We start from the raw sequence: 144,179 nt of genomic DNA on the forward strand, positions 1-144,179 counted from the left end.
AAGTCAAGTTGCAAGTCTATTTTGATTTTCTCAAGATGAGTCTTTAAATGATCAAATTTGTGACTTGAGTCCAAGTTATGTGATTGGAGCCTACACCTTTAGTGTTAAGTACAAATTGACAAATGTTAGCATGTTAAGGATGCAACAGTGAGCTCAAAGCACCGCAGTGCCTATGTATAGATAAATAGGTAGATGTATCTTGGGTGTATTAAGACAAAAATACAACCTCATAGTCCCACTAGTGTGGCTTTAGACTGAGTCATATTTATTGATAATGGACATTGTGAAAATGTCACTTTATTAATAGTTTTACCATTGACGATAGAATTACTTCAAAATTACTTCAAAAGTCTCTGCATTGTTTTTCCCGTGCCACATGTGTGATTTGCTTTAGATGTACAATATGTGCTATTGTGGTTTTTATAAATTTTTTATTATTCTTTCTTTATTCAGCATCAAAGGAGTGCATGCAGTGTAATGCTCCTTCTAAGGCTATAGGTTTGTATGGTACTGAATAGGATGACTGAAGCACCATTGTTATGGGTGGAATGTGACAGGTTGCATACAGTATGCATCCTCATGTGTGCCCATGATACAAACTAAACAGTAACCCAGTTATAAGAGCATTACTTCATAGTGCTACTAGTGTTCATAAACTCACAGGGTACGTTTAAAACATCTTAGGGTTTGAATGTCATGTACACTAAAAGAAATGTGTTGATAAAGTCTTGAGAAGAGAATGACATACACTCTTCAGCCTTGGTGAATGTGCGTGCCCCCTACAAATCTAACACCTCATGTTACCAGTTAATGTATTTTAGGCCCCACTCTAAACACAGAGAAAATCCACAAATCAATCTCCAATCTGGGCTGGAATGGAATGTGTCCCGTTGAGACTGTTCACCTGGACAGAGTTTTCCAGTGTTATGCCTGCCAATCACACCGTGCGCACACACACACTCAGACGCACGCACAGCATGCTTACAATCTAAAAAGAAAGAAAAGGAGGAAAAACCAAGGTAGTGAGAACAGACAAGTGTGTGGTCATGTTTATGGGTTTGGAAAAGCCTGTGGCATTTCCTGATAACCCATGCCAAGTGTGTGTTCGGTGTTCTTTTCAGACCTCAGTTTGTCTAACACCAATCGTTCCCTCCCTCCCCGTTTTGCAAATATATTTTAAGGTTTCGTTGGCTTGTGTTGTTGCCAGATTATGTGGGGGTTTTGTAAGAACAGGTGCCAAAAAGTTTGAACAATCACAGGAAAATATCTGAAACCTATTTAGTATCCTTTTCTGTGATTAAGAACCTATTTGACGCTATCTGTATTTTCCTTTTGCGGCAAACAAAAATCATTTAGAGTTCCATAATGGTTAGCAAAAACATAAAGATTTATCTGCAACAGCGTTTGATCCAAGTGAGAGGAGAAAGAGTGTGTCTCATACAAGAACACACAATATAAGTCAGGTAGCAGTCACAGACAATACTGGAAGACTTCAGTGCACAGTAAAGGATTGGTGTAACTTTTTTATGGGATGTCAGAACCTTAGTGACCCAGTTGCCCTTTCCTAGTTGTGTTTTATTGTGATGGAAAAACTGTGACCTTTCAGTTGCTGCTTACAGGAAGTGCACACTTCTCCAGTATTACATAAAAACAAACTGTGCCAATTAAAAATTTTGCGGCTAATGTAAACCACATTATAGTCACCAGATTGAGGAAAGTTTATTCTGGCTCGGGTTGATTGCCCCTGGGATGTCATGACCCAGAGCCTGCTGAGAGTGTTAGGATTAAATTTAGTGCTAATGGTACAATCAAAGTGTCATTGAGCTGCAATACTGTTCCAAAAATAGCATTCTGTGACAGAACCCTACGCAAATGGATGTTATATTACTATCAAATGAACTTTAGAGGGGTTTACTAATGAAGTGCTGATCCTTGGAGATCCAGTCATGGGTCATGTTGTTGATGCAGCATCAATCTCATGTGTCACTTCCTGCAATTAGTGGAACAAACTCAAAAAGGCACTCTCCTACTTTAACGTAACCACCAATGAGTCATGCAGTTCGAGCTTTTAAATTGTCTTTCTTAGGCAACCAGTACTGGTGTTCTGAAGAAATCCGTTTGTTGAATCAGCGGGTAAAAAAGAAAAGCTGATGGGCAGAAAACCAGCAATACTGTGCTTGAAAAGGCACATTTGGTAATAAGTAATGGAAAGGTCAGAATGGAGTTTCCCAGTCAGAGAAGTTAACAAATCCCCACTTTATCCAAATTATCTAAATGATTCATTCGGATGCAAAAAAAAAAAAAAAAAAGGATAAATGTGTTACTTATATGTGCACATTTGCTATACTGCAAGTATGGTAGGGCAAAGTTAAATCAGAAAATAAAGACTTTAACAACCTGATGAGGCCATCATTTTAATGGTCGACTGTATTTTCTTTCCAAACAAACAGTTTGAATACCATCGTAAAATCATGGGCTTGTTTTGTGTTTGGCCAGCAGTCTAAGACACATGCCATAACTGAGATCCCAGAGTTTAATTCTGGCGTTCAAGCTTTAAGCATTTCATCCCCACTTGCTCTTATATCATGGTTGTAGTCAAATTTAACTCTCAACTATCCAATAAAGGAAAAATCAGAAGATGAGCTGGGGAAAAAGGGGAACCCGTTTCATGTGCTTAAATGACTCGGTCAAGCTGTGATTAGCACAGTCACCTTGGTCCCATATATCAGGAATGAAGAACTACAAAAATAAGACACAAGTTCTAAAAAAAAAACAAATAAATCCATTGATTCATTCGCTTATTTAGGGTTTTTGACTCGTGAAGTACTTCAAATTACAAATTGAAAAGAGATGTAGAACGTGTCCCTGTTTTTCCTGCGTCTGTAACTTCTTAAGCCAGGCATGTTAAAGGGTACGACCTCTTCCCCATTTACAAGAGTATCCCGTTACAGCCTCCCCTCTGCATATCGCTATATTGCACACATACAAGGACCTCCCAGTCTGACACATCTCCAAGAAAAACAAACGCCTCTATACTCTCCCCACCAAACTGTGGCTGCATTGATTCTTAGATTACCATCAGATAAACACAAATACCATCAACTGAAGCGCTTGTGATTTGCAGCTGTAAAACTGGTGTTTGCATCTGACTTTCTGCTGCTGCTTTCTGAAAAAGAGCAATTAGGTATTCTCCAAGGGGTGCATTTTCGCTCTACATAAGTGTATTGCCAAGTGTGTTTTTATGGAATATTATGCTATATAACATTGAAAAGAATAGCAGCTTTTGTGAAACTGCAAACATTTCCCTAATTCATTTTAATTTGATTAATCCTAAGCAATTTTAGTATATGAATAACTAGCAGCTACAAGGAGGTAATGGTTGTCACCTGGTTTCATTCCACACAAAATCAGTCGAGAAATTTACGGCATATAGACTGGAAGATCCTTGTGCTTTTGTTTGTTTTGTTTTTGTTTTTTGAGCATGAGTAGAATGTTAGCCCATTAAAAATAAGTGAGTAATGACTAATACTTGGGCAGGATCATCAAAAAGATAAAAAAAAGAATTGAGAACAAAAAAAAGCTAAAATGGACAATGTAAAAAAAAAACCGCATTGCATTGTATTAAATGTCTACTAAAATCACAAAGTCTTAAAAATATATTGTGAATAAAAAGTAACTTATTACTGAAAAATCATTAAGAGTCACAGTATGTAAAAAATGTATATCATGTCTGAAAAGTAACAAAATATCTAAAATTTATATATTAAAAAAATCATACTATAGTATGTAAGTAAGAAAAACTTTATTTATATAGTACCTTCTGAAATCTAGGTTACAAAGTGCTATACAAAAAGAAACAACAATACAGCAATAAAATTACAATCAGAGGAAAAAAATGGCACAAAGAAGAGCAGTAAACAGTATTACAACTTAAAATAGCGTACATAAATCACACATAAAAACACTTAGAAAAGAGGTAGGGCTTAAGCTGTAACTTAAAGGCCCCAATAAGAGGTTGCTGACCTGACCCCTGGGGGGATAGTCTTCCACAGCCTGGGACTGAAGACAGCAAACGCACAGTCCCCCCTTTCTAATCTTGAGCAAGGCACAACTAGCAGTCCCTATTCAGAGAACCTGCAGGGTCAAACAGGGGTATACAGCAATAGGAGTTCATTGATAGACTTTAGGTCAAGATTATTCAAATACTTGGAGGAGGATCTTGAATTGGATCTTAAATTTGATGGGTAGCCAATGAAGATATATCAGAACTGGGATGATGTGGGGGCGATAGAAAGTCTTGGAGAGTAGTGGGAACACAAAAGCATGGATCACTTTTTCTAACTGTTGGAACAATAATAGTGAGTGTATTTTTTGCAGTGTTTCTTAGGTGTAAAAAGCAGTACTGAATAACTGTCTTGACATGCTTATTGATTTTCAGTTGGCAATTAGAAGTGACTACAATGCTAATGGTTAAAGCTTTTTTTATTTGTGGCCAATGGACCGAGGTGTTTGTGGATGTTGCGAGAGACCTGGTCTGGGGCAAAACTAGAACTTCAGTTTTATTGTGATTTAATTGAAGAAAATTTTGAGACATCTATTTAGTGATGTTGACCAGACACTTGTTAAGAGCAGATAAAGGTGAGAGGTTGCTGGGCTTAATGGATAAGTAAATCTGTGTATTATCTGCATGATAAAACACATAGCCAAACTGATACATTTAGTGCCCAAAGGCAAGCATGTGTGATAAAAATGAAATGGGTCCAAGGATTAATTTGAGTGGCACACAACAGGTTAAGGGAATACAGCTGAAAACTTTGTCTTTATGCAAAGAGTCATGAAAAAAGATGTCATGAAAAGTGAAAAAGAAAAAAAAATTATAGAAGGCTATGTGAAATCTTGTAAAAATGTCATTATATTGCAAGTCATAAAAAGTCATATTCCAGCATGACGTGAAAATCTATTGAGAATAGTCTTTGGACTTTTTTGCTAGTTCTAATGCTATAGCGTGTCTCAGCACACCTTTTTATGGTGTTTGAGGTGTTTTCCAGTGGTTTTGGGACGTGTCATTTTTTGACAATTTTCCTTACTATATCCTTGATTTTTTGGTCATTTTTTCGACATACCTTATTATGGAGTTTTTGGACGTTTTTCCAAATTCTAATGCTATGGCTTGTCTCAGCACACGTTTTTATGTTGTTTTGAGGTGTTTCCAGTTGTTTTGGTGACGTGTCATTTTTTGACAATTTTGCCATACTATAGCCTTGCCTTCATTCATTCATTTTTTTGATATTGCATACTATGGAGTTTTAGGAAGTTTTTGCTAGTTCTAATGCTATGGCGTGTCTCAGCACGCCTTTTTATGCTGTTTTGAGGTGTTTGTAGTTGTTTTTGGGACATGTCATTTTTTGACAATTTTCATTACTATAGCCTTGCTTTTTTGGTCATTTTTTCGACATGCCATATTAGGCAGTTTTTGGAAGTTTTTGCTAATTCGAATGCTATGGCGTGTCTCAGCACGTGTTTTAATGCTGCTTTGAGGTGTTTCCACTTGTTTTTGGGACATATCATTTTTTGACAATTTTCCTTACTATAGCCTTGCTGTTTTGGTCATTTTATCGACATGCCATATTATGCAGTTTTTGGAAGTTTTTGCTAATTCTAATGCTATGGCGTGTCTCAGCACGTGTTTTAATGCTGCTTTGAGGTGTTTCCACTTGTTTTTGGGACATGTCATTTTTTGACAATTTGCCATACTATAGCCTTGCTTCTTTGGTCATTTTTTGGACATGCCATATTATGGAGTTTTTGGATGTTTTTGCAAATTCTAATGCTATGGATGTCTCAGCACATATCTTTATGTTGTTTTGAGGTATTTCTAGTTGTTTTTTGGACATGTCATTTTTTGACATTTTTGCCATACTATAGCCTTGCTTTTTTGGTCATTTTTTCGACATGCCATAGTATGGAGTTTTTGGACGTTTTTGCTAGTTCTAATGCTATGGCGTGTCTCAGCACATATTTTTATGTTGTTTTGAGGTATTTCTACTTGTTTTTTGGACATGTCATTTTTTGACATTTTTGTCATACTATAGCCTTGCTTTTTTGGTCATTTTTTCGACATGCCATATTATGGATTTTTTGGAGGTTTTTGCAAGTTCTATTACTATGGCGTGTCTCAGCACGCTTTTTTATGCTGTTTTGAGGTGTTTCCAGTTTATTTGGTGACGTGTCAAATTTTGACTTTTTTGCCATACTATAGCCTTGCTTTTTTTGGTCATTTTTTCGACATGCCATATTATGGAGTTTTTGGACGTTTTTGCAAATTCTAATGCTATGGCGTGTCTCAGCACATTTTAATGCTGTTTTGAGGTGTTTCCAGTTGTTTTTGGGACATGTCATTTTTTGACATTTTTGCCATACTATAGCCTTGCTTTTTTGGTCATTTTTTTGACATGCCATATTATGGAGTTTTAGGACGTTTTTGCTAGTTCTAATGCTATGGCGTGTCTCAGCACATATTTTTATGCTGTTTTGAGGTGTTTCTAGTTGTTTTTGGGACATGTCATTTTTTGACATTTTTGCCATACTATAGCCTTGCTTTTTTTTGGTCATTTTTTTCGACATGCCATATTATGGAGTTTTTTGGACGTTTTTGCTAGTTCTAATGCTATGGCGTGTCTCAGCACGTTTTTATGCTGTTTTGAGGTGTTTTCTAGTGGTTTTTGGGACATGTCATTTTTTGACATTTTTGCCATACTATAGCCTTGCTTTTTGGTCATTTTTTCGACATGCCATATTATGGAGTTTTTAGACATTTTTGCTAGTTCTAATGCTATGGCGTGTCTCAGCACGCATTTTTATGCTGTTTTGAGGTGTTTCTAGTTGTTTTTGGGACGTGTCATTTTTTGACATTTTGCCATACTATAGCCTTGCTTTTTGGTCATTTTTTTTTGGACATGCCATATTATGGAGTTTTTGGACATTTTTGCTAGTTCTAATGCTATGGCGTGTCTCAGCATGCTTTTTTATGCTGTTTTGAGGTGTTTCCAGTTGTTTTGGGACTTGTCATCTTTTGACATTTTTGCCATACTATAGCCTTGCTTTTTTGGTCATTTTTTTGACATGCCATATTATGGAGTTTTTGGACGTTTTTGCTAGTTCTAATGCTATGCCGTGTCTCAGCACGTAATTTTATGCTGTTTTGAGGTGTTTTCTAGTTGTTTTTGGGACTTGTCATTTTTTTGACATTTTTGCCATACTATAGCCTTGCTTTTTTGGTCATTTTTTCGACATGCCATATTATGGAGTTTTTGGACAGTTTTTTTGCTAGTTCTAATGCTATGGCGTGTCTCAGCACGCGTTTTTTATGCTGCTTTGAGGTGTTTCCAGTTGTTTTTGGGACTGTCATTTTTTGACAATTTTTGCCATACTATAGCCTTGCTTTTTTGGTCATTTTTTTCGACATGCCATACTATGGAGTTTTTGGAGGTTTTTTTTGCTAGTTCTAATGCTATAGCGTGTCTCAGCACGCTTTTTTATGCTGTTTGAGGTATTTCTAGTTGTTTTTAGGGACGTGTCATTTTTTGACATTTTTGCCATACTATAGCCTTGCTTTTTTGGTCATTTTTTCGACATGCCATTTATGGAGTTTTTGGACGTTTTTGCTAGTTCTAATGCTATGGCGTGTCTCAGCACATGTTTTTATGTTGTTTTGAGGTATTTCTAGTTGTTTTTTGGACATGTCATTTTTTGACATTTTTGCCATACTATAGCCTTGCTTTTTTGGTCATTTTTTCGACATGCCATATTATGGAGTTTTTAGACATTTTTGCTAGTTCTAATGCTATGGCGTGTCTCAGCACGCGTTTTTATGCTGTTTTGAGGTGTTTCTAGTTGTTTTGGTGACATGTCATTTTTTGACATTTTTGCCATACTATAGCCTTGCTTTTTGGTCATTTTTTTGGACATGCCATAGTATGGAGTTTTTTGGACATTTTTGCTAGTTCTAATGCTATGGCGTGTCTCTCAGCACGCGTTTTTATGCCGTTTTGAGGTGTTTCCAGTTGTTTTTGGTGACTTGTCATCTTTTGACATTTTTGCCATACTATAGCCTTGCTTTTTTTGGTTTTTTTGACATGCCATATTATGGAGTTTTTTAGGACGTTTTTTGCTAGTTCTAATGCCATGGCGTGTCTCAGCACATATTTTTAATGCTGTTTTGAGGTGTTGCTAGTTGTTTTTTTGGACATGTCATTTTTTACATTTTTGCCATACTATAGCCTTGCTTCTTTGGTCATTTTTGGACATGCCATAGTGTGGAGTTTTTGGACATTTTTGCTAGTTCTAATGCTATGGCGTGTCTCAGCACGCGTTTTAATGCTGCTTTTGAGGTGTTTCCAGTTGTTTTGGTGACTTGTCATCTTTTGACGTTTTTGCCATACTATAGCCTTGCTTTTTTGGTCATTTTATCGACATGCCATATTATTGATTTTTTGGAGGTTTTTGCAAATTTCTAATGCTATGGCGTGTCTCAACACGTAATTTTATGCTGTTTTGAGGTGTTTCTAGTTGTTTTTGGGACATGTCATTTTTTGACACTTTTGCCATACTATAGCCTTTCTTTTTTGGTCATTTTTTTGACATGCCATATTATGGAGTTTTTTGACATTTTTGCTAGTTCTAATGCTATGGCGTGTCTCAGCACGCGTTTTAATGCTGCTTTGAGGTGTTTCCAGTTGTTTTTGGGACCTGTCATTTTTGGACAATTTTGCCATACTATAGCCTTGCTTTCATGATCATTTTTTTTTATGTTGCATACTATGGAGTTTTAGGACGTTTTTGCTAGTTCTAATGCTATGGCGTGTCTCAGCACATATTTTTATGCTGTTTTGAGGTATTTCTAGTTGTTTGTTGGACATGTCATTTTTTGACATTTTTGCCATACTATAGCCTTGCTCTTTTGGTCATTTTTTCGACATGCCATATTATGGAGTTTTTTGGACGTTTTTGCTAGTTCTAATGCTATGCCGTGTCTCAGCACGCGTTTTTATGCTGTTTTGAGGTGTTTTCCGGTGGTTTTGGGACATGTCATTTTTTGACATTTTGCCATACTATAGCCTTGCTTCTTTGGTCATTTTTTCGACATGCCATATTATGGAGTTTTTAGACATTTTTGCTAGTTCTAATGCTATGGCGTGTCTCAGCACGCATTTTAATGCTGCTTTGAGATGTTTCTAGTTGTTTTTGGGACGTGTCATTTTTTGACATTTTGCCATACTATAGCCTTGCTTCTTTGGTCATTTTTGGACATGCCATAGTGTGGAGTTTTTTGGACATTTTTGCTAGTTCTAATGCTATGGCGTGTCTCAGCACGCATTTTAATGCTGCTTTGATGTTTCTAGTTGTTTTTTGGGACGTGTCATTTTTTGACATTTTGCCATACTATAGCCTTGCTTCTTTGGTCATTTTTTTTTTGGACATGCCATAGTGTGGAGTTTTTGGACATTTTTGCTAGTTCTAATGCTATGGCGTGTCCCAGCATGCGTTTTTATGCTGTTTTGAGGTGTTTCCAGTTGTTTTGGTGACTTGTCATCTTTTGACGTTTTTGCCATACTATAGCCTTGCTTTTTTGGTCATTTTTTTGACCTGCCATATTATGGAGTTTTTGGACGTTTTTGCTAGTTCTAATGCTATGCCATGTCTCAGCACGTAATTTTATGCTGTTTTGAGGTGTTTTCTAGTTGTTTTTGGGACTTGTCATTTTTTTTACATTTTTGCCATACTATAGCCTTGCTTTTTTGGTCATTTTTTTCGACATGCCATATTATGGAGTTTTTGGACATTTTTGCTAGTTCTAATGCTATGGCGTGTCTCAGCACGCGTTTTAATGCTGCTTTGAGGTGTTTCCAGTTTTTTTTGGGACCTGTCATTTTTTGACAATTTTGCCATAACTATAGCCTTGCTTTCATGATCATTTTTTTTTATGTTGCATACTATGGAGTTTTAGGACGTTTTTGCTAGTTCTAATGCTATAGCGTGTCTCAGCACGCTTTTTTATGCTGTTTGAGGTTTTCTAGTTGTTTTTAGGGACGTGTCATTTTTTTGACATTTTTGCCATACTATAGCCTTGCTTTTTTGGTCATTTTTTCGACATGCCATTTAATGGAGTTTTTGGACGTTTTTGCTAGTTCTAATGCTATAGCGTGTCTCAGCACATGTTTTTATGTTGTTTTGAGGTATTTCTAGTTGTTTTTTGGACATGTCATTTTTTGACATTTTTGCCATACTATAGCCTTGCTTTTTTGGTCATTTTTTCGACATGCCATTTAATGGAGTTTTTGGACGTTTTTGCTAGTTCTAATGCTATAGCGTGTCTCAGCACATGTTTTTATGTTGTTTTGAGGTATTTCTAGTTGTTTTTTTGGACATGTCATTTTTTGACATTTTTGCCATACTATAGCCTTGCTTTTTTGGTCATTTTTTCGACATACCATATTAGGCAGTTTTTAGACATTTTTGCTAGTTCTAATGCTATGGCGTGTCTCAGCACGCGTTTTTATGCTGTTTTGAGGTGTTTCTAGTTGTTTTGGTGACATGTCATTTTTTGACAATTTGACATTCTATAGCCTTGCTTCTTTGGTCATTTTTGGACATGCTATAGTATGGAGTTTTTGGACATTTTTGCTAGTTCTAATGCTATGCCGTGTCTCAGCACGCGTTTTTATGCCGTTTTGAGTGTTTCCAGTTGTTTTGGTGACTTGTCATCTTTTGACATTTTTGCCATACTATAGCCTTGCTTTTTTGGTCATTTTTTTGACATGCCATATTATGGAGTTTTTAGACATTATTGCTAGTTCTAATGCCATGGCGTGTCTCAGCACGCGTTTTAAATGCTGCTTTGAGGTGTTGCTAGTTGTTTTTGGGACGTGTCATTTTTTTACATTTTTGCCATACTATAGCCTTGCTTTTTTGGTCATTTTTTCGACATGCCATATTATGGAGTTTTTGGACGTTTTTGCTAGTTCTAATGCTATGGCGTGTCTCTGCACGCTTTTTTATGCTGTTTGAGGTGTTTTGGACTCTATCTGATAAGCTCCTCTTTCTCCAATGCCAATGTCCCTTTGGCATTGGAGAATGGAAATGATGATACTGTCATCAGAAAACAAAATGTCTCATTGCAAAAATTATGTTAGCTCTACCTGCTAAATTATGCTAAGCAGGCTAAAATGCAGCTTCCTTAAAAACTTTCAGGGTTGGGTAATTATTATATGTATATAACTGCTGTGGATTGTATTTAATAGGAAATAAATATGTTTGAAAAATTGTTTATACAGGATATACATTATGGTAATAGCTCCATCTGCTGCTCAGCTAAGCAGGCGAAATGATGCAAAAGATTTCAGCAGCATGCTGTCTTTTAGCCTGCTTAGTTTAGTTTAGCTTAGCTTATTTTAGCAGATTACACTAATGTAACTGCAAGTCCTTTGATGAGTCTTTTTTTTTTTAATACATATTTCTTTCCCATTAATAGCCTCAACAGGGGTTAAAAATATATTTAGTATTTCTCACACCCCAAAAATGTGCTTAAAGTCCAGGCAAATCTCTGCATGTTGTTTCTGTTTGAATGGCTTTGAAATGGGCAGAGTTTTTTTTTTTCTTTATAGGCGGTTATCTTCACTTTGCACTCAGAGTGACATCTCAGTCCAGAACTACTGCTAATTAGTTAGTTGTGATGTGAATCCTGAACAAACAAGTTAGTCATTGATCCAGGGACAGCACTTAGATCAGTAAGTGTGTGCTGCACACAGAGCATAGTCAAAAAGCTGTTAAAAAAATCAAATTACAACTATCCCAAAAAGTTCTCTCCAAGTGAAGCTAAAGCAACTGGCCAGATGTGACAATCAAAAGTGCCTCAGGTCATAACAATACAACACTTTTATTGTGAATATATTATATTTTGCACAATAATTAACACCATATTATAAACATTTTTCTTTTCTCTCATTTTCTCTTTTATACAGTAAATAGTATTAGTGTACAAATGTATACAAAATTTATTCAGGCTAGTCAAGTTCCACAAAAGAGTAATTCTTGTACAGTATTAAAGCACAATCAGATATCGGAGGGACACGCACATGCCTGCACATAGACACCCCCAGGGTAAAACACAAGTCAACACGCAACTTTGATAGACAGGCATTACCTGAACACTCAACAAGGTCACCATGAAGGCTAGGTGGAGAGAACTCAACTTTGATGTTTAGATTAAATAGCTAACAAAAAAGAAATACTTTTACACTTTTGTGTGATTTTTATGAGTAATGATAATGTAAGGCAATGCAAAATTACCTCTGGTAGTATTCGCAAAGTTCTCTCCAACAGGCATTGATGTTGGCCATAGGCATAGACAGCGTTCAAACACAGAACAAGCTCATCCCATGACATTGCAGCGTTTCGACACTGAGCCCTCAGCGTCTTCTTCACAGCACTTAAAGAGCAAAAACAAAGAGGAAACAAGCATAAGGAGGAGAACAGCAAGGAGACGAAAAACAAAGAAACAGTCATTTTGATATGCTGATCTCATTCACAAGTCATCTTGGCTCCTGAGTCTGGTGATCCAGAAAGGGAACAGAAACAGGACAAATAAAGAGAGAGATGCTGGAACACAAAACTCAAGTCTGGTTTTGGTTTGTTTTGACCATGGAGGAAATTAATATTTCTCTCCCATAATCAAAATCACTGGTTGTGTCTACTGCTGTCTGGGCCACATAAATTAGAATAACTGCAGCAGATTTGGCCCATTTTATGACATATTACTGCAAGGGCTACCCCCTCTGCTTTATCAATTGTTTCATTCAGTTAACAGACCGTCTCAGCTACTATGTAGGCACTGGGAATTCGATGCATCAAATTGAAGACAACCAAAGCTGTCAGACCAAGTACAAACATTTGAAATTGCAATATCCTGACAGATTTTCACTAACTTCTATCTATCTAAATAATGTCATAACTTTAATACTGCTATACACCCACGTCTGAGTAATCTCTTAAAATACACTAGCCTGCAGATTCTCTGTCGTAGGTTTGTGTGTATCTGTGGTCCTGTGTGGAGCTTTGGTGTCAGAGTACTAGTGTTGCCTTTAGCTCTGTACTGAGCACATGCTGCTACAATACAACACCTAGCTATTCACGTAAGTAACTCAATTGATTTTGAGTTAAAAAAAAAAAAAAAAAAAAACATGAAATAGATAAATAGATAGGTACAGTACATTTAAAAACACAAGGGATATTTCTTATAGTTGCACTGGTTGCCAAAAAAAAAAAAATCATTACAGCATAATGATTCATACGCAACAGTTTAATAAGCAACAAACAATATCGACAATATACACAAATCAACGCTGTCAGTGAACATACAGTCTTTGAATGATATTTAGTTGGCATAGTGGGACTCTTCAACCTCCATTAAATAAATAAGAGAAACAAAATGAGGCAGAATTAAAGGGTTTGGTTAGCTCTTACTCTTGCACCATAGGAGAGTATTAAGGAGTAAATCATGGACATGAGTGCAGCTGAGCACAGTAAATTTGTCTCTATTTTTGAAAATGACAAGGAGGAAATGGATGAGCACCCTTTGGCATTGGAGAATGGAAATGATGATACTGTCATCAGAAAACAAAATGTCTCGTTGCAAAAATTCCGCACATGTCCTGGATGGTATAACTAGAGTGTCTTTCAGCCTATTGTGGGTTGAGATGATGATCAGTGTGTAAGTGTGTGAGTGTGTGTGTAGGGGTCATGAGTGTTGAAGAGGTGTGACAAACCACAGCAGCAGTAGTTGAAGCCCGAGCATTGACCAAAGACTGGGGCTTAGACAAGTCCCTCCTCCGCAATCAGAGTCATCTTCCTGTTGGACAAACCAGATGTTAATCAATCAGATAAACAGTCTTCTACAGTAACTTCAATTACCATCACTACCTCTGCCACTGCTATGATCAGTTCATGTTTGTATTGTTTTTAGTGTTGTTTTTAATATTACTTTTTGATTATAGGTACATAGAATCCTAAAAAAAAGTTTCATCAAATATCAGCAAAAACTAATCTCTGATGCAATATTCACAGGAAATCATCTGCTCAAAGTTAATCATAATTGCTGGTCTTACACAAACTTCCTGTAGTTAGGCAGTTATACTGTTATTGCTATGAATTTAATATAATATGAAATATCTCTAAAATATGTGATCAGTATACTCAATGATAGTATAGCAGTCCCTGAAGAAAATGTTTGGGAACAACTATACACAGTCCAGCCATATACTAGGTTTTAACTTAATCTTGTTGGACTTGCTATATTGTGACTTTTTGTTCGACATACTATCCTTCAACTTTTTGTTTGACACTAAACTGACTCTTGACATACTATACTAAGACTTTTTTTTCAACATACTAACTGTGACTTTCTTCAACACAACATACTATGACTTTTTTCGATATACAATGCTAAGACATTTTTCTACACACTATACTATGACTTGTTTGACATACAGTAATGACTTTTTTACACATACTATACTATGACTTTTGTGGCAGTTTTTTCGGCAGGATTTTTTCTCTCCGTTTTTTCAACATATTATACTATGACTTTTTCCCCAACATATAACAGGACATATCAAAGGACTTTTTTGACAAGCTTTTTTTCTGTTTTTGAACATACTATTTCAACTTGCTTTACGTTTTTTTGAGGTATGGTACTTTTTTTGCAGTTTTATCAACATGCTATCTTATGAAATTTTTTTTTTTTTACATACTACACTGTGACTATTTTCGACATGCAATAGTATGACTTTTTTAGCAGGTTTTTTCTCTGTTATTATACTATACTACCTTTTTTATTTTTACATTTTATACCCTGATTTTTCTGCAGATGTTTAACATGCTATACTACGATTTTTTATATAATAATAATAATAATAATATTTTGTATTTGTAGAGCACTTTTCAGGGAACTAACTTTTGTGACTTCCTATATTATGAGTTTTTTGTTGTTCCTTCAAGATACTTTACTATGACTTTTCTGACATACTATAGTATGGCTTTTTTTTTTAACATAAAGTACTATTTACATACTATACCTAGACAATTTTTGTCAACTTTTTTTTCCCAACACACTTTACTATGGCTTTTTTTTTTTTTTTAAATAATAAATATAGTAAAAACCTGCAGAATCTTTTCATAGAGGTGAGGATGTCCTCTGCAGATAAATGTAATAAATCAACAGTCACTTAGCTGCTTCTGTTTCTGATTTATTAATTTAGTGCATTTCCACCAGATCTGGTAAGGGCATTGGGGATGCACAGCCTCACTCAACTGCCCACTTGATGGGTGTACACCTTACAAAGTAGGTGGGTTCCGATTCTATCCGCAAAATGCACCTGTATGGGCGTGCTGCTAATGTGGCAGTCCCTGCTTGCCATTTCAAATAGGAAACAACATGGTTGCCTGCTCATAAATGTTCTCTTATTTTGTCTAAACAATCCACCAAGCACATCAAGCAAGCCATCAAGCATACTTCCTAAAATTACATTTTCTTTTAAATGCTCTGATGCAAGTTTTAGGTGTCTCAGATCTTTTTCTGTTTTTCATGCATGTGTGTGGGTGCATGCCCCTGCCTATGACAGTGTGTGGCTTTTTTGTATTTGATGGGAGTATTCAGGATGTCCATGCATGCCAAAGGCCCAAGAGAAAGAGGTGGGAGTATTCTGTATTCAAAGGGCAGGAAAGCCACGTGGAGCTTCCTGTTTACTCCAGTCACAAAATGGACTGGATTAGACATAAACTGTCCTCCTAAAAGGAGCTGAGCCAGAAGTACTGGGACAGATGGAAAGCGGAAAAGGGGCGCAGCCTACTTTTACTCTGTTCATCTACTTCCTCAGCCATTCCTCCCCTTCCCTTTGCTTCCCAGCACAGCCTCTCCACAATTAAAACACGCAGACACATGAATTAGTGGCTTGTTACGTGTGTGATCTACGCCTTCAGAACACAATGAAGGCTGAGTTCACAAAGATATGGGAAATCATTTTTCCAAATATTTAGACTTGTTATAAACTGTTGAAAGTTGGGTGAGGATGCAATGATCTCACACAGCAGTTATCCACCTTGCTCCTTTGTGTTACTGATTTACTTTAAATGGCACAATACATGAACTTCCATCCAGTCTTTTTAAGGGAACCTACATCAGTGCATTTGCTACTATATGAAGTCTGAATACTGCACTGCAGTCCCTGAAATGCTCAAAGTCTTCTCAGTCTGAAGCACAATACATCTGACTGGGCTTAAATATTTGGTTGACAAAGCATTTAGCAATGACAAATAAAAAATATAATGACTGCAGATTTATTTATACATAGTTTTGTGCGGCTATTTTCGCATAATGGTGGTAGAATGCCATTACACTGAATTAATTCAACACTATTAACTGCCAAGATTCAATCTGCTCTCCATCTGCTGTGGTAAAAAAAAACAGAAAAAAAAAAACAAGATACGAAGGAAAGATGTAGCACTCTGTTAGAGAGGTAGGCATGCAAAGAAATAAATCCCAACTGTTTGTTATTGCAGTGTGTTATTGAACTTAATTCTAGAGAGCCATTTCGTTCTCAAATCAGTTTACCGTGTATGAAATAATTTAAGTGGAACATAGATATACAACAGTGTGTCTAATTGCAGCTGGGTGAGAATAGCCGCACTTAAGTGATTCGCCTATTTACATGCATCCCTCAGGCACGTTACAATCCCACTGTGTGCTGTGATTGGTTAATACCTGTCACACTGGTGCGTAAAGGTAGGAAGTGGTTAGCATTATGGCAATAACAGCGTTGTGCGGTCACTTGAGTGAGCAAAGAGCAAAAGCGATTGGCAAGCCACAGAAACAACTCAGCAATATATTTGACAGTGCTTTACGCAAGAAGCATACATATAATTGCAGATGCCTCACATCCATTACACTCAGTTTGAGCTGCTTCTGTCTGGCCGTTGATTTAGAGTTTATTGCACTATTTTATCTTGTATATTTTGTATATATTGTACATTTTTGCGTTACCTTTGCTGAGTTTGAACAAAGCCAAAGACAAATTTGGTAGATAATAAGTCTCCATCTATCATTGAAGTAAAAATGTTGATATCCTCTGAGATTTAAGTGTCTGATTTACAAAAAGACCTTACAAATGTACAGCCAGAAAGTCAAGTGACGTAGTATAAAGAGCAACACATTTCCAACAGATAATAAGACATGGTAGATAAATTGGTCAATCACAGGTATGTCACACAAGCGACTGAGGTGAGTCCCGTGTCAGTTAATGTTGTCGCATTATTTCATTTTTAGTCTTAGTTTATTATTTTCTGTTTACAGCATGTATAAAGCTGCCAAATGCACACTGTGTACATAAACTTCAGCAGAATAGCTGAGACGACCCTTTTGTGTTAACGTCATATTTAGTCATTGCTAGGACGCCAAGGAATACACACCCGTGTGCAAATCGTATTGTTGGCTGAAGACACTTAGGTGCTAAAAGCATCTGCCAATTTACAGACATATGGAAATAATGTGTGAGTGAACATAATGTCTGAGAGAGAGTTATTCATGTGGCTTAGCCTGAGTTAACAACCTTGACATCATCATGTTTTAGGTTGGTTAGAGTCCAGAGTCTATGTTACTGGAATTGGTGTTGATTGAATGGTTGTAAAAAAGGGTTAAATGAGTAATGATCCAGCAAATATTACAGAGGTAATATTTAAAAAATAAATGTCAAATTTGTATTACATCAAACTCGTTCTGTCAGTGTTAATGCGGTTTTTTGTTTGTTTGTTTTACTGTCCTGAAGAGGCTGTGTCAGGCTGAGTTTTTAAGCTACAGTGATGACAGTGTTTTTAAATTAAATAAGAAGAACTGAAGAATCCAGTGGGACAGACCATGACATGCTCAGGAAGGGGGATAAATAATGCTCCAAATTTAGGCCAAACTTTTACAACTGAAAACCTGCATGGGCATTTTGCAGGGGTTATCTGAATGAAAATGGGTTCTATGGGTACCTATGAGTCTCCCCTTCAAAGACATGCCCACTCTGTGCTATTCCCATGCAGTTTTTTGCTGTCATTTGATTCCTAATCAAGACAATTTGTTAAAAAAATGTTTACTTTGTCAATATAGACTTTTTAAACTGTTTTGTAATGCAAAATGATGGAATTTCAAACATGAGACTAAAAAATGTGAATGATCACAATTAACTACTGAAATTCTGCGTTTAATCGTGAGTAAAAACAATTGTCTAACAGCCCTACAGCAAACCAATCATTGTAGTGCCGAATTTTGCCCGTGCCAAGCACACAAAAATCATAGTGGCTACTAAGTCTGCAGGAAGCTTTGTGAGGACACTGACCCTGAACCAGCACCAGAAACAACAGGAGAGGTGTGAGGCTCAATGTAGAACCTCTGCTGATCGGGCACAAGGGCTCATCCTACCAGACAAAAGTAGCAGCCAGTGGGATGCAGAATCATAAAACAAGAATGACAGGATGATGAGTAAAAAGAGCAAAGCAAGATTAACAAAAACAAGAGTGAAAAAAGCATGCAAAATTCATGAAAATTCTAAATTGAAAAAGAAATAAATGGAATGAATAAATCAAGTATGGATAAGAGTGAAAGAGAAGGCGGCAATGCTTTGAATCTCTGCAGAACACTGATGAAAACCAGACAGGATTGACAGAGGCCAACTGTGAGGCCTCACTAATAGAGCTGTTTCCAGCAATGTTCTCTGCACAGAGGCATCTGTGTGGTTGTTTCTTACGTTTTCATTGTTGTCGAAACACACATCCGGCCCTTTGCGGTGTCTTGGATTCTGGGCCAGCTCGCATGGATCTGGACCTTCAGCTGAACACACTCTCAGGAAAAAGCGATTTAACGTCAGCAGTACACATTTACCACTTTAAACAGCAACAATTAAATGATGTGCTGACTCTTAATTTGCCTGCCAAAAAGCCCTCGTGTAGTTCCAACTCATCAGCCTTGGCTGGAGACACCCTGACTTATTTTTCCAGATATCTGCTGATCTTATATTACATGTAACATGGAAAGGGGATTCAATTAAGAGAATTCAGAAAAGCAGTCATGGAAATGATTACACTATACTTTATGTGGTCAAGCAGATTGCAACACTGTATTCTTATAAAGAAACTTTAAATTCAAGTCATGCTGTATGTGTGTATGCTACAGCAGCATGTGTGTCAGTGAGTTGTGTTCATATTAGCAACTGCAGGCCCTTGTTGTGACCCCTATGGCTGTGACCTCTGATGATGACATCTGTACTGACACAACCGGTAGGAAGCTACATACGAGAACAATATACACACGCTTATATCCTACATACACATATACACACTCCTGCTCTTAACCTTAAGTTACCCTGATGGCAGCATGCAGCCCAGATGAAATAAAACAAAGAAATTTAATCTGGGAGTAACATGAGACAGGCTTTCACATGCTGTGCATCTGGTTTACTGTTCACCTGTGAACATTCAGAGGGGACCTACTGCAAACTCCTTAGGTGTGTGTCCTTGTATTGAGCATTTAAAGCCCCCCTGTCACAAGGGTGATGGATGGAGGGCTGGAAAGTAAAAAGGAAGTGTAACTCTGTGTTCGATTTTTTACAAGTTGAGAGAGTGAAAGGATACAGGGTTGTTCAGCCTGTCGTAGCGGTCTGGGGTCACATGACAAACATGTCGCCTTGGCATCAGTGATCAGGAACACTAGGTTGGTGTTTGGCAGCTTCTCGGCACGATACATCCTAGAAAGCACACACAGATGTAAACAGTGTAAACAATAATCATAAAGTAGTATAGCTGCGATGTAAGGATGCACAAATGTACATGCAGTAACAATATATTGTATTTGCAAAGAGTTCACACTGCATACATGCACATAAGTTGTGCACATATATACGCAACGATGCCTCTTCTCTCCTCCTGGGACTGGCTTTTTATGGTAGTCATAAGAGTTTCTGTGTCTACAGTCGTTAACGCTGGGGGGTAAAGCAGCAGACACGTGGGACTCATAACACCCAGTAATTACAGCCATATTTAACCCCCTCCGACAGCCCAAACTGACACAAAAGGAGGACAGAGCAAAGTGGATGTGCAGTGGTCCGTGAATGTGTGTATTAGTGAGTTTGAAATACAGCCAGAGAGCAAAGGAAGAAAAACAGATAAAAGAGCTTTTGTGCTTCCCTCTGCAATTCCGGTCACTGACAGATCAAGGTAATCTGCGACCGATCAGAACTCATCAGAAAACAGCTGCCTGAAATCATGCTGGAAAACAGAGAGAGGCCAGGAAACTAACACCATTCTGGACCCATCCCTGCAGACCATTAAACAGAAGGATGTTCAGGAAGAAGATAGCATAAGAGGCGGAAAATCTTAAATAAAGCAACCCACGCCCAAGGCTGATCCTATGTGTGACCGGTGTAGGCAAGCACCAGCCACTCTTTCATTTCAGTTCTATTCAATTCAACTTTATTTATGTTTCATGTTTTGGTTTTGTCCAAAACTTAGCAATTTCTGGCAAGGAATTTTTAAAACTAAATAAAACTTTTTCAGATGTTTTCAAAGTACTCGTAGAGCTTTCAGCTACTACTGCTGTATTTGGAGTCGCTCCAAAAAATGTGCATCTTAGTCATCGGGCAAAGAATGATATAGCCTGGTGGGTGGGGGGATCTGGTGGTACATACTGTACTTTTCTTTTCCAATAATATCAGTGATAAATGTATTTCTATGACTCTAAATGTTGATAAAACCTTGAGCAAAAAATAAATAAATAAATAACACGTCTGTTTACAGTATGAGTGGACAGAGCCACTGAAATGGGAGCACATGCAGATCTGTACACACATGACGAAAACACCCACATACCTGGAACAGTTTCCGCAGTCTAGGACACCTGAGTAGGATCTTTCATCATTGTCAAAGAAGTATTGAGTCTGCTCTGTGATGCAGCTTTCTTTAAACATGGCATCTGGTATGTCATCATCTGCTGACTCCACTGGAAATAAGAGACAGATTTGATGAAGACAAACATTGGAAAGGATTAGTGAGAGAGCAGAGGGGATTAAACTGTCGCAAATGAAGATAGGTCGCCAAAGACTGTTTCTCATCCAAACAAGGCTGACAGCTACATTTAACACAGTCGCAGCATTTGTTTCTCACCTGCTTCTAGAAGGTCGGGGAACATGAGACCAAAAAAGAGCTGCTGGAGTATCGACCTAGACACCAGAGAAAGAAAAAAACAAAGTGAGTCACACAGATGAGTCAACAGACTATCGTTAACTTTTTTACGTTGAACAACCAAACACTGTTTTAATAACAGCCACACATCTGTTTAAGACCAGAGTCACTGGTGATGCAAATGTCAAGGGAAGTATCAGTCATTCTATTCTAAAAGCAAGTTATATTGCAGTTGGACTGTCATACAGATAGCGTTGCAGTGTAATGTTGTGTAACTGCCCTTGTCCTACGCTGACCCAGCCAGCTTCATCCCTCAACAACATACAAGCCCTCTCCCATACAAACTCCTACCATAAAGTACAAATGTACTCCCACTCTAAAACGCACACGCAAACAAACACAAAAGGTGAAAAGAAACAAAAAACAGAAACACAAAAACACAACCTGTACACTCACCAGGCAGCACTCGAGGCCCACCAGCCAATACTGAGCAGGTCTGCAATGGTAGGCTGCAGAACAACAGGAAAACAAAATGATGTGGAGTAAATTCCAAATTAAGCAGAAAGGAACAGAAAAAACTGTTAATACTTGCATGTTGATGCATCAAGGTCAGAAGTGGTTAAGTTTTGGGCACAGAGGTAATGGTTACTGGCCTATGTCTATCACTCTCTGAAATTAAAGTAGTTTAAGTGATAAATGTACCAGAAAAAACTCAAAAATGTACTGCCAGAGAGTCAACTGACATATAGTTAAAAGACCATGTTCTCATGGGTTTGTACAAGTTTCTGTGAGAAGTAATGCACCAACATGTGTACATATCCCGTGTAATCATGAGCCAGTAATTTCTGCATACCGTGTATTTTGGAAGGCGTTCACGTGACCAAAGACAAAGATGTGGTGGTCGAGTGGGTTAAACATAGGTCAAAAGGAAACTGGAGTTAAGTCCCATGTGACTCAATTTTGGCTTATTACTTTTTGACAAAGCTGAACATGAGACATTGCTACAGCGCCCGAGGGTATAAAACAAAAGAACAGAATAGAATCCAGGTTGCAAATAGCCAACAATGCTATTTACACTGTGGGTGTAAATAGCATTGTTGGCTACAGACACCTGGGTGCAGAAAGTATCTGCCTTTTATATGAGTATGAACAAGAATTAATACAGTTTTGTATCAACAAACACTACCAGAATGTAAAAGTAAGACTGTAAATGCATAAATGTGGAAACTTTAATTATATGAAAGAAAGCAACTTCTGTCTTGCAGCTTGTGTGTGTGAGAGAAGATCTCACCACATAGATGGAGCGCGGTCCTGCTGCAGCTTTGCTGTCTTTCTCTGGGTCGCAGACAGACTGGTAGTCATAGGTCTTGTTGTAGGAGTACAGGGAGGTGTTGACCAGATTGATCATCAGCACAGGATCCACCTCGCCAAAGAACTGACCTATCTAGACGAGTACACACGTACACACACACACACACACACACACACACACACATACACAAACAGTCAAAAAAGCAGTGTAAGAATCTGCTTGTACAAACAAAGCATACAGCTGTGTACTATCTCCTCTGACATGGCTTTATAGTCTTGGCTATTCACCGCTGCGCTTCAGTGCACTGAAATTTTGCATTTATGTGCTTAGTGAATCAAGATAAGCCCATTCAACCGTTCTGCGACAGCCCTTATACGTATAAACAGAAGGCAGTCAACCTGTCGCTCTCTCACTGCATCTACTGCCATTAGGGGTGTGCCACACCATATCATTCACAATAATGCTAGTATAATTTTTGATATGATTTTTAAAAAAATTATACTGTGATTATGGAAATATTTCGACTTTTGATGTTATTCCATTATGCATGACAACAGCAAGCATGGCTAGAAGGAAATTTTCTACTTCAAAGGGTACATTTTAGGTACATTTTAAGGTTTTAGGCAACTGTTTAGATGTGTATTTTGTGGTTGATTTTATTTTGTTGTACTGTTTATATTTTAATGAGAGATATTTTTTGTTTAGTGTTCAATGAATATTTGTGGGCAAACTGTTAGATTTATTTTGACATATAAAACTTTAACACTTTTGTTGCGGTTGTTGTTTTTGTTTTTTAAAAATTTATATAAAAATGCTTTTAAGTGTTTTCTCTTATTATCAAGAATGCCATTATCAAAAAAGTGCCCTGAAATATAGTGATAATATTTTAGGGACATATCGTCCAGCCCTGACTGCCTTGCCCTTTTACCCTCTGATCAAACCGTATGAATGGGTGGAGGGTGGCGGTGTGCTCCAGCAACAACAGTTACAGGTGTCGATGTTATGTTGTTGTCAGTGTCGCTGCAGGTTTTGTGCAACAGTAATTAGACTTAGCTCACTGACCAAAAGTTTGAAAGCAAATCATTTGTTACATTAAATCAAGATCATACTTTTGCAAAACCACAGTCAGAAAGTCATTCTGTAGTTTCACAAGCAGCTGAGCACCTGGTGGGAAGTCAGCTTTGTTTGATGGGAGCGACTGTTTCAAGCTGATAAGCAAAAATGGCACGTACTAAAGGGCTAAGCCACTAAAGACAGCCAATAAGTTATGCACAATCCCAGGGGACACTGAATGTATCACAACTTGAGAAGAAGAGATCGAAAGGTTCTTATTCAAACGCTTGAAGACCATAAACTGTATGCCAGACACGGTGATGGTAGAACGGATCAAAGACAGCAGATGTCCTGTCTTAGCTGACATGAAATATTTCCAGACCCACTGAATGTCCTACGACAGACACAGAGGGGCCTGTAGCAGCCTGAAAGAGAGGAGTTAACACAGCAGAGCTGACTTCTTGCATACACATGAGACTCGCTCACTACAGCTTCCCTGACTGACTAAAAACCATCAGAACCGTCCTTTGATCCTCCTCCAGTGACCAGTGCCTTACTTTACTGGAGACTAGATGTACTGCTGTCCTACAGGAGCTTTCAAACAACTCACAGCTAACAGGCCGCTCTCATAACTTAGCTGAGTCATAAGCCCTGTACTTGACCTCCATATGAGATTGATGGATCCCTGTGACAAAGATGAGGTACATATGTAAAAGGGTAGAGGAAGTAAGAAATATGACTCCTGGCAAAGTCTTTGATTTCAGCTTTTCTGACTTTGTGACTACAGATTTGTGTGTGTGTTTGTGTGTGTGTGTGTGTGTGATGGTTAATAAGTTACAGATCATTTGGAGAAATTGAGCAGATGACTGAAGCAATACATAGTGATGATTAGGTAAAGAAACTGGTTGATGGTAACTCACCAGGGTGATATATTCCTCCTGGTTAGACAGGAGAAGAAATCCCCCATCGTCCAGGATCACACAGTCCACATGCTGGGGGATGAAGTGATTAAGAATTTAATAATGCAATAAAAATGTGGAAATAAAAAAAAAAAATCATCTGTCTGTATTTCATGAAAAAAAACTCTAAACAGTAAGGTTTAGCTGAAAACTCGGATTAAGACAAGTATCTATCACAAATATGTCCTTATTCCTGTGATTGTTCTCTCAACAGTTTTCTAATAAATAATAAATAAAGCAACATCTATACGACCCATATACATTTCAGGCTTCAGATATCTTCTATATCTTCTATAACTTCTGGGGCATGTTTAATCGCAAAACGAGGTGCATCATCTTGTTTCAGTATCTCGATTTAAATTATTATTAATATTCTTGTTTAAAAAAAATATTTTATTTTTTAAAAACAATAGAAAAAACACTCCAAAAATATTATAAAAAATACCAAAAAATATCTTCAACACCCCAAAACAACTTTAATAAAAAAAAAAAAAAAAACACAATTGTGAATTTAAAAAAAAAAAAAAAAAAACCTAAATGTTTATCAAAATACTTGGCAATTAGTTCTCTGTCAAACAGCTAATCGAAAAATTGACTGTTTTAGCTGTACTTGTATAAACTGATAATTAATTTAATTATCATTGTTTGTAATCTCTTCTTATGTTCTTATTCACAAATCTTAATTTGTAAAGTAACTACAGTGTTCACATAAATGTAGTGGTGTAAAAAGTACTATATCTCCCTCTAAAATGTAATGGAGTAAAAGCATAACGCGACATGAAAAGAAAATACTAAATCAAGTATGAGTACCTCAAGTTTGTACTGAAGTGCAGTACTTGAGTAAATGTACTTTGTTACATTCCAGCACTGCTAATCATGCTTAAATACATCAATTTATTGCAGTGAAATCTTGACAGTTTTGTCCTTTAAGGTAACAGATTTCTAATCAAGGCTGTCAGCACAAACATGGCGAGGGGAAAGAAATGATAGAAGATAATAAAAAAAACTGCATTGATGTACCTTGTCATTCCTCAGACAGCCACAGATCTCATCCTTGCACTAAAAGGTAAAAACATGACCCAGACAAGAAATTAGTATTGTAAACCAATAGATAAAGATGTCAAAAAATTGTGTATAAAATAAAGTAAACCTTATTAACCCAACTTACGTTCAGTTTCAGTGTCGCATTAATGAAACTGTTCATCCAGAAAGAGACATTGAGTTTCACTCCCACCACTGCAGAACAAAACACAAAACAGGCAGATGCACAGCTATTGAGTCGTTTCCTTCATGCTGCATTACAAGAAGCAATCAATCTGGGATTAGCAGGACTGACCTGCTGGTTTGAGCGTGACTTCATTGATCGTGAGGTCTACTGCTTTGCTCACCAGAATACCTGACTCAGAAACAGGCTCCCTGCCCTCTGCTGCAATTGAGAAGAGATACACAAGGGAAGAGAAACAGTAATCATGGCAATTTATGTTAAACCACTTTTAAAAAAGCTTGGCAGAGAACATTTCAGAATGGGAATCATGGTAAAATGGGAGTAATCGCTGTCCGTTGTGGGGAATTCCATACATTTTTAGCTGCTTGTAATTTATGTGAGCTGAGTGGAGTCTGTGAGGCCAGTACATGTGTTAATCCAGTCAAGTGTAGCTGAAAGCGCAGCTACATTACACTGACGTTTGCCTGTCCTGATGTCTGTTAGAGAGATCAGTGGAGATAACAGGAAGTATACAGGGCAGGACGGAGGGAAGGAGGGAGGAGACGAGCGCTGAAAGACACAGCGGGAAAAGGAGAAGGATAAAGAGAGTGATATCAGAGGCCCGAGTGTGTGATCTTTGCCAGTAGGATTGGGATGTCGTCCAAAGGCAGAGAGCAGGATAGGCTCAGTGCCAGACCACATTGAAGATCCACAAACGCACACATACACATATTTGAACCTCTCAGATAAACTCACGGTTGAAAGATGGAGCTGTGAAGATATAAATTTCATTGTCCAGGGTCCTTTTGTAGAAGCTGGACTCGTATGTCTCCGGGTTCTCAGTCCACTCTTCCCCAGCACTGAAAACATTAATAAAGTCACACAATATAATATTATATATGGACCATTACAGGCATAAACCACCAAGGAAATGTGTTTGATCTATCTGAACAATTTCCATTTTAATCTACAGCCAAATGTTTGTCATCGAAATAAGAGTCACACCCACTGTGTTGATATATGTCAAGGGCACGATCCCATAAAAGCAATACGTGATTGTATTTCATGTTTTATAAGCAAGAGGAATATGAATTCATCTTTGGCTGGAATATTATATTCTGACCAAGTGGAGCCCCCAAGTTTAGTTCAGACAAAAGTAGCAGCAAGGAAACTGAGGGACGTGAATTGCATTTGGCTGCTGGATGTGCGGATTTGACCCATGTCCTGCACTGGCTTGGCGAGCTCTGGGAGTTCAGCTGAAAAGTGTCTAATCCTCTGTGTTCAGGAAAAGAACCCAGCAGAGCAGGTGAGTATAGCAGCCAAAAACGCTCAACTTAAGAGCATTACAGTCTGTCTCCATTTTCATCTCACACATTTACACCACCAGATATTTGGACAAAGATCGGCGCACTGTTTCACAACGCCAGCTGAGTGAAACTGAGAAGAAAGAGAGGATAGTACCTTCTTGGGTAGACTCTTGTGATTCCTCCATCTGTGGCTACAAACCGGGCCACTATCCCATCCCTGAGAACATGGAAAACAACAGCTCAATCAAACCTCAAAGCCACTGACAAATATTAGAAAAAGCATTTGTGAATTCTAAAACCAAGCTGCAGACACGACACAAATTGTTTTATACCCACAGTCACTTGTCTCTATGTGTCCTAATGTTAAACAGATACCCTGCAGCGTGTGTGCAAGTGTGTGTCCAGATTATTTCAGACAAGCGGGCATACCATGAAAGGAAACACAGTGATGTAATTATTTTATTTTCCACTGAAAACAGCATGTCTTGGCAGAGCACAGTGTGGTTGGGTGTGATGTGCATTTTGTGCTTCGCTTTCATCATGTTTCACTAGTTAGACATGATCAAATCGCACAGAGTAGAGAAGAAAGAAAACTCTGGCTCAGTTAGTCAGTAAATTGTGCATGAAATAACCATCAGCTACATACAGAGCAATAGTGTGCACATGCTACACAGATTTCCATGAAGAAGAAACACTTATTTTTAACATGTTCAGATGAATACTGCAACGTTAAAAAAAGCATAAATGTTTGGCACTTACACTGTCTGCTCGTTCCAAAGTTTAACCAGTTCAGCTGTCAGACCTGCATCCAGGATTACTCGATTCACCAGGGACACATTACCTGTGGATAAAAGACAAGATATATTTTATCATATATTGCGGACATTACATCTCCACAATAAGAGTGCTCACTATGCAAATATGGCAATGGAAGCGATGCCAGCCTATTGTTTACAAAACTTGGCAGGAGAGATGAATATATTATGCTTTTGGCTCTCGCAAGAGTCACTGCTGATGTGCCACTGAGCAATACACTTAGCCCAGCATGATTTTTTTAAGTAAATCTGTTCACTGGCTAACAGTAAGAATACTGAGCAGACAAGCGATTAAGTGCCTGAAGGTGAAAGTCTGAAAAAGAGCAGCCAAATCTTCTCCCTGGATAAATGAGGGAAAATTTTTGATCTCATGGCACTTGTTAGGGAATCATCCAGCAGAGAGACGTGTTTTTGTAGATCTTGTCTGAGTGATTATTAGAGAGTCAGACAGCAGGAAGTAACTTTGTGAAGGATTGGCTGTTGAAGCTTTAGGAGATGCCAAGGTATTGAGATTGAACCCTGCTGTCAAGAAATGTACTTTTCAGAAAATGTTCTGCTTCCCTTGAGTGTTGTTTTAAATCATGTTCATAACTTTTTTTTATAGACTCAAGAATGAATTGTGAGATCATTCTGCACAAACAGCAACAATAAATGCAGTAATGCATATTTCTATGGCTTGACCTTGGGTTGAAATGGATCGAGGATACCTAGATCCATTAGCTGGATGATGGTGGTAAGCCATACTAGGGAGGTATAGTCCATTAGATGATGACAAATCAAACATCATGAGTCACTGTGCAGCATGACAACATCGGGCTTCTAGGAAACTCAGTCGATCGGGCTGATGTCACTCTGCTTAGTCCACACTAATCTAATGACCGCAGTAATGCTCTGACCTTCAGATGCTGACCATCGTGATATCAGAGTGGAAAGTTTCACCACAACTGACAGCGAAACACAGCATGCATGTATACATACTCAGAAACTTCCACTCTCATCACTGCACACATAGAGATGCAACACTGTATATTGATTTAGGTGACATCAGTGTGGGTCGGTGGTATTATAACACTGGTATGAGCACAAACAGCAAACTGACATCACCAACAGTACAAATGTGTCAAGTAAGAACAGTGAAAAAGATGCATGACTCACATGCATCTGGAGTGTTCCTATCAATGTACTGGCTGAAGTCGACGACAAACTGGGTGTTGTTGAGTGACAACTTCAGCTCTTTGCAGTACTCCCTGAAGGAACAGTGTTGATCAGTTTCATCTCAACATTAATTCCTGCACAGTGAAAAGTGGGTTATGTAACAGTGTGGGGATCACTCACCTTGGAGCGATGTAGGTGTAACCATACTCATCAAACCTCTCCGGCTGTATGGTTTCCATGGCTTTTTGAAAAAACAAAAACACCTGGGTTAGGCAGATTTCAGCTGGACTGTGGAACTTTTGTCTCCCACTTCTGGCAGTGAAATGAATTACACAAACACTGTCGATGCATGCTTATGTCAAATGCCTGCAGGTGAGCTCGCCACATGTCCCATGCCCTGAGGAGTGCCCTCTCTCTTTTTTTTTTAATCTTTACTGAACACAAGTTTCTTTTTTTATGTGAATCATGCAGTCCAGAAACTTTTCTAATACACTTCCTAGGATTTTTCACCATAGCTTCCGCCACACTCCTAGCTGCTGCTACGCCACTATGGTCTCCCCCTACCTCCCCTTAAGCTCCAGCTGGCTGATGTAAAACACATCAATCTCGGTGCGCCACTGCAAGAAACTCGTCAAAGACACCACAACTCTGAATTGTGTTTTTTTTTTCCAAAATAAATGTCTGTTTTGATGTTCAGTTTCTGCTTGTTAAATATAGACAGTCTTTTCAAAATACATTTAGGACATTTGTAAAAAAAAAATGTTTTATAAGTTGACTGTCTTAGTTTCAGGCAACAGACATATGTGGTTAGGTTAAAAAAAAAAATGGTTTGGCATAAAATAAGTACCTTTGTCACTAACGTAGTGCAATGGTACTTGAAATGCGTGACATATGTCATCGGGCATACGTCACTAGCATAATATGCTACACATACTACTACTTTTGGGTTCACTCAGGACACAAACAGCAGACTCCCGGGTGTAAGTCCAAAGTATGTTTGACCCATCCCTCCATGCCACCTTATCCAGACTTTCTTGCTTTGATATTGTTTTAGGTTGTGTGATGTATTCTGTTTTGCCTTTTTACCCTGTAAAGGACTTTGGTCGACCTGGTTGTTTTAAACGTGCTATATAAATAATGTTGACTTGACTTGCACTTTATATAATGGTAGTTAGCCGAAGCATCAAAAAATGTACCCGCCCGGTGCGTCTCATACTACTACCGCTAAAGGTTGCCCGTGTCTGATGTTGAGGGCTGCTGACCAAATGTCAGTATTTGACAAGTTGGGAGTGAGACCAGGTTGGCAGTACAGAGTGCTTTTCCGGGCAGCGAGAGGTTTAATCAGCATTGTGTGAACCTGTTTGGCAAGGGCCTGTAAGAGCCCACTTGAGCTTTAAGAGCGTGATCTCTGTTTATGAAATGATGTAAATAAAACAAAATGATGTAAATGCATTGGTATCTGTGCTGCATGAATCCAGAAACACTTGACAAGTGGATGGTTATATCCAATTTTAAGAAATGGACACATTACACTGCAGCTGAGCCCCCCCCCGCAACACACTCACACATAAAATATTGGACAGATATGAGGTGATGGATTAAGGTGGAGAGTGTGCACGGAGGTGCAGTGGGGAGGCATGAGAGAATAACTGAGTGAGAAATACTTGCCTTCTTGCCCTGCAATGACCCCAGAGACAGAGATGAGGAGAGGAGAAAGTAGGGAAGACAAAGGATGAAAAAAAAGTATTCATCATCTGACAAATGAAGTCATATCTTGGAAAATATGCTGAAAATAGTGAATATTTCCCACAGTACGTAATAAAACACAGCAGTGAGAGAATATTAGATCTAATAGAAAAACTTTAAATGGATTGAGTGCACTTTCTAGAAATGCAGAACAGTGAATGATCAGAGGGGGACGACAGCAAGAGAACGGCACGTAAACATACAGTAGTAATAAGGAAAAATTCCTTCCAATCTATGCTTTGTCTGCCCTGGCTCTGGTTTTCATTTAAATAGTATCTGGTAATTCTTATCTCGTAAATGACATGTCAGGCATGGATGGCCATCATTCACTGGTCTTTTAAAATGAAGACATTTTGGACATTGCCTTTAAAATACACTGAGTCGTGTGGTGTTGTCTGCGAAAAAAATTACTGGGGCGCTGAGTTTCCTCGGGGTCATGGAAATCTGGTGCAGGATGAAACGACGTCCTTCACATAAAACATAACAGGCAGATTCATTGTCCCTCTGTCTCTATAGACTGGGCAGGGTGTCTGCGTCCAATTGCTTTCCCCAACATACATTCTTTCTCCTCTTTCTTGCTCTTTATTTCTCTGTCAGCATCCCTTCAACCCCAGCATTAGGTCATGTATTCAATGCATGCAGCGTTTCTGCTACACGGATAAAAACATTTCCATCCATCACACCCTGGACTGGGATAATGTATTCGGAGGACAAGTGGCTGCTGCAGAAAAAGTGGTAAGATGGATCGAGGTATTGGTGGTCTGGCTCCAGTTTGAAACTCTATATGGCTGTGCAGAGAACTTTAGAGTCCCCAACTCCCTATCTGAGTGGTCTGTGGCAGCAATGCATGGTGTGTTACTTTCTTTAACAGGCCTGTAAACGTTCTGACAGTCTTTATGGCACAGTGACAGACTCGTTATGGCAGAGAGGGAGTGCTACAGAGGCCGAAACACTCAGTCAAAATCTCATCTGTTGGAATAACTGCGCCATTAGCCGTTTATGCTTCGTGGTTTCACATCAAAGTTATGAAAAATCCACTAAAGCCAGATGGTTATGTGCTGATTCTGGTGTTTTCCCTCTAATTATATCCCACGATCAAAGCGGCTATCCGCCGATGCATCTATAAAGTCGTGATTAAGCTTTCAAACTTCAGAGTTCCTCTATCCATCTATCCATCCATGCAAATAAACAGCTGACAAACATGGAAGAGCATCACATGGCAAGACAGTTTTCAAATAACAGTGACTACTTGCCCCAAGGTGAAGCTGTAAGGGTCCAGTTTGGAAGCAGGACAGGAGAGAAAAACTCGCATCAGAATCAAATGCAAACAATTGTACAAAGCTGCGCATACAGTATGTGTAAGAGTTTGAAAGAGAAGAAATATGAAAGAGTTTTGTCCTTGTGATTATTAGCTGTGTTCTGAGCTGTTAGGAGAAGCAGCCAAAGTGGATCACGCAGCTAGACGGCCTTGAGAGCACAAAACAAGCAACAGAAAAAAAAAAGAAAAAAAGCTGAAGATAAAGAAAAAGGGAGGAAGGGAGGGGGATGTAGGAGGAATAAAGTGAACTAGGTGAGGACAGGTTTACAGATTAGACAGAGGCCGATGAAAACAGAGAGACAGATGGAGAAAACAATCCAGAGTAAAGTCTGTCTGATTCGGGAAGCCTTGGAACATTTAGGAAAGAAAAGATGGACTTATGGACAGGGAGGTAAAAAGATGGATATGGACATAGTGTGAAAGGGATGCGGAGAAGGGGGGGGTTTGTAGGAGAGGCGGTAATGAGCAGGGAGAGGAGGTGAGGGAGATTTCGTCTTCTCCTAAGCCAGAAGGGGGGCATGAACAGGGGAGTAATGACGGAGAGAAGAGCAAAATGTAGACAAGATCAAAAGAGCTAGCGCTCGGGCTGGGTGTGGGAGAACGAAAGCATGTGGATGAGTGTGTGTGGGAGTGCAGGGCGACTGACCAGTGGGTTACACTACAAAAGGAAAGCACTGTGGGGATCTGCTGATCTGAGCAGCAAATACAAAGGAGTGGTTGTGGTCCCAGCGAGGAGCGAGTAATGCAAAGCCAGAGGAGATACTCGAGAGTACGACCCAAAGAAAGTATGCATGGGAGTTGGTCTTGAGGCACAAGCAAAATTAAATGTGACTGATTTGTTTGCACACTGATAATCAAGAGGGTGTATGCTGTACTTACACATTGCTTTCTGAATGTCATCCCCCAGTTTAGCTTGAATGAAGTGTTCACTGTATTTAGGCAGTACGAGGGCCAGGCTGTAGAGAAGACAATCACAGTCACACTGATGACACAAATTTGTGTTTGGAGGTTGTTTAGGAAAATTATTTGTTTTAGGAAAGGTCATTCAAAGCATGCAATGTTTTCCAAAAAGCTCTGTGAAGTGCTTTTAGTACTTTAGTAGCAGCTGATTAAAGGGATTTTATATCAATCAAGAGGGAAAAAAACTGATTAAGGTTTCCATGTTTTATTAAAACAGGGACGCTTTTCTGCACGTTCAGTAAAAATCAAAAGCAATCTCTCAAATGTATTTCCCATTAACTAAGCAGAGCCTGCTGTTAGAAACAAGAGAGTGACCCCTGTTGGCTTAAGAAGTGTCCTCCATCAGCTGGAGTGCTCTCAGTAGTTAGTGGCAGTGAATTGTCTTAAGTGACATAGAAACAGCTTAATGTACCATAAAGAAATATTGCAGAAGTGCTGAGTTGGCTCACCTGTAATCTGTTCCATTGACCGGCGCAAACGTGTAGGTCCTGACTCCTCTATCGATGTACCTCTGCCGAAGATGATATACACAGGGACCATCATTCAGAGCTGCTTTGTAATGCCAATGTAAGTAGTGCAAACATTTTTTAGCATTCAGCAAAAAATCCAGGACAAAATCAATATTTATTTTACACATGTAAAAATCCCATCTGTATAAAATGCGACTACAAATGAGATCATAAAAAGACGATTTTCAGCTCTAACGTTCTGCAGCTCATTTGTGTTTTCTCTTTACTGTGTGTTAGTGGACGAATATTCTGAGCTTTCCTCACAGCAAGATGAACGTTCATGACTGAATATAACAGTGAACAATGTCTTCTTGCAGCAAGGAATATTACCACTTTGAATATGTAGGAGCATAAAAGACAATTGGAAAGTATTAAGTCTGCATCTTTTAGAAATGTTTCAATTAAATCGGTGAACTAACAAGAGCAACTAGCCTAACAAATGACATATAGTTAATAGTGAAACTAACTACTGCCTTAATATATCAGATAAATTAAGTATAGTGACATCAGTCACAGTTTATTCATTTAATTGTTCCAGTTGCACATTTTCCTTAGTACAATGTAGAGCAGGGCGGTATACTGGTTCATACATCAATTTTTCAATACCATCATACTGCTACACAGCAAAGACAGTCGCTGAGGTGCAATCTGTAATTGTTTCTTATTGACACAATAGAATATTTGAGGTATTTCTTTTTAAATACTTAAATACTTTGAACAGATGTTTATTGTGGTTTATTCTACTGTCAGGAGTAGCCTACATAAGATATACCAACATGTTAATTATTGTTTTTATTAATTAATCATGTACTTACTGAGGGCTTTTATCACTGTGTTTCAACACAATCTTAAAATATTTTGTATTGAAAAAGGAGCAGAGTTGAGGTTTTTAGGCACATCAGTTTTGAAGTTTTGTTCTTGCAGTTTGCCCAATAAGAGTTGTTTACTTTCTGTTTAGTGCATTCTGATTCCTTCATTACTATATGATGCTGTGGGGCCAAGCAAAACGCAAAAAGTTTTTAGTATATATGTATATGATGATGTTAAAATGTTTTTATGATATTTTTATCTAGTCCTGACAGTGGAATAACCCATTATAAACCAATACAAAGGCCCAGTCATGAAAAAAAATAAAATAAAAAACTACTGTCATATAGCGTGAAACTGCCAGAATCTTAAAAAATACCATGAAACAAATTTTTAATGAAACCACCCAGCACTAGTACAATGGATAAAATGTTGCACTGAAAATACTTGTTATTTCAGTTGTGCAATATCTGTGAATATTTCTGCAAAAATACTGCAAATTCTGCAGCTGCAGAGCAGAAGCAAAGAAGAAACAAATTTAAAGTTACAAGATAAAGTTCCAAGTACAAACATACTCATGTGTAATATGTTAACCCCCATACAGTATTTTCTCTTACCTCATCTTGAGTTTTCACCAGAGTGTCGATGGTACGTTCGCCTGTCTCACCATCGATCATCATTCTCCTGATCTACAGGGAGAGACCAAGACAGACAGGACAGACAGTGTATGTAGTTCTAGTGTGACTGGATCTGATTTAGTGAGTCTCAGCTGATTTGAAAACATTCTGTCTCATAAACTCATGCTAACGGGTTAAGGGACACTAAGTAAATCATTTGCAGGGACTGCTCATGATGGTTTTATGAGGAGACGAGCGACATCTGGCACCTGAACACCTGCCTGCATGCATATCCACCTCGCTACTTTTGTGTGTGTGTGTGTGTGTGTGTGTGTGTGTGTGTGTGTGTGTGTGTGTGTGTGTGTGTGTGTGTGTGTGTGTGTGTGTGTGTGTGTGTAAAGCAGAGGGGATTATTATGTATCTGCACACTCTACCTCCACTTTGATGTCATTCTCCAGCTCAGCATCCAGGAAGTCCAGTGTAACAGGTTCCTGGAATTTAGGATTCTGTGGAAAAGGAAGATATTTCAGTGTCAAGTTTCAAACATACCAAAAGACAGAATATCAGGATCAATGTGACCAAAAAATGAATAAAAAAAAACCTTTAGAACCCTGACACACCAAGCCAGCAGTCAAGAATCAGTCAATGATGGGCCGTCCGTGAGTGTTTGTTGCTCAAGTCACTGAAATATTTTCTGATGGTTTGTGTTATTGTTCACTGGCACACAGTAAATATGCTCTATTCTTTGAATATTAGATCGTATATTAGGGAACTTTTGTCAGGTTTGGGAGCATTTTTGAATTAAATAAAAGATGGAAATAGGTGCCTTTAACATGTTAGGGGAGGAAGATTTTTATTTATTTTTTCTTTTTTTTATTAACGTCACTCAAAGGGACACTGCATCTACTATCTAGTATGTAACAAATGATGACAGACTGTTATGTTTAGGTGCTGATGTATGTATGTTGTTGCTGTTGTTTTGTTGTTTGTGTGTGTTTTTTTTAATATGGTTGTATCATTTATATTGAAGTGTCTGGTTTTCTTTCTTCATATGACATTTGACTGATCCAAAATAATCTAAAATAAAAACTTAAATGACAATAAATAAATAACTAAAAATATTGGATTGTGTTGTTGTTGACTACTGCCTTCTGCTGTTATGAAGAGTTGCGTCCTCTCACGCAGACACAGAATACGTGCTGGTTGGCCGTCACTTGTAGTCTCTCTGTTGTGTTCATGTACAACTTTTTGGCAGAGACACAGGTGACTTGAGGCAATGCTACAGAAGGCTTACGCCAGTTCTTTGATGTCAGGTTGGTGTGTCTGGGCCTTCAGGCTTATCCTGAGTCATTTAGCTGGAAGCAAAGTTTAATATGTAATAACCCACTTTGATATTACTCTATCTAAACCCTGCCGAGTTGATGGAGAGAAACATTATAAAATTCGGCGGACCATTTTACAATTTCTATTCAGAGATTGGTTCTTACTTTGGCAATCAGCCATTGAGAGGAATATCCCTGTGCATTTTAGTACTGAAATCGCATTGAAGAAAATATAGAGGACTTATTATTTGAGCCACAATATTCTTTTGTATTCAATTCAGGAGCAATGCCAACCATTAACCCTAACACATGAATCCAATCAAATCCATAGGATAAAAAACAGAAAGGACCATATGGCAGCGTTTTGACAACATATCTGTGACACCAGATGCAGCTGAATCAGATCTGATACAAAGTGACACGGGACCCTATTAATGTCCTCTCTTAAAAACCCTATACGTCTGAGTGGCTTTATGGTGGTATAAAATGGTAGCAGTAATCTAGTGCTTCTCCATAAAACAGCAGTACATGGAATCTGATACTAGTCTGTCCTCCGCAGCGTTTGTTCACTCTGTGACTTAAAATGTGGGGTGATGCAGTGAGAGCACACTTGTGTTTTCTACAAAGTTTCTAGTTTTTATGTTGACATATGCAAGTGTTAAGTCCAAAAAGTAACTAACTATGTGCTTCAAATTTAAAGTCAGGGAGAGAACAGGAAGTAAAACTTTGCTTTTGTCACAACAAAGCTGCAATTCTTAAATAAACTTCTAGTATATAAAGTGTGAATCAGTACACGGACAAAATAATTAAAAAGCAGGAGTTGAGTTTCTTACATTTGATGGTAAGTTAAATGAAATGAAGCAGCAAAGGAAGATGATGAAGATGAAGCATCTCAACATGAAAATGAGAAAAGAAAGAATAAAAGATCAAGAGGTACAACACTGGGCCATACAGAATGAAACATCAAACATACACAAGAAAGACAGGAGAGAATATGAAAAGAGCAAAAACGGGAACACTGGATGGTGTGAACAGTAAAGTGGAAAAGATCAAATGAGAAATAAGGAGTGAGAAAAGAAGAGCAATGAGATTAGAAGAGAATAAAAGAAAGCGAGAATACTGTTAGTGTCAGCAAGAGATTTGTTGAGGTGAGCTCGGGTGTCGGATCAAAATAAAAACGCTGCTGCATCTTGCGAGAATTGAGTGATGAATATGAAATATGCACCAACATAATCAAATACAGAAAGATCCACTGCAGAGTCAGACAGTGGGAAATGTTCAAAGGGCCGAAGGTCATAATCTGTATTCACACATTCTCCCATTTGGCTGATTCAATAAGACATGAGTGATTGACAGGCAGCCCTCTAAGCCTCACACGCACACACGCATGCACACACAAACACACACACACACACACACAGAGTACAGAGTACAGAGTACATAGTACAGAGTTGAATGGATAAAAAGTAATAAAAATGCTGTATTGCTTGAATGCTACACTAAATCAAGATAATTCTAATGATGCCTTTGTGTATTATAACAGTAAGTTTGCTCTCAGTGGGCACCGCTTGACCTGATTCACATTATCAGTGATATCAATACCATCCTCTTCCCACTGTATTTTCAGTAATACCCACATATGCAAATTGCACTTCTAAAATTTAAAGTGCAACAAGGAATGGGTTTGCAGAAAAATCGAGGCGAATGCTAAGCTAAAATAGTCAACAACGCTAATGAACAACTTTTGTGGAATTGTTGATTTGTCCCCCAAAAAGTCATTTTCTGCACAACTACAGCTCAAAACAAGTATTTTTTTTTAGATTAGTCAAAGCCTTTGTATTAGCTTAACTATTCCTAGTTATGTAATGCCAAATCATCCAATGCTAGACCATTAAGAATGACTTTATCCCCTCATTTAGGCTTTGGAGGTGACAGACAAATCAAAAGGATTTGTGCTCACACAAATGCATGTACACAATTACAAAAAACACACTTTCACATGTGAAATGATTTTCATGACAAAAGCCACAGAGAGATATACAATCACTTCAGCTTTAGGGAATTTACACTTTAGGTTGTAAATAAGTCATGGCGATGACTGCTACTGCACCAACTGAAAATTCTATCTATGGGATGACAATACATAAAACTCTACACCGCTACCTCTAAGAACTACTTCTGTTATCTAAAGTACTTCTACTTTGTCTCACCTCATGAAAAGTGACAGCATACTTATTATTGAGCCTGAGCTTTCTGTTACGAATCCTTTCCTAGGAAAGTTATAAAAAGATGCACGGTGATGCATTTTGTTGTTTTAGAAGTGTGGGGGGTTGGGTTTTTGAACTAAAGCAAACCAAAAAAAAGGAAAAAATACTGTTTTAAAATACATACATTGAGTCACTCCCAGCTGCAACTCAGCAGGTATTTCTACACACACATACAGACACAAACATATGCACAGCTTTGACCAGAGTTAAGCGTTCCAGTCTGTGTGAAAAAATTGTGAGGGGACAAAAAACAAGAGGAAAATCCCCTTAATTCCAGAGAGAGATAGAGAAAGAATAAACAGCTCTGCAACATTTCTTATCACTGCATGAAAGGGGAATACCAGAGGAACATAAACATGTAGACACTGATAAATATCCTGAATGCCTAGTTACCATAAACGACTTAGCAACGCCATCACCTTCTTGCTTTCCCTGTTTTACTCCTACTCTGTAGAAATAACGCCTGTTTTCCTATTGCACTTGATATTACCCTGCCAATAACATCTTTTAAATTTAGAATTAAAAGTATACTGCCCCTTTCAATAGCAGCACGCAGGTGAGGTCGGGACTTTATGGAAAAGGTAGCGACTAGGTGCTAGACCATAAGCAGCTCCTATTAGAGAGGAAGCCACTAAAATTGTAGCACCGAAAGACTCAAATATAACGAGGACAAACGGCAAGTGAACAGAGCTCATTTCAAAATGATGCTGCTTTGGGACACCCACTAGCTCACCTGGTAGTGCGGGTGTCCCACATATAAAGGCTATGAGTGGGGATGAGGTGCGACACAGCGGTGGCCGTTGTCGGTTGGACAGGTCGGTTTTGCTGAAGTATCAGCTTGTTCATCTAAACAAAGGTTCCTACCGCTTGGGTCAAATGGGATTTAAGACCTTTTAAGACTTCTTTATTGCCACTTGGAATAAAATTCAAGATAATTTTACAATAGTAAATGTTGAAGGGAAAAAACAGGAGAATTTTATTTTATTTTTAAAATAAATATTGAAACATAAAAAATTCTTACTTTTAAAAGATTTATTTACAATATTTTAACGCCAATTAAGGCCTTATACTTAGATTAATGGATTCAATAACTCTTAAGACTTTTTAAGGATGTGCAAGAACCCTGATTACAACAAATGTAGCGCTCCTGCAATAGTAGCATACAGAGGAGAGGCCAAGTTTGAATGCTGTGTAGTGACACATCCAGCATAGTATTTCTTTAAATTCTTCAAATTCTTAATTTCTGCATCCATAAATGTCTGTATTAAAGGCTTACGTTGTGAAGAAATGTGAATTTTTGGACAGGATCGATGCGAGTGTCTTTCCAAGGTTCCACTGTTCCAGATGCAGGAAGGGGCCACTCTGAACATCATGACCCCAAACACAGAACTCAGTCCTGGCAGCACATGGCCACCGTGCAGCCTGTCAGAACGTGCTTGCCTCGGGCTTACGATGGTGGGTGGGAACTCCTTGTGGGGTCATGACTAATTTTTACCAGGTTGCATCTTAATACCTGCCAGTGGCTAAAAGTCCTGTTGCATTTTTGTGAGGGCTTGTAAGTCTACAGGCCTTTGGCAGGTTAAGTCATGCAGCTTAAAACTGATATGGTGAGTGACATTTGCCACTTGAACTTCTGGTGGAACTGTTGGATATTTCCATCATGTTTTAATTTTAAGTCTTATTGTAAACATACTCAAAATTGTTTGGTGAATTTAGTTGGCATAAAGCAAGATTCTGTGTGGTTGTTTGTTTGTTTTACGTGTTCAAAATATCTATCTATCTATCTATCTATCTATCTATCTATCTATCTTCTTCTGTTACAAAATGTAATTTACATAAATGAAAAACAAAAACGGCATTAGCATGATATTCCCATTGTGAAGCAAATTAAATTATATTCTGGGATGTACCACCCTCACACATTATCTCTACTATAGGCCACAGAGCTTCATTTCATCCTTCATTCTTAAACATATATGCCCGTTCACTGCCAAGTCTATGTATCTATTTCATCTCACATGGTAATGAGTGACCTTCTAGCCGACATCTGAGGAGTGATGATATCAAGTCATACTCTAACCAGAGAATGAGTTCCCTTTATGAAGACTGATGAGGTGACGGCACACGGATAAAGTTTGAGATGAACCTGCACCATCTGCTAGCCTGGGAATCATTCACGAGCGCATGCAGTTATTGTGTGACCATGTAGGAGAGTCAGAATATAATGTGAAGCTTCAAGACATGGACCTGCTGAGCCACATGAAGCGACGCTTAGGGCCAGATGTCGTACCTTTGGCTGGAGATTGGGGTGTAGCAGGACATATCCATTGGGATCAATGGCAAAGTAGTATCCATTTGGACCAATCTGAAGAATAAATTGAAAATATACTGATGTCAGTACATGTACAGTGAAGAAGCCAAACAGCTGGTGATGTTGAAAAGTGTGTAAAGGAAGAGCCTCAGTGGTCCCAAAAAACAAGTACAACATGCAACAAAGGGGCTGTAATTAACGACAAGGACATTTTTATTTGCAAAGGATTTAATGAAGAGGTTAGAAAAGAACAACACATCTAATAGAATCCCATCACTTACTAATTGCACCAGAGGGAAAACTGCAAACAACCACGTGAGTCACAAGAGCTGCTTTGATAAATGTGTTTGTCTGCGTGCATATGATCACATATGGGTGTTAAACTCACTGTGAAGCGCGGTGTGAGCTTCTTGATGTCATCCAGAGACACGTCAATCCCCATTACGCCAAGAATCAACTGATTCTGGTGCTGAGAGACAGAAAGAGAGAAAAAAGGATGAGAAAAGGATAACTCTACTCATCAGGTCACACTACTGCTGACTCCACTCATCATTTATTTACCACACCTCGCCATTCCTGTCATCTTTGGTCTTGGTTTTATTGAATACAGGTAGTGTTCCAGTGATGACCAGACCCAGCTCCTGATGGGTGATTCAAGCAATTAAATTCAGGAATCTTATCATGTTAGAAACGGCAGAGACAGTACTTCAGAACAAAAAAATGACATACCAGGGCATCAAGATATACATTAGTCCACTGGACTTGTTTGGCCTGCTTGTCTGCAAGAACCATTGGCCTTCCCAGGACATCCAGGTACTCCTAAATTGGACAAACAATTTTATCAAGATTGAGGCTTAATTCATTTTTTAGGTACTTTAATGAATGTAAGAAATGTACATGATTCTCTAACCTGTGTGTTTATTCTGATGGCTCCAATGGAAGGAATCTCATAGAAGTAACCTGGATCAATGACGAGACACAATAATATAACCAAAGCCTTAAAAAGACACTTCACCCTTAACTCAAACATACATTTTTCCTCTTATCTGTAGCGCCATTTATCAATCTAGATTGTTTTGGTGTGAGTGTTGGAGATATCAGCTATGGCAATGTCTGCCTACTTTATAATATAATGGAACTAGATGGCACTCGGCTTGTGGTGCTCAAAGTGCCAAATAATATATATATCTGAAAAACTCAACAGCAATGTCTTTTTCTAGAAATCATGACCCAGTTATTAAAGCTTATACACAGACCTTGTTGGGAGCAGTTTTATGTAGGAACTATTTTCTTTTTGCCAAACTACACCTGCTAACCGTATCACTGTGAAGAAGGAAACGTGAATCTACTCATGGACGAGAGGCTTGTGCTTATGACAGCACGAGACGTAAACATTAATGGCATCCTTCTCGGCGGAGCTGTAACCTTAGCAAATTCAGTGTGGCTAGGTGAGCAAGCAGTAGATGTGCGCTTCCATCTGCATTTTGATATGGCTGTCGAGTGCAGCTCAGTAGAAAGAAAATAGTCCCTATATGAAACTGTTCACAACAAGGGCTTTTGATTATACTGAGTAACCAGGTCATAATGTCTGGAAAGAGACATTACTGTTGGGTTTTTCAAATTTATTTATTTTTGGTGCTTTGAGCACCAGGAGCAGAGTGCCATCTAGTTCTATTATATTGGAGAGAAGGCAGACATCTCTACAGCTGAATACTCCAACACTGAAACTCACACCAAAAAAATTGAGATTAATAAATAGCACTATAGGTAAGAGGAAAATAATGTATGATTGATTTTGAACTGAACTTTTCATTCAATGCCCAGTCACACAATAATAACATAGCAACATGGAAGGAAATAGACAACAACTGTATATAACAACCACCCCCAAAAAATAAGCAATGAAAACAGCCTGCAACACTACAGTGCAGTCCAGTGTACCATGGCTCTTTGCTTAGCGTAGTGTAACAAAGTAAATCAACATCCAGACTTTTTTCGTGTGCATGTGTGATGGGATTATTTACCATTTCCCAAATGAAACATTTCTATCCAGTTGCATTGCCTGAGGCAGCTCCTCTATTTCTGAAATGATGTTCATTATCACTTAATCACCCTGTCTGCTGTAAAATTACATTACATATTGCTTTAAACCACCCTTGGACAACCTGAGTAGGTTGAACTAAAGCATTAAATGTGTTTCAAATCACTGCCAAAATCCAGTCTACTGTTCAGTACAACTTAAACTAACACGGGGATTGTAACAATATGATAACAATACTCACATCACTGATGTGTCGCATGATAAGTGCCGTACCTTTGTTGGAACAGGCCATCCACTGAATGGGTCCTTTATCATAGTTGTGCTGTCCGACTGAGAAAGTGAAGATCCTCACCTGGAACACAAGAGAAAGTTCAACAGTATTTATCACGACATAAGCTCTTACAAGGTTAAAAATATATATTCTTTACAATTCTGGTAGAATAACTGACATGTTGTTTTTTAATGTATCATATTTTAATATTTTATACCTAATACAATGTCATTAAAATGTTCAACAGGCAATTAATTTCTATGTATTAGATTCATTACGTGTTCAAATAAAAAATCAAAAAGCAGTTCTCTTAAAGTCATTATTCAAGCACGTTTTAACATTTTATTATGCTTTCATAATATTAAGGATCAACGAGAAATTAATATTCAAACAGCCACAAGCAAAATATGGAATACATTTTCAGTCTAAAAAATTCATCCGCTATTTGTGCTGTTTTCACTGTGATGTTGAAGTGAGTGCGCAGCCTGCTCATATCCTTAACCATGAGCACATTTGTGGATGTTCACGTGCGTTGGTGTGTGTGCATGTAAGTTGTTTTTTTTCCTCACACAATATGAAAAAAAAACCCTCATCTGCCTTCTGCATAAACTTTTGGGTAGGGAGGATGTGCACACGGAAGTTTCAACCCAAAGGGAGCTCCAAAAAGCTGAGTCTAATAAAAACTGCAATGCCACACAGATAAAAGCAAACAATTCACACTACAATATCATACGCCCCAGTCCTTGTGTGTGTAAGTGTATGTGTGTGTGTGTGTGTGTGTGTGTGCGTGCGTGTGTGCGTGCGTGCGGGCACGTCATCAACTTACCTTTTTGTCAGCATTGTATTTTTCCAGTATGGCCTGAGCTCTCTCCTCTCCTCCATCAGTAAACAGCATGATGATTTTGTTGCAGTTTGCTCTGCTCACATTCGTCTAGTCAAAGAAAAACATGAGGATTTTCTCATTAACCATTAATTTTTACCCAGGTAGGGGCAGGGTTTGGTTAAGGAGCTGGCCAGGATTTGTTCTGTTGTTATATTTAAGTCAAAACTCCACTTAATGAACACCCAATGTATCTAAAAAAAAATAATGATACAGAGTAATATTCTGCTGTAAATATCCTGGTCTTCAGAGGATAACGCTAATTATGTTTGCTGACCTCCAGATCTTGTATCTCTATCTCAGAAACATTCATGCTCCTGAGGGATACAACCTTTTGATTTGGCTGAGCCAACAGTCTTTTCTCTAGCGTCACCCTTGTTTGTTCAGTCCAAAACAAACTGTGGAGTGTTATGAATACTGCAGCTTTTAGAAACTGCTAAGGCCTTAGACCTACAGTAGATATATAGATACTTTATTTGTCCTCTAAGAGGAAACTCTTTTCCACAGCAGGTGCTTACAAAGCACAGACAGATAAGACAGAGAATGCAAATCACAAATATGTAAGATATTCAGAGTTAATACACAAGAGACAAAACCAGCACTGTGAAATAACTCCACGTGAGGATAATGCTCCCACTGTCATTTCATCTAACTTTAACAATCTAATATTTCTCTCATTGAGGTTGTCGAGGTAACACTTTCATCCAGCAGATGGCAGTGAAAGACAATGCTCCGCCGCTGCTGAAAATATGGAGGCATCACAGGTAACCTTCATTCAAATCATTCCTTTTTGTGCTTTTGGTTACACTTAAGTAAGTAATGAGTTTTTTTGTTGTTGTTTTTTTATAAGAAAAATATAACTAGAAAACTTTACCGCAGAGAGCTGCTCAAAAGCAAACTCAAAGCCTTTTGTGTAGTTTGTAATCCCTTTGGCTGTGATGTTCTGAACAGCATCTTTCAGCAGCTTCTTGTTCCTCACGTTGGCTTGAACCAGATGGTCGAAACACGCCGTCTTCTTCACTCTGGTGTTAAACTGGGAGACGAGAGACGAGGAGTTACGACCTACAAATTATTCATACAACTACAACATGTGTGCATAATGTAATAAATGATACAAATGCAACACACACACACACAAACACTCCCACCTGGCCTTGGCTGTTATTAGGCAGTGGTAAACAGACACATTCATCAAGCCCCACTAATTGCTTCACATCCTCGGAGCTCAAAGATTTGGTACCCATGGAAACAAGATTCTGCTACATAAGAACGAGGTTAGGCAGCAACACCATCTTTTTTTTTCTTAAGGTGAGACCTTCTCATTTACACCCCAGAGCACACATATGCACACACACTCCACCTAATATTAACCATAAGTCTGCCTCCTTCTGCACTGAGCTGTGCTCCAAGTCTAGCTGATTGTCCATATTTTCATTGTTAACTAACTGAACAGATTGTCCACAAGGGAACAGAAAGGACAGATTCAAAGAGCTCACAATGACAATAAGTACAGATGACGGAATAAATTATATAATGGAATACATAAGAGCGGTATATGAAGGACACGGGACAGCAGCGTAGTAAACCAAGCACATCTATTGTGTTGCAGAACTCTTCTAAAACAATACTGCACCTCATCGATCTTAACTAATCAATGTGTCTCTGTGAGATGGCCAATAGGGAGGCTGAAAACACTGATCTACACAGACAAGCAAGAAGGCAAAAAGAGCTCTGACCGTATGGGTGTGTGGGTGTACGAGTGTGTTTCCGAATGAGCCTGATAGCCTTGAAGTTCCTCTTAGATTGACAATAACAGACATCCACATCTCCATTGGACTGAGAGGCAATATCACAACGGCTACGGTTTGACAAAAAGACTGAATCAAGGCGACAGCACATAAACACGCGCAGACTCGCACACGCGCACACAAACACAATGCAAGTTCACATAATTGCCCCTGTGGAGCAGACAGGGATCTTTTATCACATAATCTATTAAAAGCAGAAGTGAGGAAGGTGAGATGGGAATGTGGGAGGGTGAGGAGCAGGAAGTGACAGGAGGAGGACATAAAAAGAGACAAGGGGAGGGTGTGAATACAGGATTTAAAAGCATGAAAATGAGACGGTGTATCTCCTATAGGAAATAACGAGCTCACATAGGCTATTGTATGTGGCACATCAGTCATATTCTGATTAGAAAGATACTTTTTCTGTAGTAAGGCAAATTATGTCAAGAAAAATGTAGAAAAGACCTTTTGTGTGATTACTGAAAAGACTCATTCTTGCTTTGTAAGATAGTGTTATTGGCCTTGCACACAAATTCAAACACAATCTCCTACAAATTCCACTGTTCCCCTGTGATCCTATTACAACAGCTTGTGTGTGTGTGTGTGTGTGTGATGGTTCAGACCTTGGGAATGGATTAGCGATGACACAAGAGACAAAGCTAATTTTCAAGCCCTAATCCCGCTGGACACTCTGCTACTCTGGTTTGGTACTCTGGCTTGCCCACTGGACTGACGCTGGCTAACATCGCTGACACCGGCTAACACGGCTGAACAGGCCGGATGAAAGTGATGGAGGCTCTGTGAGGCGGGAGGATGAGGGAAAGCGAGAACATAAGCGGGGAAAAAAGAGAGGATGAGGGAAGAGAGGGAAAGAATGATCGGAGAGGAAGAGCCATCAGCATTCTTCTGACCTACCGCAGCTGCTGAGGAAGTGTGTGAGCATCTTCCATGACCAAATGCCAACTTAGTCCCTTGGCTACTGTTAATGAGGAGGGATTTATAGATAATATCAGAGATTAATGATTTAGTGTCAGGTTACAACACCCTCAGGACCAGACACAGGGCGTTGTGCCTGTGTGTGGGTGGGGATATGAATAAGGGAGTCATTGACAGAAAGAAACAGAGAGAGGGGGTGTCAGAGAGAAGGAATAATGAGTTTTAGCAAAGCAATTAAGGGATGATTCTGCTTTATTGTAACTTATTGTTGTCTTGTTTTTGTAACCCTGGTAATGCTTCCTATTCATATAGGATCCTATAGGATTTGAAAGTGTGGTAACCAAGTAGCAACCTCCACAGCTGAAAAATGAAGCTAAAGCAAATCCTTGAATGGCCTCTTGAGGCCAGCTCCACGGGCCAGTCAATCGCCACAGACCTCCATGTTGAAATGCTCAACTTTATAGCAGAAATAAACATGTTTACAGCGTGATACAAAAACAGCTTTGGTCTTTATAGCTAATTTCCACATTCATGACAACTGTGCGAGGCTTAATTTATTTATGACTCACCTGTTTACATTTAATTAAAGGTCCCATATTATGGTCATTTTTTTTTCAAACTGTCTGTCTGTATATACATGTATTCTACCTTTGTCTGAAATGCTCCACCTCCCTTAAAAAATAAACCAGTCTGCTCTGATTGGTCAGGGTTTCGAAGCCTCCACATCCACGCTCTGGTAGTCTCTGCACTAACGCTGCAACCAGGAAATAACCATAATGGTACTGCAGCAACACTTTCTATCTTTATATAGTACAGCTGTGACATCACAACTTTAGAGAAGACCTGACGGCTCTTTTAAAGGCACAGTTTCTAAATACGGATTGTGTGCAATTCTCTGTGGATTGAGTGTTTTGATACTTTCACAGTATTTATACAGCATCTATACCTGCTTCAAAATGTGAGGCGTCACTCACTACAGTCTGTCAGTCGGCTCCACCCCTCGCTCCTCCACAGCTCCACCCACTTTTACCATATATGTCAGAATTCAGAAATTATTTTGGTAAGGTCAGTGTCGCTGTAACCATAAGAAACATTGGCCAAAGCTACATGTACTGTATAAGACCCAAATTGTAAGAAAATGCAAATTAAAACATCCATGAATGCCTTGCATCTCTCTGTGGCCACTAACAGCAGCGGGTGTGACGCAGTTTTAGAGGACAGCAAGAAAACAATTGAAAACAAAAGTTCCAAGTCAAAAGTGAGTTGGACTTTACTCTTTGAACTAATCTCTCTCATTCTGTCTCACTTTCTTAGACACACGCAGACACCCAAATACGCACACACTGAGCTCCCCGACAGATTCCGATAATTGCACATCTTTGCAGAATCACAAGTCCACCGTGAAACAGAATACATTGTGTCCAAGACAAAGGGTCCCCGGAGAGAGGAAACAGAGTCTGAATGGCTGTCTTTGTGCAAGGATAAAGAAGACAGCTCCAATCTCTATAAAGACCCATCTCAATAAACACCTCCAAAGGCACCCATCTAAGCATCGCACAGCCTTCTGATTGGCTCTTTGGGAGTGTAATCACAACCGTGGAAAGGCCGGGAATAGATGGTCGGAGAATGAAAAAGGTGGAGAGGGAGAGCTATAGAAATGATTGGTGGGCGAGAAAAGTAAAAATGAAGGGAAAGAAAGTGGAGGCAGTGAGAGGAGGAAAGTTGCAATATTGTATATATAGAAAAGGAGGAACGTACGATGTACAAGGGAGATCACTGACACAAAGAGATGAATGGAGGTGTATGGCGAAATGCTGAGAGGAATTGCATGACTCTATGACGAAAGGAGAGAGTGATGTGGAGATCAAGAGGGTGATGAATGAGTGTTTCCTAGGGTTCACTCCTGTCAGAGGTGCAGCTTTAATTCCTTTAGGAGAAGTGGGAATGCGCGCGCACAAACACACACACACACACACACACACACACACACACACACACACACACACGGCTAAAGAGGTGGGACAGGGGCATGTAGTGCAGAGTTTTAATCCTGTACACCAAATAGAGCAGTGGGTATTTCATTAAAGGTCTGTTTCAGGGTGGCCAGACCTGAGAGAAATCCATATTTCATTACTTGTCATCCATCTGTCTGTCTCTCTCTTGTGTGTGTGTGTATGTGTTGTGTATGTGTGGGCAAGTGCACAAGCTCTCCATTCAAATGTACATTGGCCCATTCCTGTCACTCTGCCCCTTTTCTCAGCGTGCGACACGCTCCCTGTCGCCTCACACAAACAGACCACCCAGCGCTCAGCAAGTGACGGGTTTGATAATACTCACATAAACCACATTGACGTAGTCGTCATCAGACAGAGTCTCCAGCATCTCACTGACGGAGGTCCTGATCAGTTTAAGAGTCAAGCCAGACACACTCCCACTTCTGCAACACAACAACAAGAAAATACCTGACGGCTTCTCACTGCAATCTGTCTGCTCAGTTCTTAGAGAGATTTGACTCAATATAATTAGAAATGCATCTGCCTTGGGAAATGCATTACATTATGTGGCAAATCTAGGAAGGCATGCATTGTAATCAGGGGAAATCATGACTGATATGAGGAGGTTATGGATCAATGAGGTTATTAAGTAACTCACGCATCCACGAGGATTAGCATATCTTTGGGCGAGGCAGCTCCTTGAATGTACCTAGATGGATTTCAGTAAATGAGAGAAAAGTTAGTCTGAGACGGAGACACACACACACACACACACACACACACCAACATTGCACTGCTGAAAATATGTTAAAAGCCAATGATGTATTATCTATATTAATTTACTTTGAACAGAATTTAATAAACTTTGACTCATGAGTGTTACATATTTGGGGTTGGGGAATATTGTTAAAATATATAACAATGTTAACAAGAAAACTTTTCAGATATCAATACATACTATGATATCTAATATATTTATATACATTTTATCACAGAAAACTCTCAACTCAGGTCAACTTATACATTTTTTAAGAGTTTTAAAACCAATTTAACAATTATTACAATTAGGGCTGTCAAACGATTCATTTGTTAAAATCCCAATTAATCATGAATTTCAATAGTTAATCATGATTAATTGCAATTTTTGAATTACATGTTTTCAATTACATTATTTTGCATTTTTAAACAGTCATGACGTCCATATATACAAAGTAAAGCAATTCTTAACAGACTGTTTTAAAAAGGAGTGAAATGACAGCAAAAAAACTACATGGGTACCCATAGAGCCCATTTTCATTCAGATATCATGAGGCCACAGGTCAAGGGACATTAAAAAGATCTTGCCTTTTTTCCATGCCAAAATTTGGCCTAACTTGGGAGCATTATTCTCCCCACTTACTGAGAATCTAGCATGACATGGTCGGTATCACTAAATTTGTAGGTCTTTTGAAGGTGTCATCACTGTCACTTTTGAACATAGCCTAGTAAAGATGGAGAAGTCGGCTTCGATTCAAAATAATTAACGCATTAATTACGGACCTTAATCGCATCACAATTAACACATTAACACTGACAGCCCTAATTATAATGCACTTTGATCTGTTACTAATTAAACAAAAGCAATTTGTAAAGCAAGTACACAGTGTTATATCATCACAATGCAATCCCACTGAAAGCAGACAATAACATGTTATGATCACCCAAACCCTCACTAACTGTAAGTAATAGCCACACTAATTTCTTCACTTTTTTCCAAACAATCAGACAAAACATTGCATAAAGACCTGAAAATATACAATCAGACATTTTAAGCTTGAATTTTGACTAATATTGATTAGAGGAGCAGTGTGTAAGATTTAGGGGGATTTAGTGACATCTAGTGGTGAGGACAGCAGGTACTCAGATGAAAGTTAACCTAGATAGAATACCATCAGTGTTCACACTTCAGGAGGTTTTTACCTGAGAGGTCTCTTTGTCTCCAAACAAATGGGCCAGGTAATTAATACAGGTAAAACCACTGAATAAAGCAGTTACAAATCAGTGTTTCTCAAACATTGTTCGGCTCGTCCGAGATGGGCTGCTACCCGAGGATCTGCATATGTGCCATCACCTACTCTCACTGATTACTTTAGAGCCACACATTCAGGAGGTTTTTACCAGCAGCTGAACTATATGTAGAATATTTCTTCTCTCCAAAACAAATGTACACTGTGATTTAAAGTGGTATAAACAGAAAATATATCAGTTTTATATTAAAAAAAAAAATTAGAAATTGTTTTTTTCAATCAGTGCCACTCGCCACAGAAGGGCTGCTAACAATGGTGGTGCAAAGAAAGAAACATAGCGATGCAACATGGCGAATTTCACTATTCTTATTTTCAGGTAATTATGAAATCAAGAAAACATACTTTTTATATCATACTCAGTTTTTGCCCATTATCCCCCTAAAATGTACACACAGGCCCTTTAAAAGTTGTGCTACTTGTAGTTCAGTTTTCTTACCATGGCCTCCTGCGGACGTCATACAGATCAATTTTACTGGGGGTCTTGCGAGCATCCATCCACGGAGAAGCTTTCAGAGATGATTAGATATAAGATGATTAATGTTTTTTCATAATTAAAGGGAATAAAACACTAATTCACATTTTGGATCTATTTCTGTCACTTCCTACTGTCAGACTCAAGTGTTAATCTGCGAATATCTGGCAATATGCGGTGTAATATTCAGCCCAGCAGTGTCTCGTGTCTGTCAGTCATTTTGAGAGGCTATAAAAAAGCTTTCATTTGTGCCATGACAGTTGGCTTGTTGGAAAGAATCCTGAATTGTATCCACAATCTACATAATATCATGTTTTATGCTCATTTTTCACAAAGAGGTAAACAGCAGGAAAATGATATAAAATATTCATCTGAGATGCAAAGCGTGGAGCACTGAATTCGCTTGCTTTGACAATAATCAGCTGCTTTCTATCTGTATGCTATTAGTGAGAAGCACTATGAAAACAAGCCTGTATGAGTGTGTGACTGCCTATCCTGCATGCTAAGAGGTAAAAAAAAGAAACAAAGAGGAATAAATTCAAGGCCAATGGAAATTCATGAATATTAGCCATAAACTTTTCCTATAAAGCTACATAGTGTCTATGATGAATCTCATGAATAGAAATAGCTTGGCACAGAAAACACTCACAATAGCGAGCAGCAATAGACTAATTCAGTTAAAGATAGTATGACACCATCTATGGCACCACATATAAAATCAATGCAAGTTGAGCAATGGATCTTATTTATTTAGCTTATTTGGTCAGTGATGTGTGAACAAAGCTACCTCATGAATATATTCCCCTGCTATTTGTAGTTTGGATGAAAAGCCACATGTTGCACCTTACTGTAGGTCAACCAAATAATAATCGACCGATGAGTGCACCGCAGCATCAGTGTCATATGTGCAGATACACAGATAATTTAGGAGGCCAAATAATCCACCAGGGGTTTTCCTCTGTGTTAAATGCCAGGCATTTTGTTTGTTGTTTTTACCTGGGTAGTAGCGAGCCAGCCCCGTAGCGCTGCCAAACACCTGCCAGAGAAGGGTCGGGTCATCCTCTCTGTTCTTTCTAAACACGTCCTCCAGTGCCTCCGACCAGTTCAGCTCATTCAGCACAATGGTGGCTAGAAATATATTTCAAAAGACAACACATGAAAGAAAAACAGACATACTTGCAAAAAAATGTATATATTACTGCAGTCATGTGCTTATTTGTGTGTGTCTTCTACAATAATGTTCAGAGGACATACAAGCAGTGCAGGTGAGCACATCACTGTAGACTGTCGAAGACATGGGCATCCCAGAGATTAACACATTCATTAAGATTCACACACAGGCCTGCTCTGTGCCTGCCCACTCGCTCAGCAGGACGCATGAGCAAATATTAGGCGAGCACACCAAGCCAGTGCTGGTATTTAGTAACAGATACTAAGGAATGGGTTTGCAGTGAGTTTTGTTTAATTTTACCTGAAACACGTGATAACCGGCTTGTGTGTGGTTGTATGTGTGCATGCGTGTGATTGATAGTGTGTGCTGTGAGAGGCAACAGGCATTATGGATGTAATGACACAGGACCTAGACAGCTCAGAGCCACATAGCACTCACTATGATGGATGGAGACACAGCACATGGTGCCCCAACTCTATGTTTGCACTGTCTATCTCTTGACTGCTCTTTTTTCCCCCCTCTTTCACTCCCTTTGGTCTCTCTCTCTAACCTAATATAGTGCATGTATATGTGCTTTTATATGGCTCTGTACATCTATACATGTATGTGCGCATGTGTGCATGTGTACAAGTTAGATTGGTATCCTGTATTGAGTGTGACGTCGCTCATTGATGTGCAAAGCAAACACTGTTCATTTGCATGCATGCCTCTAGAGGGGAGAGTTAATGAAGCCTCGGTTGCCAGGAGTGCATGTTTTTTTATTAGAGAGAGAAAGAGAGAGAGAGAGAGAGCAAGAGATAGAGAGAGAGAGAGCATGTGGTGTGTGTGTTCAGTAATGTCTTTCCCTCATTAAGGATAGAATTTTTAAGGGAAAGGGACGCAAACAAAAACGAGAAAATGCATTTCCTGCAGAAAATTCCATGTGAATGCTGACAGCTGAAGTGCTTTTCTAAATATTGCTGGAAATGCAGAAATGCAGAATGAACTGCTTGAAAAATTTGAACGTCTAAAGGTGTCACACAACAGAAATCGAGACTTGAACCCCCATCCCTGCTGTTCCCACAAAGTGTGTTACCATTCTGCCACTTAACATGCTGCTAGTGTTGAAATTCACTGTAAACTGAAATAGTAAAGGCTGTTGGAAAACCAGTTTCAAGAAATCTCAACCCCCAAAAACCGTGACTGGAAGCATTCAAACTAATAATACCACAGCCCTTGGCATGGGCGTTTCCAGTCGCCTCTCTGTCAGCATAAATTTGTGGTAAATTTAGGAAAGTCTTGGTGGTGCTTTTTGTGATTGGCTTTGGACGATGGTGCCTTGTAGCTGCGAGTCATTCATCGAGCCAATAAATTCTCCTCTCCTGCGCCTGCTAGCTAACTAGGCCAAGGTATTCGAATGTAAACATCAGTGAACATGGAGAAAACGTAGGGAAGATGGGCTCCAGCTTAACTAGTATCCTGCTAGCCATTGCACAGGCGTTAGAAATAAACTGGACGACCTCTGTGTCGCATCAATTTCCGACTGATATCAGGAACTGCAATATCCTTTGATTCACCCGAACTAGGCAAAATCCTTGACAGCATCAGGAGCCTCTTTTTCTACATGCCGATCTGACAGAGCAGAAGAAGAGACATGTCCTTTACTATAAATAAGGACTGGTGTGACAGTGGGGGTGTGAGGTGCTGTCCCTGTCCTGCTGTGAAAACTGCTATATGCTGTTCAGAGGTGGTAGCAGAGCAGCATGCTCAGGGGAGGGCCCGTGCAGCCATCTTTTTGAGATCAGTATGGGTGCACAGTAAAATCAAACCACAACCAGAAATGATGAATTACCACAGTCATCCGGACACATAGTCAATAATAAAGTAGCACAAATACGTGAAAAAGGACTAAATTACAGAGCACAAGTTAAAGGAGTTAATGGGGTCACATTTCACTTGAGTTGTACCTTGTATCATTTCGTGTGACAGTATGACTGACTGACTGACTGACTGACTGACTGACTGACTGATTCATTCATTGATTGATGACAAAATTGTGAGTATGATTTTTGAGTGAAGATTGATGATAACAGACAAGCAGGTTGATAACGATCCACACACAGGCCTGCTCATAGATATGTAGTGGAATTAACATCATATTATGCATACTCTTATCATGATAGCCCACCAGCAGATGGAGACATAAAATACAATGTTTTCCAAGTAATAGTCATTCATTGTGAAAAACAAAAAATAAAAAATTCAACTTGGGGTTGCCGTTTTGCACATGTTAATTTTGTCAATTAAAAGACAAAAAATCTGTTTGCCATTTCGGCAGAAATCAGCACGTAGATATTTACACGATATTTAGATGCACACAGGGGATATTCACTTTGTGCAAACAAACCAAAATAAATCGCAAAAAAAGCAAACCAAAAGCATCTAACCCTGTTGTAATATGTTGCTCTTTAGTGTTTCCTTTGGTCTTTAAGTATTCCTGAGTTAGTCATAATATTTAATAAACTAAACTGCTGCTGCATAAGGGATACAGTATCCTCTAGTCGCCCATATTGCCACTGACACTAATGAATTCCCAGGCTGCACTCAGCATGGCTTTGATGCCACACCAAATCTGCACCCTATGATGACTTCATCTCAACTATCAGTGGTGCAATGTAATTCACTAACATAACATGGAATAGTTTATTTTGAACATAAAATGTACATTATTTTTCACTGCTTTAAAAAGTAAGTCCATCCCCCATACACATATTATTACTTTATGTTGAGAAAAGAACGGCCCACTAAAGAAAAACAAACTCTGATACAGTGACAGTGAGTGTTTCTTCCAGACGTGACTGTGAGTTTCACAGCAGAAAGTGTCGGTTATTAGATCACCAAAATTTCATCAATGTTTAAAGGAATCGTGACATTTTGGGAAATACCTTTAATTACTTTTTTTCATGAGTAAGATGAGAAGCTAGATAGCACTCTTTTGTCTGTACACTATCTAGAGACAGCGCTGTTAGATTAGCACAAAGACTGGAAACAGCAAGCGTGGCTTCATCCATACATAACAAAATCTGCCTGACATCACCTCTTAAACTCACAATTTAAGTGTTTTATCTTCTTTGTTTAATCACAACCAACATCAAAGTGTAAGACAATTTGGGAAAGTCACAATAGGAGGAGTGGTGCCTATATGTGATATGATAGTGTGTGTATATATATATATATATGTGTGTGTGTGTGTGTGTGTGTGTGTGTGTGTATACACACATACATACATACATATATTCCAATTGCAATGGTTCAGCTACAAAATATAAAATCAAAATGTGGCAGCAGATGTTTTGATTGTGGTAGGCTGCCAGAAATACATATGGGAAACCCTGTATTAGAGGTCAACCAATAAAGGTTTTTAAGGGCCAATATTTGGAATTTGTAATTTAACTAACTCCAGCACAAAACTTTATTTAAAAGCCTTCAGCAAATGTGTAATCAACACTGAAACTTTCATTATCACATTTAGCAATTTCCCAGCTTCTTTTTTTTATAAAGTCAAGGGAAAATAATTAAATAAAAATAGATGTCTGATGTTTTACAAATTAAAGGTTCCTCCCATGCTGATACTGTCTGCACTTTTTTAATTAATTCATTTCATCAGTTATCCTTAAAATAAAACGATGATACAGATAATTGGCAAAATGCCAAATAGCAACCCCAATAATTGACCAAACTGATAATCTGTTGGCCCATACTCTGTATACTACATACTATATGTGGGGAATATCAGTCTTCATTGGCTTGGTAAAAGAATATTTTTTCAGCAAATCTGAGAATCTGGGGGTCTCCCTGCATTACAGGACTAAATATAATAGCAGTTATGCCGACAATACTCTTTGTATCTATTTCTGTCTCTCTCAGTCTGTTGTCTCTTTGAGTGTCAATGTCTTTCTTGTCAGCTATTTTGTTCTCTTCTTCTGAGTGAGAAAATCTGCCAGCTAGCATGCTATCCTGAAGGTGTCATATAAACTAATCTTCCACATGATGTTTTTTAACTAGGCCAGAGGTTTCATATATATTGTATACATACATTTTCAGCTTTCGTATCCATAAGCATCACCAATAAATTCAACCATTTTCTTTACTTCACTGACACACTGGGACCATATCCTTCACTTGACCAACAGAAGTGGCTTTTGTGATCTTTCTGTCATCTGAACACCTGCTTCCTATCATACACTTGTCTCACACACGTGACCTGCTGCTGCCTATAGAAGGCGATTTCATAAACTTGCCTCCCACTTTACCCAGAAAATCCAATTTTCTCCAGCTGAGCAAAGGCTATTCCTGGAACATTTATAGGGTGGAGATCAAATTGGAGTTGAAACCTCAATAACGTATGAATCCTCTGTCTCTTTTTTCTCTGGGCATACAAAATACATATGATCTAGCATATGAGTGTGTGTACGCTCAGACACACACATTTTTCTTGCTATTCATGTGGGTATTCTTCTTTGAATACATTTATTCCATAGCCCATTTTCATCAGCACTACATGTCCAACCCTTACCCCTTACTCTCACTCTAGCCTAACTTAGTTCTAACCTAAATCCTGAAATCTTGACTCAGTCTCAAAATACACTTGTGGGAACTGGCTTTTCAGTCAGTTTCCCACTACGTAAGCTTTGTGTCCCCACATACACACACTCAGTTTCTTTCATCTCACTAAAATCAGACTTCAGTTCTGGATAGGTCCCAGCAGCTCAGTGAATCTATGCATACTCATTACAGGCGACCAATAAACAGCATCCTTGAAAGAAAAGCAGCGTGAGGAGTCATGGCACTCGGCCCAGATTACGACCAGAGAGATGTCTCAGGAAAAAATCGACAAAGTCACAACAATTTCAAAAGCATGTTAATAAGCCAGGCTTGCACTTTTACAAATAACAGACACTGACAACAGTGTGTGCCCATCCCTATCCCTCATCCCTGCCCCTGTGTTTGGGGTCAGCGGAAAGGTGAAGTGTGTAACCTTGGGGCCAGACGGTTCCCCAGCAGGCTGAGGGCCATGCTGAGGAAGTCACTCCATTCTGCTGTCCCTCCAAGTCACTGCTGACGCAACACATCCCACAGTACACTAATTACTGAGAATATCTCAACATACACACACAGTCTCACACAGCCACAGATAAAAATACACAAGCCAAGCAGCAACAGTGCAACCTGGTGGTTAGAGAAACTGTCCTTTAATTGGATTCAACTTCAAACTCCTCATGAACCATGTGTCCTGGTGAAGGATCCTTGAGCAAGGCACAGAGCGCTTTATTGCTCATTGTTAGTCAGAGTATGATAAGAGCACCACCCAGGTGCTGAAAATGTAAAAATAGAAGAGAAGGAAGTTGTTCAAATATAATACATAATTCAGACCACAGTTAAGATATTCAACAGACCATCCTTAAGTCATTGACATTCAACTTGAGTTGTGCTAATGTCACAGGGACTCTGGAGAATCAAATTACTCTGAGCCACTCAAGGTAAATGTCACCACATGATGATGAAATGATCAGAAATGTACTTTTTTAACAAACAGGGCAAATCTGCACTCTGTAACAGATGCACATATGTTTCATTAGAATCTTAAATAATTTTACACAGGACATGAACTGCACTTCCAGACAGTTCAAATGCAGCTGAAAGCATGAAGCATACACAGGGCCACCAAACTGATACCAGCTGAGAGTTCAAAACAGTACAGTGAAATGCTCCTTTCTTAGAGGTAAAAATGCTAATGGAGCAAGACTGCTGATTTATTTCAGCATTAATATTAGTTGTCTGATTTCATAGTATAAAGTATAAGCAGTAATTGAAAAATACATTAAGATATACTATGCAGGGTTTTCCTAAAAAAAAAAACACCCTGTCTCTGAAAGTTACATTTGTATGTTACTAATCTGCCTTCTTAATTATGTTGATGTGGCAATGCAATCCCTGTCCGGAATATGTTTAAAGGCAACGTTTCTTTCAGGTAATAAAACACAACATTCATGTACCGCATGGGTTTCAGAAGAGGTGATTGGGGAGGACAGCAAGTGCAAAAAGTGCAGGACATTTTTTTACTTCTGTTTTAGTTTTATGCAATAAGAGCACTTTGGTTAAGGTTAGGAAAAGACTGTGATTTCTATTATATCTTAATAATTTTTAAAAAAGTAATAAAAATACTAATGCTGCAGTCAGTGCGCGTGGATACTGTATTGCAAGATTACCTATTTTGTCAGAAATTAACTTAAATATGTTGTCAGTGAGAGGGTTTGCAAAGATAAAGTCAATACATTTCAAGTACTTTTTCAAGCACTCATTTTTATATTCAAGGATAGAAGTATTTTCTCCACAGTCATCTGTTGCAAGAAAATTGTGCAAATTAGATAGGCGGCGTAAATTATTCTGATAGGTGTCAAAGGTCATTCTGTCAGCTACAAATATCTATCAGAATGTACTACTTCCTGTATAGATTGAGTTAAAGGAGGCATAGGTCATTTTGTCAGGTGGTCAAGTTCATTCTTTCAGTTACAAATATCTATCAGAATGAACTATTTCCCATAGAAATGTAGTGAACTGTGGTGTAGGTCATTCTTTTTATTCAGTAGTAATCTACTAATGTACTAATCTACAGTACCTAGCACTATCATTTACTCAAGCATCGTAACAAAGCACAATAATCTGATCACAACAATATAGACATGTATAAAGGACATGTGAAACTTGTAAAAGTGCTCAGGTGACATTTTAAAGAATGACTGAAAAAAATAGGTGAAAAGCCAGCCAGTGAGTTGGCTGTTCTTCAATGGTGTTACTGGTATTAGGTGCTTACAGCCAGCTGAAGAATATAGTGAGAGCTTACAGCTTTCATACCCACAGGTAATCTCGTGCCTTTAATACTCAAAACAGAAATGCTTGAAATTGAATGCCATTGTTCCAGATGTTGATAAAATTTATGGTACAGCCTTTTGAAGAAGTTTATAATGCAGAATGTAGAAAAAAGTCATACTGTAGTACGTCGCAAAACACCATACTATAGCATATGGAAAAAATGGTCAAAAAATGTATCATTCCAAATGTCAAAAACAGTCATAGTATAGCATTTTGAAGAACAATGTAGTATACAAAGTAGAAAAAAGGGTCCACAAAGGGAACATTAAAAGCGCTGAAAGATCAGGACAGTCCCAAGCTCATCAGGTTAAGTGTGCACCAAACATGCCCAAGGCCGTTGCAGAGGCCCAGGTTCATGTCCGGCTTGCACGCTTTGCTGCATGTTATATCCCCTTCTCTCCCCCTAATCTCTAGTCTTTCTGTTTAACCACCCTATAAATGAAAGGGAAAATGCCCCAAAAAATAATCATAAAAAAAAGAAAAAGTTGAAAAAAAGTTATAGTTCAGTATGTGGACAAACACACAAACTGAATGATTGTTATGATATACTGAGCTATGCCGCCACACGAGACCCACTATAAGAGCGTGGGGGGAATTTTTCTGTAGTGACTCCGACCGCTGCCTGTGTTTTTTAATTGACCTTTTATTTCCTGTGCTCAGGATGTTTATGGGCATGAAACCCCACAGCGCTCAAGTGAAACCAGGTGCCAAACCATAAGCAGCTGGCATCAAAGAGACACAAGCACTGAAAAAACGCCAATGTGAAGCGCAACCAGAGACAATATATAAAGGTGGACAACATGATAGCACCCCCAAAGTGTAATATTTCAATCTCAATTGCCCCCTGGTGTCTGTCTGCAGATTAGGCCATAAAGGCTGCCGCTCCATGTAAGTGAATGGGACAAAATAAAACAAAGTACATGCCAAATACATTTTTCCTAATGGTTTCTGTTACTGAAGAAGGTTGCCATTATCATCATTTTTTTTTACGATATGTTTAGTTTTAATGAGTTATTCAATTCTCCAAAAAGGGGATTTTCCGCCATGATTGACAGCTGTGACAGACAATCTGCGCGCTCTTGTTCAATGGGGCTGCTCACAACTGGTCGAATGGGTGTTTTGGCGGTAACTCCACCATCACGGAGATCGAGTGCAGACTCCGGATCCAGATGACGTCACCGGTGCAAGATGGCAGCGGCTGTATCCAGGATATTTTAGCTATGTGGGGATGCATTGTCCATCTCTATATACAGTCTATGGACGCAACTTCAAACCTGAGTGAATCTGACATAAGATTTCACTTTAACTTTTGCTTGAGAATGTGTTCATAAATAGTCACCAACAATCCTGCATAGTATACCAGTCATAATTATCATACTGTAGAGAAAGACACGTCAAAATAAACCCTCCATTCTGGAATGATGCAGAACAACTCAGATTAGATAGAAAATATATGTATAGTATATATTAGAGTAATCTAGAATACTTATTTATTAAACTTTTGTTTAATTTATGATTATTCTATTAATTCATCGCCTCAGGACACATGGACTGGTTGACTAAAAGGACTCATTATCAAAACCTTGATTGGTTTGTTTTGACGGGCCAAAAAGCCTTCATTAATTCACTTCACTTAAAGGACCCTCTATTCATATACATCCCAAGGACACATGGCTTTGCCAAGAGACAGCAGCCCACAGGACACGATCCCATTATACTGTATCATTCTTTTCTTAAAGCCATCATTTAACCATGGGCAAATTTGCTGAAGGCTAAATCTGTAAACAACATTTCATAATGGGTTGGTGTGTCACTTGTATCCATGGCTACCACTTGGGTTTGTGTGTTGGTGTGTGTGTACTCACAGCCATCATAGATGTCAGTGGGGATGTGGACAGCCGTGTGGTTGTGATCAGTCAAACGTTTAAATGACGGGTCCTCTTTAAAGTCTGGTCGAATTCTGTATTTTCTTCCCTCCGTCTCATTTGCATCCAGCTGAGAGAGAAAAAAAGAGATGCAGACAGTAATGTTGATTATTAAATATCATATAAAGCCTCTGCAGTCAATTTGTTACAGCAAGAAACTTTTTTATTTAAAGGCACGTGACATTATCATCGCTGCGCTTTTCACAGCCTCCCAGCTCGTTTGAGAATACATAGCATCATCGACTTTATTTGTAATGATATCTTGCTTTTTCTTCTTCTTATCATATTCACTTGGGAGGAGTAGCAGGAGACAGCCAAATTGTCTTTGCCCCTTGTGGAGATTTATAACTTTTAGCTTCCCCAATTTACATCAATGAGAGCAGTCCAGACAGTGGGATATCTGAAGAAAAGCATGATGAGATATGGAGGAAAGAATGCAGGGTAGAGCGTGAGCGAGGTGGAGGGAGAGAGAAAAAGCAAGAGAAGAGGGGGGGGCACGAACAGTTGCTTCCTAATAAAGCAACAGTGTAGCCAGCTCATACATCTCATCTGTCAATTAGAGGAGAAACATGGCAGAAACCTCTTCACCTGAGAGAGGGTGGGAGGAGGGATGACAGAGAGGAAGCTACACGGGAAGAAAAGCCCGGAGAGTAGGCAAAAGAGGGAGGGACTGCAGTAAAAGGCTGTGGCGATGACAAAAAGCCAGGGTGAAAAAATAAGATGGGAATGTTGTGAATAGGAGGACGAAAATGGAGGAGAGGAGGGACAATAAGGAGGTGAAAGGGAGGACAAAAGAGAGAGGGTGCTGCGTAGCAAAACCATATTACTGGCCCTTGTCTGAGTGTGACCTGTGTGGTTACAGGGGCTGAATTGGAAGGAAAGCAAATAGGCGTAAGGGGAAAAAAAGTCTCACTCACATTGTCCTTTGCGTTGTAGTAGGAGATTTCATCATCCTGTAAACAAGTCACACAGAAGCACAAATATCACTTTGTGGCTGCTTTGGGGTGTTGCACAAAGAACCGCAACATTTATGCAATCATGAAATGCTTAATCTATCTCTAAACAGTTCTTTATTTTGTTGGCAGGCAACTCCATTAGTAAAATTATCCAGTTTTATGTTAATGAAGACTGTGTCTGTGCTACCAATCAAATGAATACTGTATGAGTTAAGCTGAGTGTGCACTGTTCCTCTTTTTACATCTGTGTCTGTGTCTGTGTGCCTAAAGCCATTTGCAAAGCTCCAGGGAAGCATTTTCCTGCCATTGAGAAAGCAATAAGGTAATTCACAGCTTAGACACATCTGTAACTGTCTGTGTGACAAGTATTTTTTCCTGACCACCGCTTTACTCTGCGTTATAATTGCGTGCCACTGTGGTTCTTGGAAAGCAAAGTACCTGTCATCTGAAATGAGGGGCATAATGCGTCATAGCACAGTGTATAATGTGCAATAAACCGATTTAGTAATGGAGCTGTAATCACTGCTAACGACACACAGACGCAAACAGATTAAAACCTGTTCAGACAATAAAAGGAATTTGAGGACAGTGAATCCAGACTAAGTGCATGAACTTTAATGTGTCTCTTTGTGTTTTACCCACACATAGAATTTACACATATGTGATGCATACACCTATGCAGGTGTTCCTGTAAGAGTGTGTGTCTCTATTTGTATCCCTCCGTTACCTCAAACTCGTCTTTCCACTCATGCGCCATCTGGAAGTTCTCAGCAGCTGTGGCCAGTTTCTGGGGAGTGAAATATGACAGGGATTTAGATTGGAAACAGCACAAGGTATGCCTCCTTCACAGCGTCAGTCTAATTATAGAAAACCTGAGCAAAGGAGAGTACGTTAAAAAGCACAACGGAGACCATCCCGGAGACAGCGAAGTGATTATGATCTCACTCTCGTAGAGCTCAAACCACAGGGCTATCACGGTCTTACAGCAGAGTCCGCTAAAGGCCACACCGCGGAGTGTCGTTCTGTCAAAATGAAAAGGTTGAACTGTAAGAGAGTGGTGTGTGTTTGTGTGTAAATGTGTGAGGGAGAGAGGGAACGTGATAGAATGAGAAATGAAGAGAAAGTGTGTGTGGGGGGGGGTCAGCAGTGTCAGAAATGTCACATCGCTGAATAAAGTCAAGTGCAAATGGACTACCAACTCGGAGGCTGTCAATCATTTTGGATAATACTAAATAACAGAAGGATACAAATGTAATTAACCTCACCTTTGCTCCCACATTCCTCTAACATGCACACTTTGAGAAGTGGTAGAGAGAAAGAGAATCGCGGTAAGAGTAGTTCATTTATCACAGTAGAACATTTCTTACACAGTATAAGCAATACAAAGGGCAAACTAAACAGCACATATTTATCACTCTGGGAAGAAACGACTGCCTTAAGTGCTCCGTAGACATTCAGGGAAGTATTATTCACAACCGAGACATCATGAGTTTGGAATTGCACCTAAAATTATGCGAGGATGCTGTGATATTGAGACATATTCAGACATTGCTTTGCAATTGCACAATACATTCAGCGCTTTAACTGGCTTTCTTTATGATCTTTCACAGTTTGATCTTCATTGTTTCCTTTGTAAGGAAATGAGGGCAAAACTGAGAACAGCACTAACAAGAAAACAATGACACATAAAAGGGGGAAAGACAAGAGATCTGACTTTTACATCTTACAGCTGATGTGTGAAGTAATTTAACTGTTATTGTGCATATTTTTAAAGATTTTTTTTAAATGTCACTACTCGTGTCTAGTTCATTGAGCACTGCAAAAATGCCCTATCAAAATGAAGTAAAAATGTCAGATATGAGTTTTATTTTGTTGTTTGACAGTTTCATTACAGTTCACAAAGTGATTGAAAAGATTGGCCACTGCATTAGAGACTCCTTGGCTCTGACTGGCTGTTTTTGGTGCACCACAGTCGACTCTAGCATATGCCATGAGAGGCAGTGTGAAGAGCAGGATGGTAAATGGACTTGAACTTGTATTTCTAGCACTCAGAACACTTTTTGCACTACTTGTTACATTCAAACATTCACACAAACATTCATATGCTGGTGGCCAATGCTACTCAGTAAATCATTTACACGCGTGCGGACTGAAGGAGTCACAGATCGAACCACCAACCTTCTGTTTAGTGGAAAACCTGCTCTACCTCCTGCCTCACAGCTACCACAGAGTATCTCATGTACCTCTTTCAGTATATAGTGACAGTTTCAGCAAACATGACAAAGTTATTTCATAAAAGTTACCAACTGTAGCTTCAAGTGATTTTCACTTTGGACGATTTCTTAAAATAAGATTACCAGCTACCAGAAGTATTAAACCAAGACCAACCTGCTTAAAATAAGATTAGTGCTATTTTTGTTTCAATAACAAAACTTCACACAGGAGGTATCTGTACTACCATGCCATTTTTTCATCACCAAAACTTAGGAATGTTATTCATCCTCCTGAGAAGCAAGAATGAGTATCATCTGTCTAACTTCAATATCAGCCCGCTACAGCCTCTTCAAGATGGAAAGTTGGCAGGCGATGAATGCAATTAGAAATGTAAAAAAAAAAATATCGTGTTATTACGAACTTCGCATCGCAAATAACGCAATAAGACTTACAGCCCTAGTTTTGAGCGAGATATTTTTTAAACTATTGGAGGGATTACCATGAACTTTGGTAAACACATTCATGATCCTCAGAGGATGAATCTGAATGATTTTTGTGGCCTTCTGACTTTTCTCTAGTGCCACAAGCAGGTCTAAGTTCTGACACACACTTCAAATTATCTTGATACACTTGGACAAAATTTGGTACAGACATTCATGATCCCCATTTGTCTCAATGTACTTCGGCTTTTGACTTTTTAGCATGCATCATCATCAAGACACAATTTCAATTTGTCCAACACTTAAGTTTATGAGCAAATAACTTCAACAATGCATGGCATTCCCATCAGTGCCTTTTGTACTGAGTTTAGTTTTTAGTGTATAAATTGACTAGGGCTGCCCCTTGAAAGTCAGAGAGTCGAATCATCAGTCAGAGACCCCTCAGTTGACTGAGAGTGCTTTAAGTTTTTTTTTAGGGGGGGTGCTAGAGTAACTAGAGTTGAGAGTAACATGAAAGTTACTCTTCGATACAAGCTGCAGCTGACGCAATGAAGCGGCACTGAGAGGAAGAGAGACTCCGCACTGTAAGGCTCCAAGACAACATTATCTTCTGTCTTCTGCTTAGAAAATGATGAATTTACAGCGCACAGCAACTTAATCCAATACAACCTCTTGTTGTGCACTTACAACCCATAAAAAGCGCTGTTAGCTTTTTTTACTATATTAAAGGAATGCCACAGTGTCACACTGAATGTCTTGCTGAATGTCTGATTCGACTTTCAAATTCAAAGTAGGACACAGCCCTAAAATTGATAATTGCATGTTAAAGATGGTTACACAGATTTTTACTAAAATCAATGCTGTACCTACAGCCCCACAGTTCCACACGCATGGCTGTTGACTAGTGAACATAGAATAAGTGTTGGAGGGTCCTGTAACAAATATACCCGTGTCTAGTCACACATATTTCAATTTTGACTTTTTAAAACATAAATAAGACAGCGCTAGTTAAGTGACATTTACTTGAATTAAGTCAAACAGCTTTGTTTAGTCAGCACTCACTGATGCAATTCATACTTAAAAAAAGGAAAATCATACTAGAATTTGAATCTAAAAATAGGATTATCTCACTTACATATAGAGTTTTTGCAGTGTGGAAAAGTTAATGGGTTACCATAAAAGAACAGTGAGAACCCAGGGCAGACAGCAGGCAAAGAAACAATCAGAAACTAACACTATTGCACAAGACTTTGTCTTTTCACCCAGGCAAATCCACACAGATCAAACCTTTGCCTGGCCCCAGCCTGCCCTTCTCCAACTGTACAAGATAATGACAACCCTGTGGAGGAAAGTGTTGCCCTTAAATAAACCCACCTGTCAGATACACTGCCTTCCTCCACAACAGCAAAGTTACCACAGCCTCAGAGAAACATCACTGAGGGATGTATTTTTAATAAATCGACGCAATTCGAAGTGATGACGGTAAATTGCATTTATAGCCAATCTCCATCTGATACCCATCTGTTGGACTGTGCAAGAAGGAACGTATAACAAAGGCCATGTCAGATCAGTGCATGACCAATAACTGGACGAGATGCTTATAGTATCTGTCAGTCTGTGCTTTTACTGAGTGTGGGTATGATTGTGTAGATGTGTGTCTATGGCCATGTGTCTGCTGTCGGCAATGATTCCATTCTTGATCAACAGTCCCATCCCTTTGGCCTCCAGTCCTGGGCTCTGTTCCAAACCTGTCTCCACCTCCTCTGCACTGGCTGTCAGTAGCTAAATATACACCCCATTCCAGCCGTAAACACACACACACACACTTACACAAAATAGTGATCAAGAAGTTATTACACACCATCTATACCATGTGCAAAAACAACTAAGTCATAACATCAAGTATTAAGTCATTTATTTTCAATTAAAAAATTCTGTCCATCAAACGTCCACAGTTGAAGCTTGCTTTCACCAGACATTGACGGTGTCTCGATTATTCAGAAGATTAACATCTGAATCTATAGCTGTAAATAAAGTATTGTACTTTCATGAGTAAGCTGAAATGGTTTGGAGCCATATAATGCCAACAGATATTTGGTGTCTTGTCATCCACTCTAATAATCTCCACATGGTACTGAGACAGGAGCCTGATTCAACTTAAAGTCCGTGTAAAGTGATAATTAAAATGTGTTCTGAGTTTGTCACATCACAGAAAGATGTGTTATTAGACACCTGACCAAATTTGAATGACCAAAGAAATCACCAAGTATGTAAAGGAAGAAATCAAAATTATAAAAAAAAATGCACAGTATTCTCTGATCTGAAACGCTGGGGGCGTGTCCGCTGGAGGCCACGCCCAATCGCGAGACTATGCTAATGATGCTCTCTTCTCATTTTTATACGGCTACATGGTCAGGGGCAGGGTTATGCTGAGCATAGCGTCATCGAGCCTTGGTTTTAGACCAGCCCAAAAAATCTTAAAACAGGAAAATGGTGAAAAAACAGTCAACTGACTAACTCCACAATTCAGTACTATATAGTAAAGGGTCTTTGTAACAGGTTTTCAACAATCAGTTTCCAAAATTTATATTGTGTTTTGAAACAAATCTCTGAATTCACTTTTACACAGACTTTAAAAATGTGTAACCCATACCCATACAAACTGCTGGTGCCTTTGTACAAACGTGATCTCACTTGCTGCTAATGTTAGTTAAACACACTTCTCAAGCTTGTCAGGCCAGGTCGCGAGGAAAAGAAACATCTGCACGAGACGAACTACGTCCCAGACCACATCAGCATTTGATTTGAGTGATCAGATTACAAAGCAACTTGGTGGTCTTTTACTCTTGTATTTAACACTGTCTACTTGTGTTTGGATCACCCACAACGTATGTTAATAGCAGGTTTAACTAGCGCCAATATATCCGCATTATTATCCACACGATTATTTATCAAACATCTCATAAATATTTTGAGAAAGCATGAATAGTCAACCCCATAATATTGTGACATTATTTATTTGAGAATGTTTGGTCAAATATGAGGGACATACATCAAATATATTGTAATATTAATTTTTCCAATTGCGCAGCCCTAAGTGGTCATATAAAATTCAATTCATTTCTTTTTTTTATATGTACATCTGAGGTTTGACGAAAACCTGGTGCTCCATATTTTCATTCCGTGAGTGTTTCAGGAACCAAAAGAAAAGCTAAGATTTAAGACTATAATAACGTGCCACCTGAGGGAACGCAAGGGCAGCAGTTCATATCCATGCTGAAAAGGCCAAGTGCAGAACGCCTTATTAGGTTAATGTCGGCTGATGTCAATGGAACATCACATCACGTTAATGTCACACCATTGAGCTGGCAGACTTTTATCACGTGTGCATAATTCCACATCAAAACATGTTCGATTTACTAAAAACATATGTATAGTTACCATCTCATTGCAGATGAAAACAGACGAACACACCGTCAGCGGTTGCATGAACATTTAGATATTGATTACAGATCTCTCTGTGATGTTGTATGTGATATGATACATGAGTATAAGCAAGAGATGTTCAATACATCATGCATCATTCTCTAGCAATATATTCTACATTAATGGAGAATATACAATAGGACTACAGGATTTTGGGTCAACATACCCCTCTGCCTCACACCCTTACTGTTCATGAACATGCATTTGCACACACACACACGCACACACACACGCACGCACGCACGCACGCACGCACGCACGCACGCACGCACGCACGCACGCACGCACGCACGCACGCACGCACGCACGCACACACACACACTTCCTAAGAGAGCAGACCGACAGGGTTGTTAAAAATTCATGACAGGGCTTTGACGAGGCTCCTCTCCCCTCTGGGAGATATGGGGGAGGGCGAAGAGCGGTGTGTGAGGAAAGATACCTAATTACCCTTCTCTTTTTTCTCTCTTTTTCTCTATATCCCTCTCTATCTCTCTCTTTGTCAAACACGTACACACAGTCAGGTTATCAGGCTAGCCAAAGAAAGCAAAGCCACAATCAAATCCGCTCTAAACTACAGCGCCTTGATTTGACGAGACCGCTCCCCGAGTGACAGCTAACCTCTCTAAACTGGCAAAACTGTTCATTACAGAGCCACTGCAAGTTACCGTCTCGCCAACTGATTAGAAGCCAGTGTTTCTCGGCTGAATCACACAAATTTAGCACTACAACAGTTCAGTTAATGGGAGTGCATAACACACTCCCTGTAGCATGCTTTATCTAACCGCTCATTAGTCTCCCTCTCACTTTGTGGTATAGATATCTCGGCTCCACGCCATAATGAGTCCACTCTGTCACTGGATGACCACTGGAGACCTGAGGAGAGCCACCGCTCCCCTGCAGCTTTAATGGGGGGAGGAGGAATACGTGGATACGAGGACACTGGGAATTGGATCTATGGATGCAGGGAAGTGGTTTAATGAATGAGGTGCTTCAGTGAGAAAAGGGAGCAAAGAGGAGGAGGAATTCATAAGAAGCACGGATACAAGGAGGCAAAAACATCCAGTACTACCTGCAGGCAGAATTGCTGATACATATCTTACTCCCAGTCCAATACAAGAATGGCCTAATGATGACCGCAGCAACTGTTGTGCCTATCAATGTTCCCATAGCCAAATAGGGAGCATAATATTTCTCATTTTGTGCACCTTGCAGTGTTCATGCACACTGATGTATGAGATCATTACGCTGCGGCCACAGAGAGCACAGAAATGTTTGGAAGTGGAGTGTTAGATGGCATTGGACTCGTACCTGCTAGCCCCACAGAGAGATATTTCTGCCCTGCTCTCACCAGTCTTAGTTGTCATTCTGCCAGGGCAGCCCAGCAGCCCACCATGCATTTAGTGAGAAAGCAGAGCACAGCTTAAAGGATAGACAGGGAAGATGAGACAGGCTCTGCTAAACCTCACAGAGCCTCCCAGACTCCCTCTGTGTGTGTGTGTGTGTGTGCGTGTGTGTGTCTCTCTCTCTCTCTCTTAGGTCTCCACACGCCTGAAATCAATGGGCCATTCAGAGCACACTGCCTTCTCCCCCCAGACAACAAAGCAATACTCACAACGGTCTAAAAGATCATTAACACCCACATCCACACTCATTTTTCCCATCCTCGTTTCTAACTTGTCCACATTCATGAATGCTGCTTATCTGTGAGACATAATGAGTCCCAACTCAAAGGGATGACAGGAAAGTAAAAATGTAGAAGATGTGAAGGGTCAGTAGCAGAGGCACAAAAAAGAGAGAGGAGTCTGAAAAGGGAAGTAAAAAAGACATAAATTATGAGCAGATGGATTAACAGAAAAGGACAGTCCAAAGAGAGGAAAAACAATCCTCCGACTCAGCATGATCACAGTGGTCGTACTTCTCATTAAAATTTAGCTTATGAGAGTGAACAGTACGATAATAAAGAGAAAGATATATACAAGGGCGCGGATTGTTCAGCAAAAAATGATGGGAGCTTTTTCCAGCAATGCATTGGTTTGTTTCTGGGGAAAAGGTGTGTGCAAGGAGTAACAAAAGAAGAAGCGGGAAATTATAAACAAAAAGTAAAAAACAAGAGGAGACTTGGGTGAAACAGGGGTTGGAGAATAATGCTGCGTTCACACCATACGCGATAAAAATGTTCACGTTGCGTTACTCGCGTGTATACAGCTGCTATAGTTTTTTTGGATCATTTTGCAACTTGCAAAAATTTGCCCTCGACAGCTGTGGTTGTGCTTATGTTGGTTAGGAGAGGCAGATAACAGCTAACTTGGTTTGCAGTGAAACACAACAGATAGCTGGATGTAAACACTGAGGCTCCGTGCCCTGAAGCAGCGTGAAACAAGACGTTAACACACGTCATTATTTTTAAAACTGTCACTGTCAGCATATTACACGCCACCCGCTGTTTACTTTCCACAGCAAAGACCAACTTCTTACTCACAGCATTTTGCCAAGAAGAAACTAAACAAAAATAGCTTAAACAAGACAGGTATATTTTCAGAGCTCACCATGTAACTTTATAGCTTTGCTCACTGATCAGGGAGCCCTTCGGGTCCTTATTTGTTGCGTCTCTGTACAGTACTAATGCCGAGCAGCTGCGTGTGTCCACAGAAAGCAACACTGTTTGTCCTTAATTTCTGAATCTCAGAAACGTCAGGAGAATCTCAACTAGATCTTAACGCTGATAGGCTTTTGCAACACAGCGTCATATAAAATTCTTGCTCAAGTTGAAAAATTCAAACTTGTGCGATGGACATTGCGCCACCTGGTGTAAATTTGTGTCTATTGGCATCTTTGCATTGACTTTTGTACTTTTTTTTCATATGTATGTATTGTTATTTAACTTTCCTGTGGGTTTATTTTTTTTCTTTGGTTTCATTTTTTTCACCTTTATGTTTACTCAATCCATGTTTCTTTGGATACATTGATGTCAGCTGTTTTCAGTATATACCTATGCTTATCTCATCCATTCCTGCAATGACCGTTCAGCACTGCACTTTTGATATATACTGAAAAATGTAAATTAAAAGATTCCGACTTTGTATGTAAGCTCTCTGCATTGAATGCTCACATCGTGTTTGGCGTGAACATACCGTACAAGTATGTCTACAGCATTAAAGACAGACACAGTCAAATGAAGGAATTAAGGAGACAGGAGGAAGGAAAAGAGTGATAAAAAGAGCACAGAGGATTAAAGAGGAGATCTGGAAAGAGAAGGAGGAGATATGTTGTAGGAAAGAGGAGGAAGCATGATGAAAGAGAGACAGGGGTCGGAGGAGATAAAGAAAGGTTGATTTCAAATTCCAGTTTGATTGAGAACCGTGGCAAAAGGCCAGGAGCTGGACACAAGAGAGATACAGTAGACTGGAGAAAGAGAGGGATGCAAGGATCGAGGGAAAGGAGGGGAGGTGAGTAAAGATAGAAAAGGAGCGTGAGACAGAGGGAAAGTGCACAGGAATCTGCAGCTGTGAGAGCCCATGGGGAGAGCCGTGCTGCTCCACATGACTTCTCTCAGAGGCCAAACCCTCCGATGGGAACAGAACATCTACAGCTGCTTCCAGTCTCATTCGCTCTTTTTGGCTCTTTTGCTCGCTTCTCAAAGATTTCTACTCTCTACTGTCAACTTCAGAGAATTTGTTTATCAGCTGATCACAGGGGCATAATCTAGGAGGTCGAGGGGGGCAGCACTTCAGCAGAAAGCAGTATTGTAACCTTCCACTTTTTACAGTATAAAAACAAACAGAAAAGGTATGAAAGTTTAGATGGTGTTTGTATCGTGTAAGTTATAGTAAATAACATGGAGAATGAATGGAGAGAATGGAAATGACAATAACTTCAAAGTTAGAAGTATTTCAAAACTGTAGAAAATAATTTAAAGTGGTAGCAGTATCTATTATAAACCAGTTACAAGACATTAGAAGGAACACACTTTGAGTTGCAAGGTTGAGAAAAATCTTATAAGCAACTATTTTTTATCAAGCTATTTGGTAATAATGACAGTGTGCATGTTATAAAGATAATTAATACTTAATGGTTTTTTATAGTTTATTTATCAATTATTATTAAAGCATTTGGTTACAATGTCACGAAACTAGGGCTGCAGCTATCGATTATTTTGGTAAACGAGTAATCCACTCATTATTCTTGCGATTAATCGAGCAATCGGATATGCTTGAATGTTTGGATGTTGGATGAAAATTTTCATCCAATTTTTTTTGCTTTTTCAAAGGGTAATAGTAATATAGGAGAAAACAAGACAGTCTAAGGTCCCTTATAGGGAACTATCAATTAATCGCCTTTTCCTTTTAAAAATCTATATTTTTCAGTGTTTATGTGTGTATATTTGTATATATTCATATTTATTCTCCCCCAGAAAAAAAAGTACTTTAAAAATTTCCTCCAATTCAACACAACCTGCACTATTCTGTATTAGTTACATTGAGGGTGTAGAGAACAGCATAACTTCTTCTACAGCTGCCAGCAGCCCACCATCATTCCCAGTTAGAGAATGGGTGAAATCAAAGTAAGACAGTTAGGCTTTTGCCTCAATGATTTTTAATAATTTAATTATTCGATTTACTCGAGTAATCGTTTCAGCCTTAAACAAAACTAACAAAATCTGAGGAGCTGCAGTTTCCTGTAAGGTCAAAGGTCGAAACACCCATGTGAAAATGCATGATAGAAATATGTCACAGAGCAACAATGTTCACGTAGATTGTTGTTGAGACACATGTCAAACTGCCGTAAGAGAGAGACCACTAATTATATTGTCACATCTTGATTACTGTAATTTTAACTAAACAGAACAATATTTATTTTAAAAAATACTACGTCATGTATCATCACAACTGAATCTCTTGACAGTGAAAGGTTGTAGCTGCCTCCAAATCACCTATTCAGATGTACCCATGAGCATGTTGTGATCCACCGACGCAGTTTGGATTTCTTCTTGATGAATGCATTAGACACTTGTCCCCGGCCTACCATAAGTCTAGTTAGAATTCCCCATCTGCACTGCTCCCTCCCACTCCCTGTCTCTGTCTTTCTGTCTATCACAGTCACACATAAACATGAACGCACGCACACAGACAGACACGCATACAGACACCTCTTGTCTGCTTAATATGATCAGCGCAGAACGGAGATGGGAGGTTGAGTAACATCTGCTCTGGAGACTGGAATATCTCTGATCGTATCACAGTCTCTGTTCATTACTGCGTTACGTTGGCTCACACACATACACACACATGAAAACATCATAATGTCGCATCTTGTGCTCATTATTATAACATTGTGACAGCAGGCAACAGATTAATAAAAATATGGTCCAACACCTGGGCCCAGAGACTATCAAAGACATTCACAAACAACACACAATAAAACACTTAACGCCTCTAAATCAAGGAAACTGGATAACTGAACTGAACTGAATAACACAAGAAAGCTTGAATAAGATAAAATAATGTGGATGTACAGCAGAATATAGAATTCTGACTTGCAAAGATGTAGGAGTTGCCATATGCCATTGCGTGTTTTTTTGTCTTTTGTTTAGCTTTTCTTTTCTTTTTTTAAATGGAACCACAAAACTTTTTTGAATGAATGTTTGCAAAAAATGCTGGGAGCAGGTTTTTCACCATATGTTCATCTTTAATGTAGACTTCAAGGTGAAATCGTTAATTGAAAGCCTGGTACAATTTAATGAATACAACGGCGCTGGAGAACGAGCTGCGAGCTGGAGACAACAAGCGATCTAAGAAAATAAAGTATGATCAAGTTCTTAATGTTGTGAGATTGAATGTTAACAGAAGTATGGTGTTGAGATTATCTGTAACAGTAGGAAATTTCACAGACTAACTTTCATTGACTCTTTGATTAAGGATAATAGCACAAATTTCTATAATGTAGTGAGGGATTTTGATGTAGATATTTCACACACTAATTGTTTCTGCAAGCAATTTTTGAGTAATATATTCCCTATCTAGTAAAATGATGCCTGTAAACAGATTTACATACAGTGTATTACTAAAGCCAGTTAGACAATATGATGGCTTTATCTCTGGACCTTTACACCTAACGCTATACAGGCTACCACCGAGATTTATTACAGACCACATACCTGTTGCTTACTGTGAATGTCAAACTATCTACTGAAGGTGACAGCAGGGGCTGATGTGGGCAATGTAATAATGAGAGAATCAAGTATGCATACTGACCTTTAGAAATAGCACAGAAATTCATAGATATGTAACCTTAAGTACAGATGAAAGTTGAAATAATATATAATAGAATACAATATTAAAGAACAGCCTTAAGAGCCTTGATGTTGTAGACTGAGTCCGCACAAGTTTTGGCTTCAAAATTTACCAGTGTAAGTTTTAAATATGCTTCCCACTTTAGTTGAATTTCATTTTGGAAAGAGGTTAAAAGGTATAAATGACTGCACCAGCTAAGGCTACATTCAGACTGCAGCCAATTCATTTATAACAGTGTGAGCAACACAAATCACATGCAATCTCTTTGGGGTTTTTTTTAGGTCAGATTTGAGCCACTTTCATGTATGGACCTAAATCTGATACAGGTCTGAGATTCTATGCAATATGACCTTGGTCTGAATAGTCATATATAAGAATTCACGCGACTTTAACGTCACTGTAGATCGACATTTGTGACAAACCTGCGTTGGCAGGAGTCACTCAGTTTCCTTGAAGCCATTCATGTCACAATTTCACCAGTCTTGGCTCTTCTTGAGCATCCACACACAACTCTGCACAGTAGTAGTAGCCATTACTCCACAAAAAATCATGATTCAAAAAAACTTTCTCTCTTTCTCCTCATCCTCATTATCATCTGCTCAGGCATTTGTGGGCCTCCACCGCAAATCAGCTTACAAATTAAACTGGAAAAGTTGACGTTCAGTGGCCACCGTGTCAACCTTTGCACAACAACACGCTGCATGTGACGTTTTTGTTACTGTTATTTTGTGCATGTGGGTCGTTCAGGGCCATGACCAGTTCAGAATGGTATCTGATATTGGCCACGTTTAAAAAAGAAAAAAATGGATCTTAGCAATAAATCTGAATTGAGCACTAAGGCTTTCACTACGAATGTAATAATAATAAAATAATAGATAGGACTAATATAGCGCTTTTCAAGGTTCTCAAAGATGTTTTACATGAAATGCAAAAAGAAAACAAATACAAATGCAAAACTGAATACAAAATACTGAAAAATGTGTACATGGTGTTTAGCCTAACAATCATGGATACACTACCTCTGGAGGAGCGTCAGAGCTTTATTGAGTGCTACAAGTACACTCTGTATTTAGCCATTTTCTAGTGACTACAGTAGGAATGTTTGATACATACTGATTTCACAAAGAGCAGAGGAGCAGATTCTGCTGCAGCCCTGGTTTGAGAATTTCAATGGACATTTTGAAATATTTATTCTGCAGTGAAAAGAGATCATCTTTTGAAGCAACTGTAACTGACTGAACTCAAGCTTACCACGATGCAAACTCACAATATACAAACTCAACAAGATATTAACTTATAGAGTCCGGCATTCTTAAATAATAGTCATCACTTCTCGTCCATTTTTAATATGCAGATGACTGTATCCAGTAAAATGTTCCCAGTTCATAAATGACAGTTTGAAGCCCGTCATTCCAATGGTTTTCAGTAATGAACTCAACTTGCGTGCCAGTAATTATGATGCCAGTATTGGAAAAATGAAGATTTGAAAACACACACTAACACACTCATACAGCACTAGGCCACCTGTGTTCTGTAGAGTTTTAGTGGTGCTGGTTGAGGTATTACTCTAAGTAATGTTGTAGACTGGCTCATTAGTCTCTGGACAGAGCCGTTCACCCCAGGAGAAGAGAGGAAATTGCACAGACACACACATACTGTATGTGTGTGTGTGTGTGTGTGTGTGTGTGTGTGTGTGTGTGTGTGTGTGTGTGTGTGTGTGTGTGTTGGGGGTTTGAAGTAATTGGAGGTAGCCTCCGGCACATCACACACTTTCACTAAATGGTCAACAGCTCTTGACAAACCTTCATCCTCAGGGTAGTAGAAGTAAGTTTCGACTCAACTGACCCCTGCGCAGCTTCCATGCTTTTGTAGAAAAAGTAAACATGTCTACTTTAATGTACGGATGTATATATGTGTAGGCGTGTCTGTTGTCAGTGCCTACTGACATGGCATTTTTCTCAAAATATAGAGTTGACAAATAAAATTGTGATGCTGATTGGAGGGGACACTTAATGGATGTCACTACATTCAATTAGGGCCGGGCAATATGGACTGAGATTATATTACAATATGTTATGGCTATATCTTTTTTTTTATCATAATTTTTTTTATTATAACATTAACATGTACATGTACATATTGAAACCGAAGTCAACTGATTGCTGGGTACATTTGACTTTTTAACCCTAGGCCCCGAACCCCTCCCACCCCCCCCCAACCCAACCACCCCCGTTCCCCTCCACCACATCCACAAAGAAATAATATCTACATCGACAGAGCATTCTGACTTAGATAGATGCTCTTTCAAATTTGACATCAAATTTGTCCACATTGAAATTGTGCTTGGATGTGCATCATTAACTGTTGCAGATGACAGTTCTCGGTATGAAATGTCCAAAAGACTCCCAAGCCAGTGACTGCTTGACAAATCATGGGAGGTTTCCAACGCTGAACTATAAGCTTTTTGGCTGCAGTCAGGCCTGCCAGTTTTGGCTATATCTTGATACATGATATATATGGCAACACTTTTAATCTCACCAAAAGTACTTCATCTAGAACTGGGAGACAGAGTCGAACAATACATTTTTTTTTTTTTTGTTTTACTAAATTCCCTCTTTGATGTGACAATATTGTAGCAATGACTATTGGTACTTTTATCAATAATCATCAGTAGTGTAGATATAATAACTAATTGGTTAAAGGCAAGTATTAAAAGGAAGTTATTCCTCAGGCAATCATTAGGCGTTGCAGACAGCGAAGACTGACAGCGAATAAAATCACTCTGATTGGCAGCTCAGCTCAGCGTGAGAGAAGAGAAGTGGAAGTGAGGAAAGCTAACAAAAGGCTTAAGTTAAGAGGGCGTAACATCGAAACAAACGTGTTATACAAGATGAGATTATGTTTTAAGCCACTGAGCTCTTTGGCAAAAACCTTTCGAATTTGTTTGTGTCAATGTTTGTTGACGCATGGTGAACTGTTCTTTCAACATTTAGTTTCTTTTGTTGTGTTGTACCAACTGGATATCTAGCATCCTGTTGGTCTTCCATTTTTTTCTTTTTGAATGACAAATAAAGACAAGCGCCACCTGCTGGTACAAAGAGTTATTTCCTCTCAGACGGGCGCAGAACATACGTTCCAGTTGGCCATTGCCCATTGTTCGTGTGTTCAGTGCAACTTTTTAGCCGAGATAAAGGCGACATGAGGCAACACAACTGTCAGCCTTCATCACTGCTAGTTCTTTGATGTCACTTTGGTGCGTCTGGGCTTTAAGGGTAATGGTATTGGTACTGGTATCATAACTTTTAGACTGATACTCAGCCCTGAAAGCAATAAAGCTATTTGAACCCTTATACCATTTTTTTACAACAGGCAACAGAGAAGTGATTATACTGATTATTTACTAATTACTTGGTCAGGAAGGGCAAGTCAGAGAGGGAAACGGGGAACTGGTTTGAGCTACTGTTGCCTCCATGCATGCAAATCCCAGTAGGTGTGTGAGTGCTTGTGTGTAGGTGTGTGAGTGTTTCCTGTTGAGATCAAACCCCAGTATACATTGTAAAACCTTTGATAAAGCGATCTCTCCTAACAGTGTGCAGCCGAGTACTCATTAATAATGCATGCTACACTCTGCCACACACTTATTTATGGAAGCACAAGCAGACACACATAGACACACACTTGTTTCACACACCTGTGGCTAGGTAAACTGTGGCCTTTCAAAGGTCATCCATCATGCAGCGTTTGAGATCGGAAAAGGAAAGACAGAGAGAGAGAGAGAGAGAGAGAGAGAGAGAGAGAGAGAGAGAGAGAGAGGTGAAGATAGGATGAAAGTTTGAAGGCAGTTGACAGCTAAGTGAAAGTGGCTAAAGTGCCTTGGGCGATCTCCAATTATATTGACATTCAGAGTCACTCCCAACCTCATATCAAAGGATCTCAACAAGAAAAGATCTCCCAACTGTAATGAAGAGTCTCTTCCTGTATTCTGTCTGATAAACAGCCAAGTCCCTTCATTTAACTCAGATGATTGGTCAGCAAAAATCAGCTCAAAGCACAAGTAGAAAATCGACAGGGACTGGGTATGTAGAAGTTCTGGAGTTCAGTGTCACTACTATGTGATGTACACTAGAAGTCTTAAGCCTCATTCCCACTGCACAAAAAACTCAATAACTAACGCTAACATCAGGTTTTTTAATGCCCCGGTGGCTCTGATGGCAATACTACAGGGAGTAGCAAAACTAAAAATGCAGGCAACACTTGTTAACACTAATAAAGCCGTAGCTTATAGCTATGTCAATTGATTTATTTAATCCCATAGATAACGTCAGTAAAGCAGCAACCTCTGCTTCATTCTCAGTAGATGGAAGTCAGACACCCAAGTCCAACTCATTTACCATCGCGGAAGAGGAGATGACACGAAAATAACAGCAGAATGCCACAGGGCTGTTTGCCAAGTTTCTTGTGAAAAACAGTCCTTTACTTCAGTGGAGTGGATTTGGTTTAGGTATGCTAGATAACTGCTGATAGGTGTGCTAAATTTGAAGTTTAAGCTGCCCTCATAACAATAAACATTAATTAACAAGAACTATAGTTATGTTTTGTTCTGATGATTCAGAAGTGAAGTTAAACTGAAGAGAAACCTTGCGGTTCACTTGGTTTGTGGAAGCAGGGTCGGTCAAAGAAAAAACTCCATGATAAGTCATACAGGACGGGGGACAAACCTTGCAGCCAGTTTGTGGAAATAGTTTGTCTCAGGAAATTTGAATAGCCAGTATTACATGACAAGTCATACAAATCATTGAGTTGCCCATTTTGTGTCAAAACAAAATAACTTATAACCACAAATAACCAAACCAAAAATACATATGTAATGATAATAATAATAATAGATTTCATTTGTAAGGCACTTTTGGAACAAACTTTAAAGTACAACAAGATAAAAGTATTAGCAAAAAAACTGCTAAAAACAACCAAAATAAAAGCATATTTAAAAGTCATTTTTTAAAAACCAAATGCAGCTAGAGCAACCAGCAAGAAAACTTAAACGTAGTAAGTTCTGCTTATGTAACAAATGTAACGAAGTATTAATACTTTGTTATCTTACACCACTGGTAGCACCCATCCTCTTTTGTTCAGTCTATCTGTCCGTCTTTTCATGCATCTGTCACGTCAATGCATTTGCCCTCCTTTCATATCATCCCTTCATCTATTTATCTCCCCATCCATACATTCCAAGACAGAGAATTCAATATCAGTGTGCCTTGAGGTTACTCGTAGGAGAGGATGAGACACAAAGACGCAATAAAGAGTGAGAAGTGATCGATGTCCGGAGGTTGGATGGACTGTCAGCATCAGGCTAGCTGACCCCCCCACCCACCATTTACCACCTAGTCTCAACCCTCGCAACCATCTTTCTCCTATAACTCAAATTATGCACTGAAGCCCATTCTCTCCCTGCTGCTTACGCATCTTATGGCACCAGTGCTCGGAAAAATGATAAGAACACCAGGGTGTTTACTTAACATATAAAAGACAGACACTTGGCAGGAGATGTGTTTATGGACATTCATAAATAGTCCCTCTCCATTACTAATAAGACAACAATGGTGAAGCCTTATAAAGGCAGAGTTAAGGTTCTGTGAACTCCGTCTGAATGTATAAAACAGTTCAGACTCTGGATATAGACGAGAATCTTTGACCCACTTCTGCGTAAAAAAAAAGAAAAAAAGGAAGAAAAAAGGGTGGAAACAGAGGGGGAGAAAGAGAGAACATCCCCAGGGTCAAAGCTCTCATTATCACATTGGATAGTGCAGAAGAAAGATCTCAGTCCTTGCTATCGTCCATTTTTGTTATTCCATATACAATCTATCATCAATAAAGATCTGTTCTACACACATCACCTCACCACTGAAATGTGCACTTTAATGACCACAACATTTAGATACATGTGCCGAAGTAACAGCCTCAAGAATAGTGAACTCGGTTGCTCTGAGTGATTTCTTCCTCATATTTGTCTCCCTCACAGGAAGCCTTCAGATATGGACAAGAACGAGGGATCCTGCTGCCAGACGACCATTAAAATGTTTTGAATGTGACTTCCTCCATTTAAAGGATCAGCTCTACCAAAGCCACAGCAATCACACTTGGATAACTAGTGAGAAACCTCAGCCAGCTGAATAATTATTTAACAGATGGTGGTGTAATTGCAATTAGATGTTTTATGTTTTGGGCAATAACCAGGTTATTTAAAAACTAAATCTATTGTTTACATAATTTGACTATTATGATTCTATACTATTTTCTGATGACAACTATGATTCATTTTGATCTACAGGGGGATTGTGTCGATTTTTTAAAGAAATAATAAGCCATAAAAATATCAGAGTGAATGTATTTTTTTAAAAAAAACATTAAAAATTGCAGGAGCTTCAAAGATGATCAGATACCCAGCAGATATTTTTACTCAGCATTTCCTGTCTCTGAATACAGCAGTTATTAATCCAAAAGAATTTGTAAATGTGCCCTCTAAATACAAAATATAAGATGACAAAATTAAAAAATAGGTATGTCATTTTTTTTTTAAAGGACGTATTACATTTTAATACTTAAATTACAGCATTTTTGCCGTTTACAACACTATCAGAGCTGTGGCTCTCTGCAGCTGCAGCCCTCAGGCTCTGTGTTGTGGGTTCAATCCAGGTCTGTCTTTTTTTGAAGTCAAACTGCCATGAAACAACAAACAAACAACAGGAACATTTTCCAACCGAAAGTCGCTTTTTCGTACTCATTGATAGAATCAGCACAAACCCCAATAGTTACAGTTGAGTCATAAAGGGGATTAAACACATGTTTCATCAAATACACTTTAGTTACTGAATATTAGGGGTATCTATACACTTAAGTATTGGGATAATATGTTTTCTGATACTGTATCGATGAAGTAGTTTTTTTCTTGTAATATATCTGACGCTATCTGACTGTTCCTCTCCCTCATAACATATTGCAAGTGTGAACACAAAAAACACGGGCCTATGAAACAGACACAGTCATGAAAGGCACACTGCTAGCTCCAAAATAAAAAAATTGCAGTATATCTCCTTGCATATGCATTGCTATGTATCGCAATATATCGTGCCGTAACCCGTGCATTATGATACATATCGTATCGCCATATTTTTTCAAACACACAGCCCTTTTGAATACACATATTCAAGTCTACAAAGCCTTGACAAGAAGCAGATGGAAAACCTTTTTTCTTAGGCCCTGTTAATGAAGATCTCATCCCGTACAGCTTTCAAACCAAAACAAAATTGCAAACTGACAGTTGGTTTCTCTAAGTAGAGTGAGCCTTACCTCCAAGGCAGTAGACCTCTTTCGCAGCAGCTGTTCAATTTTCCTGGCTGCTCTGGCCACCAGCTCCTCTGCGTCGTTTTGCTCCACAGTGTACAGGTGTTGGTTTCTCAGAAAAATCTAGACAGAAAGTAAGAGTAGTGAATGTGTAAAATCACAAATAATTGATGATTTAACAAATACTCACTGTCAGACATGTTTTCTTGAAACAAAATAAAACTTTTAAACAAGAAGTCTGCAACTTCTTTGATGAACTGATATATGCAATAGGACCACAGCAGTGTTAAATTTAGATTATATACTCTTTGTATGCATGTGTGTGTGTAGCCTGTGGGTGTTTATACCTGAGTGAGGCCCTTCGCAGCTGTGGCCGTGTCTGCCAGGGTGACAAGCTCTTTCTGCATCTGATCAACCCATTCTTTAATCCTATGGGACAAAGCAATGCACACAGCCAATCTTAATCGTGACTCAGAGGTAACCAGTTTAGAAGAGACATCACAGACATTTCACAGCGCAATTAAACTGTCAATCAAGTTATCTCACATCTATCATCTAACAAGACCATCTGGACACACAACGTAAAAACAAACAAGGCCAAAGAGAATCACCCTGATAGGTCACATAAAATGTCAACCAATCAAACTTGGATCACAGGAAACAAATCCAGCGTCATCTAATCAAACACGTGTCATTGGGTGTCAACCAATACGATTACTTTCTGACAGTTCAAACATGAAGTCAACCAATCAGAAAAGTGTCAGCCAGTGTTGTGACCAGTGACAGTGATGTTAGTAGACAGGCTAGAGGTGGGTTGTGGCCAGGGCCGACGTGCTTCTCTGTATATCAAAGAGCTCAGGGGACATCAGGTCCAGCCTGCTGGAGCCACACACTGGATTATACCTTCCTCTCATCCTCCTCCAATCACCTTGTCAAACCACAATAAGCTCACAGCATGCATTATAATATACTGACATAGTAAATCACTCCATGCCTCCTGAACCGAGAGGCCGTTGATAGAGATAGGCGGGATAAGAATGACAAAGACCTCAGACATTATGCATTAAGACACGGTGCCTTGTTAGAATTATTGGACTCGTCTGGAGGTGCACCTGGTATAAGAGGTTTGCAGGGGCAAAATACTTGTGCGCATGTGGATACATTAATTCACCATATATATTGCCATGCGTGCACACACATACACAGGCACATTGAGACAGTGCCATTAATATTGTATGAGAATGATAACAAGTTGGCATAAGATACAGATGCTCTCATTACAATGCATTCACACTAACACAGACTCAGCTGCCCCCCCCATGGCAAAGAGACATATCATAGCTTACTCACATACACTGAGATAAACAGAGAAAAACAGCATACCTGGAAAATATTGCTAAAAATCAGTCACTGCAGCAGTACAATGGGTGTCATGCAAGTTACTGTATGTATGCAAAACATCTACCCTGATGCTTAATGCTAAGGTGATAAGGTGCAAACAAAAAGAGAGCAGTACAGAAGATCAAGAAGCCAGAAAAGAATAGGGAAAGATGCATCAGGGACACAAAATCCACAATGGATGGGGAAAATTCTGAACGAGTACACTTGTGGAAAAAGATGAGACACTTTGCAAGAGCGGGAATACCAAGGGGGATAGCACAGTGTGAAATTGTTTCAGAAAAGAGGGGGCAGGTGGAGATATTAGAGCAGGGTCAGCCATAATTCAGATGCTATCCCTTAATTCCCAAAGCCAGATGGTTTAGAGGTTGTGGACAACACTGCAGACTGAGGCTTGGCAGAGCTTTATGACTATGTGAAGGAAAACTGACAGAGATGTCCTGCTACTCTTCTGTATCTTAGGGTGATTTGGAGCTGATGCTAGGGTGTTTAGAGCCACCAAATGGTGTTTGGGTTTTCATCTTTCAGCTACCAACAGGTGGAAAGGAAACAGCGGTGCTGGATGCAACCAGATGATCCGCAGCCCTATAAGCAGCATGAGATTTGTGCAATGAGGTCTATCACCTGTTTAGCCCTGGGTTTGAAAAACCTGCATACACACACTAATTTTGGTGATAAAAGGGGTAATTGCAAATCTGGGTTTTTGCCATGGTTAAGTTACCTAATCAGAGTTGTCACCATAGTAGCTACTTGTCAATGGATGGAACCCATGTGTTACTCAAATTGGTCACGCCCTTAATTATGCATTACTTTAAGCCTTTATGAAATTCACTCCCATACAATTGTAATGAATGGAGGAAAACAAAACTGTTTTTTGAACCAGGCTGTAAACATTTATTTCTGCTATAAAGTCATTTGCATTTCCACAACTGGCCATTTGAGGAACTGCAGTTTTTGGCTTTTCAGTGTTGCTTCCTTTTTTCAGCCTCGGAGTTTGCTATTTAATCATATCACACTTCTTTCGTTAGCAGATGGAAGTGGGCCAAATTGTCGTGAACTTCTAGATGTTCAACTTTTCCTCTCTTTTCATGCATGTTAATCTCACAAAAACGTACAACAACACAGTTACTACACAGTAGAATACAGTCAAAAACGTATGTCGATCCACACCGACGCAGACCTTGTCATCGTTTTTCTAGCACAAGGTCATCACAATCTTTATTCACTAAACTGCCTTCTGGCACCATACCTGTCACAAATATTTTAGGTTCGTGTTCTAACGTAGAAAATATAAAATCAGTCATGTAAAAATAAGCACAACCACTCATAGTCCACTCCTATACACTGTTTAAAATATACAGAAACTATTTAAAACTTGAATTTCAAAACTTATATATTATGTCAAATACCAACACAAACATTTTTACCAAGTATAAAATATGCGGCTCTTACAAAAAGTTCTCTCTTCCCCTTTCTTCTCTTCACTAAAAATTCTCTTCTCTTGATCCTCTCCTCTGCTATGCCCCGCCCTTCCCTGTCCCCAAATCTTCTAAAAGCAAACCGATTGTAAGGTATTTTAGTGGACCTTGGACCCCTAAGCTCTTAAAGTCTGAAGCATTGACAAGTCAATCGTGAGTTAGAGTTTATGTGTATGTGTTTGTCTGTGCGTGTGTTTGTGTTTGTGCTTCCAGGGACTTGACATTCAGAGAAGCAGAGGGCCGTCTCTCCGGAGTTTAGCTCCTGTGAAATCTACTGCTACCAGTGCAAATCTCTATAACAAAAACTCCCAGGTGCTGACAAATGGATGAGACAGCCCAGGCTGTGGTGCAGAATGTGGACAATGTGTTCTTCTGCACGTCCAATATGGATGACATGGACTTGTTTTTATCTCCAAAATCTATTTGGAATATTGTGGCTTCATGAGCGCATCTCATCCACAGACTAGTTCATCCTCAAGCCCACAACACTGAATCCCTTGTATGTGCATTTTCTTTGACTGTGTGTGTAAATACCAAACACTGCAATGTGCACACAAATAAGTCTGTGATGCGCTCAGCCCGCTCATTATAAACTGTAACGGACCATAAAATAGAAAGTTCTGCCACCACTCCCCAAAGCCGTACGCCTGTTGCTCTATTTGAATATTTGCAGGCCAATCCCCTTGTTAAATTGGCCCTCAACGATCACATGTATTATCTATAGGTGTGGAAAATCTCCACACATTAAACGCACATCCTTAAATCATGCATTTCTAACCATCCCTTGAGGTTCAAACCTCGTTTAGCGGTGATGCTTTGTAAATGCCATAAGGTGAGGCCTGCTCTCAGCCCGTCACGGTTGATCTATGTGAAGAGATCACTGCCTGCATGAAGTCAATCTCATTTCAGCTCTTTCCATACGAACACAAATGCCTATTATAGTACTACCATCACGCTGTTATCACACATATAAAGTAAGCTGCTTTCAATGGCTAAAATAAGGCGATTCAGAGATGCCTGGACGCTAATAAAGTTGTTGTTAAGCTGAGGTAGCTAATTTTTTTCTGCTCTGGTTGCTGGGCTTTGATTACTGCAGCCTCTGGTACAACGCTGGATAATTAAACACGCACACACAAACGCACATACAAATGGCAACTGGGTCAGACACTGCCCTACATTGTTTTTCAGACACAGGAAGAGCAAATGAGAGCGAACCAGAAAGAGAGGCGGAGAGACAATACAAGAAAAAAGAGGCAGATGTTGTGATGCCATCACTTTGGCACTAGATAGAGTAATGAGCTGGTCCACAGTGTGTATCTCTGTGGGCGGCTGTGTTAGACTACAGTCTAATTACACATCATTACAGAGGCAAAGACAGAAGTCCAGACAGCCAAGCGGACTGAGGCATGGAAACGCTGACAGTGATGCACCAAAACAACCCGCTGTGTGCTGCTCATGCTCTGTAGCTTGTACACCAACACTCAAGTGGCCAATTCAGTCCTTCTTTGGCCTGTAAAGCACCTCAATACGAAATGGAGGACTTTGGATCAAGCTCTGACAGCCCAGCACCCCGCGCATTTCTTGCAACAATTACCAGTGTCAATTTGCAAACGCCATCGGCTTGTTGGTGATTTGACTCTGAAATACTGCCACAGTCAACATGAGTTTATCTGTACAAACTCACAAAATAAAAAGCCCACATGAAATGGTATTTGTCCCATTCTTGTTTTCATTCACTTTGAAACGTTGCTCTAGACGTCTGAGGCAGTGCAAAATGTTTTGTCTCCAGAGTGGTTACTGGAACAACAGAGATATTTACTGTAGGATCACAGCAAGGCAGAAAAACATCTGGCTTCAGTTTGAAAAACTACTCTAAACAATCATTATTCTCTTCTCCGTTCACGTGATCAGTGTAATCCAGAAGAGTGCACTTGATAACCAGAGCCAATTAATTTTCTCTTTTTTTGGCTCATTTTCTGTATGTTTGATGCAGTGCCTTTAAAAAGAATGATATTCCGTTTCTGATACCACAGGGGAAAAGTGACATTAAGGGCTTTTTAAAGATAAAGGCTACAGCACAACAACGGCAACTTTTCTTTTCTAGCTTAGCGGCAGAAAACAGCAGAATAAAAGAAAGCTTTTTAGTTTCACTAAGCTGCCACTCCCTCTTTTAAAAGAGACAACAAAATAATGTCCTAAATAAATAAAAGTAAAGGTATTTATTTGTAATGTGCATTAATTAATGTAAGTAAATTCACCAAAAGTTATACACATAAAATCAAATTCTACTATTTTCAGCCAAAGACATTAACGAATCTCAAACAACAGATAAATGTCAATGTGGTTCTATGTGTCACTACCACTTGTAGTGCTTTAAAAATTATTTTCCAGTCCTTACATTTCATATCTTGTTCCTTTTTTTGTCTTGTTTGTTTGTTTTTTGTCTTTCTCTTGCTGATGTGAATAAAGACATCTTTTAAACTGTATGCTTTATTTCTTTGTTCTTTTGCTTTTCTTGTATTTTAGGAAGCCTTCTGTAACACTTTGATTAAGTGGACTATAGATGAAAAATAGCCTCTTGGCTAATTCTGGCATTTTTTTATACCTTGTGTATTTACAAATGCATGCTTTCCCTTCTAAAATAAACCTAAATCTATTCCGATGCTGTTAGAGTTTCATGCATGGGTTAGTTGTTAACACAGAGTGCTGATTTCTCATTTATTTACTCAAAATCTTCAATTACGATTGAATTTGCCTTCAATTTATAGGGTCACAGAATGACTGATTGGGCCAAACATGCTGTTGGGTGGCTCTTTGTGAGGACAATGCAAACACCCTGCATGTGAATTGGATTTCAATATAACTTTGCATATAATGAGCGGTCTACATGCAAAGGAACAAAAAAAAAGTCAAATCACTGTGATTTTGCAAATGAATAATGTTTTTTTTTCCACATTTGTGCAGGAGACCGGGGAATGAATACGCTACAAGACTAAGACAAACTCGTTAGGACCACAGACAATGGCCAACTTTTGTCATTTTCCATAAAGAAACAGGACCAGGTGAAGCTACTGTAACTCCTCAACAACTTCATGGAGGAGCTGTCACGGAGCTCCGCGGCCACAGACATCCACCGGCGACAAACTGCTGATTACTGTAACCGACATTAATCACCACCTGGAGGAGCAGCCAGAGGAAAGCTGAAATACTGTCTCCCTCCAAGATGACCACTGGTGCATGAATGAAACGACCTGCCCACCCCACTCTCACACCCACGAGCCAGCACACCGCGAGTGGCTCATTAAATATCACACTTGTCCCTAAACGACGCGCACTTGAAACAAGGAGTCTGCAAACATCAACTGCTCGAAACGGGATTACAGAGATTGTACTTACATGAGCTGTGTCGGAAACTGCGATGCCAAAGACCCGTCCTGCCATAACAGGAGCAGAAACACCCAGGCTCGCACCCTGCAGGTATCCATTGTAAAAAATAAAATAAAAAAAGCGAGGGGGGAGATTCCCCGACGCGCGTCGACACCAAATGTGCTCCGCTCCCCTTCGCCGCCGATGAATGGTGAACGTTGTTCAGGAGCAGCGTGAGTGGCAGACTGTCGCTCCCGCACAGATTAACGATCCCTGACACCTCTAATCTGATCAGCCGGCCATCCGGCGCTCTAACAGGTACTGAAACTGGATCTGTGCCTCCCTCTGTCTCCCTGCCTCTCTCTCTCTCCCTGTGTCTCTCCCTCTCACACACCCACTTGTCCCCCCACTCCTTTTCAATCTAGTGGAAAAAAAAAATCACATATGCTCCTCTTATCTTTATTATCTGCTTTAAATTCAAGGGTTTATTCCTTTATTGCCATTCTTCCTGCTTCAGCTCCTTTATCTAAATCTCCTCTGCTTTTACATATGGTTATTTCTTTTACTTTTAATTTTATCATCTTAATTCTCTTTTGGGATTTTTAATTATTGATGAAATTGCATTTTTCACTCGCTTCGTGGGTTTCTGATATAAATAAAGACTATCATCATCATCATTATTATTATCATCATCGAAATTAAAAAAATTAAAAAATATTGATAAACATTAACTATCTAAATCTAAAAAGTGTGGCTTTTATGTAATGTCTTAGTATCACTAATACTACTACTACTTTATGATTTATACTATAAGATACATTTTCAAAGATACATTTTTGTGTATTTCATATGTTGTATTTGTTTTTGTTTTTTTAATTAAACTGTAAAGCACTTTGATTTTGTTTCATAGGTAGTGTGATTGATTATCTTTATCGTTATTATTGTAATTGTTGTTGTTGTTAGGGATGCACTATAATATCGGCACATCATCAGTATCGGCAGATATTCGCTTTAAAATATAAAATCAGATTGGACCAACATAATGATTTCTGCCGGTATTACAAGCCGTTTTTTTTTTTTTTTTTTTAATTGACAAAGTGAACATGTGCAAAACATCAGCCCTAAGTTGAAGTAATTTTCTTGTTTTGTGCAATAAATTAATATTACATACACTGAAAAGCATTGTATTTCATGTCTCCATCTGCTGGTGGGCCATATGATGTTAATTCAATATCCATATGGGTAGCAGTTATTGGTAAATGTGAAATCATGTATCGGCATATTGGATATCTGCAAAAAATCCAATATCGTGCATCCCTAATTATTATCGTTATCATTATTATTATTATCAGGAATGCACCATAATATCGGCACATCATTAGCAGATGATTGGCTTTACAATGAAATATCTGAATCAGCCAACATGCTGATTTATACCGGTTTCACAAACTGTTTTTTGTTTTTGTGGACATAGTGAACGTGTGCAAAACATCGATTTTTAAGGATATTTCAACTGAATTTTTTTTCTGGTCCAAAAAGCATCCACCTTTGGAGCAACATGTTGTTTTTGTTTTTTCTTTGCCTTCCTTCCTATAAAAAAACACCTGCTAAAAGGAGGGTCTGACCACATGTACCACACACATACACAAGCGCACGCACACTGAATACAGATGCAGGTTTGGCTCTTTAAAATGCCCCACAACCTTTCAATTCCTACAACCTGGAGGGATGGGAGAATTTACTGGCTTTGATAGCACAATCTTTGCCAGTTGCTATCAGTCATCCTGGGTGCATGAGTGGCAGCAAGCAGAGAAACTGTCCCACATGGGATTCACCACTAGTGTGACAGACGTATTGATTTCACACATATAGTGTAAAATCTTATGTACCGTAAGAGCATAATAAATCTGAGTGCCATCAATCACGCCCGTTTAATAAAATTGAGTTTGCGGCCATGTGCTGCACATCCTCACATAAATGTATAAATAATAAAATATACTGATTAAATACAAGCTCGTGCACCACTGCAGTAAAATCCCACTTTCTGTTACTATTTCAAATCAGGAGAGCATCAAGACTTTGACTGAATAATTCAATAAAAAAATAAAGCACATAAACCTTGTGTGTGCCCGTGTGTGTGTGAGTGTGTAATACAGGCCTGGAGGGAGGGCAGGGCAGCACAAGCAGGATGCTTGGGGATTTGGTTATCAATCGTTGCCTGGCAACCACACACCATCTCTGGTGTCCTCTCACCCTCCCCTCCCCGCTCCCCCCACTTTCTCTCTTTGTCTCTCCCATCCCTACTCCCTCTCCCCCTGCTCCAGCTGTACTGCACTGTTGCCCCCTCCTCCCTCCCCAGTTTCTCCCATCCCTTCACTTCGCCCTCTCCACAGTTTCTCTCTCGCTACACCTTTCTCACACTCATTTCCCCCGGCAGAGGAACAGATGCACCTGCTGATGGGATGGAGTAGAGTAAGTGAATGGCGAGAACTGAAGAGGTGGCGTGGAGTGGAGGACTATAATAGCAAAGAGCGACGTGGCAAGGATGGAGGCCTCCTCTGCAGACATCTCCATTCAGTACCTTTTTATCAACTGGGAACATCTCACACTACATCCTGAATAAGAAGAGGTGTCAGACTGAGCCGCTACACCCTCCTCATTTATAGTCTCAGAAATGGATTTTAGAAAAAGAGCAGAATAAAAACTAATGGCTTCTGACAGAGTATCTCTATGTAAAGCCTGAGACTGTATGCTATAGCAGTGGTTTCCAACTGGGCCAGTATAATGGGTATAATGGGTCCAGATTTCTCCTTAGATTTTAGTTCAAGGGCCAAACATTAGAGAAATGACCAGATATTCAGTTTTATTTGACAAATTTAAATAAATGTGGGATTAAAACACGATGAAATAAATCATATTGCAAGAATAAATTGCAATTTGTTAAAACCAGGGATGTTTTTAGAATCTGAAGACATTGGGTGCTTAGCCTGTACCTCCAAAGGAGGGAAAAAAAATCAGTCGAATTTTGGAAGGCACATTTTCTTTAAAAAGTAAACAAATAAATAAATAGGCAAAACATATGTATTTATATGTATATATATATCACCAAAGAATTTATATATATATATATTTAATATTTATTAATATTTATATATTTATATCTAATTTAATGCTTTGGTGATTTTTTTTTTCTTTAAAATATTGGGTAATTTTTAAAAACTTTTGGTAAAAACTTTTTGGTTCTTTAAAAAAAAAAAGTGATTTATTTTCTGTTTTTCTAAAATCTTTTGGCATACCTTCCAAACTGTATGCCCACCAAAATAAATATAGCCAAAATAACACCATTTATCACAGCCAGAAACTGTAAAAAACTGAATTATCTTGAAATTGAAAAGTTCCAATAGACACTGCAACCAAAAAGGTGCTTATTATTGCTTCAAGACTAATGTAAAGGCACAGCCTGTTAACAGGCCAAGAACAGGGCAATAAAATTACTGTTCCCCCACAAATAAAAAAGTAACAAAAAAAAAACTCACTACTGCAGGAACCCACACTTCAAAATAAAAGTTATGTGCTAGAAATTTACTGTACTTAAAATTGAGTATTTTTCACAAACTTGACATGATCACAAGTTACTTCAGTACGTTCATAATGGGCCTGTGACCCACTTTTGGACCGCAACCCACCAGTTGGAAACCACTGTACATAGAGTCTATACGGTTACAATTACAAAAATTACCATCTATTACAGAATACATTTTTCTCATCTACACAAAAATTCATAATGCAACAATTTCACTTTACATATAGGACTAATAACCTGGCTTGCCTTATAGCACTGCATTTTATTTACTACACACAAAGTGGGAATTCTCAAATAATATAAACACACCAACTTCTTTAAAAAAAAAAAAAAAACATAAAGGGTTGAAAATTAATATGTACATAATACAATTTTTAATATGCACCTAATCGGCAAATCCTGATTTCAGAATAGTGAACCACCTGTAGGTGATGATGAATGTGACATGGAAAAGCACCACAGGTTAACAGTTATAATGTTCAGTGAGGGTTGATTTATTCAATAGAGGATACTGCCATCTGGTGGTAACACATCAAAATCACAAGCAGTTGTCGAATTATCCTTTAAAAAATTATTTAAAATAATGTGAAAAAAATACTTGCAAGAACTAAATGTTTATGAGGAATCAACTTTACAAGGTGTGTTCGTAATTGTGGTAATGAAGTATAATACACATAAAAATTCCTTTCAAATAATGTGCTAAATTTGTTGGACCAATTTATTTTTTAACTAGTAATGAACTTAAAAAGCTGTGTTCATAATTGTGGTAACATTACATAACACTTTGAAATTCCTTTTAATAACAAATCAACTTAAAAATGTGTGTTCATGGATATGGTAACTAACTACTTAATTCGTGTAATTATAGACACAAGTTTTTAAGTTGATTCCTGGTAAAAATGTAATCACCTGGGCTTCTAGTAATTAAATAATTACACTGTTGCAACTTTTATTTATTTATTTTCTAAGATAAATTACATAAATATGCTTTGGCTTGTCAGTGTTTCAAATGAAAGTTTAAGATGAAATAGAGTAGTGATGGCCAAATGAGGCCAAATGAACTGTTTTATTTTCTGAGCCAACTGGATGGCCCTCAGGAATGACAGTTCTGTGTGCTTTAAACTACTGAACACAGAGCGCCATCTAGTGGGCTCAGAAAATAAAGAAGGTGGTTCATGAGGCTTCATTTGGCTTTCACCAGTGTTCAGCCTTCAGTCAGCCACACAGAGCCAAGAAACTGCTATTCATTTTCAGTTTGATTTTTGAAATTTATTTGAAAATATAAAGAGAAAATAAAGAAATGATTATACAAAGGTGGACTGACAAAAAAAGTCATATTTGCAGACAATGAAAAACATAAAGCAAAAGAAATGGTCAAACACATCATGACTTGGTTTACATTGTCGAAAAAGAGGAGCACACGTACAAACTTATTTAATTCCACCCCTTCTCCATAAATCAGTGAATTTTAATGAACCAGCTTCCATATTCACTTAAACCTATACTGTAATTAATTGAATATACTCCCAAATACTCAAAATCAAACATCTAATATTTTTCAATACTATTTTCTGAAAAAAAGAAGATAAACTAGCGACAAAAAATCAAGAACCAAAAAATAATAATAAACAATAACCCCTGTTAACACCTGGTGATTGTCAAAGCCTCCTTTCATTCCTGTAGGCTACCTCGTGAAAATCATTATTTTAAACTGTTTTATGTCTGAACAATGCTTTAAATCCACTGTAATACTTATCCATAGTTTAATTCCATAAATTGACACAAACAAAAACTTTCTGGTGGTAAGAAATTAAATTTTCCCCATAAAATGAACTTGGAGCTTTGAGAATTTTCTTTCTTTCTTTTTAAGAAATGAGCCAAAGCAATTCAGAAAATTAAGTGTAATAGCAGAAGCTGAGTCATTAAGGTACATTGGCCTCACACTCTGTTTCTACTACTTGTATTACATATAGCAGTGACTACATACAAGTAAATACTGCACACTGTAGGTAAAACAGTAGTAGTATCAGTAGTTTTAGCATATGATAGAGGGAAAACACATTTATTAAATGTTTACATCCTCCTTAAAATAGAGCCTCTGCTTCTTGCAATGCAAAACTGCTCCAAAAAAGTAGAGTCAAGTATGAGAAATGATAAATATTGCATCAATTTCAAAGCCCTTCACCTGCAGATCGAACAGTAAAAGCAACCTAAGCAGTGCAAAATCTGACCCGATATTACGATACTTGGTCGCCTATGCGTCAAATAATACGTTTGCTTACCGATTAACTGTGATCCGAAATTGTTTGTCACGCGCCAACCGTCGTCATCCGGTTACCTGCCGACAAACTTTTTTTCAAATTGTTGTACACAAGCTCCTTCTCTTCTTCGGTTGAGTTTTAATGGCGGTTTCCGTCTACGTGTTTCGCATTACCGCCACCTACTGGATGGGGTCAGTCTCGCAGCGCCAGCTTTTTCCCAGAGTGATCCCATTCACGTGCTCTCCAATGCAGAGCCCGCGGTCTGTGCAGATCCCTCCCCAAATGTGTTATCTAGGTCCTCTCCAGAAATGTCCGCAATCTTCAGAAATCTCTTGGCTGCAATATATAACTATGGCAATGCATGTTGCAGAAATAGATGGGAAGCCTAAACCTATGTCCAAAAGGAAAGTTGACTGATTTATTGAACTTTTAATTGTTTGATTAAGATTTTGTTGATTATAGAGCCACCCTGTGGACAGGGGCATTAGCTAGCTCAGGGGTCGGCAACCTTTACTATCAAAAGAGCCATTTTTGGCAAGAAAAAAAAAATTGTCTGGAGATGCAAAACATATTTGATACTTAAAATGAAGGTAACACAACACATTTAGTCAAAATTAGCCTATCAATATTATTAATGGGTGTATATGAGTATTTATTAAAATGTTTTTTGTTACATTACGTTTGCAGCGTTGGTGGTAAAAATAAACAGATCTATCCATGCACTATCAACTTCTCCATTTTCCTCTGAGGCTCCTCCTATCTTGGATTTGGAATCTATAGCTAGTCAAGATTTTTTGAATCAGGACAACCCACCACTTTTGAAATGTGGCAAAATTTAGCAGAAAAGGCACCAAGGCCACAGAAATATGATACATAGTTTAGTTAATGAAATGCTGATACCTTTTCGTATTCTGTGTACAGGCTACAGATTTTTGCAAATGAAAAATGCAAGAGTAGTTTTAGACCTAAAACGATGATAAAATTGAATGAAAGTCTTTAAAAAATATTCGCTATTCATTTTCATGTAAATTTTAGTCAGAGACACAGGAGCCACTATAGAGGGGCTAAAGAGCCACATGTGGCTCCAGGGCCACAGGTTGCCCAACCCTGAGCTAGCAGATTAGAAGTGGTCACTTTAATTGCTGATGGGGACAGATGTTTATGCTGTATTTGTTATAAAACTGGAATAGCCTATACTTTAGTGGGTTGTGTAGTGTGTGATAGTTTTCTGTATTTACACGGTGTATATGTACTTCTTCCCACTCCTTTTCGAACATGTAGCCAAGTATTTAAGTTTGAGTGGCTTGAGTGTTTGTTGATTGAGATTGGCCTGCAGGTTTTCAGTACGAATTCTCTTTAGTCTTTTTGTTTTTGTTCACTGCACTTGGTCATGAGGCTTGTTTGCTTTTATTGGTCTCATTTGTTAGATGATTCATGATTAAACTCAAAGAAAAGTAGTTTGGAGGAGGTCGCTAAAACCACAATGAGCATCACTTTGGCACCATCTTATGGTGATATAAAGAATGACACTGTTAGACAGTGGAAACTGCCTTTTTGTTATCTATAACAATTAAAAAAAGGACTACTATGACTGTTATTATCGAGAGCAGTTTGATCCTTATGTTTACATTCTCCAGAATTAAGTCTCATAATCTAAAACAAAACCAAGCTCAACTCTGCATGTGTAATATAGCTCTTCTTAATATTTATTCTTTAGACTCAGGGGGAAACAGCTGATTTTTTACAGCACAATTTGCATAATATCTCAACACATCCTGTGTACAACCACAAAACCATAACATGTTAGATTCTTTGTTTTTACACTGAGTGAAAAACAAGACAATTGTACAAGCATATTTCTTTACAGTCAGCATACAGATAAATCTATACATATTCTGTCTCTTTTTAAACATAATCTGTAGGCAAAATATACAGACAAACCATCAACAAAACATGCAACATCCAAAACATAAAGTCTCAGACAACTATTGAAGTTGAATAGATTTTTTTTTCCCTTTGTGTTGTGTCAGCCGTTTACGGGACGTGGTTGCACAGATAGTCATTGGTTGACAGCATATGTTTTGATTACACAGTCAACTCCCCTTATACAACTATAGACACGCATTGCTGTACAATTATTAAGTCTTTTGTGATTTTTTTTTTCAACACTCACATGCTCAAACTTCGGACAATATAAACATTCAACCTTTGTAGAAAATAAACACTTTATGTACACATGTCAAAGGACTTGAGTCACATTCACACCCCTCAGAACAACAACAAATGGATGGTTTCACAATTACAGGCAACAGCTGATCTGAACAAACAGTAATTAGCTCGGGGCGGGAGTCTAATGAAACACGAGGGGTTAAACAGTCATGGCGGAGCATTTAGGGCATATGTCTTATTTACTGTACTTTGTACACAGACTGGTAAGTAGACTATGAGCATGATGCTGTAAGGGTGATTTCTCCCCAGATTGTGCATTGTGTTTAGGAACCCCAACGTGTCTGCGTGTTTTTCTTTTGCCACATAGATACAAAATGCACACCACAATATTTTCTGCCACCACATACACCATGATTCATTTCATTTCAGTGCAGAAACACAAAACACATAACCTTGCATGTCATGACAGTTAAAATGAGACAAGAAAAATAAACGATGTAATAATAAAGTGCACAAGCTCCATGTAGACGTTAACGGCTGTTAACATCAATTTATATTAAAATCAGTAAAAAAATCAATATATTTAATATTTTCTTTCAATGATGTACAAATTAAAGGTATTTTTCCTATAAGACATATATTATTTTTTTAGACGATATGTTCACAAATATAACATTTAGTTCCAAAATAACAAATGCATTCAAACACATCTATGTTGCATAGAATTAAGAACCAATGGGTCTGGAATTTAAAAAAAAAATCAAGGTTGGCACAGCAAAATAATCTGAAAAATCAACCACGTTCCCTTCCTTATTATATTCTCTTTTTATTATCTTTTGCAATAAGATTTAAGTGACATCTTGTTCTAAGTGTGTCTGTTGTTTCCTTTTTAAAAAAATTGCATCATCCCTGTGATATGCCTAAATACACTGACAGTAATTCCGAGGGTCACTTCATTTGTTTTTGTGTTTGTTTTTTTTTCATTATGTAGATATGGTGGCAAAACATTACAAGATGAAGACATGGGTCACCTTCTCCACATCAGTACTGAGACTTGGCCCCTTCGGACTTAAACCCCAGTGGGCCTGAGTGAGTGTTTTGGTCACAGGCAGTGAAAGAGGCTGGTTCACTGTGTTTCAACGGGAGTCACTGACACAAAACAGCATAGTGAGTTTTACAGCACAGCTGGACACACAGAGGAACCTTGACATTTGATAGGTAAGAACATTTTTTTTTCGTCATTTTGAAATTATTTTCAGGCAAAACTCAGACCAAAGGGGGGCTTTTTACTAATACACAGAAAGCAGAGCTGTCACACTGAGGTGATGACAGATGCAGATCTAATTTTGACACGTCCATTTCAACAGTGTAATCACGTGATGGGCTACTCAGAAAGAAATATTAGCACGCTATGAGCCTTAAAATAAATGCCGTACGGATGACACAGATGTGATAAACTCTTGTCATCTTCTACAGTTGGCTTGTCGCTTTCAACACCACCTTGAAATGCTGTTCATTTTATTGTGATTCTAACCTTTCGGCCACAAAACGCACCAGTGAAACAGCAACACGTCACTGCATGTTGACCTTGACCTTTAAGATTTGAATCCCAGCCCTGTTGAATGGTGCATCAGTGTGATCGGAGGACCAAAGGAGCTATTTTTCGTGAACATCCTTGAGCTCACATAGGTCCACATTCACATAACAGCTGTTAAGACTGCCTACACCATAGACTAAAGTAGCCTACTGGATTGTCAGTGCATCACCCACAGTCTCAATCTAACAGATGTCTATAGTTTATTATATATAATCTAATGACAAGAGAACAGCTCTTTTACTGTATATTGTATTTAGATATATTCTGCATCTGATATCTTTGTATATTATATAAACGTCACGCTGTACAATGTGGTTCTCTGATATGCTCTGTAATCTGCATTTGTGATATCTACAATCTGTAGTGCTGTACATTTTTATCTTCATCCCATAGCAAAAGTCAACTGCCTGACTCTTTTGTTTTTTCTTTTTACATGAAAGACTATCATACAAAAAACATTAAGCATTCCTTCATCGTTAAACATTTCAAGACCACTGATGTCCAAACACATCACAACCATCATTTGGGCATTACAACAATGACTCTCATATGAAGAAAACACAATTTGGTTGGTTATTTTTTTCATCTTTCCCCTCTCTGATCGATATGTTAGCTCAGTTGCGCAGCACCAAAACAAGAAAGTCTCATGTGGATGATGGAATTGGTACTATGGAAAGAAAGACATCGCTGCTCTCAAAGCCATATTGCTGCAGAGTGTGTTGTGGTGCCTGCTGTGGTATTTGCATGTTTCTACAAGCAAAGTCCACAGCCAGCACAGACTCATTATGGGAAGAGGTGGACATGTGTGCTGGCAGTGTTGGACTGATTAAGTTGTTATGGTATTAGCACATAATTCCCTCCGTCTTATAACTTAGAAACTGAGGAAGTGAATTAAATGGATCTTTTTAGTTCAACTTGATATTTTTTTTCTCTCTTTTTTGCCTTTTTGTCAAATCAGGTCTCAGAACTACTACATTCTGGATTCACCTTTTGTCGATCCAACACAGCTCCTTCTTTTTGACGAGACGCTCAGGGGTTGGTCTGAGTGGAGCTGACAAACAGCTTGTGCCAGCTGACCACTCTCTTCCTCATGTCCACCTTGTCCAGCCAGATGTAGGCTTCACCTATCAGGGTCTTCTTCATGAACTTGCCTCCATTGGAGACCAAGAAAAGCTGGAAAGAGGTTGGAGAGAGAAACAGATTTGCATCGGCTTACTCTGCTGTTATTGCCTCTTGAAAAGTGCAAGAGTAAAAGCATGTTTTTCAGCATGAATAATTCAAGCACCATTTGGCAAAGTGGTTACGAGACGACAGTGTCATCTATCAATCAATATATGGGCCTGCTTATGCAAAAATAAACAGAGTGCCCGAGGGAAGATGTTTTTCTGTGGGAGGCAAACGTCACCCTGGTTCCCTCATCAAAAAGCGTATGGGATTATTTCGATTCGATTTTGGATTATTGCAGAAAATAAACTCTGTGGTAAACAAACATTAATGATAGTTTGTAACACCCGCCAACATAATAACAGCACACCAACCTAATAAGCCACAAACGTACGACATACAAATCTGCAGCTTTTAATGTAATAATCCCCAAATCTTAATACATTTCCCACAAACGTAATAGCAGTTGCCTACTTTAAAACGTAATGCACAATTTCCTACAAATGTCATAGCTGTACTTGCAGGAATTTGTTATTATTTTAATTGTTATTTGTCAATTGTTAAAAAATTTAATTGTACCTTCTGCATAAGTTTGTGGTGTAAATGTTTTTTCATTTTGTCTAAATAAAAGACCTCTGCTACTTTCACATTTCTTGGGGGGGGGGGGGGGCAAATGCACATGCTCCAAATATTTAGAAAGACGTGTCCCCTGCACCCCCCTCCAAAATCTACTATTTTCTTTTTTTTCTCGGATGACGAGGAATCATTGAGCATGACAATGTAAGATTTGTCAGTTTTCATTAAGGTGCAACAGTCTGCGCAGAATTTACCTTTTATAGTTTACCAGCTACTTTTAGATGCTCATATCCTGCAGCCCATCAGGAGGAGGTTCAGTCTCCCAGCTGCTACATGAGGCAGCAGACCACTTTATAAAACTTCCCATAATGAGCTTTAAGGCTTGTACTGTCAGATGTTACAAGCCTCTAATTTTAATTAGCTGCAATAAACCATTTTGGAGATACTGCATACAGTCTGAACTGGAACGATTACATGAATACACCACAAATTACTGCAGATCTTTACATGAAATTCATTTTCTATGATTATTAGGGCCCACCAGACATGTAAAAAAAATGTATTAAACACCATCAGTTTGTAGCAGTATTGTGTGACACTACATGCACTAATACTACACAACTGTCAGTCTGCAGCTGTCTCCTGTGCTGGCCTGTTGTACCTGTATGGAGTGTCCAGTTGGGTTGAGGGGAAACCTGAAGGTCTCGTTGAAAGAGGGCTCTCTGTCATGTCGACAAACTCTGGTCTTCTTCTTGATGATCCTCTTCTGAGTGGCTACATTTACCACATACAACTTCACATACAGGTCTGAAGGCAAACAGATAAATGATGAATATCAATTAGTATTTACATCTTTTCATGTGCATATTGGTGCTATAATTTCTTTCTTGTAAAGCACGTTGGGCTGCATTTCTTGTATAAAAGGTGCTATACAAAAATGCTAGCTTTTATTTCAACATTGAAGGGACACATTTGTAACATGGTGGTTTAACCATTTGATGAAATGACCCAGAAATTAGGAGGAAAGTAGGAAATTAGTAGGAAATTAGGAGGAAAGTAGTTAAAAGTACCCCCCCCCCCCCCCCACCCCGTGCTCATGCATGTGCAAAAATACACACTACTGTCAGACCTGGTAGGTGGTCGGGGCTTTTGAACTTGTAAGTGATGTTTCTGCATTGAAGGACCTCCAAGACCAGCTGGTCCCCTTCTGTCTTCACCTCCTTCTTGAGAGCGACCTTGATCTCCCCCATTACTTGTGTTTTGCCACCTGGAAAAAAAAATGAAAAAGAGAAGTGGGTGAGGCATTTTAAAATGAAACTGAAATATCTGTATTTTCTTTATTTGGATAGCCCTGGCTGAACCCCGCAGAGTACCTGCAGACTGATTCCTACACAGAAAAGCGGGTGTCACTAAGGATAATTTAAATTATTTAACAATTATGCATCACTAAACCTGGGCTCACAGCAGAACTAAAGCAGGTCAGGGAGCATCTTTGCAGTATCACACGTCTACTGATATCTAAGCATATGGGTTTGACTAAGACAGGCTGAATAAAAATGTGTTAAATGAGTCGTCAGGCGCCATGGAAATGACCGCCTGACCCTCATCTGTGTAACAGCTGCTTGGCTAAAGCCTAAAATGACCTTGGGCTCTTTGTTACAAATTGAAACGAGAGCTGGAAGGGAGGCTCCGTGACACCCGAGCCACATGAAACGTAGATATAGTTATGACAGCGGGTAGGATAGTGTGACATCCACTTCTCTTCCACCATCCCATTCATTAAGTCATTAGACAGGGTAAATATTGTTTCTTGACAATAAGCACTTAACTGAGCATTTGACTCTGCAATTAAATAGAATCATTATGAAAATACAGTTTAGAGGCGGTGAGAAGAGTGTCTGGATAAATAAATATATAAAAAATAGTGTTGTTATACAAAGTACCCAGCAGGTGGAGACCTACAATCAAGTAACAACTGCAAACAGAGACCATTTCTGGAACTTGCCTTCATTTTCTGGGGTGCCTAGTTGATTTTTGTCGGTGCCATTAGGAATAGTCTTACCACTGTAAAAAACAACAACAAAAAAAACATCAGTAAAGATAAATACTAAAAAGAGTAAAGATAATACTTACAGAACTGACAGCCTTGAGCATTACAGCACTGGATGTGCAAAAACTGAAAAAAACAATCAGTCAAGAGATCCGTACACTGTATTAAAAGCTCCCAGTGATTTGTAATTATTCAGCGACATTTCCATCTAACAGACATCTTCATCAGCGATTTTCAAGGCTTACTTGAATTGTCATTCCAGCCATGCAGTACATGAAAAGAACCACATTAAAAACTCAGGTGATCATTAAATAAAAGCATTATAATAAATAAAACAGTGGTCAAATAAGAAAGTAAGTAAGAAAATAAAAAAATAAATAAAGTGAGCAGTGCAGTCTGTGAACAGTAAAATCCTAAAATCTTAAAAACCAAAGGAAGAAAATGATCAAAGTGCCCTGAGGAATATAATATACACATTCTAATATAAAATATAATTAAAATATGAACACCACAACAAAATCTCCTATGTAAAGTAATAGCAATTTAAGATCAAAAAAGGCATTTTATTTTGGATTTGAAATGCCTGACGAAGATCTCTGTTGGATCAAAACGTTAAATCAATCAATCGATCAAAACGCACAATAAAAAAAATTACTGGGAGCTTTTAGTACAACGTGCAGATCTTTTGTCTGATTCTTGCCTTAGTGAGTTTTTTGGATGTGCATGTCTTCCACCTTGCTTGATCCTAAAACTAAAAAAACAAGAGCCACAAAGGGTCTTACATGCGTGGCACTTGAAAAATGGCACTGTCCACTCCAGTGTCCGCCCCCTCTTCCCCATCCAGACCTCCATAGGCGTCTCCCACAAGACTCGGGGCAGACAGCACCACTGACCCTGACACATCAGCCAGTCTGTGTCCTGGTCCTGAGGGTGCAAAAAGCAAGCGTGATGGTGAGGAAATAATTTAACTATCTATGTGTCTATTTATCTGTCTGTCTGTAGTTGTATTTACAGGAAGTCACAGAAACGAACACAGAACATTTTCACTGGCTCAGCTTTTACCAAACATGCATGCGTGTCTGACAGAAACACTTCACGCCCCCGGCTATAACTCACTAACAGGGACGCTGCCTGTCACATATAACTTTAAGTGAGCATCACATAACAGCTTATGGGGGAGGGACACATCAGTGCAGATGACAGCTTGTCCTTGTATTTAGCAGTGCAGTGTGAATTACCTCGGTTAACTCGGCGAGATCACAGCACTATGAATAAATGAAGGTTGTGAAGTTCAATCCACACAAGAAAATGAATTCAGCGTTAGAACATATGGATGTTCTTTCGTAGTTTTAGTTATTTGTTCTCGGCTCCTGGCTGCTGCCAGTTATGCTCACACAGTATGAGAGAGTAGTTTGGGGAATATATGAAGTGTTTCTGTCTAGACTAAGGGTGGATACATTCCTGGCCTGCAAGATCTCAGCGTCGACTGCCTGCGTTTGCTTTAACCCTTTGAAACCAGAGAAAACTGGCCTAATTTCTTTCAAAAACATGAGAAGAAGGCATCGCAGAGTGACAGATGAAATTACCCAGATATTAGCAGGAAATGTGTAATTTTATTTATTTATTTATTTTTCTTCCTCTATTCATTAATTTTAATGCTCTTACTTTATCCATTCTTTATCCTTCTGATGTCCTGTTCTTATCATCTTTTCATGTTTCATTTACTTGTCCATCTGTCTCCTATTCATCTGCTTTTAATCTTCTTATCCTTGCTTTATCCCCACTTATGTGATGCGTCTTCTTATATTATTTCTTATATAATTTTTATCATCTTTTATCGCTTTTATTCTTATATTTTTGAAAAAACGCAATTTATTTAGTGCTTAAACTGTCTTTCGGGGTCTGCTTGTTTTATCACTTTAATTCATTTTCTTTTCTTTTTTTCTTGTACATCGTTTATGTTAGCGTTTGTTCTTGCCTTTTTGTTAGACGTTTCTAGACCTTTCTCTATTGGGCATGCTTGTTGATGTTTATTTTAATATTTCCCGAGTTCCTGCCTTTGCTTTGTCTGTTACAGCACTTTGTAAACATCGGTTTTTAAAGGTGCTATATAAATGAAGTTGTCATTATTTTTTATTATTTTGTATTATTTTATTATTATTATTATTATTATTATTATTATTATTATTATTATTTTACTACTACTACTACTACTATTTATTTTTGATGATTATTATTTTACATTTGTAATAAGCATAGGAAAATTACTTGAAAATTAGTTACAAATAAAACAGAACAAAAAATAATGTTAAAAAAACAAGGAAATTACCTGTGAAAATGTTTTAAACATTCTAAAAATTTAGTAACATAATTTAAAGTATGTAATTATGATAATTATATACATGTACACATATGTATACATATCGATTTTTTCCTTCGATATTTTTCCCTAGATTTAAAAAAAATAATTTTCTAAATTTCTAATTTCTGTGCATTTTGCCTTTTTATCCCATGGTTTTTTAAAGAAACCGTACCAATTTGCTCAAGGTGCAAAGATTTTAATCTGCATCTGATAAGCAGCAAAAGAAAGGTGATGCAGCTCCAGGTTTTAAAGGGTTAAAATGATGACTAACGGTAGTTAGATTATGTCTGAAACACAATCTGTGGCACAAAGGCAACAGCTGGGAGCTCTGTTTCCATGAAAACATATCAGCAATAACAAAAGTAACAAAAAGACACGCACATGCACACTCACAGACATGACATACATGAAAATCATTAAATGAGACTTATTTTCTTACTCCAGTTATTTATGGATTAATTTTGTTTATTTTTCTTTTTTTTGTTTTTATTGTTATTGCATTATGGTTCATATGTTAGGATTAATTATTTTTCCTATGTTGCCTCACCTTCCCTTGACACTTCTGTTCCTCTCATGGTTAGCTGACCGCTTTACTCTCATTGGCCGGTGAGTGAGCCTCCTGACGACTTTTGAACCTCTTGGTGTGTCTGTGTTTCAGGCTTCAGTCTCAGATTTGTGTCCGCTTTGTTTTAGGTGGCAGGTTTGGGAGAGGATTGGGTGGGGAGGGGAGCCTGAGGGCCATAGCTGTGTGTGTGTGTGTGTGTGTGTGTGTGTGTGTGTCTGTGTGTTTTGTGCCTTATCTAAGGGTTCATTCATATGGTACACGCATGCACACACACAGAGAGGCTGCAGCATCACAACTACTCAGAGGACAGGGAGCAGCAGCCAGGGAAGCTGCAACTGCATGCTTAAGTAGTTCTGACACTGGGCTAACTTATCTCAGAGAGGGGTGACAACATACGGTAGATCTTCATTTTGAGGACACCACACTACACAGATTATGCATGAACATGAATGGATATTGTTTAAATCGTGTTAATATTGGTACAAGATGTGAGGGATTGCCATCCCAGTTTGGTTTCTATACTTGAGTTTGAGATCTCCACACTTGGGTTTAGTAGAAACCATATGCTTGGGATTGGCACATGCACAATTCATAGAAACAGAAGGGTCTGGGGCTCTTATTTTGAAGCTAATTAAATAGTTTTCTTTATTTTTTTTAAAGAAGTTGTTAAACTCTTCGATGTGTTAAAACTTACATTATAATATCAACTTTTTGTCCTACTTAAGATACCAAAATAGGCAGCAAAAATGTTCAACAGATTGGAAATTTCAAATAATGTATTTGGAATATTTAGTGTACTGAGAGTGCCAGGTTTAAAAATATTTAATTTCAGATTTAACAACTGAATAAAATAAGGTTTCCACAGCATGTTTAGGTTTTGCTATATCTCAGTTATTTGTCGTTTTCATCTGCCTCAGATTTTGTTTAGTGACTGTGTTAGTATCTATATTGGAGGAGTCAGAAATTAAAATAAGGTTATTGATCAAAACAAAATACTTTGTGCTCAAAGAAAAAAATGTAAGATGAAGAGAGCAGAAGGCGAAGGTCAAATGTTAAGGAGGTGAACGCATAGCGGTTCAGGTTTTCATCAAACATTCTCAACAAAGCTTGCATGCGCAGGAAAAAGGAAGCATGTCACAGGAAGTGTATCACGGGTAGGGAAGGGAATTACTTGGTTGCAGGCGGGACTGTTGCACGGCAGCCTCGGCAGCAGCAATGGCTATCCCAGCATCCTCAAGGTGGGCCTGAGTGACGCTGCTCTTGCTTTGGCTTCGAGAGGGGCCATGGGAGCGCAGTTGGCCATCAGAGGAAGACTTTGAGCTGCCTGGGCTGCTGTGTGACTTTTCCAAAGGCAGCATCTGCATGTCTGGAGGAAGATTAAGCGGACGGTTATGACTGCTAATGGCACGAGAGAAAATAGATGATGTTCCAGCGTTGGTCACAACTTGTTCTTGTTCTCTGGTGATGTGCTTTGACATTTAATTCATGAACTGATCTTGAGACTAATTATGTTGATGTCATTAAATGTGTATCACTATGGATGCTTCAGTAAACTTCCACGACCTCTTAATGTAACATGAACTGAGGAACACGTGATGGAATTAAGGTAGAACAGATCAAAGTTGTAAACTCTTTTGTGATTAATCTAATATACATCACACACACACACAAAATCTGAATTTTGAACCCCAGGAAGATTAGTTGGTATCATTTGCATCAGTTAATGGGGATCCTTTGAAATAAATCAAATAAATTTACACTGCTAACAGTATTTAGAATGAAAGGAAAAGGAGGAAAGCAGGAAAGGAAACAAGAAAAAATGTTTTTAAAAGGTGTATGTGAGTAGGCATGAGCAGAAAGAATTAATAACGCCAAACCAGACCCATCCAGCAAACTCTTGTTGTTGTTGTTTCTCCTCTTTTTTAAGTATCTTTATGTTCATTATTGTTGTTGCTTTCTTACTTCTGTCCTAAATCAAATCCAATACCATCCCTGTTGACTTTGTATCTGTATATGTTATGTACTTAATTGTGAATAAAGGGTAAAAAAATAAAACATAAAAATGTAGTTATTATTATTTATTATGCATTTATTATTTTCTGCACTGCAGCGGTCCTTATTGTGCCATACAGCAGTTGTCAAGCACATAGAGTGTAATTACAGCTGTCAAGAAATGATTAGCACTTTTGTTTCTATGGTAACAGCCTCTATCTCTATGACAACTGAGTGACCACTATGAATTGCAATTTTTGTCGCAAACCTGCCAAGGATTATCACTGTCATAATGTGCCATATAGACTAAACTGATTCATGGAAATTATGGAAACTGGGAATGAGTGTATGAGTATATGAGTAGTTCCCACACATAAAAACAGATGCTTGTCGGGTATTCTTTTACCTTTGGCTGGATCGGGGAAGATCCCATGGCTTCTGCTCTTGATTACAGAGTTTTTAGGTGAATCATGACTCCCGTCTAGTCCGTGACCCTGTCCCATTCCATGCCCAGGCCCCATCCCAGGCCCTGACATATGTCCCAGGCTGTGTCCCTGACCGTGACCCTGACCTGGCCCTGACCCTGGAGGGCCGTGAGCAGCATGATGGGCCTTGCTGTGCTCAATGCTTTCACTCTGCTCCTTCAGAGGCAGCCAGCGAGGAGTGTTGTCGAGCTGGGCGGTGTTCGACAAGTCGATCAGCACCTAAAACACAATTAACACACACAGAGACAGTGGTGGAATGTAACCAAGTACATTTACTCAGCTTAAGTACAATCTGAGGTGCGTGTACTTTACATGAGTATTTTTTTTTAAGTGCTTTTGTTACTTAAGAATTTTGCATCAAAACATAACGCAAGTTCAAAAAAATAATAAATCAAAATAACAGATTATATGAGTACAGCTTCAATGATTAGTATTAAACAGTCAATTGACTAAAAAAGAAATTGCCAACTTTTTGGATAAATAATAAAGTTAATTTTTTTTAATCTTATTTTTTTCTGATTATTTTTATAACACTTTCTGGGTTTTGTTTTTTATAATTTTAAGGGTTTTATGTGTTTTTTCTGTTTGTTATTTGTAATTTCTAGTTTGGGGAGTGTTTTATCACATTTTATTTTATAATTTTGAGTATTTCTAGCTGTCTTTTTTTCTAATTATTTTAAGCCTTTGCAGTGTTTTGTTTGATTTTAAAGTTTTTTTATGCATTTGGTACTTTTACTTTTAATACTTAAAGCATATTTTCTTGATTATACTTCATTACTTTTACGTATGTAACATTTCAATGCAGGACTTTTACTTGTAATGAGTATTTTCACCGTGTGGTATTAGGACTTTTACTCAAGTACAGGATCTGAGTAGTTCATCCACGAATGCACAGTGATACTGCGAGAACTCACCGGTACAAAGGAACAAGGAGAAGAGTTTGTATGAAGGTAGATAACAGCATAGTGTGTGGAAACAGTCTATTTGCTGAAGAATTGAAATGCATCCAACATTTAGCAAAAGATGAAAAGCACTGCTCGCTATACAGATTTACAGGCATGAAGCAAAGCTTGACTTGGAAGCTTGTGAGAAGAGGGAGATAAGGCTAATATTATTAGGTTGTTTAAGAAATGCTGGTCCATCATAAACAAACAAAACGGCAGCACAAACCTTTTGTGCGAGTTAAACACTAAATGCATTTGACATTTTCCGACATCTTTATTCAGCTTCCAAAAGCACTCACTTCTCCAAGGAAGTCATTGGAGGAGGATCTGTCATAGTCCCACACTGTCACCTCCAGCGTCTTTTTCTTTAACTGGATAGAAAGAGTGAAGAGAGGGGCACAGATTATGATGAGGGATCTTGAGTGGATATGTATGTGAGAGGGAGAGTGTATGTGTGTTTGTGTGCATGTGGGAGGAGGAAGCGTGAACGAAAACATGAACACTGTAGGTGCAGTGCTTGAATGAATGCACTGCAGTAACTGTAATAAGCAAAAAAGCAAGAAGACATATTAGATTTGGTTTCTTTCAGTACATTTACATGCATATGTGCATAAACTTGTGAATGTGGATGTGTATAAAGGAGCACGTGGGAGGAGATGGAAACACATCTCAGAGGAGGGGTAGGCGAACGAGCGTTGCAGCAGCATTTTTAAGGCCGGCAGGCTCCGGCCAGCAAAGAGACGTGATTAACAGAAGGCAGCCCCAGAGGAGCCGATGGAGGCCTCTATTCTCTGACCACTAAAGCTACCGCATCTGCACTCATCCCTCACTGTTGTTGTTATTACAGTCTGGGTGGTGTCTCTCTGCTGCAAACAACACATGCTCCAAGCAAACAAAGATATCCAAGAATAAACACCCATATACACAGTAACACTTGCACAGTGACAGACAGGCACACAAAGTCTCTATTCTCTTTCTGTTAAAATTACACGCAGTTAGGCTGTCTGTGTCGAGACTGCGTGAGAGCAGAAATGATGGTTGTTAACTTGAGTCCTGGGAGTGCTGATAAGAGGTTGCATGGGGATACTGAGGACAGCCCCTGGGACACGGCACGAGGACAGAATCCTAATAAGAGTATAAGACATCCACTTCACCTTAAGTGGCCCACAGGCACATACAGTAACTGCACAAGTGAGACAGAGTGAAGACTGTGTGCTCTGTGTGTGTGTGTGTGTGTGTGTGTGTGTGTGTGTGTGTGTGTGTGTGTGTGTGTGTGTTTTAATATCAGCCTGCACAGTACCTGCTCCAAATGAATGTTCTTGTAGATGACAGTCTGGTTCCATTCTGGGTTCATGGTCTTCTGGGCATACTTGGTTCTTCTCTTGTTATCAGCACTGATAAGTCATGATATTCAGAATGATAGGTTGTCAGTGATGAATTCAAAAAGTTTCTTCCCTGCCTGACACCATGGCAAACATTCACCAAACTGTACTATACTCAATAAATGTAGAATGAATAGATGCTTGTAAAAATAGTCTCCTGACATGGAGACACCAGAAACAAATCCAAATGTAAATGCTCTTTAAGATATCTAAGATGCCTTTAAAAAATCACTTCAGAGATAGAAGCTGAGGAGAGTCAAAAGTGAGAGGCATGGAGAGAAAGAAGCAATGACAGAGTGTTCTTAAACACCATGAAATAGAGCAGATAATTGGACGAACAACAAAGGCCACAACAAAAGGATGAAAAACCACTTTGGAGACATCATTTACAGACAGAGAAAACATAACACCCAACAAAAAAGCAAAGATCAGCACCACGCTACCTTGCATTCTGGACAACCATGACTTGGCTGAGGCAGTCCAGAAGAGGAAGAGGAGGGCAGATATCACAAACAAGAAAAGCAAAAACACAAAAAACAGTCAGAGAAGCCCAGAGAGCTCAAAGAAAAGGCAGTAAAGGATAGAGAGCTGAGGCAATCAATATTCTCGGCAGGGTGTATCACTGTTTTTGTGCCTGAGCTATGCATGTGACGCCAGACCAAGAAAACCTCCCAACTGGCTCATGGGTGAATGACTAATTCTGAACTGTTATTGTTAAACCATGGCTGTGCACTCTGCCGCTAATGTCTGACAAATACATTTGGAAATACTCTTCAAATGTAACAGCACGGGGACAAAAGTGCTCTCCTACAGAGCTTTCATTTCTAACCTACACAGCTTGCAGAGAGACAGCCTATAATCTCATAAACAGGTCTGATGGGGTCATTATCTAAGAGCAGATACTGTTACAGAGCAGATAAGGCTGCATCGATCTTTTCTCTTGCTATTCACAGGCTCTTGGGAAAGACTGTGGATCAGGCAAGAAGCTGGGACCTAATACTAGGGGATAATATGAAAATTCTCAATTCAGTTACAGTGTTTCGCACAGAATTAGAGTGCATGTGTAGACGAGGACGAGGGTGGTTGAGAGGGTGATGACGACATCAGCCAACTTTTTTTTTCTTTTAAAATGCATATGTGCACCCTTGTATCATTTTGTGTCCACTCTCTAAATGTGGAGGTTTTAGGGGGTCTGTGAATGCAGCACAGGCAGAGCTCTCCATGGGTCTACTTTTTCCTCTGCAGCAGTTTGTGATCCGCGGGGTGGATAATTGATCAGCTGATCCATTCTGAGCAGATCAGATCGATGATTGAAAGGAGCAGCTGCTTTGAGTAAATGTAAACCTTTAGACACAGACTGAACGATTAAGTTTCACTGTCAATACGCCTGGTGTTCTGCTGCTCTGTCTGTGCCCAGAGTACGCTCCATGCTCTAGAGTGTGGTCTAATAAATAACTGAGCAGTATATGTACTCCAACATTAGTCCTATTTAGGGATGCACGATATTGGATTTTTTGGATACAGCCCATATGCAGATATTTAACATCTCATTTGTCCATTAACTGACATCGATATATCCTACCTAATTTTAGTGATCATCAACTCTCTTCTGTAGTGGAATTAACATCTTATTATACACACTTTTATTGTGAATGCCCACCAGCAGATAGAGATGTAGAATAAAACTCTTCTCAAAGTATGTTGTATTCATTCATTGTGCAAAATAAGAAAAAAACTTCAACTTCAGACTGATTTTTTATAAATGTTCATTTTGTCAATAAAATGGTTTGTGATATCAGCAGAAATCAGCATGTTGGCTGATTCCAGTATTTAATCTTCTATCTGCCAATAGAGATGACGCGCATTGCTGCTTCGAATAAACGGTTAAGCTCCAAAAATAGAAAATCTAAAAAAACGTACTAAATGTGGAATTTACAATTTCTCTCTTACTCTGCCCACCTTTAACTCAGAGTTTCCAACACATTCATTTATATGTGGTACAAATGTATGAGAAACCAGAGTCAAAAGTGTGCAGAGTAAGAGAAAACCTATGAATTCAGCTTAGAGTATGTTTGCACATATGTATACTGTCTATGACCAAACAACTGAGGATATTATAATGTTGCAGTGTGCCAAATTATCTTCTCTTGCAGCTTTGTATAAAGTCTAAAACACCCATCCATTGATTCATAAAGACTGAATCAAATTGAATCAAATTGCACTGCAATGACTGCCTCATATCATCATGTCCAGTCTCATTCTCTCACACAAACTCAAGTAGTTAGTCATTTCCATACAGGACAATCAATTAAAGTCAGAAAGAAATAGGGGGAGAGAAAACAAGACAGACACAGAAGCAGAAAGGCAGACACAGACCAGACATTCGCGGACACTCAAACACACGCAGAGCTCACCCTCTCCCAGGTAAGAGGTAGACCTTGACGAAAGGGTCGGAGTAGCTGTCGTTGTCCCTCGGGGCCAGGTTTCTAGCCTGCAGGACGTGGACGATCAGGTTTCCCAGGTTCCTGTCATAGTTGATCTGGAGCTGACGGGGAAAATAATGGAGTTAAGGCTGAGTGAAAAGACCAAACAGCAGCTTAAAAACAAAACTCTAGTACTTTTGAAAAGTGTTAAGTACCTGAATTTCTCCAGTGATGGGATGAGGTGTCCTCATTACCTCCATTGGCTAAAACAAAGTGATGAAATGCATACAGTTTTTGTGAAATGATTGTTTCATAACCTGACCCACAAAGAAAAGTTCACAGCACAGACTTAAGCCACTGCCTGGTGTGAGGTTGCAGTAAATGGAGCTCTGACTTCACTCGTGAAATTTATGTATATTGTCAGCTTACAGATGAATGGGTTGTCCTTGCAGAAAAGATGCCAAGCAAAGATTTCTCACTGAATCTATTGGCCTCAGGAGGGATTTGACCATCTGAGCTGTGTAATTGACTGGAAAAGTCCTCCAGTGAAGTTTCAGAAGGTTAATCAATTATTTGAAGTACTTAGACATTAATAAAACTAGATATACTGCCACACAGTTGCGCACCAGTCAAGTTGCTCTTACAGTTTACATCCATGTCTGTGAAAACACGGACGCTTCACACACAAAAGATCGACACCATCAGCACAGTCTTAAGGTGATTCTTGACAGCTCTTGAGTTACGGCCAAAAACATGTTGTACAAGGTCACGGTAACATTGGCATGCGTTCTTGAATCCAAGTGGATGTTTGTGCAAAATTTGAAGAAATGAAACGGCTGCAATGTCACAGTGACCTTGACCTTTAAACACCAAATTCTAATCAGCTCATTGTTGAGATCGGGTTAATTTTTGTGTCCAATTTTAATTACTTCTTTCAGGTAGTTCTTGAGATATGGCTTTCACAAGAATGAGACAAATGTAAGGTCACTGTGACCTTTGACCAACAAAATCAAAGTTCTCAGTTCATTTGAAGAAATCTCCTCACGAAGTTCTTGAGATATCACATTCACAAGAATGAGACAGACAAGGTCACAGTGACCTTCACCTTTGACCACCAAAATCTAATCAGTACGTCCTGGAGTCCAAGTGGACGTTTGTGCTAAATTTGAAGGAATATGGTCTTAAACAGCCCAAAAGATATAACTTAACATGTATATACGAAAGCTCAAACTTGTGATGTCATAGGGTATAAATCTGGAGGGGCTCCGTAGACAGTGAATTAGGAAAGATGGTCTAGATGACACTGAGAGCAGGCAGGGGGATGTTCTGAGGATATGGACCATTTCCTGTTTTACAACTGAGAACACTACAATAAATTGAAGCTCATTTGGGTATAAAAATGCAACAGACATTCTGTGGGTCCAAAAAATGAGGCTCTCATTCATTGTCTGTTGAGCAGCTCCAGGCTTTAAACCCTAAAACACCCCAGCTTTGAGACTCAATTCTCTGGTTTCTGGCTTTGAGAGAGAGTAGTTCATGTCCATAAATATTAATTCAACTTACCTCTGCCATGGGAATAAAATATCATAATGCTTAATTTAGGTGGTGTTCCCCTTTAAACATTTGCGTATAATTATGCACATATTGCTGATTTCATGTGAAAAAGGACACCCACAGCGGGGTCATGCACTGTACCACACCGTTTTCTTGTTCCAGTATAATTGGCCTGTCACTCTCTGATGAACACCGTCACACTGTTTGACCTTCACATGCAGCCTCCCCTTTGTACTGTTATTTAGGTATGATGTAATACCAACGGAGATGCGTGATGGATCATACAGGGTCCCCGAGACTGCGGCTTAAAGCAAATCCATACTAATATTAATTTAAACTAGATTTATATTTTGCGCAATGTATCAACATGACAACTCAACTGACAGATGAGTTGCTTTTTCACTACCTATATTCTGTCTTGTCTTCACATTGTAAACTGAACTCCTCACATCTGTAGAGTGCGCCTGAGATGAGGGGGCAGAAAACACGCTAGCGAGCCAAATCCAAAGAGTTCTGGGGGGATATTTAAACACTTCAGCAAATATTGGGCATATATTTAACTCTTGACCAGAATTTTTCATTTCACATTTACATCCTGATAAGCAGCTGATACCCAAGAAAGATAATTGCCTCCTTAGATCTCTGTTTAGTGTTCGCAAAAACGTTATCTCACTCTCTTGGAAGAAGACCCGTAAACCAAAGTTTATTAATTGGATTAAAGAAATTTCCATAACTTGAAATTGGAAAAGATTAGATACACTATTAAAGGGAAACTATTTCTCTTCAAAAAACATTTAGGCCCCTTTTCACAATATATGGAGAATATTGATAATGTGATGAACAATATGGGAACCCTCTTTGGAAAACAGAGAAACTTTTCTTTTATTATTACTATTATTTAATTTCCTTTTTAATTTCTATTATCTAGTATTGTTACTGTTATTATTGCATTTTGTTATCTTTCAAATGTGTGACATGTAAGGGAAGATCTCATTTTATTGTTAGATAATAATTTCTGTACTTTTAGTACTCTCCTGATGGAGAACACAATTTAAAAAATCAATTAAAATATTACTGGGGAAAAAAAGCCAAATTCATAACCTTGTGTCGTTGTTTCTTGTTAATGGCTGGGGATGCAGGCTGGCCAGGGCTTGGCACACCACTGGAGGCAGCCGATCCAGGTCCCGAGTGGAGGAGAGCAGAGCGCTCCAGTGCTGAGAGGACCCCCAAACCCCCAGGCCCAAGTCCTGTTCCAGCCATACCCGGAGCCAGCTGCTGGGAAACCTTCTGCAGTTCTGCAGCCAGCTGCTTAGGATCAACACCAGGGGAACGCTGCCCACCTACTGAGACAACAGCGTATTGTAATTCTCCTCATATTTATGTGAAATAGGTACACAGACACATGCATACATGCAGACGTATCAACAAATCCTTGTACATACCAGCCTTAAGCTGGACATGGTGCTCCAGGGCTTGTGGGTGCTCAGGGTCAGACAGCATATTAAGGTCGCTGTTTGGATCCATATAGGAAATTTATAATGGAATATCAACCAGTGTTTCTTAGCAGCAATCATACACAGAGTGATATATGTCAGATGAAGGGGTGTGGAATGAGGAGGAAGGAAAGAAGGGAGGAGAGAAGGTGTACACTGGTGCAGAGTTACCATATTGCAACTAAACATGTAGGAGTTTCAGTGGGATAGAGTACTAAATGTTGACAGCTGTAACTCACAGTCTCACACAGAGCTCCGCCTCTGCACATGGCTGGCCCATGATGCACTGCACTTCTTCATAAGTCTTGCCTGTCAAAGGGATCCCATTCCACTCCAACACCTGCATTCCTGTGGTGTGATGAGGATAAACGGGCGGATTCAGACAAAAGAGTGTTATCAATTCCCACACAATATGTTGTTGCCTGTTGGCAAATTCATTTCACCCCCTCACTGTATATGAAACACGATGCTGTCTGGATAAGGCAGCCTACGTGCTCACACAGCAGAAGTAATGCTTTTATTTGTTGAACACCCTGTGGAAAAGTTTAATAATTTCATTTTAAATTTGGCTTTGTACTGACTTTGACATTGCATCACTGTAGCATTTCACACACACACACGCACGCACGCACGCACGCACACACACACACAAACACACAAACACAGTACAGCAAGAAGAAAATGAAGTTTTGCATGCAATCTTATTTGTTTATACTCAAACGAAGAATTGCATGTCAGGGGCAAAAGAAGAGAAATCAGTGCACAGCAAACTCCAACCCAAGGCCAGAGCTGTATGAGGAATCACTTACACAACTGAAATCTGGTCTTCAGATTAGACTTCTGCTTACGAGGCAACTCACCAGCTGCTGTGACAATAAAGGCTTGAATTAATATCTCCATATCCTTCTTCATGAGCCAGTGCTTATTTCGATTATTCCCTCTGCTCTCTCTCTATATAATTCACCGTATCCTCCCCCGCCTTATTTCTCTTTGCACCTGAAGGCATGATCCGCTGCCATTCTCTTTCAGTGGAACATAAACATCACATTTGCATAGTTACAAAGCATTTGCCAGAAAGTAAAGATTACCAGCCTGACCACTATCTCTATTTCTTCATTACCACAAATAATGCCACAAAAGGGGAACTCAGTCTAACCTTTTCTATCGTATTATTTCCAAACCAAAACAATGAATGAAAGCATCAGACCAAGAAAAAATACAGTAGCTGATCTGTCCTTCAAGCCCTCTCTTGTGTAATAGCAAAGTCATGGCAGTCCCTATGGCGGAGTTCCCTTTCAAGAGCAAAACTAGAACCAATTGTGTCCTAAATCAAACTGTGGGAATTACTATTAATATCCAAGCCCCTCTCTGTCCAAAGCATTAACATCAAAAGATCGAACATTTGAAAATAACTTAATGTACAAACTGAGTAAGGATTTCTGAACGTCCATAAAGCTAATTATTGTGTGTGTGTGTGTGTGTGTGTGTGTGTTTGTCTGTGCCTGCCTTTGTGTATTTGTGTGTCTATAATGATTCTAAATATAGCTTAATGACTAACACAGCCCAGTGCTGTGGAGGGTGAGTTGACAGGCTTTTTCTGTGTTTGGATGCGATGTGTCGGGGAATGAGACATGACAGACCACAACACAGAAGGCTACAGCAGCCTCTCACATCTCCATCTGGAATTCACTGATTCAGGCAAGGATTTTTACTGAGGGCTTATAAACTGCCCCAAAAATAATAACAGTTTAAAGATTCTCATTTATACTGTAAATCCCCCGGCCTCAGAAATGATATTTCTTACTTCTCACTTCCTATTTAGCATTTTTCTTACTATTCCAAACTATAACATCGTATTTACATTTTTTCCCATTCCAGTGCTGACAGTTGTAATTCGCGAAATAAAAACTAGACATACCACCATGCGATTGTACGCCTCCGCGCACCAGTCAAGTTGCACTTACAGTTAACATCCATGTCTGTGAAAACATGGACGCTTCACACACAGAAGATCATCATAATCAGCTCAGTTTCAAGAAGGTTTTTGAGTTATGGCCAAAAACATGTTGTATGTGGTCACCATGACCTTGACGTTTGACCTTTGACCATCATATTCTGGTCATTCTTGAGTCCAAGTGGATGTTTGTGCCAAATTTGAAGAAATTCCCTCAAGGTGATCTAAAGATCTACCATTCAAGAGAATAGGACGGACAGACGTATGTATGGACGGACAGACAACCTGAAAACATAATGCCTTCTACCACGGCTATTGTTGGCACTGTGGCATAATAAAATAAAAATAAAAAACACCCGAATAAGCCAGCTGGGGCCCCTCTTACCTTCTACAACTTTCCCTGTTTGTTCTGCCACACCACCAGGGATGACCTTGGCAATGTACGCTCCAATCTCTCCTCGGCTCCCCGGAATCTCCTTCCCACCTACCACACGGATCCCGAGTCCATTCCCTGTGGGACAAATAAACATGCAAATCCTAATTAGCAAAACAGTGATAGAAATTGACTGTGTGCATAACAGTTGTTTTGCATGTTTGTGTGTGCCTTGTACCTGACACACTGGTGTCCTTTGGGTCTCTCTTAAGCTTGATGCGAGTGTGAGGGAAGGCATAAGGAACCAGTTTCATCTGAGAAAGATTTAAAAGAATTTAGTTAAAGAAGTTAAATAAAATTTTTCAAGTCAAGTTGAAAGTTATATCTCACCTGTTTCCTGGCTGACATGTTTCCACTCTGTGGATGCCCTTCTCTTGGCTTATCAAACCAATCTGTGTCCTCTCTCCTCAAGTGATAGGCTGGGCAGGGAGAAAAAGTGGTTAACAGCCATGTACACACAAACAAACGACTACTGTATCCCCAATAACTTACACAAATCTCTGACTTAAACATAGAAATGACTGCTTGGGCAGAGAGCAATCTTGAAATCAAGCTTTGGAAACAGTTTTCAGTCTGCATCACAAAGTTTGTCATACATCCATCCTTGTTTGTACAAACGCAGGAAGATCTCTGATCTGTCCTGACTGGATAGGTGAAAGCAAAGACACATAAACTCCGGTCCACCCTATCCATGCTGACTGTGAGATCAAATGATTACTGCAAGCACTGAATGGAGGATGAATACATTTCAAGAGCATTAAAAGTTTTGCATGCTTTCGATACCATGCAGTGCTCCCCGTCTCAGTGAGAGGGCACTTTCTTTTCCCACATTTTCATAGCTGCTGTATATGAAACATTGTTGTTGAAAGAAGCCCTTGGAAATTATGTATTATGTCTAATAATTTCAGACAAAACACTGTGGGTTGGAGTTGTCCCATTATGTGTTTCAGTTCCAATAATGCTAATCTAATAATAAGCATAACACATCTTGTTTATATAGAAATTTTGTGGGGTGAAAGGTGAGAAATATCTACACAGTATCTGAGTATTTACTTTCGCTGTAGCTTATGGGATAGGACCAAAACTATTTAACTGTGAAGTGGTACTGTACTACGTTAATACATTTATGATGTACTATAAATGTATTTAATATGAAGTCCTGTGTGCTGTGACCCCCTCACGCACCCACCCACCCCAAAGGTCATCATACACAATCAACACCTTTGAAGCATGATATGTAACATTTACAAGGCATTTGATGTCTTGTGTTACATTTAGCATCATTATTGCAAAGCTCACAAGTTATCTAAAGCCATGGTAACAAGGCAGACTGGCGGAGAATGTTCTACAATAGAAATGTGAGTCATCACTTTGGTGTCTAATGCTATAGATCCTCACTAAGGATAAAATGTGCACAGGTCTGCCAAATGTCTCTTTGTATTATCAGTGACCTAATTCCACCAAGGAGATGCACCAATAATGATGAAGAGAAATGGCCTGATGACTATATACACTGAAGGTAAATGTTGCCCGTGAGCTAAATGTCTTGAATAAAAAGCACTTACTAGTTCTTACATTAGAGATACACTCTATTAGAGTTTTCTGATCTAGAATCAGTAAACTGTGGCAACATCGACCTTCAGAATTCAATAAAACAATTGGATAAAATGCACTGCGATAGCAATATATATTTTTGTGGGAACACTTATGCATGATCACACAATATACACGTGATTATTTTTGCAACAGTGCATGAACATGAATACTGGAAATGGGTTTGATATGCTTACAGAAGCACTGTGATGTGCAGTCATTCCAGAATGATGTTAAACTGACATTACTTTAGGTACAAAAAGTTATCTAGTGCCATTGAGATGGATCAAAATGGATCTGACATGTCAGCTACTAGAGATCTGCTAAATGATATGTATTGTATACTATTGAGATGTGGGTCATTCCAGAATGAGTCTGGTATGTTTGCAAAATCAACCAGAGAAGTGGATCACTCAGAACCATGATGTGCGGCATGGAGGCATACAGTCTCTATGTAACTACATGGACACACTGTGATGCTGTCTCACCTTCTATATTCCAGTTTGGGCCTCCAGCTGGGGTGCAAAGTTATATGTATCTTTCAGAAATGCGTTCAAGACATGTTCAGTAATCTTAACAAACTACAGGAACTGTGCTCAAACTAGATTTGTATTGTGAGAATATTTCAGCACATGAAATCAGTAGTTATTGTAGGATGCATGCTTGAAATAACTGACAGTCTGACATTGCTAGCCAGTCAGACAGTTAACAAATTTAAGCAGTAGCATTATGCAAAACATATAAATACATTTTAGGAAAAAAAAGTCACTCATTATTCAATGTAAGATTGAGTCATAGCAGTATAATGGAAGTAAGGATTTTTAACTAGTACTGTAAGATACTCTACCGTGTCTGATACTTTCATGAAAGATTCTGGCATCATCTCTGTTCAGAGCCAGCATGGACTCACTTAGTGCTGTAATCAAGGCAAATGGACACTTTTTATGTGGGGTCAGGACAAATATCAACTTCCTGTCAAGAATTTAACCACACTAATCCTTTGCAAACGGTCCAGAAACAAAGCTAAAGTTGCTAAACATATTTGTAAACGTACGCATTATGATACTTATCTGATCATCAATGTGGATGACATTAAACCTTCTTGAACTTAATCAGGCAAGTTTTTTGCAAAAGCCATAGACCTTTCACATTGACTCTTTTTCAGTGTTTAGGTATACTTGTTGCTACTAAATCCAAAGCATACCTTATCTAATTAAATCTCAATAATTAACCTAACCTAATGGAACACTACCAATCCCACACTCACGAAAACGAGTTAGCGCATCGCCACCTTGGAATTATAGGCCTATGGTTCTATCTGCGTTCTGAGTGGTTTTGAGATATTGGGCTTAAAAAATATACATGGAACAAGTCTCTTTCCAGCATGAAAATGAAAGACATTTAAAATATAAAGAAGATATTTTAATAAAAATCTGTTTGTAAATGCAGATAGAACCTTTTAATCCTAAGAACTCACTTTCTGCTTGGAATTATAAGCTTCTATCTGTTAAGTAAAGGTCAGTACAAAAAGGCTTTATGGTTTGGTACTCCATTCACTCAGTGAAATTTAGTACATTCCAAATGGCTATCAATTTATACGTGGGAAGATTGTAATGTTTTGTGAAGTAACTTTACCATAAATATAGAGCCTTTTCTTTCATTTCTGTTTGCTGACAACCGGCTGGCTGGGTTAACATGTGGAAACAAAGTGTACACTGTCCTGCCCTCCAATTCCCACTGTTAGCTAATGTTAGCTTCTGAGCTTCTGAGCTTCTTTCTAATGAGCTTCTGACGCTCATTCGCGATTTATCGATTATGGCTGCAAACGCCATCCCGGTGGTGTGATACCATTATTGCGAAAACATTGTTGCCACAACGCGTCTCCTGCCAGGGAGCCAAACATCCTGTGTGAGCAATGCAACAACATAACGGGGGGGGGGGGGGCCTGACTGGTCCTCTTGTTTGCTTTCAAAGCACGACTCGTTTACGAGTAGAACCTTATGGAACCAATTTAGAGTTTGATTTTGAAAAAAGAAACTTGAATAGAGCTTTTAAATGAAAAGTCTAAAAATGCATATAAATTAAAAAACAAAAAACAACAACTTCACATAATGTTATTACTATAAAATTTCAAATAGAAGCCCGGTCCCAATAAGACGCTCAGTCACTTTTACTAACCCAGTGTGGCTACACATTGTGACGTATAAAGGCCTGTCTCAATTAGAGGCACTGTTCTTCAGATGTATAAAACTAGGCTGTTGGCCACTGGAACTTAGTTAGCTGCTAAGATTACACATACAAATACAAAAGTTTAAAGTTTTGTTAATATGGACATGCTAAAAATATGATTAGCAGGATAAGATTCTCCACAATTCAATCATTCAATTCATTTTACTGAAACCATGAGAAGAAGTAATACGGGCAGAGTAAACAAGAGAGATGCAAAAAGGGGTTTCAATAAACAGTTCGATTGTATTTCAAATCGTTACTGAGCAACAGTTATGTTAGAAAGGAAATAAAAGCCTGTCCCAAATATGAGCCTGTTAAATTCAGCGATTTAAGCAAATAATAGCCCGGGCTATTAACTGAAGTTTTACATTAGTTTGTCTATATGCATGACTCAATTTTGACAAAATAAATTAATAAAATAAAATAAAATAAAAAGTCAGATAGAACCTTTTAATTCCAAGGTGACGATATGTCAATATTTGCTGTCAATCACTAGGGGATATGGACATCTCACATTGCAATGAGACATCCACAGCAACAACCAACAAGCAGAAAACATTCACTTTATTAGTATGGAAATGGAAAACACATTGCACAACATGCAAGGGTGCAAAATCAGATACAGATAGAAAATTAAAGACATAGAAACAAAGACATACAGTTACATACAAGACTAATGAGACACAATACTGTGGAGCTAAATGTAACTTTTAACAGTAAACATAACTGCCTGGTAGTCCTCGAGAGATTGTAATTGCATTGTAGTGTAGGCTGACATGTACAAACTGGATTGCTCTTAAACTGGTTGGTGTGTGAGTTTGAGAGAAGTAACTACACAAAGTGGATGCCTTGACTGCACCTGCAGAGGATGAGTGCATGTACACACCATGATTCATCAGTATTCCCTCAAACTTCCTGCTGCTAGTTGTTTTCCAAAATAGCTGAAAAGGTGTCTAAGAAAAGTAAATATACTTTTTTCTGAGGCGATGACCTACTTTTTTACAAAGACTCTATTCTGCTCTGCAGACTGGTGGGGGAAGGCTGGAAAAAAGACAGAGAATCCCTAGATACTCCTTGTCATACCTTCATCTTAAAGCCCTTTACAACAGGTTTCTGCAGCTTACAGATGGTCTGAACAGCATCTCAAACTCTCTAAATGCCATTAACCAAACATCTGAAACAGATAGCTTATCCTATAAATATACATATGAGTCATGTATAGGTAAACATGATTTACGTTCAAGAGGCACTTCACACATGAGAAAATACTTAAATACTACAATGCTCTATTGTGACATGATTTGTGATATTTAAAAAGGACATGTACATTAAACATTTTGGGACTTTTTCCACAACCCAAAGGTTACTAATACTACTACAAAATATTTTGAGGTATCTCACTTTTAAAGATGAAAAAGTACCCTATCCATATCAGTATATTTCTGAACAACAGCTCATGTCTGCCGTTATGTGCTGCAACCTCTCTCAAAATAAATATTTTTGCAGGTGTGAATTCTTAATAACTGCGTTATATCCACCATGCATTCACTGAATGTGCAGATTTTTAGGACAGATAGTTTTGGGTGACTGTAAAATAAGTATTGCTTAGTGTAATAATAATATATTTTGGGCTCTCACTAAGAATAAGGCAGCCATAATGTGGAAAGCGTGTATGAAAAACTTCAAGCTCATAGATGTTGTGCATAGCAGCTGTTTTACCACTGAGTGTGAGGATGATCATTTAACTGCAAAGACGTAAAGCGATTGTAAAATAAAAAGCCATGCTAATGAAATTACAGGACAAACATGGAAAGAACTGATTAGTGACATACATAAACTCAAGGCAAGAGTATTATGTATCGGTGAGTAAGATATTAGAAAGAAAGGAAAGAGCATGCAAACATCTTTTGTGACATTTACCGTGACAGAGGGAAATATAGTAACGAACAACCAACAACAATTATCTGGAGCACTGATGATTGAGAAAGAACCAGTTAATGCACAAACTCAGTAAGACCACTCAGCATTAGCATGCATGACAAGCAGGTCCACACAGTCGAGTTGCTGCAACAGTCTCAGGCTCCATTTACCTTCGCTGTCAGACATGGCGCCTTGCAAGTCATCCATGATGAATGCGATGTCTCGATCATAGCCTCGCGTCCGAGATTCCTCCCTCATATGTTGCTGTACCTCTGGCAGGGAATGGCTGGACCCAAATTGGTCCCTGGAGTCAGCAGAGATGGGAGGGAGAGGTCCAGCTGAAGCTCTAGCCATACCCATGGGCTGCCCCACTGGGCTCAGAGGGCTTTCCTCCTCTGAGTTCTGAGCCACAATGGGGATGCGGCCCCGACTTTGGCTGATGGGTAGACTGGTGGGCTTTGCTCTGGCCACCCCAGGAGCAAACGCTGCATCCAGGACCTCTCCTTCTGTTTTAAGTCTAAGTGAGGAGCTGGATAGGTCCCTTTTGATAGATAAATCCAAACCATAGACAGAAGAAGGACGGGAGGAGGGGCGTGATGAGGGGCGGGAACGGGTGCCACTTGGGTAGGTGCCATCATCGTGGGCAGTAGCCCTGATAGCAGATCCGAGTCCAAGGGACTGCCCAAGATTAAGAGAACCAGCTAAGTTGGCCCCCAGGGAGGAGCCCAAATATTTTTGCTGCTCAGACAAGTTCTTTCTTAGCCCAAATGTAATCTCATCCTGAAGCAACCTAGCTGTGGCAGCCAGATTGGTCACAGACGAGGCTCCGGATCCCATGTAGCTCCCAAAGTCAGGCTCCAGGTCTCTACTCTCCTGTATTGGGGAAAATTTTGTGATGGCCTTTGGGTCTATTAGGGCCTTTTTGTTCTTCATCTGTTTCTGGTAAAGCACAGCTGCTGGGAGTTGCTTTGCAGCCTGTTTTTCAAGGGTGAGTCTGCCGATGCTATATTTCTCTCCTTTAGGAAAGTGGCGAAAACTGCCATCACTGGGGAGATACTGGGGCAGGCCCAAGCCCGTTAAGTGCTCTAGTCCCTCAGTTCCTCGCCTGAACTCCTGCTTGATCTGCTGCTTCAGTAGCTTCAGCTCATATGGCTCCTCCATAGTGTCATCCTCTCCTTTACCATAACCCTGAAGTCGAGATGAACCTAGAAATTCTGCCACCTAGAAGGGAAAAATATGCCACAAATTCAGTTTTTTCTCAACAGTATTGTGAATTTAAGTTAAACGCTCTCAACTGCATTTTATGTGTTACATATTCCTCACAAACTGTTGACGTATCATACAAAAACAGCCTGACTGATCCATTGTGTCTACATTTGTTTGTAATCGATGAAGTTTTGTTGCACAGGGGTACTGAGCTAGTCTGTCTCTCCCAAATTTGTGCCTCTACTGACATATGCAAGGTATGCAAAGTTGAACCTTGAGGACACATTTTCACCGACAATGACGTGTTTGGTCAATACACTGTAGTATCAACCCAAAAGCTTAAGGTTTGTTTTTGTTGACACCTGTTTTGCTGCAACCATAGCTACAGTGGCCAACAAAGGCAAATGTCTTACTACTGCCAAAAACATTTCCATTAGGAGAAATGTGCTGCATTTTTATAAATAATGCCAATTTAAAAACGTAAAAAAAATGAAAACAAATACAACAACAGAAACTTGCTGCAAACGAAAAATCCGTTAACAGCAAACTCTGTAAATACTGAATTGATAGGCCTCTAGGAGGAGCGCTAAATATAGCGCTAATATAGGATATATACCTTTTCATGTTACCTCTTTACTCCACTTTTCCTCCCACTTCAAAAACAAACAGAATCTCCTCTAGTCTCGCTCTCACTCTTTCTCTCATGGGTAAAAACAGTTCAGCTTAGTTTTCCACCTAGAGGCCTGGAAGAACTTCAATTAGTGTTTTTCTGTTGCATTTGTTTTCTAGTTTTGTGTGTTTTTGACTTTCATGTGTTTGTTTTGGCTTTCTGCAGCACAAGTTTGCATGTCAAGCATGTTTCCATTGTTGCATTGATTTGGGATTTTCATAGATGTTTTTGAATTGGTATTGAACCTACTTTTTTCAAAGTAAAGCACAAAACAGTGGCCGGTGATGTGAAAGAATGGAATCTTTTTTAAATTGCAAAGGCAAATTTAAACTGGAAATATATTAGCTCTTAATAATTATAGTACACATAAACATATATAAATGAATTGATACAAAACACTATTAACAAATTCATATAACACATTAACATAATAATAGCATTTATTCACTGACAAATAGCCTCAACTGTTTACTCACTGCACTTTATAATCTCTGCTGTAGATGCTGCAGCCTCACCGTCACTGACTCACACAGACACACACACACAGACACACTCTCTCTATATATTTTTCTTGGCTGCACACTTGCTTCGCAGGTAATGTGGTACCGAAAACTGCATCATGATTTAGTCAGGTTGTCAAGTTGTAGCGTGCTTTCGAGCCACTGTACTTAACAGTCTATAAATATTGCATCATAGAAATAAAAAATGTGTATATTCAGAGTTGGATTGGTAAAACTTCACCCTAAAAAGTTAACTATAAATATAGTTATATACAAGTAGAGATGAGGAAGGTAAAAAAAAATTATAAAAATGCAACAATTTAGTATTTACCTCTGCTGTGCGCCTGACTTCTGCGGCCCTGAGAAGTCTGTCTGCCTTGGACAACTCCTTATCAGGCATGTTGAATCCAGAACTCAAGGCAGTGTTACTCAGCCCTGTTGAGGCCTTGGTGAGCTCCCCAATGTCCTCTATCAGCACGTAGTTCCTGGCATTGTGGTGGTCAATATCGGCATAAAAGGAATCAGCAGAAATGCTAGACATGGGACTAGAGGCCATGCTCCTTTCCTCTAGCCCTAGTCTCAAGTCCAAGCTGCCGTACTTGCCTCCCAGGTGAGCAACCCCATAACCACTTTCTGTAGAGGTTGGCACAATCAGCAGAGGCTGGTTGCGGATTACTTCATAGTTGGTGGTGATCTTAGGCTCTAAATCAGACAGGGTGGTTTGCCTCTGCTTTCCTTGCTGCAAAAGCAGAGCATGTTGGTAGCTGCTAGACTGAGCCTGAGCATGGGAGAGGGACAAGGTTGGGTAAGGAGACACCTGTTGGTGATAAAGGGAAGGCTGCTGATAAAGGTTCTGTTGGGTGTAGTGGCTGGTGGTTTGGGTCTGGGGAACATACTGGGCATAGTGAGAGTAGGGACTAGTTAGTGTGTTATACTGGGAATCAGCTTCTGTCTGAGGGGGGATAAACTGGTCAAACTCCGACTGGGGAGCTGTCCGTGGTCTCTCCAGGCCGTCACCCCTGGCCTCTCTGATGTTGCTAACTTCGCTGTCTGACATGTAGTCTCTTTCCTCCGCCACCCCCTGGAGATAGGCCCTCTCTCTCTTCTCTCTCTCCTTCAGCAAGGCCTCCTTACGACGGTTGATACCCATCTCCAGGTACCTACAGTAATGGATGCATATTGTTTTACAATTTAAGCACTAAAGAGTCTTTTAACTGCACAACCAAAAAGGCAAATAATGTTCCGGGTTCTCACACAATAGTACCTTTTGTATGAGTGTGACAAGTGTGAGTGTGGAGAGGTCTCACTGAGTGGTGTCAAGGCAGCCTTTTAGCCCATAAGCTATCAAGGTAAGAGGGGAATCATGCAGATGAATTAGGAATAATGATTACATGAGAGGGACAAACGCAATGATGTTAGTTTTTAATCAACACGACATATTCATTGGCTACTAACATAAGTTGTTAATGAAGTCATGTCACAGGGATTGAGAAGTGCAAGTCTTTATCCTAAACTGTGTGGACGTTAAATATGTGATATCTCACCGTAGCTTAGCGTCAATCTCCTTTTCCTCTTCATCTAGCTCTGCTTGTTTCTTGCGAAGTTTAGAGGATTCTCTCTCGACCAGATCAAGCTCCTTGTCAATGTCCTGAAGGATCTTTGCCCGAGCCATTGTTGTACTGCGGGCAAGACGGCGACGAGCAGAGTTGGTGCTGTAGCCTGACCGTCCTGCCAGAGAGTCGTCCTCGGGAGGGGGATCTGGTAGTGTCCGCTTTACCTTCTTACCTGTACCAGAGGGGGAGCTTCGGCTCTAGAACACAAAAACAAATGGTAAATCTGTCAATCATTTAATAATGATTGACAGCACAATTGCAATTAACTGCATTCTTTGCATAATTTAATAATTCTGAAACAATTATATGCATAATAATCATCATCAATGAGAAAACTGTTTTTCCATTTTTGGTTGCTATGACTTACAGAATAGCTGTCTGCATAGTATCCACCCATCCTGTCTTCGGCAGCAGGACTAAGGGATTTTGGATCAGACAGAGACTTCTGACCAGCCTTTAATATCCGAGGGCCAGAAGAAAATCTGGTTGGGTCAGCAGTTAGCATTCGTTGCCCTCCAATTGATTTTTCCGGGGACAGGGGGGAGACTGAGGTATAGAAGACTTTAGTCTTGGAGGGAGCATCTGCTGTTAGGTGCGTGCTGTAACCCACCTCAATGGGTGTGTGCCTTCTGTCTGAGTCTGTCTGACAGCTGAGACTGCCACCCCTCTGAGAGTTCTCTGGAGCTGAGATATGCTTGATGATTTCCACCTTGGTATCCATCTGGACATTCGGCCGTTTTATAGTTCCAGAGTGGTCAGTTTGAACAGATATCTCTGCCACTGTCTGAATAGCGATGCTAGAGACCTTGGAGCCATGTTTCCCATCACTGCTGTGTTTCCGAGAGCGTCGTCGAGCTTTTGTGGGAGCATCCCATTCATCTTGGTCCTCATCATCAGTTTGTGCTGAGCTGTCACTATTTCTCTTACTCTTCTTTCTCCTTCCTACTTGCTGTTTCTCTGCTGAGTCTTCATCATCTGTCTGCACCCCACTATCAATTATTTTCTTCCCTGTGTCCTGATCAGCTTGAAGCCTCTTTACTAAATTAAGCTGGTCCTGACTTTCCTCTAAATGTGTCCCAATAGTTGGAGTTGTAGACTCATCTTTGACAGGCCAGTACTGACCACTGTCCCCTACTCCTGCATATTTAGCATCTAGGATGTTCCCTGTGGTGCCAGTGCTACCATAGTGCTCGTCAAGCTGGCGCTGGAGTTGCAATTGGAGTTGTTGAATTTGCTGCAACTGCTCTTTTTGCTGGGCATATGTCTCCTGCTGGGCCACCATGTGGGCGTGATGCTCTTCCTCTTGCTGCAATAGAAGCTGCTGTTTAAGAGCCTGAAGTTCCTCAAGCTCCCTTTGGACCATGAGCTGCTCCTGTTCACGGTAACGCTGGATCTCCTGCCTCTCCCACTCCAGCTCCTCAGCGAGACATAGCTGCTTAAGCTTCTCTAGCTCTAGGAACTCCCTCTCCATCTGATACTGGGCCATCTTGGTGTTGTCTAGGCCGGGGAATATTGGGGAGGAGGCTAAGGCATCCAGAGAGGCAGCAATTGCTTCCAGAGTGGTGTCGGAGTACATGTCCGGGTAGCCTGTAATTATGTCAGCCAAAGCTGTGGGCAGAAGCTCCTTAGGTATCCCTGTGTCAAAAGGAATTATCTGTCCTGGGTCTGTACTGGGAATGAAGCCATACGGATGTGGCATTGACTGGTTCTGCACTGTTGATGTAGGTGTTAAGGTGGTGCTAAAGATGGAGCCTGGCTGAGTTGTTATTGCATATGTGGATGGAACCGGGGCAGCAACAGAGGAGTAAACTATTCCATCTGAGGTTCTTAGAACACCAGATACACCAAACCCAGCTGCAGGAACCTGGGAGTATGGTGCAGTGGTCATCCCAGGGTAGACTCCAGTAGCTTTGCTAGTGTAGTCTAGAGCTTTACCTGCCATAATAAGTCCAAATATACAGATTTTACTTAATCAGATACATCATCATTTCAGAAACAAATATACTGTACTCTTAAGTTGAAGGTCATGCAAATTGAGTTTAAAAATATTCTATTTCCACATGCAAATCTGCAGTCATTTTGGCTAGCAAGATGCAAAACCAAAATATTGAGGGAGCACACGCAGGCAAACACATGCATCTGTATGAAGACAAAAGAAAACAAAAACAAGCAGGTATTAATATTCAATGAGATCATGCACATTAAACCAAAGCAAATTAAATAATTAACTTTAACTTTAAAGGAACACAACCACACGTCTACAGTACGTGGAGTATTGAACTGTAACAATATAACTTAAAGTGTGAGGGTACTTTTTAGTACTTTTAAGACAACTGAAAGAATCAAATGCAAGACCATAAAGCAAGCAAAGAGCATGGTAATGTAAAGCTTGCAAACATGCAGAAACACCTCCATACTCACCAGCAGACAGTTTGGCAGCAGTGAGGTCTATAGCGCCATCTGAAGATCCACTGAGATAGTCATAGCCGTTCTTGGGCTCATAGGAGAACACTCCTGCCTCTGTCAGGTTGGTCTCAGACATTGAAGCTTTGATACCGTTCATGCCTTTAATACCATACAGTCCAGCATTATCATATTGATAGTGGTCATCTCTATAGCCAAAACGGTTGTCAGGCTGGGTTGTAACTGGGGGCTGTGTTCTGCAGCTTCCTGTAAATGGTAGCTTGTAAATGACATCACAGCACACACTCCTCCTGCCGGCTGTAAGGTCCACTGGAGTCCCATCATCCTCTACAACAGTGGTCACCACTCCAGGGCTTGTGTCAGACAAAGCTACCATAGCTCTCATTGGTCTGTAGTTTGAGAGATCCATGGCACCTGTGGCCTCTAGAGAAAGGACAGGGCCTCCATTGCTGATAGCTGTTGGAGAAGTCATTGGATGTTTGCCTCCTGCAGCGACCAGAGCTCCAAAGGAAAGATTAATGGGTATGTCTTGAGCTGTAGATGCTACAGCGCAGACTGGTGGCTGGGAATTCACAGGTCTGTATACAATCTGAGCAAGCGGTTCAAAGGGTTTGTATGTAGTGAGAGCCAGAGGCAATGATGTAACAGGGCCCTGCAAATCAAGTGGTTTTTCTGCTTGTGTGGCATTATAGGAGGCAATGGTGGCTGTGCATGTTACTATTGTGATGCTGTCAGTGACCACAGACAGTGTGGTTGCAGGAGTGATCTCTGCACTAAGATTTACTATCTCAGGCTGTACTGCTGTGATTTGACGCCCACTGGAGTCACTTGAAAAAGACTGACGACATGACTCAGGTGGTGTCAGGTCCATGCCTTGTTCGGTCATCTTTACACCAACCTTCATGGTACGTAAATCGATAACATCACCAGGGTAGATTATTTTTCCATTCTGTTTCGGCAGAGGTTGGACTTTAGCCACATCTGGCTGTATAGTGATTGCTACACTTGGCTGAGGGACTTGTGGAAGTCTTTCATGAACAACAGAAACAGTGGTCCTCTGGACCTCAGTGGTAACCACCTGAGTGACCAGGCTAGGCAGGCTTTCAGGGGGCTGACCAGAAGTGGAAATTGAAGAAGAATACATGTGACTCATACTAGAGACCACCTTTTCTGGTCCTCGAATCTCTTGGCTCTCAATAGACTCTTGCTGAATTTTAGTAATGGTGACTGGAGCCCCAGATACACCCTGTGGAATATCCTGTGCAGTAGGTATTGAGGTTCTCCTGGTGTATGCCTCAGTGGTTATTATCTCCAGAGGGTGATCATATTCTGAAGAATAAGTTAATACCTGTGGTCTTTGTTCTGTTGAATGAACAGATCCTCTCCTGTAGGGGTCTTGAACAGTATAACCATCAATAGGAACGTCTTTTTCAGCTGGCATGTGTACTACGTGTGCCATTGGTAATGATTGCTGCATGGTTATTGATTCCCTTCTGGTGGTAGCAAAAGCCTCAGTTGTAACCACCTGTGTGGGGATTTCATATTCTGTGGGATAAGTAAATGTCTCAATTGCAGCATATGTTGGCTGTACTATTGATGTTACGGATGTCCTCCTCCTGCTGGTGGTTTCCTCAGTTGAAATAACTCCAACTGGCATCCCAGCCACTGCCTCGGGCTGGAACACTGATGATGGTATTGAAGCTCTTATATCAACATCCCTCGCTGTAATCTCTGTGGGTGTCTCACGTTCAGGCTGCAATGATATTACTTCCAGTGGTGGTGTTGAATGTAGCATGACTGAGGATGTCATTGCTCCATAGACTTGTGGAATATAAGTACTATCTGGCTGTACTGCCATTGGTTGGACTTCCATGACAAGGGGTGATGGTGTCCCTTTACTAACTGTGGGAGTTATCTCAGCAACTGCTGTTGGCATTAACTTCGGTACTTCTGGTGTCTGGGTAACTTCAGCAAGGAGAGGTACAGAATGAGGCACTGGAGATACTGTTGCCACTCCTGGCATTCTAACAGCAGGGTCAGTTGTAATAACCTCTGTTGGTAATTCGGACTTTGTAAGAAATGTCAGCACTTCAGCTATCGGAGGTGGTTGCTGCTCTGTCACTAAGGGCTGAACAGTTTGTGGTACTGATGGGAGTTCTGCAGAGTGAGCCACCGCTTCCACTCCCATAAGTTGCTGTTGAGCAGGAATTTGCTGACTCACTCCTGGTATTGGTGATCTCACCATAGCTGTCTCTGTGACCATGACATGAATAGGCATATCCTGTTCTTTCTGTAGAATTTCTACTTGAGTTGCAACTTGTGGATAAAAAGCAATTGAGGGCACTTCAGCTGGTCTATCTTGGGGAACCAGTGCATCTAAGGGTACCTCTGGCTGCACTGGTACAGCAACATCTGTCAGAGGCTGTAGCTGCACAGGTATCATTTGTATTGGGACCTGAGGAACTAGTGCTTCTGCTGAAACCTCTGATGGAACTGTTATGACCTCTGTGACAGTGTTTGGAGGTTGAGTAGGTGGAATAGATGGGGCTCTTGCTGTGGCTTGCACTATTAGTGGTTGGATACGAACCTCTGGCTCTGGGGGCATTGTGATGACCTCAGACACTGTTTCAGGTGTTGGCAGTGGCTGAGTAATTGGTTGTTGCTGTTGCACATATGGTTTCTTAATTGGAGGAGGTACACTATGTACCTGAATAAATGTTTCTTGATCTGATGACACTGTCGAAACATCAGCCACAGGTGGTGGTGGTGGTGGTGGCACTACAGAAGGCACAGAGTCTTCCCTGACTTGCACTTTAGCAGCCACTACTTCAGGGGGTGTCACTTGCTCTACTGCCACAGTTGGAGCTATGGCTATTGGAGGTGGATGCCTTACAGTGGGGACAGAGGCTCTTCTAACTGTAGCCTGTGCTGAGAATGCATCAGTAGGTGTTTTCTGCTCTAAGGGTGTGGTTCGCACCCCTGACACTTTTGTAGCTGGGATGGAACCTCGTCTTACGGGTGCTTGGACTGTGATGCTCTCTGTTGGTGAGCCAGGCTCAGATGGAAGGGTTATCACCACATAGGTTTGCAAACATTTGGCATGTTTAGGCGACACAGGTGACTTTGGAGATGTTGCGCTCAACTTAGATTCCACAGGTCGTGTCAGACTAAGTGACAGAGCATTTGGAGGTTCTTTGGTCCTGGGTAGTGTTGCAGCTTTGTGGGTCACATGAGGGGGGGGAGGTTTAACACTCTCTCCTGGCTTGTGGCTGAAAACCAGTCCAGCTGGTATTGATACAGGCTTTGGTGGTATGGGTGGAGGAGGCTTGGCAGTTTGACTAGGGCCAGATGTTGTATCAGCAACTTGTGCTACTGTAGTAGTCGCTGCAATGGGAACCTGTGGCTTTGGATGAACTGTGGGCTTTGGTGAAGTTGTAGGAGGCGGTGGGGGTGTATCTGCTACAGGTATTTCTACTGTGTCTACAACCTTTGTCCCTGCCATAGGTTTAGGTGGAAGTGGTGGAGCAGAAGCTATTGGCACAACTGACACTTTAGCTGGTAGTGAAGTTGTATCTGTGCTGGGTATATCTGAAGCTATTGGGCCACTTTCTGGCAAAGAAGTAGTGGAAGCTATTGACCGTGTGCTAGCTACATCTTGTGGGATTTGTCCATGCAGAGACATGTTTTCCAAACTTGGCACTATGATGACCACATGCCCTTGTCTGGTTGGGGTCACCACTTGAGGTACAGCCACATTATCTGGTTGCATGTCTTCCATTCTTGGCTGTATATCCACAACTATGGACTGCATCGGCTGACCAGCCACAGTGGTTCCCCTGGGTACGGTGGGGGTCATAGTAGGGGTGACATGCTGTACAGTCCTTGGTGGCAACTCTGCATTAGGCTCAGGTAACGACACTGAGGTGGACCGAGGGGGAGGAGGGGGTGGTACCTTCTTTTTGATTATGGTAGTTGAGGCTGGAGGAGGCACCGGTGCTGTTTGGGCTGGCATCACTACTGGGCTCACTGATGGGACTGCTGCTTGTACAGGAACTGAGGGCACCACTTTAGCTTGGGCTTGAGCTGGGGTAGTTACGATTGCCGAAAATGGTAGTGGTTGTGCAGACATTGAAGATGTTGTTGAAACCAGGTCAGGCATCTGGACTATGACTGGCTCAGGGCCTGAGGCCTGGGTGACAGAAATAGAAACAGCATGGGCTGAGGCTGGAGTGGAGATTGCAACAGATGTAGCTGTAACTACAGTTGCAGGTTGAGCTGAGACAACAGCAGGTGTTGGGCTCTGCGATGAGACCTGTATGACAGCTGGAACCTCAACAGGCACCTGGGATGGAGATGAAACCAAGTCTGGCATTTGAACCACAACAGGCACAGGAGTAGAGATCCCACTTAGGGCTGGAGTTGAAGCTTCAACTGAAGCTTTAACTGGAGTCACTGCAGTGGTTTGAGCTTTGGGAGGATCAGACACCACATCTGGTATTGTAACTATAACTGTGGTTGGAGCAGGGTGAGAGACTGATCCCCCACTGTAGGGTACTGCTGCAACTGTAGCAGGTGATGGCGGTGATGGCGGTGATGGCGGTGATGGCGGTGAGATCTCTGGAGGTGTCTGGGTTGCATATGAAGTTGGAGGTGTTGGTGTAGACAGTGGAGTTGAGTCTGCTGAAAGAGGTGTTTGAGCTTGGAATGAGGAAGAAGATGTAGCATTAGAGGCCAAACTGGAATCTGGAGTGGCTGGCGAAGTTGGAGGTGACACTGGTGATACAGGGGAGGGTGTAGAGGTTAATTCTGGAGCTGATATCGGAGTTGGAATAGGTTTTGGCTCTGGAATTTCACAGACAACGCAGATAGGCTCCATCTCTGCGGTTTCAGACAAAGGTGGGCTTATGGATGGATCTTTAGTGTCAGAGTCATCACTTGGGGTAATATCAGAGGAAATACCAACACCATACTCATCTGCAAGACTGTCATCCTCTTCCTCTCCAGATGAACACTGGGTAATCTTCAGGTCTGGTATGGGAAACAATGCCTTTCTGAGTGCAGGATCTTGAGGAACCATAGGCCTAACAAATCCTATAGATCCAGTAGTACTGCTAGGAACAACAGTCCCCTCTGAGCGCTTAGGGGGTTCAGAGGGGCGTGGTGGAGCTGGCCTTTTCTTTTTCTTCACTGGCACCTCACTAAGAGTTTCAGTGCCTGTAAGAGACATGTCAGTTTGCTCAGTAAGGGGTCTCTCCTCCGTGGGTATGGTCACCACACAGGTTTCAGCAACTGTGGGAGGCTCAGTGACTGGAGCTCCTGATAAAGAAGATTCCATAGCAGTCTGGGCCTGTTGAAACTCTTGCTCTATCATCATCAGCTCTCTCTTTTTCTGCATCATCTCTTCATAAACCTCCTCAGGAGACCTGAGTTTTTTGAGACTCTCCAAGCTAGTGTCCTGCTTGAGTTCCTTCTCTTGAGGTTCACCTATCATGATTTCAGGCTCCTCAACCAAGGATTCATAAAGATAGTCCTCTATTGGCATTCCTCCATAGAGAGGCTCAATATCAGGGGGACTCTCCCCTGGAATGGCTTTTGTCTTCTGAATAATTTCCTCATATGCTTCTTCAGCACTCTTCAACGATTTTGTCACAGCATCCTTCTCTTTAAATGGATCAGAATAAGTGTAAGGTATCACTGTTACCGAAGGCTTGCGTCCTCTCTGTAGAGCTCGCCTAGCCTCTGATTCTGATTCTATAGCGACAGAGTGCTCAGAGCCAGATGTTCTATCGGTTTCAGTCATCGCCTGTCTCAAATTCTCTGTGGAAGAAACATCTTCACTTGGAGACAGTGGTTGGCCATGGCCTCTGCGTTCATCTTTGTCTTTCCATGACTTATCTTCCGCCCTCATCTTTTCTTCCTCAGAGGAGTCCTCAATAGTGGGAAGAGGCTGGGTTGGCTGCCTGTGCCTACCTTTACGATGCTGTTTATCACCACTGAGTTTCCTGTGACTGGGGCTGCTATCACTGTCCTCCTCCAGAGATGAGGCTGATGTGGGGGAAGATCCTGGGGTAAAGCTAGATACCTGAACACTAGACGATCCCTTTGATAAAGATTCTGTGATACTCTCTACTTCTTCATCAGTGCTTTGTCTCTGTCTCATAGCTGGAGTAGCTTTCTTGAAAGTACTGCTGGGCATTGTTTCAGGAACATCTTGAGTAGTTGTAGTATCAGTTTTTGGAAGGGCTTTTTTCCTGGCTGGGCTCTCTTCATTCTCTGTGCTACTTTTTCTAGACAGTGATTCAGCTGTCACTGGAGCATTATCAAGCTCAATCTCTTTGTTAGCGTCCTCATCTGCCAAATTATTTTCTTTTTCATCCTCTGAAAGAGACATTTCTTCTTCATCACCCATTCCCATTATCTGCTTGCGGATGAATTCTTCATCTTCCAAAGAAGAGTCAGCACTTTCAGTTTTAATGTCCTCACTGCTGGATGAAAGATTGCTGACCTTCAGTCGTCTCCTCTGGACTTTGGGTGAGGGTGTGAGCTCACTTTCACTGCTCTCATCCATCACCTGGAAACTTAGGCGCCTTCTCTCAGCCTTAACCTTCTCTGTTACTGGAACGGATGTATCACTAACCACCTGCCCATCCTTCAATTCCTGTGATATGGGTAAAATCTGGGGTTGATCTTCATCAAGCTTTTCTGCTTTGGATTCAAGATTTTTGGCTGTCACAGTGATAACTGTGTTGTCCAGTTTAGCCTGCCCAGTAGTTAGGGAGATCCTCCTCTCTTTCATTGGCTCTTCTTTGATTTCATCTTGCGCCTAAAATGTAAAAAAAACAAGATAACAGTAAATACATTTCCTTGATGAAAGAACCAGTCTTTCTGAGGCAAAAACTAGCAGATATTTTATGTGTATTTTATTTTTACTTATAACAGTAGCATGTTATTAAAAGTAATTCTGACAATGGTCTAATGCAGTGGGAAGTTGGATTATCTTATGTCTGCTCCTTACTAGACATGCAATAAAAAAGGAAAAACATGCTCAGCAGAATGTAGGCTTTCCTTGAGTGTATAAGTGTAATTACACATTCATTAGAATAATGTCATCATGTGGTAAAAAAAAAAAAAAAGTGACAAATTATACTAACAAATGATGGCAGAAAAAAATAATGAAAGTGGCTGCAGTAAAATGCAGTAAGATAGTAAAGAATAAAGCAATGCTTCATGCAAAGCTTACTAACCTACTATTGGAGAACACGTAACAAGGCTTCACATAGTTTGTCAGTTTTGTAACCATTGAGAATTTTAAAGACAACATTTATATTTAATTTTCATGTACATTAAAAAAGGGCAATAACTGTCCATAGTTTTTTTCAACTTCTTTACAAAAAGGATTTTATTATGTTAAACTGAACATTAGTTAATACAATAATTATTTTATAATCAAGAGGATTCATTCTTACTTTTATGGTGATGTTCTTTGTAGATACTGGTTCTATCTCTGGAGTCGAAGTAACATCAATCTTTTCAACCAACTTATCAGCCACTTCCTCGCTGTCAACTGCCAGGACTGGTTCTACTTCCGATACCAGCTGTGGTTCTTGTGACTTTGGTTGCCCCTCAACTTGCTGCAAAGGTTTGGTTGGCTCTGTGAGTTTGATATGATCATCAGGCTGCACTTCCTTAATAATATTCTCTGCAGCAGACAATTCTGGCCTCGTTTCAGGCCCAGAAACAGTTCCAGCCTTAGCAACCTCTGCAGCAATAGGGGAGGTGGGAACAACTTTGGCTTCAGTCACTGGCAAAGGAGAAGCTGCAGCTACTCCTGCCTCAGCTTTGACTTCTGGAAGGACAGGTTTAGACTCCTCAGGTTTGGGAATTTCAGTTTTACTGGGCTCCACTTTCACTACCTTTTCTTTATTTTCCTCTGTTGTAGTCTCTGAAACATCTGTGCTTGACACTTCAGTCTTTAGTGGTGTTTCTCTCTGTTGCACAGTGGCCATAGCGGGCATAATGGCTTCTGCTGTTGATGCTACTATAGGCTGTTTTTCTGCTGTAACCGGTGAAACCTTTGCTGTTGTAGGTACGCGTGCAGTCTCTATCTCGATTTTTGCAGACACTGCTGTTGCAGTGGTTTCCACTTTGACAGACGTAGGTTCCGTCTTTGCCTTTTGAGTTGGATCGGTTGGTGCTGCCTTGATAGGGGCAGGTGTGGGCTGTGATTTTGCGATGGCAGGTAATGGCTCTGCCTTTGTTGGGGATATTTTGGGCTCTGCCATTTTGGTTGCAGGTGTGGCCAGGTTCTCTGGTTTGGCAGATACAGGTGAAGGCTGGGGAACTTTTCCAGAGTCTCCCAGCTGTCCAGACAAAGCCCTCTGAGTCTGGCAGTTGAGACACAGCCATTCCTTCTGTAATCAAACAAACAAAAACAACATAGGTCAGGAAACACACTATGCCAAGATTTACATAAAAAAACACCTTACAAACCCAATTAGGGTTTTCACATATGCAATAAAAGACTTTCAGTTATATATTGAGATGATGCTAAAGCAGCATTTTGCAGATTTCTTATCAGATCATTCGAAGTACAGGCCCAGGGGGGTTCTTTATAAAGGGAGATAAGAAAAGCAGTGCTTAATTTGAATTTTCCTACTTGAGTTAACCTAACATATAGGTGAACAGCACAGACATGGCTTTTGTAACCTGCTACTTTTCACTATTGCTGAGCTGATACACTCCTGTCAGTGCTTTTTTGTTGCAACTCCCACCACTACTGCAAACTCTTACTTCTTAAGCTAAGTTTTGTTTTGTATTTTAAACTGAATCCTAATGTTCTGGTACCCAGTTGTTAAGAGTGGATTAGGTCTCATTGCAGAAGTTTTGTTGCTACTTTGAGAAAACCCTCACAAAAGCACAGCTTTTTAACATTTTTTTCTTGCCAAATCCAACACTAAATGAATTTGCTCTTAATTGTAATATCCTTGATGTAAGCTCTGAATGAATAAGCATTTCTTAAAACTGACAAAAGCAAATATCTATGCTATTCAATTTGAAGTGGTGAATTCATCCACATGGTGCAACTGTATGCAATTTCTTTTGCAAATTTAAAAAAAACTGAAATACACATAACTGACACTGCATTTTCTCCAATGCTTTTATTGTGTGTATGCTGTGCACAGACATTACATTAGTGCAAAGCTGACACTCCACATATCAAAAAAGTAATAAACACAAGTAGCAACAAGGATCTACAAATTTAGATGATGATTTTGATGTGATGAGAGAATGACAGGACTGAAGGTCAACTTTATTAAGCTGCATTTTAGTTTTGTTGTTGTTTTTTTAATTGCCTCATCTCTTTACCTTGTGAAAGACCTATACATTTTACTTCAGATTGTGAAAAGAAAAGCAAAACACACAAGCAACAAGAAATTGAAACATATACCTAGTTGTCTACTATCTAGTCTTAGTATTAAAAATACCTGTTATTGACCTCATACTGATATATAGTTCCCACTATGCCTAACATTTAGCTGTTAGGCTGTGACTTTCAAGTTGAAATGATATGGAGGTGAAATACCAACTTAAAATAAACACACTTACTGATTTATATCAATATGTACCAAGGCAATGAGGTTTTATGGTGTTATAGTAGATCTCTGACTTCTTATTGACATGAGCATGATACAGTACAACAGAGTCTCTAATGCTGAGTAATACCCCGGCACTTAAAGTAATATAAATTCAGTCTTCACCCCGCACTCGTTGCTGGACAGTTCAAACAACCGAAGCATTTACACAGACTTATCACCAATAAATATATGTTTGATAGAAGCTTGCGGTCCCTACCATTAACATGCTCGCCACTGTTACACTAGAACTTACGACACTTGTAAGAGCAATAAAAATGCTTACCTTGCAAAAGAGCTAATCACATTTTATAAGCAATGCTATTACTTTAGAAATTTAATCCTCTGAAGACACATTTCTTATCACATCTAAGCTCCATTAATGGACAGTTAAGGAGGAGAGGAAGGCTTAAGCTGTCAATAGATAAAGCGGTGTGTCTGTAGCAACCTAGCAGACCAAATCACAGCAATGCGCCTGCCTCTGCAGAGCCGGGGAGAGCAGTTCAGATACACAGGACAGAGGAGGAGATTACATCACACACACACATCCTGTTTGTGAAACACCATTAAGTTTTAATTGCTCTATCCACAAGAATGTATTAGAACCAATACACGTTTAATACATCTTAATTATGGAACCACAACTGCCACCTGAGCACACTGATATCCACACACTTCATAAACAGGAGAGTCATTTGGATGTGATTTTAAACACACATTTTTTTTTTTTGAGATTAACACTGGTTCAGGATGCAGTGAATTAATAGCATAGTTCACAGGCTCATGTGCTGAGTTGAGCTTCCGTAAGTGATGTAATCTACCCTCTGTCATACCCGGGCTTAAACCTGCTCTTACATCCCAGCTGTGCCGGGCATTTCATCTGTGTTCTCACAAACAAGCCGAAAATATCACACTGCTAAGACCTTACTATTACAAAAAGACACAGCTAGAGGGAACTTTTAAAAATGACTGGTCAAAACTGGCATCACTTAAAGTCATTTTTTTCTCCTATTAAAGGTTATTAATATTGTTTCATAGCTTACAGTAAATCTACTGCAAATAGTGCATGTCTGAAAATATAAATGCTCATATTCTAACCTGAGACTGTGGGCAACAGCAAAACTGAAAGAAAAACATGATTTGCTGCATTGCTGTAAAAGGCTTTTACTAACTTAGACATATTCATGGCAAACAGAATTACAGCTAATATACTGTATAATATATACAGCCTTTGATAAATAACGCCATAATGCAAAACATTGCTGCAACCTGATACTGATGCATTCACTTTGATTGGTACTAGGATGCTTTTATTCAGTCAGTTGTGGTTCAGTGAGGGATATGATAATCCTATTGGCTCCCAACAGGAGCAAACAAAGCCTCATCAGCATACTGCATGATGCTCATAATCGTGTTAACCAATAAATCATTTAAACCTCTATTTCATGTGATTTTACACAAGCTCAGTCTCACTAATGTTACCTTTGATGTTGGACAAACACTTTCAGTTATATAAGTCATGTTGGTTCTCATAAAAGCTGAATTCTACTGAGGGTTATTTATTTTTCTTTGTAAATTGTTGCACATAATGCAACTGGTTGATCTACAATACAGAATAACTCACAGAATAGAGTTTATACAATTAAGTTGTTTATTAAGACTAAACATCTGAAAAGGTATACAGTATACTCCACACATCTGTCTACCTGTCCCCCGCCTCCTCTGTCATGCTTGCAGGATGTAATCACAGCTAACAAGGAGTGTGCTCCTGTCCCATACATATGCTAATCAGCAAAATCATATCACAACCGATGCCATTCAAATTATAAATTAGGAATCACGAACTCCAGCTCTTCCCCCTTTTCTGATCATCTTAGCAATCCACCAGAATGGCCTTATCAGAGGCAGCTCATATGCACTGGTGCTATCGTTATTACTATAGAAAATGAATGTAATTATACCAATATATATAATTTTGGAAGAAAATATATTCCAAAATCTATTCTTTCATTGTAGATACAATCCTGAGCTGTAATACCCATAATTTTAGACAATACCACAATGGAAAAAAACCCACAATTAATAACTCTTTGTTCCATTTTAGATAGAAGAGCACTTGGATATAAACTTGATGTGTAAATTAGCATAATTACAGCAGATTTGAACATTGTTAACATCTATCATTCATCATAGGGCTGGGTGATATGGCTTGAAAATAATATTGTGGTATTTTTAGGCTATATTGTGATACACGATATGTATCTCAATAGTTTTAAATCTCTAAACTACTGAGGACCAACATACAAAAATATTAAATTAACTACAGTAACAGTAAAGTTAAACAAAGTAGTTATGGTCATAATAAAGTCAGATTTTAATAAAGTTAAATAAAATACTGTCATATATTAAAGTTAAATTAAGTACTGTGTTAACAAAGCTATTATGAGCTGAAGTTTTTGCTGTGAATTTGAATTTTCCGGTCAATAGTTAGCAGTTAGTGGAAAGTTAAACTTCTTTAACTGTAGTGCTTTTAAGAGTGAAGATTTATTCACTGTGAGCTTGAAACAAACGAACAGCTCCCCATTTCATATATCAATAATATTTACAAGTCACATCGGTGCTTCATGGTTGCAAAAAGCAAGTTAATAGTTGGGATCAGAACTCTGCAGATGCAAAAACACACGCCTCACCTGGTCACACTATTGCTCAGGTGAAATGGTCTGGGATGGGTGGAGGAGTGCATGTGTAAGGTAAAAAAAAAAAACTTAACAATTCATACATGATGTTTGTGATATAGTCATTTTTTTATATCCCAAGAGAAGTGTTAGTATGAGTTTTTATATAACTCTTTCATAATTATGCAGGGCCAGCAAATTTAGAAACATCCCTTTAAGGACTCTTATAGCTGATGTGTTAGAAAGCTGGCTGACACAAAACACACGAAAAGGCAGTGGTATATATACTTCCCACTGTGACACAAATGTTTGCTATCCATTACTATGTTCTGTGTCAGTCAGTCTGCATTCTGTCTTGTCTATGTCTGAGCTGACCTGAACGCTCGTCTTCATTTGTACTTGTCCTTGTATTCGATTTGTATACTCGCACTCATATTTGTTTCAAACATTTCCTAATTGAAGGATCAACTAGTGTCTCACTTGCTGAATCAGAATCATCATAGAAAACCCGCCTGTCAAGGAGCAAGCTGTGATTTATCAAGTATATATGATATATTCCCCACCCCTATTTCTTTAAGGTCTATTCCACCAATCATCTGCATCATAGCATTTACTCTGAAAATCTGGGTAACCTAAATTCACTCTCAGACACTGAAGATAATTGCATACTGGAATTAAGACATATTAACAATACACCAATTGTTAAGAAGCCGCAGGATTGTCAAAACCCACATTTGCATAACTCATTAAAATCCAACATTGTGGCCTATTCCCCAGTCTACTTCTGCTTCCCTGCAACAGGACAAACTTGAAAAGAGTTATCAGGGAAGATTGATAGAGAGAGATCAAACAGCAGCGTTCGCAGATGGCTGAGCCATGGCCGTGCATTCCTGAGTCTGTCTACTGATCTACTGTATTCTCCCTCTACCGTCATCTAAAAATGGCCCTGCCGCTCACACTTCTCCAGGTGCTGGTATTGAACAGGTCCAAGTCTCAGCATGACAGCTGACCTTTGTGGAGAGCAGATGGACAGAGCAATAACAAAAGAATTCAAATGAATGGTTACACCTCTGCATTATGTATTATACACCTAATTCATGCTAAATTAATCAGCAAAGATCAACATTTACACACCTACATTGCACCAACTTTGCATCTGCTAACTCATTCCACCTTAACCTAATTCTGAATCACCCTGCATTAATAATAATAATTTAAAAAAAACATCTCCGTCAACAAAAAGTCCTAATCCCATCACATTCCCCTCCAGCGCCAGTCACTGCCTCACAGCCACACAGTCTCAGAGCCATGCATCAGAGCCACAGGGTTTGGAAAGTCGCCATCATCCTTTTGTCTAATTAAATCTGTTTTATGAGTAAAGAGCAGGAGCCCCAAGCAGAGAGCTGTGGGAGAGGCTGCTCCCCACGATTAGCCTGTGAGCTGGATTACCAAACCTTCACAATGACAGCAGTCAGGAAATTATGCTCTTGACACACAGGCATGCTGCATTAGGCTGGATCTGCTGAGCTTAATAAAGAAATGCCCACTTCACTTTATTCACAGGAAGAGGCACTCTGCATTTTTGCAACACCTTAGGAAAAGAACCCATCCACGTTCGGCACAGAGTACCTTAAAACAGTGGGGTTTTTTCAAGACAATGAAATATTTTACACTCAAATACAAATGTATTTATTGTTATTCAAATGCTGCATGCACATTTTGCATGTTCCATCATGAAGGTTGGAAAGCTGACAAGGGGAATATATCTTGTCCACTATCAGCACTAACACGCGTGTGGTTTAACAAAGACATTGTAAATCAAGTGTAAATTTCGAATGCCTAAACATCTATCACACTGCTCTTAACAGGAAAGCCTGTCGCAAACTGATGAATCAATCCCACAATTTGAATTTGTTTTATTTGTGCAAACCTACTCCTTCTTCTGACACCCGAGCCACTGGGTATCAAAGTGCCCCTGAAATTTACATTTTATAATAGCCAGACGGAGGGGATGGCCTTTGGGCTGTGGACTACGCCACTATTTCTCAGCCTCTCTTTCTTTCCTGATGCTGGAGCTGGTAAGTTTCTTATTGATTTTCTGGCAGAGGCCTTTGGCAAAAGCTGTAGCTGGCTAATATACTTGGCTTTCAGTGGCCCCCGCAGAGCAGAACTCCTCATAAATCAAGACTTTGATAATAGAGAACGTTGACCTACTAATCTGTAATAAGCAAAGTGCTTCATTCTAAAGACAAGGAAATACACCCCCTGCTTTTTTCCAATCTGACAAAGGGCACATCAGCAAACTTCTTATGTTGATGGCAGCATGCGATGGGGTGAAATGTGGGGTAAGAGAGGTCGTGGATTGGTGTGGCCT

The 144,179-nt window shown here is 39.4% G+C and overlaps 2 protein-coding genes across 3 annotated transcripts in view; both read right to left on the reverse strand.

The window, feature by feature from the left end:
* Window positions 1–12,875: 12,875 nt before the first annotated feature.
* LOC121950340 (voltage-dependent calcium channel subunit alpha-2/delta-1) lies at window positions 12,876–94,287 on the reverse strand. 2 transcript variants are annotated; one of them, XM_042496301.1, is made up of 38 exons: window positions 94,222–94,287; window positions 82,462–82,543; window positions 82,121–82,237; window positions 63,068–63,127; window positions 62,302–62,337; window positions 61,325–61,454; window positions 52,373–52,504; window positions 51,341–51,410; window positions 49,497–49,547; window positions 49,182–49,281; window positions 44,996–45,154; window positions 44,068–44,172; window positions 43,244–43,322; window positions 41,840–41,889; window positions 41,659–41,748; window positions 41,496–41,570; window positions 41,318–41,398; window positions 40,909–40,983; window positions 35,464–35,535; window positions 35,030–35,101; window positions 33,546–33,607; window positions 33,016–33,092; window positions 29,253–29,313; window positions 29,073–29,164; window positions 27,862–27,943; window positions 27,257–27,319; window positions 26,552–26,655; window positions 25,928–26,017; window positions 25,760–25,827; window positions 25,612–25,650; window positions 24,553–24,624; window positions 22,559–22,711; window positions 21,724–21,776; window positions 21,250–21,305; window positions 20,956–21,085; window positions 19,723–19,835; window positions 18,840–18,922; window positions 12,876–13,906 (listed from the first exon to the last, which is right to left on the reverse strand). In XM_042496301.1, exons 2-38 carry the CDS (start codon window positions 82,519–82,521, stop codon window positions 13,796–13,798), a joined length of 3,123 nt encoding a protein of 1,040 aa, XP_042352235.1. In that variant the 5' UTR covers window positions 82,522–82,543; window positions 94,222–94,287; the 3' UTR covers window positions 12,876–13,795. The 2 variants fall into 2 exon arrangements, with proteins under 2 accessions (XP_042352235.1, XP_042352234.1); XM_042496300.1 differs by lacking the exon at window positions 94,222–94,287 and adding an exon at window positions 88,387–88,642.
* A 2,824-nt stretch (window positions 94,288–97,111) lies between these two features.
* Window positions 97,112–144,179, reverse strand: part of pclob (piccolo presynaptic cytomatrix protein b) — a 70,709-nt gene continuing 23,641 nt past the window's right edge. Inside the window, exons 11-34 of the mRNA XM_042496104.1 lie at window positions 136,965–137,909; window positions 129,496–136,321; window positions 127,442–129,009; window positions 127,006–127,271; window positions 125,793–126,621; window positions 123,256–124,306; window positions 117,674–117,762; window positions 117,522–117,597; window positions 117,296–117,421; window positions 115,196–115,304; window positions 114,906–114,973; window positions 114,565–114,806; window positions 112,125–112,172; window positions 111,901–112,031; window positions 109,930–109,956; window positions 109,405–109,498; window positions 108,404–108,475; window positions 107,082–107,379; window positions 105,855–106,049; window positions 102,539–102,680; window positions 101,712–101,770; window positions 100,836–100,973; window positions 100,368–100,513; window positions 97,112–99,139 (exon numbers count right to left, since the gene is read on the reverse strand). Coding sequence (XP_042352038.1) covers window positions 98,996–99,139; window positions 100,368–100,513; window positions 100,836–100,973; window positions 101,712–101,770; window positions 102,539–102,680; window positions 105,855–106,049; window positions 107,082–107,379; window positions 108,404–108,475; window positions 109,405–109,498; window positions 109,930–109,956; window positions 111,901–112,031; window positions 112,125–112,172; window positions 114,565–114,806; window positions 114,906–114,973; window positions 115,196–115,304; window positions 117,296–117,421; window positions 117,522–117,597; window positions 117,674–117,762; window positions 123,256–124,306; window positions 125,793–126,621; window positions 127,006–127,271; window positions 127,442–129,009; window positions 129,496–136,321; window positions 136,965–137,909 — 13,689 coding nt within the window. The 3' untranslated portion in view covers window positions 97,112–98,995. The remainder of the gene's footprint in view (window positions 99,140–100,367; window positions 100,514–100,835; window positions 100,974–101,711; window positions 101,771–102,538; window positions 102,681–105,854; window positions 106,050–107,081; window positions 107,380–108,403; window positions 108,476–109,404; window positions 109,499–109,929; window positions 109,957–111,900; window positions 112,032–112,124; window positions 112,173–114,564; window positions 114,807–114,905; window positions 114,974–115,195; window positions 115,305–117,295; window positions 117,422–117,521; window positions 117,598–117,673; window positions 117,763–123,255; window positions 124,307–125,792; window positions 126,622–127,005; window positions 127,272–127,441; window positions 129,010–129,495; window positions 136,322–136,964; window positions 137,910–144,179) is intronic.

The sequence above is a fragment of the Plectropomus leopardus genome, chromosome 11, assembly GCF_008729295.1.
Source record: "Plectropomus leopardus isolate mb chromosome 11, YSFRI_Pleo_2.0, whole genome shotgun sequence".
NCBI lineage: Eukaryota > Metazoa > Chordata > Actinopteri > Perciformes > Serranidae > Plectropomus > Plectropomus leopardus.

What these genes read in the sequence shown, in the direction of transcription:
- LOC121950340 (XM_042496300.1), bottom strand. Translation starts at nt 88,475, where the DNA reads ATGGATACCTGCAGGGTGCGAGCCTGGGTGTTTCTGCTCCTGTTATGG. An exon ending in TGGTGAAAACTCAAGATGAG is followed by an intron (nt 33,608 to 35,029) that starts GTAAGAGAAAAT and finishes CATCTTCGGCAG; the next exon opens with AGGTACATCGATAGAGGAGT. An exon ending in TGGGCCTCGAGTGCTGCCTG is followed by an intron (nt 21,306 to 21,723) that starts GTGAGTGTACAG and finishes TCTGGTGTCTAG; the next exon opens with GTCGATACTCCAGCAGCTCT.